The sequence below is a fragment of the Lissotriton helveticus genome, chromosome 5_1 (assembly GCF_964261635.1).
Source record: "Lissotriton helveticus chromosome 5_1, aLisHel1.1, whole genome shotgun sequence".
NCBI classification, from domain to species: domain Eukaryota; kingdom Metazoa; phylum Chordata; class Amphibia; order Caudata; family Salamandridae; genus Lissotriton; species Lissotriton helveticus.
Window position 1 is genome coordinate 1,232,984,777 of NC_136065.1, and position 144,179 is coordinate 1,233,128,955.

At 41.6% G+C, this 144,179-nt stretch overlaps 1 protein-coding gene across 1 annotated transcript; it reads left to right on the top strand.

The window, feature by feature from the left end:
* Positions 1–19,009: 19,009 nt before the first annotated feature.
* LOC144752610 (uncharacterized) lies at positions 19,010–72,896 on the top strand. Its single transcript, XM_078640491.1, has 11 exons — positions 19,010–19,026; positions 23,413–23,622; positions 28,150–28,359; positions 32,871–33,080; positions 37,609–37,818; positions 42,330–42,539; positions 57,363–57,532; positions 62,465–62,674; positions 67,575–67,784; positions 69,740–69,872; positions 72,683–72,896. Exons 1-11 carry the CDS (start codon positions 19,010–19,012, stop codon positions 72,894–72,896), a joined length of 2,004 nt encoding a protein of 667 aa, XP_078496617.1.
* Positions 72,897–144,179: the final 71,283 nt, after the last annotated feature.

Sequence of the window (144,179 nt, forward strand, 5' to 3'; positions counted from 1 at the left end):
CTATGGTATTAGATTCTACGCTATGGGACTGTATCTATAGAGAAGTAGACAAATCTATGATTAGTATGGGATATAAGATTCTCTCTGGCTTTAACACTAATGATACCGTTAAATTAAGTGAGAAATGGAATAGAAAATTGGCCTTGATTGTACCATCTGATCTAATTACTTCATCTCTTAAAAGCTTAAATCTGTCAGTTCAATCCTCTAGTCTAAAACTGCAAATGTTTAAAACTGTATGTCAATTATACCATACTCCCGAGAGAATTCTTAAATGGACAACGAATAATAATTTTGGTGATCGTACGAAATGTCCTAAATGTGATCTGAGTGGTGCTGATATTGTCCACATGTTCTTTTCTTGCCCTCATCTTAGTGAATATTGGGATGGAATAATTAAGGTGGTTTCTGATAGACTTGCTCAAACTATCTTATTATCACCCATTGATGTGTTGGTGGGTATTTGTGGGGGTATTAGCGCATACAGGGATCTGCTGAATATTTTAGTCACCTGTGCAAGACTTACTATTGCTAGAGCTTGGATTCAAAAAAATCCACCTATGGTTATGGAATGGTGGAGTCTAGTTAAGGAAACATACGATATGGAGATTGCACTTGCTGCTTCAAGGGGTATACAGGCTAAACTAAAAGTTGACAGAATATGGGGTTTGTTTATGTCTCAATAACAGTATCTGTCATTTTCTGAAATGTTTCTCTCTGGTTATGATACTTTTTTCTTTCCGTATGACCTCTCTTGTGTTTATGACTTATGGAATATTTAATGGAATATCTAATGTTTATTTATTGCTGTTACAGATATCAATTGATTTTGTAAATGATGGCCTTTTTTTCCTTTTATGTGTCCATTTGATGCATATAAAGATATTGAAAAAAAAAAAATACCAACGTATTGAATGCCAACAACATACTGGATGATGCTCAGCACGGCTTTCGCGCCGGTCATAGTACAGAGATGGCTCTCCTGGCTCTGACGGAGCACCTTCTTTCCACTCTTGATCACGGGCAAACAGCGGCACTAGTCCTATTGGATCTGAGTGCCGCCTTTGACACCGTCTCACATCAGATCTTGCTCCACCGGCTCGAGGAGGCAGGGATCACGGATAAGGCTCTTGCCTGGTTTAGATCCTTTTTTAACCGAGAGATCATTTCGTTTCTCTACCCCTCCCTTCCTTTCTAGGGCACATGCTATTGAGCAGGGTGTTCCTCAGGGATCGGCACTGAGTCCCACCTTGTTCAACCTTTACGTTCAACCACTAGCTTCAGTCGCCAAAAAGTGGGACCTTAACATCATCTCATATGCTGACGATACGCAGCGACTGGTCGCCCTTACGGAAGGTACTTCCATGGGTCATGTTAGATTCAAAACTGGTCTGGCCGCTGTGGCAGAATGGATGACAGCTAACTGTCTACAATTAAATGCCGCTAAGACAGAGGTGCTATTGGTTGGAAGGAATACCCATTTATGGGGAGATCATTGGTGGCCTTCTACTTTGGGGAAAGCCCCGACACCTAAGGCGGAAGTGAAAAATCTGGGAGTCTGGTTAGACTCAGCCCTCAGCTTCTGTACCCAAACGAAAAGAGTCGCCGCAACATGTTTCGGCATACTACGCAGCTTGAAACCGGTCCTGAAATTCTTCGATTCAGCCACTAGGCAGCTGATTGTCCAGTCTACGGTGTTGTCCAGACTGGACTACGCATGCTCATTGCTCCTAGGTGCTAACCAGGTGGAAATTGCCCGAATACAACGCGTTCAAAATGCTGCTGCAAGGGCCTTAGTAGGCCTGCCCCGATTTAGTCCAACTTCTGCCACGATCCGGAAACTTCACTGGCTTCCGGTAGTTCAGCGGATACAGTTTAAGTCCTTATGCATTTCGTTTAAAATCTTAAGACTTGCTACCCCCAAAATGCTTGGTGCACTGCTGAACATGTACGTCCCCTCGCGGGCTCTACGCTCGGCTGGTCTAAACCTGGTCGAAGTACCCCGGTTTAATCGAAGTAGAGCTGGCGGACACTCCTTCCGCGTTCTAGCAGCAAAACTTTGGAACGTACCAGTCCACATTCGGGAACTGGAAGGTCTGTGTGAATTCAGGAAAGCCATTAAAACATACTTATTTCCTTTGAAATAACTTCTTTTTCTGTTGCCTACCTTGTTGATCCCAGTTTTTGTTTCTTTCTATTGGATTCAGCGCCGGGACGCCCCTTTGCTGGGGCTGCTGTGCGCTTTATAAGATTTTATAACATAACATAACATAACAATGCGCGATTTCTTTGAGTACACGTGAAGGCCAGCCTCTTCTAAGGACCCTAGAATGGTTTGTAGGTGCTTAAGGTGGCTCTCCCAGGATTGACTAAAATTATGATGTCATCTAGGTCACGAGACATTCCTTCTCAATGGTTGGATATTTTAACTCCTGAGGGAACAGTTTCCTACTCATGTAGAGTATAGGGTGATCTACCCCCTCAGGCATTAGCAGAGACAGGACGGCCCCCACACCATAGTCTGACGCGTCAGTGTGTAGGATGAAGGGACGGGAGAAGTCGGGAGAAGTTAAGGCCGGACTAGTAGTGATGGCTCTTTTGAGGGAATTGAACGCACTCCATATGGCAGGGGTAGGGGAATGATAGGTGGTGGTTTTGGATTCTTTTTTTTAGCGTGTCTGTTAGAGGAGCTGTTATCTCTGAGAAAGCTGTGATAAATCGGTGATAATATCTGATAAGTCCTAAGAAGGCCCTCATTTCTTTCTTATTCTGGGGAAAGGGAGTTTCTGCAATTGCTCCTACCTTCTTTATCTGCGGTTCAATGAGTCCGTGACCTAGAATATACCCCAGATAGTTCACCTTCTGATAGCCAATGCGCGATTTCTTTGAGTTCACGTGAAGGCCAGCCTCTTCTAGGACCCTAGAATGGTTTGTAGGTGCTTAAGGTGGCTCTCCCAGGGTTGACTAAAGATTATGATGTCATCTAGGTACGCGGAGCTAAAAGACTGGTGGTCCCGTAGCACTTCATGCATGAGGTGCTGAAACGTTCCGGGCGCTCCATGTAGACCGAAGGGAAGCACATTGAACTCATAGAGCCCGTCAGGAGTTACGAATGCCGTCTTTTTCCGGTCTTCCTCTTTTAAAGGCACTTGCCTGGAACCTTTGGTTATGTCTAATGTACTTATATATTTGGCTTCTCCGAGTTTCTCTATGAGCTTGTCGATGCGGGGTATCGGGTAGGCATCAAAAGATGATATATGATTTAAGGCCAGAAAGTCCATACATAACCTTGTACTCCAATCGGGTTTAGGAACCATCAATATTGGTGAGGACCACTCAATCCTGGATGGTCTTATCACCCCCAAATGCAACATCTCCTGTACTTCTCTACGTACGTCCGCCCTTTTAGCGGCGGGTATCAGATATGGCCGCTGTTTCACCACGGCCCTAATCGGGGTCTCTATTCGGTGTTCAATTATTGAGGTCTTCCCAGGGAGATCGGAAAATAAGGGGGAAAAAGGGAGCAGAGGTTTCTGCAAATCATCTTGTTTTTGTTTTCTAAGCATCTGTAGTGTTGACGTAGAGGAAAATCTCTTAGGTATAGCAAGATAAGTGTTCTTGGGGAAGGGACCTATCCACTTTTTCAGGAAGTTGATGTGATAGATCTGTTTTTTCTGGGCGGAGAGCTGGATCTTACAGCTCGTTTTTCCTACTGTTCCAATCACCTTATGTGGCCCCATCCATTCTGCCTGAAACTTTTTTGTACTAGAAGGAAGCAAGACTAGAGCCCAATCATCCACTTCTAGTCTTCTCCAGCGCTTCCCCTTATCATAGATATTCTTTTGTTTTTTCTTGGCTCTTCTCCAAGTTGGAATAGGCCAGCTCTCTTATTTTGCCCAGTTGATTTTTCAAGGTTTGGCTATATTCAAGGACAGTGCGATCTTCTCCAGCTTCTTCGGTTTCCCATGCTTCCTTGGTCATCTCGAGGAGTGTTCGTGGTTGGCGGCCGTACAACAGCTCAAATGATGAACATACGAGACTACTTTGTGTTTGCCCCCTGATGACATAAAGGGCTGAGTGCAGTATGCAGTCCCACTCCGTCCCGTTCACTGACAGCATCTTTTTAAGGATGGACTTGAGGGTGCCATTGTAGCGCTCAACCTGTCCATCCGTTTGCGAGTGGTACGCTGATGTTTTAATGTGACGGAGGTGTAACACTTAACATACTTCCCGCATTAGCCTGGAGACGAAGGGTGTGCCCTGGTCAGTCAAGATCTTCCAAGGGAACCCTACCCCTGAGAACAGCTCGATTAGCTTCTCAGCTATGGCTCGGGATGTGGGGCCTTCAGGGGGAGAGCTTCGGGGAACCTCGTGGCGTAGTCTATGATGACCAGTGCGTACAGATTACCCTTCCTGGTTCTAGGTAGGGACCCTATCAAGTCCATCCCCACCCTTTCAAACAGGGTGCCTTTTATCGGGAGTGGTTGCAGGGGTACAGCGGGTGGACGGTGGGTATTCCTCTGGCATACATCACAGGACTGGCAATTGATATTGATGTCTTTATATATTTCTCACCAATAAAAATGCCTCAAGATGTTTTGAGTAGTTTTTTCGCTCCCAATGTGTCCAGCTAGCAGATGTGTATGGGCATAGAACATGATTTGTTCCCTAAAACACACTGGTATGATAAGCTTATGGGGTGCCTCCTTATCACCTTGTCTGTAGAGGAGACCTTCCTTGATAAGAAAACGGGGATATTTGGGGTCAGGGTTTTCTTGTGTCATATGTGCCTGTTCCCAAGCATTGAACAGAGTGGTGTCATTAGCCCGAGCAAATTTAAAGCTTCTATCCATGGCCCAGGGTTCAGGGGAAAGTAACACTGGTACGCGGGGGGGGGGTATTGGCTTTCCTTTTGATTTTGGGAAGCAGATAGATTGAGGGTGTGGGTAAATAACTCCAAGAAGTTGGGGTTGTATGTCCCTATAATTATCTCTTCCGGGAGAGTCTTGAGAACACCCACCCTCACTGAGCAAGCCTTTCCCCCAGTCAATTCTAAAGTTATGTTGGCTATAGGGTACTCTTTTATATCCCCATGGACACACTTGATATATACCCAGGAGTTGGGGAGGATCTGGTTAGCCCTGACAGATACCCCTTTAATTACAGATTGTTTGCAGCCTGAATCCAGGAGTGCCCTAACTTCTTCCCGGTTCACCCTTACACTCACATGATAGGCTCCTCCTAATTCCGCAGAGTACAGAACCGTTTTAGGGAGATATCCCACTTCCATGAGTTCTTCTTGGGTCTGTCTTTGGGGCATAGTCTGGCGATGTGGCCCCATGTCCCACAGTCGAAACATTGCGGCCCCCGGAAGCTGGGAATCTCTGGTTTGTGGGGGCGGGGTTGGTACGATTCATTGCTAGGTCGCAGTTTCTTCTTCACCCTTATCGCGGATCCTCTGGAGGATTTGTCTGGCTCCCAGGGTGGCAGCAGGGGTTGAGCGCTGGCGAATGTAATCACCATTTCCACGGCTTGTTCTGTTGTTAAACCTGGGTGCTGCCGCAGCCACTTCTAGGTATTATATTGCAGCGCCTCCAAAAATTGCTCCAAATACATTTTGTCCATAATTTCTTCTTTGGAGGACACTGCCTGGGTGAGCCATTTATGAGCAGCCATTTTCAAACGAAAAAACAAAGTCTTTGGGTTTTCCCCTGGGGTACCTCTCTCCTAAGTGTGGGCGGAAAATTCGTTCCGCTCGCGGAATTTGCGGATTTTCCCCAATGTCGCAATCCGTGAATCGCGCGAAATTGCGGCAAAATCCGCGAATCTGCTAGCGGGACGAATTTTGCTTAGGAAGCACTTACAGGGTTACAGCAGGTGCCCAAGTTGAAGCTAATTTCTTTGTAACCATTTATAAGTGCTTCCTGAGGCGCCTCCTTCCCTACTTGCAACTATTCTCTGACCATGCTCTGACCCTCGAAGCAGGGTCAGAGAATAGTTACAATTAGGCAACGAGGCGCCTGTCCCAACAATTAAACCTCAGCAGGAAGCACTTACAGATAAAACAAGGGTCACATGTATGCTGTGTCCTAAAATAAAAGTATAACATTTCATGGAGTCTTTTGAAATAAAGCTGCGTGCTGTGGCCTGTATTTTGTTTGGAAGGAGAGGGTGTGAGAACAAAAAGCACATGAGAGGAGGGAGCATGACTGGGACAGGGTGGAATCGGAGCGAGGGGGGAGGAGCCGGGAGTGGAAAGGGGTAGAATGTAAAGTAAATGAGAAAAAAAGGCAAGAGAGAAGCGGAGGGGATCACGTCAAATAGAAACACTGGAGAGATTGTCTGGCAGCGCTATGACATCACACTTATTGCAGTCAGAGCAGCGCTATATATTTATCAACAATCACAGCATAGCATAACTTGTAAGGAGGATGCTCAGAGAGTTGTTCCCAAGGTTTTCCTGACACAATAATTTGATGACGGGCGTGCAAATGCCGGCGAACATGATGCAAAAAAAAAACCTGCACAACATTTTGCAAATACACGGCTGCTCCTTTCCTGTTCTGCTGCAGATCTGAGCAAAAGCATTTGTTACTGGAACCCCTTTGATGTGCTGTCAGAGAAACGTCTGCACCCTGGCCTAGCTGAGGCATCTGGCAGGAAATGTCTGTGGGTCCTGTTTTCCTCGAGTATATTACCAGTAACTCAATTTCCGCCTGTTCATTTGGCCACGCCCCTCACGTTTACCCTCTGCTATTCTCTTTCTTCCAATGCGGCCATGAACAATAGTCACGCTGACACACACACCAAGTCAGTAAATAGTGGAATGCAAGTATTATCACAGACGATACACAGGCCCGGACTGGTGAGTCTGCCCACCGGGCAATCCCCCGGTCAGCTGGAGGGTGGTGGGGGCCGGTTTTCTAAACGGGGGCCGGTTTTGTGGCTGGGGGCCGATTTTCAGTCCGCCCGTCAGTCACACTCACAGCCTGTGATGGTCGGACTGAAAATCGGCCCCCAGCCACAAAACCAGCCCCCGTTTAGAAAAACCACCCCCGCATTGAGAGTCTGACCCAGCCAGCACTGCAGCAATGCAAACTTCCACGGTTCCGTCCACCAAACGGAGGAGGAGGAGGCTGTGCGCAGCGCGCAGAATGCCCCCCTGTCAAATCCTCTGCCGCGTCTGCGCAGGGTGCAGCTGCTGGTGTAATTTTTCCCCGCATGCGCATTACATCTAACAGACGAGGACGAGTGGAGCAGAGAGGTGCGCACTTTAAGCGGCAGCGGCCATAAATACATTTTCACAGCCAGGCTGAGGCAGAAGGCAGTGGCTAGTATCGCCACTAGCTAAGCCCGACCCCCGTGTCTGCCAGACTGCCACTGTCTGCCACGTGAGTGCCGCCCCGCCACCAACAGCAGTCACAGGCTTGTGAGTGAGGTGAGTCCGGCGAAATAAGAACAGGGCAAGCGTGACCAGGCCTGAGGCCTGGCTGGCCCTGGGCCTGGTCTGGACGAGTGCTTAACATACAAATACCCTTTCTGCAGTGCTCTGACTACAGCTTTGCCGAGTTGGGTTCACACTTTTAAACACCTCTTGGTGAATGAATGCAACTGTGAGGTCACACATATGCAGACACGCGCATTAGCCCACAGAGCTATCGCACTGCCATTGCAATTACGGTGATGATGGTTTTTGGGAAGTCTCTTGTTCAACTGGCCGCGGCGTCCATATTTCCAGTTTTCCGACTAGTGCTTTCCCTTACTTCCAGCGCAGCTCCCCCCAAGTGTAGCGCCAATCTAGATTCAGGCGCAAACTCCAGTCCGAGCTCTAATCGGGGTTACTACTCGGGCGCAGGTGCACCTCCCTTGAGCTTTATCCGCATTATTTTTTACCACATCAAACCGGAGCAGACGGTGCAGATCAGCAGCAGGGGGCAGAGTACAAGATGTAGAGTTGGCATATTAGGCCCCTATCTATGCATCGAATGTCTTCTGGTGCTGTCATTGCGACCTGCTGACCACAGCACCGTGCTGTGCAAACTCTGGGTGTGCCCTTACAGCACCACTCAGATGCCCTGGCCTAAGGCACTGGGAAGCAGTGCTTTGAATGGACCGGCATTGGAGGAGGCGCTGTATTTCACATCTGAAAGATGAACGTTGTAATCTGGTCACATCTCCGTTGTTGCCACGTCGAGATTTTTCTGTTGCAGGAAAGGATGAGGGAGGGAGTTTGATAGATCAAGTTTGGCCTTGACCGGCTGGAGAGGGCACCTGAATATGGGCGCTTGGTGGCTTGAAATGGGCATTTGCCAGCTAGAGATGGGTGTTGGATGGACGTAGGTGAATGTTGGGGGATGTAGGTGGAGTTGGTTTGATGGCGATGATTTGGTTGGATGAAGTGCGCATTTGATAGAGGCGGGTGTGTGTTCGATCATGATGGGTGTTGGATGCATGCAGATGGGCGTTGGCTGGTTGGAGAGTGCTGTGGTTAGATGAAAGGGACCTCTCTGGAGAGATGGAGTTTGGTGTGATGGAAGTGGGTGTTGGATGGATGAAGATGGGTGGTTGGAGATAGCTGTGGTTGGACAGATGAAAATTGGTGTTGGATGAATGCAGGGCGGTACTGGGTGCTTTCAGATGGCTTTCGTTGTATGTAAGTGACTTTAGACAGATGGAAGTGAATGCTGGATGGATGCGGATGGGCATTGGGTGGTTGGAGATGGACGATGGTGGATGCGAATGGGTGTTGGATGGATGCGGTTGGCATTGGGTGGTTGGAGATGGACGGTGGGTGGATGCGGATGGGTGTTGGATGGATGTGATGGGCATTGGGTGGTTGGAGGCAGACGGTGGGTGGATGCGGATGGGTGTTGGATGGATGCGGGTGGCATTGGGTGGTTGGAGATGGACAGTGGGTGGATGCGGATGGGTGTTGGGTAGATGCGGATGGGCATTGGTTGGTTGGAGATGGACGATAGTGGATGCGGATGGGTGTTGGATGGATGCGGATGGGCATTGGGTGGTTGGAGATGGACGGTGGTGCGGCCCACTCTTCACGCAGCGCTGCTGCTCTCATAAGCGCTCGTGTCTGTAGGCAGCGCTGTCCCCCGTCATCTTGCTGCCGACTATGTACCAGTACCACCTGATAACTAAGTTCTAAACTCTCGGCCCGAGAGACTCACTGAGGTTCTAACTTATCAGGTAGTGTGGTGGTACAGTCACGTCGCGCTGCCTGCTCATCATTCCTCATTCGTTGTGCCAGTGCCGTGCCAATGTATGCCCAGTTTCACTTTCACCTTCTACTGCAAGTGGTCTGGCCTGGCCTGGCCTGCCTGTCTCACAGCAGAGGTTTCTACTACAGTCCGGACGTGTCTCATTTATCATGGGATGTGTGTAGCCTACAGCGCAGAGTGGGAGTGACGCTGGAGCAGGCCCCCTCACATCCTGGTTCCTCTCCCCCAATGCCCCCTCCCTCACGTTTGTACATTTCAAACATGTTGCAAATTGGTTTAATTGCCGTTGACATTCACAATAACTACCACTCAGTGTTAATAACAAGCATTTGCAATGCAATAGGTATCGCATTTACGTGACTTTAAGCTACTGGCATTGTAAATGATAATGCCTTTTATTTATGTTTTGGTTTTTAAAACATAAATAAAAAACATTCTCATTTACAATGTCAATAGCTTACACCTTCGCAAATGCGAGATCTGTTGCATTGCAAATGCTTGTTAATATGAGGTTTGGCCCTGAGATTAGTAAGATGTTTTTTGAGAACTGGGGCGAAGGACCAGGGATGTCTTGAATATATGGTTGTTTTGAGCCTCATCCAAATGCATATAATCTTTGGACCATAAAACGCAAGAAGATACTGCCCTACACGTTTCCGACTTCTATGGTAAAGGACCAAACAGCAGATCTGGGGTCTTTCTACTCGGGATACTGAGGTAGTTAGCTCAGTAGAAATCCAACTTCATTGGGGTTTTGTGATTAAAGTATCAACTTCGATTAGTCCCTTTAAGAGAATGTTTGCATATGATTTACAGTCCTGATTTATTTGTAAAATAACGGTCTATATTTATTGTTCTTTATTTTGTCTTGTGATCAATAATATGTATTTAGATGGAAAAATGGCATCTGTCAGAGCCTTGTGCACTAATTCATTACAACGATTTCACAATAATGGTGCAAATACATGACCAATGTTTTTTTTATAGGTTTAGAAAAGGAAACATATGAGGTCAGTTGCTCTCCACAGTTTGAAATTTGAATTTTGTGTAGAAATCAATACTCTGTAGTGGGAATTCAGGGGCACATGCATCATGCTATTTACCGGTCGCAAATGGGCTGATTCACAGAATCGTCCCGCTTGCGACCGGTAAACAGGCATTTCCGATGCATCAACCCAAAATGCATTCGCAAAACAGGTAATCGCAATTTTTCTGATCACCTATTCTGCGAATGCAGTTAGCGAATCGCAATTTGCGATTCCCAAAATGCAATGCAAGAAGCATTCTCAGAATGTGACTTTGCATTAAGGAATCGCAAAGTAACATCAACTTCAAGTTGATATTAATTTACAAATCCTTAGAAGGGCATGTGTGTATGCCACATGTGCACACATACCATTTTTGGGGGTGCATCAGGGTGGCCTTTTGACACCCTAGCACCCTTGAAATTGCATTTGCAATTTGCGATTACTTGAATGGTAATCGCAATTTGCGAATGCTCTCTCAATCATTCCTAGGGGCCTCTAGGCATTCCCTAATAGCGAATCGCAATTTGCAATTCGCTATTTGGAAATGTGTAGGAATCGCAAATTATTTTGCAATTCCTACATGCAAAAGGTATTGCGAGTCCTTAATAGCGATTCCTTAATAATCACTATTAAGGAATCGCAATTCCTTCGGTTGATGTATGTACCCGATAATTATGATTTTATGAGCAATAGGCATGTTAAAAATGTTTAGCTTTTAAAAGATACATATTTTTTTTTTGTTTACTGAGAATTTAGGTAGCTTTTCAAAAAAGAATCTAGCAGTACTGTATAACTTTTGTCTTAACTTTGAAAGGACTATTTTGAGAATGCCCACAGAGATTGATGTAAGGATATTTGAGAGCATCTTGCTTTACGTTTTAAGGTGTTTTACGAGCATTTTACTAGCCTTCTTATACTCGGTCAAGAAGTTTGCCTATTGCTTCTGTGTCTGCTCTTTTGCGTAAACATTTATTGGTCTATAGGACTTAATTTCTCTCGATCCTATGCTTGCTTGTTGCTTGCTTCTTTGTTCTTTCAATTAGAAATCGCAGTCAGCAGGCCTGAGTGAGGCAAGTCCGTTTTTCTGCCCCGAGCTTGAAAGAAGCAAGCAGCGCGCGACGTGAATATGTACCTGATAAGTTATAACCTCTCGGCCCAAGACTATTTTTGGTGCTCTCTGAAAGAATGCCTATGAAGACATATGACTGGGTGGGTAACCTGATGTTCTTTAAGGACATCATCTACTGTTTACTGTGCTTCGAAAGTTGATACAATTTGAAGATGTAATGAAAAATGTGGTGTAAAATTCACCATTTTGGTCTGTCGTTTTTCAAACATTTCTTGGGGGGAGAACCCCCCCAAAGCCCCCTAGTGGCATTGGGCTCGCTTGCTGCGCTCGCTCGCTACACGCTGGACGGGGGCTGATTCGCTACGCAACGGACGGGGGCTGGTCTGGCAAAATTTGCCAGGGCTGCTTTCAGTTCCCAGTCCGGCCCTGACGATACAGCTCCAGTGCATGTATGATAAAAGTCTTAGGCAAAATAATGTTTTGCCATGCGGGGACTCCTTGCCCCCTAGTAAAAAGATATTTTCATAGTTCATTTGATGCAATATGGTGCACCTTTGTAGTCATTTGCCATTGCATCATAAGACGCCTGCCTATAACAAACTTAATGTAGTACGGGCCATGGACTGAGACACAAAGAGTGATACTGGGAATTTTAATAAGCCCACATTCATTTGCAAACTGTGGACCCACTGACTGTACCATTCTAGAGGCCTTTGTTTTATATATATTCCTTTGCAAATGAAATTGGCTACTTGTTCTTACAATATAATACCTGTGCCGTACATATGCCTTAAGCCTGGCCTGAAAGTAACTTGTGCAAATTGAAGTTCATCAACAAATGCCGTACAAGGTTAGGGTGATTGTGCTGATGGAAAAGGCGAGTGTCCCCCTTTTGACTCAATTGTTTTAATAGGAATGGGGAGAATATGCGTTGCATGCTACACCTTCTCGAAGTGCTGTTATTTCTAGGGACACTCTCGGTACAGGGAATACATAGATTTAGCAAGACTTTTTGTTGCTGGAAAGTCACGCTGAGGGATGCAAAGCAATCCAAAGTCTTGATAGGGTATGTACATTTCAGCGCATGTACTGAAGGACTCCTTTTGTACCACAACATAAAGTTATGTGAGTGCCACCTAATATAGGGTTTCTACTGTAAGGGTATCCTTCAAATACAAAATTATATGCTATGATATATTTTTTTCTAAATTTCACACATTGGATGATGTGTGCTGTACAGTGCTGCACAAAAGCAATGTGTATCATGTAAGGAATAACAAAAACATTTCTTCTACTTTACTCAAGGAAGCATTTTTATTTTGTACCCAAATCCTGGTCTAACAATATTTGTAGGCAAGGCTTTGCGTAAAAATCCTTAGGTGGTTTCACTGAGATGCTCACGTACCACACATGAGAAGTCCCCTTCATGCAAAGTAGTAGAAAGCAGAACGCTCTATTTGCGCTACGAAACGGGTCTTTGTTCCGGCACAAAGCCATTTTGCACTGGAAAGTAAATACCACAGTGTCACTTTGCGTTGGTTCAAAGTCTGCCCCTGATGTTAACCAATTTCTCAAGCAATGCCATGAAATGTTGAAATGGTGGGGTCAAGAAGAGACACAATTCCTGTCACTGATACTGTTATACTCGGTCTTTGTCAAAAATAAAAAAATACTCAAACCTTAAGTTTTCTCTGACATTTACAATTAGAATTCATGCAAAGAAACAAAATAAGTGACACATGCTGGTTTAAAGTTACAGACACACGGGGTCAACTCTTCTGGGCATTTACGCAGCTGCAGTGCAGGAAAAGCACGATACATTTACCCAACGAGGTAGCACTTACTGATTAGCCAGTAGAAAGAACTCCAGTTAAGTATGGTGCAAATCGCAAAAAAATCTGCGATTTCGCGGATTTTTTTGCGATTTTGCACGAATTCGCTGACCGCTGATTCGCAAAATTCGCCCATACTTAGCTGGAATGTGTGGGGGGTGGGGGTAGTGGATGTTTGTGAAAGTATGCAAGAAAAAGTTGGATGAAATGAGTGTGAATGTGATGTGACGGTGGTTTGATGAATGCTGTAAAAGGAGATTTATTGTGGTGTGGTGAGAGAAAAAAAATGTCTTGTGTGATTTAATTGTGTCCGTGGAATTTATACATGTGATGCTGTTTATGAAGAAATTCTGATTAATATGAAAATAGAGGTTTCGTGGCTACGATGTTTCATTTCAATGTGTTGCCATTGAGAGGTGAATTGCATATCAGTATTGGCATTCAGTTGTTTATTGTTGAATTATGGCTCAGCCTTAGTGATTGAAGTCCAAACCCTTTGTAGTTTTTTGGCCTAAAGAGGGCAGGGAAGTTACCAAGGCTTCAAGAAATAAGTTAAGAAACGCTTTTTCTCAAGCTCCTTGTTACAATAGCGATGCTCGAGCTCCCTCCAACCTCCTTGGCAGAACAGTGACGATAGAGTTTCTGACTAATACTTTTCGAGGTCTCCACTTTAGCGCTAAGCCACTTTGCATTTGCACGTTTAAGAAAATTATTCATTACTTTTTCACTTACTCACTACTGTTGCGATGTAATTATAGTAACAAAGATTTGTGTTTGCTTTCCAACAGAATCAGGAACAACGAAGTCTCCTACAACAATATCATTGTCAACAGTATCAACAGAGTTAAAGGCAACAACAACAGTAACAGCATCAACATTATCACCCCCAACATTAACAACCCCAACAACACCCACTACAATAGCAACTACATTATTAACACCAACAACAGCAATAACAGTACTGAAAAACGAAAAGATAACAAGCACCACACCAAAAGGTAACTTCAAATTCTTACAGATCACATGCCATGGTTATGGTACTTTTGTATAGTTGAATATGTTGTAAAGCAATGTCCAGGCAGTGGGATGCACATTTATGTTATTTGTAGGAATGGACCCCGCAGTGAGGTAAAGTGAATTACTTGAAATTAGATGAGTGACAAACTTGTTATGTGTAAGATGAAGCAGATGTAGATGGACCTATGACTGGAAGAGGATTATCAAAAAGTGGCATTTGAATATAACAAAATAGAATTAGAAGCTATACACCATAGGCTGGAAGAGGAGGAGGCTTGATGATACATATCATTCATTTTTCTGCAAACCCTAAATCTCCCAAAATCTGCTCACGATAATTGTTTTACTGTTCAACTTCATAAATTATCTATAGTTCTGTCATTCATTATGGACACATTTTTCGTCTATTTTGCATGCTATATTTCTGCTAATTACAGATTGTAAAAAGTTGGTGTTTGCTATTTATACAATGTCTACAAGGATATCCCAGATACATTCTGATAAATTATTCTGTGAACAGTGTTTTAACTACTAACCTAAAAGTTTCCCTTTGAAGTTTTTCAAATAATACATTTTATGTTATTGTATAGATGGATATTAGTATGTATCTTCCAACATAACTCATATACGCTCATGTATTTATGTTTTGTACATGAATGGACAATATTAGAGTTATAATAACAGAAAGTTGTTGAAAGAAAGTAAGGTAGAACAGAAGCATGAAACCTTCTATTAAAAGGAAAGTTTTTTTTTTAGTTGCTATGATTTGTTCTAAGTCTTTTGTGTTCAAAAGGGGTGTGTGAGAGCCCAGACTTAAAAACCCAAGGCAGTTTTAATTAATATGTTGAGTCTCTGAAAACTGAAAATTGTATGATAAAGTGTTTTTCGTCAAATGTTATATTACCATCAATATTTAAATACTGTTATTCTTTTATTTTTAATGGGATGAAACATGCCATGCATCCAACCATTCTGAAATCAGATATTGTTGTGCTCTCCTCTTGGTGGTATGCATCCACCTTCTGCCAGCTATCTGATATCTGCTTATTTAAACCTTCATTAATGTGGTTACTCTTCAACTCTGTGTCAGGACCTTCAGGCAGATAGGGTCTGCACAACTCTAAGAGCCTGTGGAAAGAGGTTGACAGATTCGCGTAAGAGGAGGACAACATGGAACTTAAAGGCTGGGGCAAACAGAACTTAATTGGAGATCGAGGAATCATGATCGCTTGGCCTCTGATTCCAAGATGGCGGAGCACATCTATAGAGTCACAGATGTTCACACACTCTTACAAACCCAAGATGGCACCTCTCACTACAGGTGATGATAGCATTTCCTGTTTGATTCTTGTAAAATGGTGGTCTCAAGTTGGCAGAGGCATGCATCCTGTCCAAGTAGGGACCACCTCTCTAGTCAGGGTAAGTCAGATACACACCCTAAGTAAACCTGTGTGCAACCTCTGTTCGCTTGGCACAGAGCAGGCAAGATTAATGTAAGAGGCAATGTGTAAAGTTTTTGTACAACACTTAATACAGTAAAACAGTAAAACACCTGCTGGGCAGAGTCAAATCTAAAAGTCAAGCTGACCATGATGGGACGCAGGTCCAATTCAGAAGTCATGCAGGCCCCGCTGAAATTGTACCTTTACGGAGAAAAAGCATCAACATTGAAGAGCAGCTGCATGGAGCAAAGGAGGCAATGGGTTGTCATTGATCTAAAAATTGTAGTCGATGCATTGGTTTCGAGTCACACATTTCTGTCCTGTATTGTTGTCAATCTCCGGAGTATGAGTCGGGTAGGCACAGCGGAGCAGGAGTCCAGGAAAACTAGTAGGGTGTCACTCATTTCAGCAGCACATCAGTCTTTCTTCCGGGCAGTGTCTCCTGGGGACCAGGTTGTACTGAGTTGGGAGTCTTAGGGGTCCAGTACTTATACCTGGTTGTGGCTTCAATCTGGAACAGACTTCAAAGAAAGGCCTTTAAAGCACACAGGCCACCCTCCCTTTTTGCCCTGGCTGCAGACGCACTACAATGGGGTATGCTGCTTTTTGTGTGGGGACAAGCACATCCCTATTCAAGTGCAAGAGTAAGCTCCTCCCTTCTTCCCCGCCCATGAAGACCCAATAGCTTGGTGCTGGGCAATCAGCATGTGAATGGCACACCTCAGGTCCCTGTGCTGTGACTGTCTAGAGGAAATGCACAAAACCATCTGTCACCCACCCCAGATGTATATTCAAAAGCAGGTAGAGGCACAGAATGGTTAAAGTAGGAAACTGCCAACTTTCTAAAAGTGGCATTTTCGAACGTACAATTTAAAATCCGACTTCACCATAAGTTGTGCTTTTAAATTGTTAGTCTAGAGACACCAAACTCAAAATATCCATCTTGTCCCAATTAGAAATTACACTTGTAAGATGTAAAAGGTAATCCCAATGTTAATCTGTGAGAAAGATAGCCCTTTCAGTAGTGGAAAACGTATTTAACTGTTTTTCACTACTTGGAAATGTAAAACGTGAAAGTACATGTCCAACTTTTTAAATAACCTGCACCCTACCCTTGGGGCTTGTTAGGGCATAACTTAAGGGTGACATATTTGTACTAAAAGGAAGGTTTGGGACTGGCAATAGGGTTATCTTACCAGGCTGAAATGGCAGTCAAAACTGCGGACATAGACTCTTCAATGGCAGGCCTGTGACATGTTTTAACGGGCAACTGAAGTGGGGGGTACAATCAGTGCTGCAGGCCCTCTTGTAGCATGTACAGGCCCAATGGCACATAGAGTCCACTTTACTAGGGACTTATAAATAAATTAAATATGCCAATAGTCACACGCCATAGGATAAAATTTGAAGCCCTGTGCCTCATTCATAATGTCTTGTACGGTAAGGGAGCAAACTACCACAGATCTAACTCACTTCAGTGCTGTTTTCACCTAGCCTTACGCTCATCCTCAGCCCACCTGCTCAAAGTTCCTAGGATAAAGAAAGTCAGATGTGGAGACAGGAGTCTCTACCATCTTGGCAGCAAACTTTGGAACTCCTTGCCTTTGGCCTTAAGAGAATGCCAATACTGATATACAATTCACCTCTCAACTGCAACACACTGAAATTAAACAATGTAGCCACAAAACCTCTGTTTTCATTTTAATCAGAATTCATTCATAAACATCATCACATGCATGAATTCCATGGACACAATTAAATCGCATTAAAATGTTTTTTTCTCTCACCACACCACAATAAATCTCCTTTTAGAGCATTCATCAACCCAGCTTCACATCACTTTCACACTCATTTCATGCAACCTTTTCTAGCATACTTTCACAAACATTCACTACTCCCACTCCCCACACATTCCAGCAGCCCTAAACCCTGCCCACTTTACAAAATCTCAACACAATACCCAGTAAAAAAATATCAAATTAAACTGTAGGCAAAACAAATAAGTTTAAAGAACTCCCATAGATTTTTCAATTCTTTTCATATTATGTACACACAATTGGCCACACGAAGGTTGACGCGTTTCGAACCCCCCAAATCCGGGGTTCCCCTCAGGACCAGAAAGCTCCATCAAATCGCTAGATCAGCCGAACTAAGCTTCAAATCAAACCAAACTTTGTATTAATCGGCTGATCTAGCAATGAGATTGAGCTTTCTGGCCCTGAGGAGAACCCCAGATTTGGGAAGTTCGAAACGCGTCGTCCTTCGTGTGGCCAATTGAGTGTATATAATGTGAAAAGAATTGAAAAATCTATGGGAGTTCTTTAAACTTATTTGTTTGCCCCACAATTTAATTGTATATTGTATATTTTTTGATTGGATATTGTTTTAAGATTGTGTAAAGTGGGCAGGGTGTAGGGATGCTGGAATGTGTAGGGAGTGGGGGTAGTGGATGTTTCTGAAAGTATGCTAGAAAAGGTTGGATGAAATGAGTGTGAAAGTGATGTGACGGTGGTTTGATGAATGCTGTAAAAGGAGATTTAGTGTGGTGTGGTGAGAGAAAAAAATGTTTTGTGTGATTTAATTGTGTCCATGGAATTTATACATGTAATGCTGTTTATGAATAAATTCTGATTAATATGAAAATAGAGGTTTTGTGGCTACATTGTTTCATTTCAATGTGTTGCCATTGAGAGGTGAATTGCATATCAGTATTGGCATTCAGTTGTTTATTGTTGAATTATGGCTCAGCCTTAGTGATTGAAGTCCAAACCCTTTGTTGTTTTTTGGCCTAAAGAGGGCAAGGAAGTTACCAAGGCTTCAAGAAATAAGTTAAGAAACTCTTTTTCTCAAGCTCCTTGTCACACTAGCGATGCTTGAGCTCCCTCCAATCTCCTTGGCAGAACAGTGACGTTAGAGTTTCTGACAAATCCTTTTCGAGGTCTCCACTTTAGCGCTAAACCTCTTTGCATTTGCACGTTTAAGAAAATTATTCATTACTTTTTCACTTACTCACTAATGTTGCGATGTAATTATTGGAACAAAGATTTGTGTTTGCTTTCCAACAGAATCAGGAACAACGAAGTCTCCTACAACAATATCATTGTCAACAGTATCAACAGAGTTAAAAGCAACAACAACAGTAACAGCATCAACAATATCACCCCCAACATTAACAACCCCAACAACACCCACTACAATAACAACTACATTAATAACACCTACAACAGCAACAACAGTACTGAAAAACGAAAAGATAACAAGCACCACACCAAAAGGTAACTTCAAATTCTTACAGATCACATGCCATGTTTATGGTACTTTTGTATAGCTGAATATGTTGTAAAGCAGTGTCCAGGCAGTGGGATGCACATTTAGGTTATTTGTAGGAATGGACCCCGCAGTGAGGTAAAGTGAATTTCTTGAAATTAGATGAGTGACAAACTTGTTATGTGTAAGATGAAGCAGATGTAGATGAACCTATGACTGGAAGAGGATTATCAAAAAGTGGCATTTGAATATACCAAAATAGAATTAGAAGCTATACACTATAGGCAGGAAGAGGAGGAGGCTTGATGACACATATCATTCATTTTTCGGCAAACCCTAATTCTCCAAAAATCTGCTCATGATAAATGCTTTACTGTTCAACTTCATAAATTATCTATAGTTCTGTCATTCATTATTGGACACATTTTTGATCTATTTTGCATGCTATATTTCTGCTAATTACAGATTGTAAAAAGTTGGTGTTTGCTATTTATACAATGTCTACAAGGATATCCCAGATACATTCTTATAAATTATTCTGTGAACAGTGTTTTAACTACTAACCTGAAAGTTTTCCTTTGAAGGTTTTCAAATAATACATTTTATGTTATTGTGTAGATGGATTTTAATATTTTTCGTCCAACATAACTCATATACGGTCATGTATTTATGTTTTGTACATGAATGGACAATATTAGAGTTATAATAACAGAAAGTTGTTGAAAGAAAGTAAGGTAGAACAGAAGCATGAAACCTTCTATTAAAGGAAAGGTTTTTTTCTATTTGCTATGATTTGTTCTAAGTGTTTTGTGTTCAAAAGGGGTGTGTGAGATCCCATACTTAAAAACCCAAGGCAGTTTTAATTAATATATTGAGTCTCTAAAAACTGAAAATTGTATGATAAAGTGTTCTTCTTCAAATGTAATATTACCATCAATATTTAAATACCGTTATTCTTTTATTTTTAATGGAATGAAACAAGCCATGCATCCAACCATTCTGAAATCAGATATTGCTGTGCTCTCCTCTTGGTGGTATGCATCCACCTTCTGCCAGCTATTTGATATCTGCTTATTTAATCCTTCATTAATGTGGTTACTCTTCAACTCTGTGTCAGGACCTTCAGGCAGATAGGGTCTGCACAACTCTAAGAGCCTGTGGAAAGAGGTTGACAGATTCGCGTAAGAGGAGGACAACATGGAACTTAAAGGCTGGGGCAAACAGAACTTAATTGGAGATCGAGGAATCCTGGTCACTTGGCCTCTGATTCCAAGATGGCGGAGCACATCTATAGAGTCACAGATGTTCACACACTATTACAAACCCAAGATGGCACCTCTCACTACAGGTGATGATAGCATTTCCTGTTCGATTCTTGTAAAATGGTGGTCTCTAGTTGGCAGAGGTATGCATCCTGTCCAAGTAGGGACCACCGCTCTAGTCAGGGTAAGTCAAATACACACCCTAAATAAACCTGTGTGCAACCTCTGTTCGCTTAGCACAGAGCAGGCAAGATTAATGTAAGAGGCAATGTGTAAAGTTTTTGTACAACACTTAATACAGTAAAACAGTAAAACACCTGCTGGGCAGAGTCAAATCTAAAAGTCAAGCTGACCATGATGGAACGCAGGTCCAATTCAGAAGTCATGCAGGCCCCACTAAAATTGTACCTTTACAGAGAAAAAGCATCAACATTGAAGAGCAGCTGCATGGAGCAGAGGCGGCAATGCGTTGTCATTGATCTAAAGATTGTTGTCGATGCATTGGTTTCGAGTCACACATTTCTGTCCTGTATCGTTGTCAATCTCTGGAGTATGAGTCGGGCAGGCACAGCGGAGCAGGAGTCCAGGAAATCTAGTAGGGTGTCAGTCCTTTCAGCAGCACATCAGTCTTTCTTCCGGGCAGTGTCTCCTGACGACCAGGTTGTACTGAGTTGGGAGTCTTAGGGGTCCAGTACTTATTACTGGTTGTGGCTTCAAACTTGAGCAGACTTCAAAGAAAGGACTTTAAAGCACACAGGCCCCCCGCCCTTTTTGCCCTGGCTGCAGACGCACTACAGTGGGGTATGCTGCTTTTTGTGTGGGGACAAGCACATCCCTATTCAAGTGCAAGAGTAAGCTCCTCCCTTCTACCCAGACCATGAAGATCCAATAGCCTGGTGCTGGGCCATCAGCATGTGAATGGCACACCTCAGGTCCCAGTGTTGTGACTGTCTAGAGGAAATGCACAAAACCATCTGTCACCCACCCCAGATGTATATTCAAAAGCAGGTAGAGGCACAGAATGGTTAAAGTAGGAAAATGCCAACTTTCTAAAAGTGGCATTTTCGAACATACAATTTAAAATCCGACTTCACCATAAGTTGTGCTTTTAAATTGTTAGTCTAGAGACACCAAACTCGAAATATCCATCTTGTCCCAATTAGAAATTACACTTGTAAGATGTAAAAGGTAATCCCAATGTTCACCTGTGAGAAAGATAGCCCTTTCAGTAGTGGAAAATGTATTTAACTGTTTTTCACTACCTGGAAATGTAAAACGTGAAAGTACATGTCCAACTTTTTAAATAACCTGCACCCTACCCTTGGGGCTTGTTAGCGCCTAACTTAAGGGTGACATATTTGTACTAAAAGGAAGGTTTGGGACTGGAAAGAGGGTTATCTTACCAGGCTGAAATGGCAGTTAAAACTGTGGACATAGACTCTACAATGGCAGGCCTGTAACATGTTTTAAAGGGAAACTGAAGTGGGGGGTACAATCAGTGCTGCAGGCCCTCTTGTAGCATGTACAGGCCCAATGGCACACAGAGTCCACTTTACTAGGGACTTATAAATAAATTAAATATGCCAATAGTGACATGCCATAGGATAAAATTTGAAGCCCTGTGCCTCATTCATAATGTCTTGTACGGTAAGGGAGCGAACTACCACAGATCTAACTCCCGTCAGCGCTGTTCTAACCTTGCCTTACGCTCATCCTCAGCCCACCTGCTCAAAGTTCCTAGGATAAAGAAAGTCAGATGTGGAGACAGGAGTCTCTACCATCTTGGCAGCAAACTTTGGAACTCCTTGCCTTTGGCCTTAAGAGAATGCCAATACTGATATGCAATTCACCTCTCAACTGCAACACATTGAAATTAAACAATGTAGCCACAAAACCTCTGTTTTCATATTAATCAGAATTCATTCATAAACATCATCACATGTATGAATTCCATGGACACAATTAAATCGCATTAAAAAGTTTTTTTCTCTCACCACACCACAATAAATCTCCTTTTAGAGCATTCATCAACCCAGCTTCACATCACTTTCACACTCATTTCATGCAACCTTTTCTAGCATACTTTCACAAACATTCACTACTCCCACTCCCCACACATTCCAGCAGCCCTACACCCTGCCCACTTTACACAATGTCAAAACAAAACCCAGTCAAAAAATATAAAATTAAACTGTAGGCCAAGCAAATAAGTTTAAAGAACTCCCATAGATTTTTCAATTCTTTTCATATTATGTACACACAATTGTCCACACGAAGGTTGACGCGTTTCGAACCCCCCAAATCCGGGGTTCTCCTCAGGACCAGAAAGCTCAATCGAATCGCTAGATCAGCCGAACTAAGCTTCAAATCAAACCAAACTTTTTATTAATCGGCTGATCTAGCAATGTGATTGAGCTTTCTGGCCCTGAGGAGAACCCCAGATTTGGGAAGTTCGAAAACCGTCGCCCTTTGTGTGGCCAATTGAGTGTATATAATGTGAAAAGAATAAAAAATCTATGGGAGTTCTTTAAACTTATTTGTTTGGCCCACAATTTAATTGTATATTGTATATTTTTTGATTGGATATTGTTTTAAAATTGTGTAAAGTGGGCAGGGTGTAGGGAAGCTGTAATGTGTAGGGGGTGGGGGTAGTAGATGTTTCTGAAAGTATGCTAGAAAAGGTTGGATGAAATGAGTGTGGCAAGTGATGTGACGGTGGTTTGATGAATGCTTTAAAAGGAGATTTATTGTGGTGTGGTGAGAGAAAGAAAATGTTTTGTGTGATTTAATTGTGTCCATGGAATTTATACATGTGATGCTGTTTATGAATAATATGAAAATAGAGGTTTCGTGGCTACATTATTTTATTTTAATGTGTTGCCATTGAGAGGTGAATTGCATATCAGTATTGGCATTCAGTTGTTTATTGTTAAATTATGCCTCAGCCTTAGTGATTGAAGTCCAAACCCTTTGTTGTTTTTTGGCCTAAAGAGGGCAAGGAAGTTACCAAGGCTTCAAGAAATAAGTTAAGAAACGCTTTTTCTCAAGCTCCTTGTCACAATAGCGATGCTCGAGCTCCCTCCAACCTCCTTGGCAGAACAGTTACGTTAGAGTTTCTGACTAATCCTTTTCGAGGTCTCCACTTTAGCGCTAAGCCACTTTGCATTTGCACGTTTAAGAAAATTATTCATTACTTTTTCACTTACTCACTACTGTTGCGATGTAATTATAGTAACAAAGATTTGTGTTTGCTTTCACACAGAATCAGGAACAACGAAGTCTCCTACAAAAATATCATTGTCAACAGTATCAACAGAGTTAAAAGCAACAACAACAGTAACAGCATCAACAATATCACCCCCAACATTAACAACCCCAACAACACCCACTACAATAACAACTACATTAATAACACCTACAACAGCAACAACAGTACTGAAAAACGAAAAGATAACAAGCACCACACCAAAAGGTAACTTCAAATTCTTACAGATCACATGCCATGGTTATGGTACTTTTGTATAGCTGAATATGTTGTAAAGCAGTGTCCAGGCACTGGGATGCACATTTAGGTTATTTGTAGGAATGGACCCCGCAGTGAGGTAAAGTAAATTACTTGAAATTAGATGAGTGACAAACTTGTTATGTGTAAGATGAAGCAGATGTAGATGAACCTATGACTGGAAGACCATTATCAAAAAGTGGCATTTGAATATACCAAAATAGAATTAGAAGCTATACACTATAGGCAGGAAGAGGAGGAGGCTTGATGACACATATCATTCATTTTTCTGCAAACCCTAATTCTCCAAAAAATCTACTCACGATAAATGTTTTACTGTTCAACTTCATAAATTATCTATAGTTCTGTCATTCATTATTGGACAAATTTTTCATCTATTTTGCATGCTATATTTCTGCAAATTACAGATTGTAAAAAGTTGGTGTTTGCTATTTATACAATGTCTACAAGGATACCCCAGATACATTCTGATAAATTATTCTGTGAACAGTGTTTTAACTACTAACCTGAAAGTTTTCCTTTGAAGGTTTTCAAATAATACATTTTATGTTATTGTGTAGATGGATTTTAATATGTTTCGTCCAACATAACTCATATACGGTCATGTATTTATGTTTTGTACATGAATGGACAATATTAGAGTTATAATAACAGAAAGTTGTTGAAAGAAAGTAAGGTAGAACAGAAGCATGACACCTTCTATTAAAGGAAAGGTTTTTTTTTATTTGCTATGATTTGTTCTAAGTGTTTTGTGTTCAAAAGGGGTGTGTGAGAACCCAGACTTAAAAACCCAAGGCAGTTTTAATTAATATATTGAGTCTCTAAAAACTGAAAATTGTATGATAAAGTGTTCTTCTTCAAATGTAATATTACCATCAATATTTAAATACTGTTATTCTTTTATTTTTAATGGGATGAAACAAGCCATGCATCCAACCATTCTGAAATCAGATATTGCTTTGCTCTCCTCTTGGTGGTATGCATCCACCTTCTGCCAGCTATTTGATATCTGCTTATTTAAACCTTCATTAATGTGGTTACTCTTCAACTCTGTGTCAGGACCTTCAGGCAGATAGGGTCTGCACAACTCTAAGAGCCTGTGGAAAGAGGTTGACAGATTCGCGTAAGAGGAGGACAACATGGAACTTAAAGGCTGGGGCAAACAGAACTTAATTGGAGATCGAGGAATCTTGGTCACTTGGCCTCTGATTCCAAGATGGCAGAGCACATCTATAGAGTCACAGATGTTCACACACTATTACAAACCCAAGATGGCACCTCTCACTACAGGTGATGACAGCATTTCCTGTTCGATTCTTGTAAAATGGTGGTCTCTAGTTGGCAGAGGTATGCATCCTGTCCAAGTAGGGACCACCGCTCTAGTCAGGGTAAGTCAAATACACACCCTAAAAAAACCTGTGTGCAACCTCTGTTCGCTTGGCACAGAGCAGGCAAGATTAATGTAAGAGGCAATTTCTAAAGTTTTTGTACAACACTTAATACAGTAAAACAGTAAAACACCTGCTGGGCAGACTCAAATCTAAAAGTCAAGCTGACCATGATGGGACGTAGGTCCAATTCAAAAGTCATGCAGGCCCCACTAAAATTGTACCTATACGGAGAAAAAGCATCAACATTGAAGAGCAGCTGCATGGAGCAGAGGCGGCAATGCGTTGTCATTGATCTAAAGATTGTTGTCGATGCATTGGTTTCGAGTCACACATTTCTGTCCTGTATTGTTGTCAATCTCCGGAGTGTGAGTCGGGCAGGCACAGCGGAGCAGGAGTCCAGGAAATCTAGTAGGGTGTCAGTCCTTTCAGCAGCACATCAGTCTTTCTTCCGGGCAATGTCTCCTGGGGACCAGGTTGTATTGAGTTGGGAGTCTTAGGGGTCCAGTACTTATTACTGGTTGTGGCTTCAAACTTGAGCAGACTTCAAAGAAAGGCCTTTAAAGCACACAGGCCCCCCCGCCCTTTTTGCCCTGGCTGCAGACGCACTACAGTGGGGTATGCTGCTTTTTGTGTGGGGACAAGCACATCCCTATTCAAGTGCAAGAGTAAGCTCCTCCCTTCTACCCAGCCCATGAAGACCCAATAGCCTGGTGCTGGGCCATCAGCATGTGAATGGCACACCTCAGGTCCCAGTGTTGTGACTGTCTAGAGGAAATGCACAAAACCATCTGTCACCCACCCCAGATGTATATTCGAAAGCAGGTAGAGGCACAGAATGGTTAAAGTAGGAAAATGCCAACTTTCTAAAACTGGCATTATCGAACGTACAATTTAAAATCCGACTTCACCATAAGTTGTGCTTTTAAATTGTTAGTCTAGAGACACCAAACTCGAAATATCCATCTTGTCCCAATTAGAAATTACACTTGTAAGATGTAAAAGGTAATCCCAATGTTAACCTGTGAGAAAGATAGTCCTTTCAGTAGTGGAAAACGTATTTAACTGTTTTTCACTACCTGGAAATGTAAAACGTGAAAGTACATGTCCAACTTTTTAAATAACCTGCACCCTACCCTTGGGGCTTGTTAGCGCCTAACTTAAGGGTGACACATTTTTACTAAAAGGAAGGTTTGGGACTGGCAAGAGGGTTATCTTACCAGGCTGAAATGGCAGTTAAAACTGCGGACATAGACTCTACAATAACAGGCCTGTAACATGTTTTAAAGGGAAACTGAAGTGGAGGGTACAATCAGTGCTGCAGGCCCTCTTGTAGCATGTACAGGCCCAATGGCACATAGAGTCCATTTTACCAGGGACTTATAAATAAATTAAATATGCCAATAGTGACACGCCATAGGATAAAATTTGAAGCCCTGTGCCTCATTCATAATGTCTTGTACGGTAAGGGAGCAAACTACCACAGATCTAACTCACTTCAGTGCTGTTTTCACCTAGCCTTACAGTCATCCTCAGCCCACCTGCTCAAAGTTCCTAGGATAAAGAAAGTCAGATGTGGAGACAGGAGTCTCTACCATCTTGGCAGCAAACTTTGGAACTCCTTGCCTTTGGCCTTAAGAGAATGCCAATACTGATATACAATTCACCTCTCAACTGCAACACACTGAAATTAAACAAAGTAGCCACAAAACCTCTGTTTTCATTTTAATCAGAATTCATTCATAAACATCATCACATGCATGAATTCCATGGACACAATTAAATCGCATTAAAATGTTTTTTTCTCTCACCACACCACAATAAATCTCCTTTTAGAGCATTCATCAACCCAGCTTCACATCACTTTCACACTCATTTCATGCAACCTTTTCTAGCATACTTTTACAAACATTCACTACTCCCACTCCCCACACATTCCAGCAGCCCTAAACCCTGCCCACTTTACAAAATGTCAAAACAATACCCAGTCAAAAAATATCAAATTAAACTGTAGGCAAAACAAATAAGTTTAAAGGACTCCCATAGATTTTTCAATTCTTTTCATATTATGTACACACAATTGGCCACACGAAGGTTGACGCGTTTCGAACCCCCCAAATCCGGGGTTCCCCTCAGGACCAGAAAGCTCCATCAAATCGCTAGATCAGCCGAACTAAGCTTCAAATCAAACCAAACTTTGTATTAATCGGCTGATCTAGCAATGAGATTGAGCTTTCTGGCCCTGAGGAGAACCCCAGATTTGGGAAGTTCGAAACGTGTCGTCCTTCGTGTGGCCAACTGAGTGTATATAATGTGAAAAGAATTGAAAAATCTATGGGAGTTCTTTAAACTTATTTGTTTGGCCCACAATTTAATTGTATATTGTATATTTTTTGATTGGATATTGTTTTAAGATTGTGTAAAGTGGGCAGGGTGTAGGGATGCTGGAATGTGTAGGGAGTGGGGGTAGTGGATGTTTCTGAAAGTATGCTAGAAAAGGTTGGATGAAATGAGTGTGAAAGTGATGTGACGGTGGTTTAATGAATGCTGTAAAAGGAGATTTATTGTGGTGTGGTGAGAGAAAAAAATGTTTTGTGTGATTTAATTGTGTCCATGGAATTTATACATGTAATGCTGTTTATGAATAAATTCTGATTAATATGAAAATAGAGGTTTCGTGGCTAAATTTTTTCATTTCAATGTGTTGCCATTGAGAGGTGAATTGCATATCAGTATTGGCATTCAGTTGTTTATTGTTGAATTATGGCTCAGCCTTAGTGATTGAAGTCCAAACCCTTTGTTGTTTTTTGGCCTAAAGAGGGCAAGGAAGTTACCAAGGCTTCAAGAAATAAGTTAAGAAACGCTTTTTCTCAAGCTACTTGTCACAATAGCGATGCTCGAGCTCCCTCCAACCTCATTGGCAGAACAGTGACGTTAGAGTTTCTGACTAATCCTTTCGAGGTCTCCACTTTAGCGCTAAGCCACTTTGCATTTGCACGTTTAAGAAAATTATTCATTACTTTTTTACTTACTCACTACTGTTGCGATGTAATTATAGTAACAAAGATTTGTGTTTGCTTTCCAACAGAATCAGGAACAACGAAGTCTCCTACAACAATATCATTGTCAACAGTATCAACAGAGTTAAAAGCAACAACAACAGTAACAGCATCAACAATATCACCCCCAACATTAACAACCCCAACAACACCCACTACAATAACAACTACATTAATAACACCTACAACAGCAACAACAGTACTGAAAAACGAAAAGATAACAAGCACCACACCAAAAGGTAACTTCAAATTCTTACAGATCACATGCCATGGTTATGGTACTTTTGTATAGCTGAATATGTTGTAAAGCAGTGTCCAGGCAGTGGATGCACATTTAGGTTATTTGTAGGAATGGACCCCGCAGTGAGGTAAAGTGAATTACTTGAAATTAGATGAGTGACAAACTTGTTATGTGTAAGATGAAGCAGATGTAGATGAACCTATGACTGGAAGAGGATTATCAAAAAGTGGCCTTTGAATATACCAAAATAGAATTAGAAGCCATACACTATAGGCAGGAAGAGAAGGAGGCTTGATGACACATATCATTCATTTTTCGGCAAACCCTAATTCTCCAAAAATCTGCTCACGATAAATGCTTTACTGTTCAACTTCATAAATTATCTATATTTCTGTCATTCATTATTGGACACATTTTTGATCTATTTTGCATGCTATATTTCTGCTAATTACAGATTGTAAAAAGTTGGTGTTTGCTATTTATACAATGTCTACAAGGATATCCCAGATACATTCTGATAAATTATTCTGTGAACAGTGTTTTAACTACTAACCTGAAAGTTTTCCTTTGAAGGTTTTCAAATAATACATTTTATGTTATTGTGTAGATGGATTTTAATATGTTTCGTCCAACATAACTCATATACGGTCATGTATTTATGTTATGTACATGAATGGACAATATTAGAGTTATAATAACAGAAAGTTGTTGAAAGAAAGTAAGGTAGAACAGAAGCATGAAACCTTCTATTAAAGGAAAGGTTTTTTCTATTTGCTATGATTTGTTCTAAGTGTTTTGAGTTCAAAAGGGGTGTGTGAGATCCCAGACTTAAAAACCCAAGGCAGTTTTAATTAATATATTGAGTCTCTAAAAACTGAAAATTGTATGATAAAGTGTTCTTCTTCAAATGTAATATTACCATCAATATTTAAATACCGTTATTCTTTTATTTTTAATGGGATGAAACAAGCCATGCATCCAACCGTTCTGAAATCAGATATTGCTGTGCTCTCCTCTTGGTGGTATGCATCCACCTTCTGCCAGCTATTTGATATCTGCTTATTTAATCCTTCATTAATGTGGTTACTCTTCAACTCTGTGTCAGGACCTTCAGGCAGATAGGGTCTGCACAACTCTAAGAGCCTGTGGAAAGAGGTTGACAGATTCGCGTAAGAGGAGGACAACATGGAACTTAAAGGCTGGGGCAAACAGAACTTAATTGGAGATCGAGGAATCATGGTCACTTGGCCTCTGATTCCAAGATGGCGGAGCACATCTATGGAGTCACAGATGTTCACACACTATTACAAACCCAAGATGGCACCTCTCACTACAGGTGATGATAGCATTTCCTGTTCGATTCTTGTAAAATGGTGGTCTCTAGTTGGCAGAGGTATGCATCCTGTCCAAGTAGGGACCACCGCTCTAGTCAGGGTAAGTCAAATACACACCCTAAATAAACCTGTGTGCAACCTCTGTTCGCTTAGCACAGAGCAGGCAAGATTAATGTAAGAGGCAATGTGTAAAGTTTTTGTACAACACTTAATACAGTAAAACAGTAAAACACCTGCTGGGCAGAGTCAAATCTAAAAGTCAAGCTGACCATGATGGGACGCAGGTCAAATTCAGAAGTCATGCATGACCCACTAAAATTGTACCTTTACGGAGAAAAAGCATCAACATTGAAGAGCAGCTGCATGGAGCAGAGGCGGCAATGCGTTGTCATTGATCTAAAGATTGTTGTCGATGCATTGGTTTCGAGTCACACATTTCTGTCCTGTATCGTTGTCAATCTCTGGAGTATGAGTCGGGCAGGCACAGCGGAGCAGGAGTCCAGGAAATCTAGTAGGGTGTCAGTCCTTTCAGCACCACATCAGTCTTTCTTCCGGGCAGTGTCTCCTGACGACCAGGTTGTACTGAGTTGGGAGTCTTAGGGGTCCAGTACTTATTACTGGTTGTGGCTTCAAACTTGAGCAGACTTCAAAGAAAGGACTTTAAAGCACACAGGCCCCCCGCCCTTTTTGCCCTGGCTGCAGACGCACTACAGTGGTGTATGCTGCTTTTTGTGTGGGGACAAGCACATCCCTATTCAAGTGCAAGAGTAAGCTCCTCCCTTCTACCCAGCCCATGAATATCCAATAGCCTGGTGCTGGGCCATCAGCATGTGAATGGCACACCTCAGGTCCCAGTGTTGTGACTGTCTAGAGGAAATGCACAAAACCATCTGTCACCCACCCCAGATGTATATTCAAAAGCAGGTAGAGGCACAGAATGGTTAAAGTAGGAAAATGCCAACTTTCTAAAAGTGGCATTTTCGAACATACAATTTAAAATCCGACTTCACCATAAGTTGTGCTTTTAAATTGTTAGTCTAGAGACACCAAACTCGAAATATCCATCTTGTCCCAATTAGAAATCATACTTGTAAGATGTAAAAGGTAATCCCAATGTTAACCTGTGAGAAAGATAGCCCTTTCAGTAGTGGAAAACGTATTTAACTGTTTTTCACTACCTGGAAATGTAAAACGTGAAAGTACATGTCCAACTTTTTAAATAACCTGCGCCCTACCCTTGGGGCTTGTTAGCGCCTAACTTAAGGGTGACATATTTGTACTAAAAGGAAGGTTTGGGACTGGAAAGAGGGTTATCTTACCAGGCTGAAATGGCAGTTAAAACTGTGGACATAGACTCTACAATGGCAGGCCTGTAACATGTTTTAAAGGGAAACTGAAGTGGGGGGTACAATCAGTGCTGCAGGCCCTCTTGTAGCATGTACAGGCCCAATGGCACACAGAGTCCACTTTACTAGGGACTGATAAATAAATTAAATATGCCAATAGTGACATGCCATAGGATAAAATTTGAAGCCCTGTGCCTCATTCATAATGTCTTGTACGGTAAGGGAGCGAACTACCACAGATCTAACTCACTTCAGTGCTGTTCTCACCTTGCCTTACGCTCATCCTCAGCCCACCTGCTCAAAGTTCCTAGGATAAAGAAAGTCAGATCTGGAGACAGGAGTCTCTACCATCTTGGCAGCAAACTTTGGAACTCCTTGCCTTTGGCCTTAAGAGAATGCCAATACTGATATGCAATTCACCTCTCAACTGCAACACATTGAAATTAAACAATGTAGCCACAAAACCTCTGTTTTCATATTAATCAGAATTCATTCATAAACATCATCACATGTATGAATTCCATGGACACAATTAAATCGCATTAAAAAGTTTTTTTCCCTCACCACACCACAATAAATCTCCTTTTAGAGCATTCATCAACCCAGCTTCACATCACTTTCACACTCATTTCATGCAACCTTTTCTAGCATACTTTCACAAACATTCACTACTCCCACTCCCCACACATTCCAGCAGCCCTACACCCTGCCCACTTTACACAATGTCAAAACAAAACCCAGTCAAAAAATATAAAATTAAACTGTAGGCCAAGCAAATAAGTTTAAAGAACTCCGATAGATTTACAATTCTTTTCATATTATGTACACACAATTGTCCACACGAAGGTTGACGCGTTTCGAACCCCCCAAATCCGGGGTTCTCCTCAGGACCAGAAAGCTCAATCGAATCGCTAGATCAGCCGAACTAAGCTTCAAATCAAACCAAACTTTGTAATAATCGGCTGATCTAGCAATGTGATTGAGCGTTCTGGCCCTGAGGAGAACCCCAGATTTGGGAAGTTCGAAAACCGTCGCCCTTTGTGTGGCCAATTGAGTGTATATAATGTGAAAAGAATTAAAAATCTATGGGAGTTCTTTAAACTTATTTGTTTGGCCCACAATTTAATTGTATATTGTATATTTTATGATTGGATATTGTTTTAAAATTGTGTAAAGTGGGCAGGGTGTAGGGAAGCTGGAATGTGTAGGGGGTGGGGGTAGTGGATGTTTCTGAAAGTATGCTAGAAAAGGTTGGATGAAATGAGTGTGGCAAGTGATGTGACGGTGGTTTGATGAATGCTTTAAAAGGAGATTTATTGTGGTGTGGTGAGAGAAAGAAAATGTTTTGTGTGATTTAATTGTGTCCATGGAATTTATACATGTGATGCTGTTTATGAATAACATGAAAATAGAGGTTTCGTGGCTACATTATTTTATTTTAATGTGTTGCCATTGAGAGGTGAATTGCATATCAGTCTTGGCATTCAGTTGTTTATGTTGAATTATGGCTCAGCCTTAGTGATTGAAGTCCAAACCCTTTGTTGTTTTTTGGCCTAAAGAGGGCAAGGAAGTTACCAAGGCTTCAAGAAATAAGTTAAGAAACACTTTTTCCCAAGCTACTTGTCACAATAGCGATGCTCGAGCTCCCTCCAACCTCATTGGCAGAACAGTGACGTTAGAGTTTCTGACTAATCCTTTCGAGGTCTCCACTTTAGCGCTAAGCCACTTTGCATTTGCACGTTTAAGAAAATTATTCATTACTTTTTTACTTACTCACTACTGTTGCGATGTAATTATAGTAACAAAGATTTGTGTTTGCTTTCCAACAGAATCAGGAACAACGAAGTCTCCTACAACAATATCATTGTCAACAGTATCAACAGAGTTAAAAGCAACAACAACAGTAACAGCATCAACAATATCACCCCCAACATTAACAACCCCAACAACACCCACTACAATAACAACTACATTAATAACACCTACAACAGCAACAACAGTACTGAAAAACGAAAAGATAACAAGCACCACACCAAAAGGTAACTTCAAATTCTTACAGATCACATGCCATGGTTATGGTACTTTTGTATAGCTGAATATGTTGTAAAGCAGTGTCCAGGCACTGGGATGCACATTTAGGTTATTTGTAGGAATGGACCCCGCAGTGAGGTAAAGTAAATTACTTGAAATTAGATGAGTGACAAACTTGTTATGTGTAAGATGAAGCAGATGTAGATGAACCTATGACTGGAAGACCATTATCAAAAAGTGGCATTTGAATATACCAAAATAGAATTAGAAGCTATACACTATAGGCAGGAAGAGGAGGAGGCTTGATGACACATATCATTCATTTTTCTGCAAACCCTGATTCTCCAAAAAATCTACTCACGATAAATGTTTTACTGTTCAACTTCATAAATTATCTATAGTTCTGTCATTCATTATTGGACACATTTTTCATCTATTTTGCATGCTATATTTCTGCAAATTACAGATTGTAAAAAGTTGGTGTTTGCTATTTATACAATGTCTACAAGGATATCCCAGATACATTCTGATAAATTATTCTGTGAACAGTGTTTTAACTACTAACCTGAAAGTTTTCCTTTGAAGGTTTTCAAATAATACATTTTATGTTATTGTGTAGATGGATTTTAATATGTTTCGTCCAACATAACTCATATACGGTCATGTATTTATGTTTTGTACATGAATGGACAATATTAGAGTTATAATAACAGAAAGTTGTTGAAAGAAAGTAAGGTAGAACAGAAGCATGACACCTTCTATTAAAGGAAAGGTTTTTTTTTATTTGCTATGATTTGTTCTAAGTGTTTTGTGTTCAAAAGGGGTGTGTGAGAACCCAGACTTAAAAACCCAAGGCAGTTTTAATTAATATATTGAGTCTCTAAAAACTGAAAATTGTATGATAAAGTGTTCTTCTTCAAATGTAATATTACCATCAATATTTAAATACTGTTATTCTTTTATTTTTAATGGGATGAAACAAGCCATGCATCCAACCATTCTGAAATCAGATATTGCTTTGCTCTCCTCTTGGTGGTATGCATCCACCTTCTGCCAGCTATTTGATATCTGCTTATTTAAACCTTCATTAATGTGGTTACTCTTCAACTCTGTGTCAGGACCTTCAGGCAGATAGGGTCTGCACAACTCTAAGAGCCTGTGGAAAGAGGTTGACAGATTCGCGTAAGAGGAGGACAACATGGAACTTAAAGGCTGGGGCAAACAGAACTTAATTGGAGATCGAGGAATCTTGGTCACTTGGCCTCTGATTCCAAGATGGCAGAGCACATCTATAGAGTCACAGATGTTCACACACTATTACAAACCAAAGATGGCACCTCTCACTACAGGTGATGATAGCATTTCCTGTTCGATTCTTGTAAAATGGTGGTCTCTAGTTGGCAGAGGTATGCATCCTGTCCAAGTAGGGACCACCGCTCTAGTCAGGGTAAGTCAAATACACACCCTAAATAAACCTGTGTGCAACCTCTGTTCGCTTGGCACAGAGCAGGCAAGATTAATGTAAGAGGCAATGTGTAAAGTTTTTGTACAACACTTAATACAGTAAAACAGTAAAACACCTCCTGGGCAGAGTCAAATCTAAAAGTCAAGCTGACCATGATGGGACGTGGGTCCAATTCAAAAGTCATGCAGGCCCCACTAAAATTGTACCTATACGGAGAAAAAGCATCAACATTGAAGAGCAGCTGCATGGAGCAGAGGCGGCAATGCGTTGTCATTGATCTAAAGATTGTTGTCGATGCACTGGTTTCGAGTCACACATTTCTGTCCTGTATTGTTGTCAATCTCCGGAGTGTGAGTCGGCCAGGCAGAGCGGAGCAGGAGTCCAGGAAATCTAGTAGGGTGTCAGTCCTTTCAGTAGCACATCAGTCTTTCTTCCGGGCAATGTCTCCTGTGGACCAGGTTGTATTGAGTTGGGAGTCTTAGGGGTCCAGTACTTATTACTGGTTGTGGCTTCAAACTTGAGCAGACTTCAAAGAAAGGCCTTTAAAGCACACAGGCCCCCGCGCCCTTTTTGCCCTGGCTGCAGACGCACTACAGTGGGGTATGCTGCTTTTTGTGTGGGGACAAGCACATCCCTATTCAAGTGCAAGAGTAAGCTCCTCCCTTCTACCCAGCCCATGAAGACCCAATAGCCTGGTGCTGGGCCATCAGCATGTGAATGGCACACCTCAGGTCCCAGTGTTGTGACTGTCTAGAGGAAATGCACAAAACCATCTGTCACCCACCCCAGATGTATATTCGAAAGCAGGTAGAGGCACAGAATGGTTAAAGTAGGAAAATGCCAACTTTCTAAAAGTGGCATTATCGAACGTACAATTTAAAATCCGACTTCACCATAAGTTGTGCTTTTAAATTGTTAGTCTAGAGACACCAAACTCGAAATATCCATCTTGTCCCAATTAGAAATTACACTTGTAAGATGTAAAAGGTAATCCCAATGTTAACCTGTGAGAAAGATAGTCCTTTCAGTAGTGGAAAACGTATTTAACTGTTTTTCACTACCTGGAAATGTAAAACGTGAAAGTACATGTCCAACTTTTTAAATAACCTGCACCCTACCCTTGGGGCTTGTTAGCGCCTAACTTAAGGGTGACACATTTTTACTAAAAGGAAGGTTTGGGACTGGCAAGAGGGTTATCTTACCAGGCTGAAATGGCAGTTAAAACTGCGGACATAGACTCTACAATAACAGGCCTGTAACATGTTTTAAAAGGAAACTGAAGTGGAGGGTACAATCAGTGCTGCAGGCCCTCTTGTAGCATGTACAGGCCCAATGGCACATAGAGTCCATTTTACTAGGGACTTATAAATAAATTAAATATGCCAATAGTGACAAGCCATAGGATAAAATTTGAAGCCCTGTGCCTCATTCATAATGTCTTGTACGGTAAGGGAGCAAACTACCACAGATCTAACTCACTTCAGTGCTGTTTTCACCTAGCCTTACACTCATCCTCAGCCCACCTGCTCAAAGTTCCTAGGATAAAGAAAGTCAGATGTGGAGACAGGAGTCTCTACCATCTTGGCAGCAAACTTTGGAACTCCTTGCCTTTGGCCTTAAGAGAATGCCAATACTGATATACAATTCACCTCTCAACTGCAACACACTGAAATTAAACAAAGTAGCCACAAAACCTCTGTTTTCATTTTAATCAGAATTCATTCATAAACATCATCACATGCATGAATTCCATGGACACAATTAAATCGCATTAAAATGTTTTTTTCTCTCACCACACCACAATAAATCTCCTTTTAGAGCAGTCATCAACCCAGCTTCACATCACTTTCACACTCATTTCATGCAACCTTTTCTAGCATACTTTTACAAACATTCACTACTTCCACTCCCCACACATTCCAACAGCCCTAAACCCTGCCCACTTTACAAAATGTCAAAACAATACCCAGTCAAAAAATATCAAATTAAACTGTAGGCAAAACAAATAAGTTTAAAGGACTCCCATAGATTTTTCAATTCTTTTCATATTATGTACACACAATTGGCCACACGAAGGTTGACGCGTTTCGAACCCCCCAAATCCGGGGTTCCCCTCAGGACCAGAAAGCTCCATCAAATCGCTAGATCAGCCGAACTAAGCTTCAAATCAAACCAAACTTTGTATTAATCGGATGATCTAGCAATGAGATTGAGCTTTCTGGCCCTGAGGAGAACCCCAGATTTGGGAAGTTCGAAACGTGTCGTCCTTCGTGTGGCCAACTGAGTGTATATAATGTGAAAAGAATTGAAAAATCTATGGGAGTTCTTTAAACTTATTTGTTTGGCCCACAATTTAATTGTATATTGTATATTTTTTGATTGGATATTGTTTTAAGATTGTGTAAAGTGGGCAGGGTGTAGGGATGCTGGAATGTGTAGGGAGTGGGGGTAGTGGATGTTTCTGAAAGTATGCTAGAAAAGGTTGGATGAAATGAGTGTGAAAGTGATGTGACGGTGGTTTAATGAATGCTGTAAAAGGAGATTTATTGTGGTGTGGTGAGAGAAAAAAATGTTTTGTGTGATTTAATTGTGTCCATGGAATTTATACATGTAATGCTGTTTAGGAATAAATTCTGATTAATATGAAAATAGAGGTTTCGTGGCTACATTGTTTCATTTCAATGTGTTGCCATTGAGAGGTGAATTGCATATCAGTATTGGCATTCAGTTGTTTATTGTTGAATTATGGCTCAGCCTTAGTGATTGAAGTCCAAACCCTTTGTTGTTTTTTGGCCTAAAGAGGGCAAGGAAGTTACCAAGGCTTCAAGAAATAAGTTAAGAAACGCTTTTTCTCAAGCTCCTTGTCACACTAGCGATGCTCGAGCTCCCTCCAACCTCCTTGGCAGAACAGTGACGTTAGAGTTTCTGACAAATCCTTTTCGAGGTCTCCACTTTAGCGCTAAACCTCTTTGCATTTGCACGTTTAAGAAAATTATTCATTACTTTTTCACTTACTCACTAATGTTGCGATGTATTTATTGGAACAAAGATTTGTGTTTGCTTTCCAACAGAATCAGGAACAACGAAGTCTCCTACAACAATATCATTGTCAACAGTATCAACAGAGTTAAAAGCAACAACAACAGTAACAGCATCAACAATATCACCCCCAACATTAACAACCCCAACAACACCCACTACAATAACAACTACATTAATAACACCTACAACAGCAACAACAGTACTGAAAAACGAAAAGATAACAAGCACCACACCAAAAGGTAACTTCAAATTCTTACAGATCACATGCCATGGTTATGGTACTTTTGTATAGCTGAATATGTTGTAAAGCAGTGTCCAGGCAGTGGATGCACATTTAGGTTATTTGTAGGAATGGACCCCGCAGTGAGGTAAAGTGAATTACTTGAAATTAGATGAGTGACAAACTTGTTATGTGTAAGATGAAGCAGATGTAGATGAACCTATGACTGGAAGAGGATTATCAAAAAGTGGCCTTTGAATATACCAAAATAGAATTAGAAGCCATACACTATAGGCAGGAAGAGAAGGAGGCTTGATGACACATATCATTCATTTTTCGGCAAACCCTAATTCTCCAAAAATCTGCTCACGATAAATGCTTTACTGTTCAACTTCATAAATTATCTATATTTCTGTCATTCATTATTGGACACATTTTTGATCTATTTTGCATGCTATATTTCTGCTAATTACAGATTGTAAAAAGTTGGTGTTTGCTATTTATACAATGTCTACAAGGATATCCCAGATACATTCTGATAAATTATTCTGTGAACAGTGTTTTAACTACTAACCTGAAAGTTTTCCTTTGAAGGTTTTCAAATAATACATTTTATGTTATTGTGTAGATGGATTTTAATATGTTTCGTCCAACATAACTCATATACGGTCATGTATTTATGTTATGTACATGAATGGACAATATTAGAGTTATAATAACAGAAAGTTGTTGAAAGAAAGTAAGGTAGAACAGAAGCATGAAACCTTCTATTAAAGGAAAGGTTTTTTCTATTTGCTATGATTTGTTCTAAGTGTTTTGAGTTCAAAAGGGGTGTGTGAGATCCCAGACTTAAAAACCCAAGGCAGTTTTAATTAATATATTGAGTCTCTAAAAACTGAAAATTGTATGATAAAGTGTTCTTCTTCAAATGTAATATTACCATCAATATTTAAATACCGTTATTCTTTTATTTTTAATGGGATGAAACAAGCCATGCATCCAACCGTTCTGAAATCAGATATTGCTGTGCTCTCCTCTTGGTGGTATGCATCCACCTTCTGCCAGCTATTTGATATCTGCTTATTTAATCCTTCATTAATGTGGTTACTCTTCAACTCTGTGTCAGGACCTTCAGGCAGATAGGGTCTGCACAACTCTAAGAGCCTGTGGAAAGAGGTTGACAGATTCGCGTAAGAGGAGGACAACATGGAACTTAAAGGCTGGGGCAAACAGAACTTAATTGGAGATCGAGGAATCATGGTCACTTGGCCTCTGATTCCAAGATGGCGGAGCACATCTATGGAGTCACAGATGTTCACACACTATTACAAACCCAAGATGGCACCTCTCACTACAGGTGATGATAGCATTTCCTGTTCGATTCTTGTAAAATGGTGGTCTCTAGTTGGCAGAGGTATGCATCCTGTCCAAGTAGGGACCACCGCTCTAGTCAGGGTAAGTCAAATACACACCCTAAATAAACCTGTGTGCAACCTCTGTTCGCTTAGCACAGAGCAGGCAAGATTAATGTAAGAGGCAATGTGTAAAGTTTTTGTACAACACTTAATACAGTAAAACAGTAAAACACCTGCTGGGCAGAGTCAAATCTAAAAGTCAAGCTGACCATGATGGGACGCAGGTCAAATTCAGAAGTCATGCATGACCCACTAAAATTGTACCTTTACGGAGAAAAAGCATCAACATTGAAGAGCAGCTGCATGGAGCAGAGGCGGCAATGCGTTGTCATTGATCTAAAGATTGTTGTCGATGCATTGGTTTCGAGTCACACATTTCTGTCCTGTATCGTTGTCAATCTCTGGAGTATGAGTCGGGCAGGCACAGCGGAGCAGGAGTCCAGGAAATCTAGTAGGGTGTCAGTCCTTTCAGCACCACATCAGTCTTTCTTCCGGGCAGTGTCTCCTGACGACCAGGTTGTACTGAGTTGGGAGTCTTAGGGGTCCAGTACTTATTACTGGTTGTGGCTTCAAACTTGAGCAGACTTCAAAGAAAGGACTTTAAAGCACACAGGCCCCCCGCCCTTTTTGCCCTGGCTGCAGACGCACTACAGTGGTGTATGCTGCTTTTTGTGTGGGGACAAGCACATCCCTATTCAAGTGCAAGAGTAAGCTCCTCCCTTCTACCCAGCCCATGAATATCCAATAGCCTGGTGCTGGGCCATCAGCATGTGAATGGCACACCTCAGGTCCCAGTGTTGTGACTGTCTAGAGGAAATGCACAAAACCATCTGTCACCCACCCCAGATGTATATTCAAAAGCAGGTAGAGGCACAGAATGGTTAAAGTAGGAAAATGCCAACTTTCTAAAAGTGGCATTTTCGAACATACAATTTAAAATCCGACTTCACCATAAGTTGTGCTTTTAAATTGTTAGTCTAGAGACACCAAACTCGAAATATCCATCTTGTCCCAATTAGAAATCATACTTGTAAGATGTAAAAGGTAATCCCAATGTTAACCTGTGAGAAAGATAGCCCTTTCAGTAGTGGAAAACGTATTTAACTGTTTTTCACTACCTGGAAATGTAAAACGTGAAAGTACATGTCCAACTTTTTAAATAACCTGCGCCCTACCCTTGGGGCTTGTTAGCGCCTAACTTAAGGGTGACATATTTGTACTAAAAGGAAGGTTTGGGACTGGAAAGAGGGTTATCTTACCAGGCTGAAATGGCAGTTAAAACTGTGGACATAGACTCTACAATGGCAGGCCTGTAACATGTTTTAAAGGGAAACTGAAGTGGGGGGTACAATCAGTGCTGCAGGCCCTCTTGTAGCATGTACAGGCCCAATGGCACACAGAGTCCACTTTACTAGGGACTGATAAATAAATTAAATATGCCAATAGTGACATGCCATAGGATAAAATTTGAAGCCCTGTGCCTCATTCATAATGTCTTGTACGGTAAGGGAGCGAACTACCACAGATCTAACTCACTTCAGTGCTGTTCTCACCTTGCCTTACGCTCATCCTCAGCCCACCTGCTCAAAGTTCCTAGGATAAAGAAAGTCAGATGTGGAGACAGGAGTCTCTACCATCTTGGCAGCAAACTTTGGAACTCCTTGCCTTTGGCCTTAAGAGAATGCCAATACTGATATGCAATTCACCTCTCAACTGCAACACATTGAAATTAAACAATGTAGCCACAAAACCTCTGTTTTCATATTAATCAGAATTCATTCATAAACATCATCACATGTATGAATTCCATGGACACAATTAAATCGCATTAAAAAGTTTTTTTCCCTCACCACACCACAATAAATCTCCTTTTAGAGCATTCATCAACCCAGCTTCACATCACTTTCACACTCATTTCATGCAACCTTTTCTAGCATACTTTCACAAACATTCACTACTCCCACTCCCCACACATTCCAGCAGCCCTACACCCTGCCCACTTTACACAATGTCAAAACAAAACCCAGTCAAAAAATATAAAATTAAACTGTAGGCCAAGCAAATAAGTTTAAAGAACTCCGATAGATTTACAATTCTTTTCATATTATGTACACACAATTGTCCACACGAAGGTTGACGCGTTTCGAACCCCCCAAATCCGGGGTTCTCCTCAGGACCAGAAAGCTCAATCGAATCGCTAGATCAGCCGAACTAAGCTTCAAATCAAACCAAACTTTGTAATAATCGGCTGATCTAGCAATGTGATTGAGCGTTCTGGCCCTGAGGAGAACCCCAGATTTGGGAAGTTCGAAAACCGTCGCCCTTTGTGTGGCCAATTGAGTGTATATAATGTGAAAAGAATTAAAAATCTATGGGAGTTCTTTAAACTTATTTGTTTGGCCCACAATTTAATTGTATATTGTATATTTTATGATTGGATATTGTTTTAAAATTGTGTAAAGTGGGCAGGGTGTAGGGAAGCTGGAATGTGTAGGGGGTGGGGGTAGTGGATGTTTCTGAAAGTATGCTAGAAAAGGTTGGATGAAATGAGTGTGGCAAGTGATGTGACGGTGGTTTGATGAATGCTTTAAAAGGAGATTTATTGTGGTGTGGTGAGAGAAAGAAAATGTTTTGTGTGATTTAATTGTGTCCATGGAATTTATACATGTGATGCTGTTTATGAATAACATGAAAATAGAGGTTTCGTGGCTACATTATTTTATTTTAATGTGTTGCCATTGAGAGGTGAATTGCATATCAGTATTGGCATTCAGTTGTTTATGTTGAATTATGGCTCAGCCTTAGTGATTGAAGTCCAAACCCTTTGTTGTTTTTTGGCCTAAAGAGGGCAAGGAAGTTACCAAGGCTTCAAGAAATAAGTTAAGAAACACTTTTTCCCAAGCTACTTGTCACAATAGCGATGCTCGAGCTCCCTCCAACCTCATTGGCAGAACAGTGACGTTAGAGTTTCTGACTAATCCTTTCGAGGTCTCCACTTTAGCGCTAAGCCACTTTGCATTTGCACGTTTAAGAAAATTATTCATTACTTTTTTACTTACTCACTACTGTTGCGATGTAATTATAGTAACAAAGATTTGTGTTTGCTTTCCAACAGAATCAGGAACAACGAAGTCTCCTACAACAATATCATTGTCAACAGTATCAACAGAGTTAAAAGCAACAACAACAGTAACAGCATCAACAATATCACCCCCAACATTAACAACCCCAACAACACCCACTACAATAACAACTACATTAATAACACCTACAACAGCAACAACAGTACTGAAAAACGAAAAGATAACAAGCACCACACCAAAAGGTAACTTCAAATTCTTACAGATCACATGCCATGGTTATGGTACTTTTGTATAGCTGAATATGTTGTAAAGCAGTGTCCAGGCACTGGGATGCACATTTAGGTTATTTGTAGGAATGGACCCCGCAGTGAGGTAAAGTAAATTACTTGAAATTAGATGAGTGACAAACTTGTTATGTGTAAGATGAAGCAGATGTAGATGAACCTATGACTGGAAGACCATTATCAAAAAGTGGCATTTGAATATACCAAAATAGAATTAGAAGCTATACACTATAGGCTGGAAGAGGAGGAGGCTTGATGACACATATCATCATTTTTCTGCAAACCCTAATTCTCCAAAAAATCTGCTCACGATAAATGTTTTACTGTTCAACTTCATAAATTATCTATAGTTCTGTCATTCATTATTGGACACATTTTTCATCTATTTTGCATGCTATATTTCTGCGAATTACAGATTGTAAAAAGTTGGTGTTTGCTATTTATACAATGTCTACAAGAATATCCCAGATAGGATGTATGACGTTACAATGCATACTTTTACCACGCCTACCATTACCACGCAATTTTTACAACGCAGGAACCATTACAACGAAGTACCATTACCACGCATGTATTTACAACGCATATACCTTTACAACGCATACAATTACAACGTAAGTATTGGTAAGTATATAATATTTTTTTTAATTTAATTTAATTAAAATTAATATAATGTAATTTAATTTAATTTAATTTAATTAATTTAATTTAATTTAATTTAATTTAATTTAATTTAATTTAATGTAATTTAATTTAATTAATTTAAGTTAATTTAATGTAATCAATTTAATTTAATGTAATTTTAATTTAATTATATTTAATTTTTACCCTGTACCTTTTTACCCAAAAACCCAAAACTGACCCTGAACCCTAAAAATACCCCTTTACCCAAAAACCCAAAACTGACCCTGAACCCTAAAAATACCCCTTTACCCAAAAACCCAAAACTGACCCTAAACCCTAAAAATACCCCTTTACCCAAAAACCCAAAACTGACCCTGAACCCTAAAAATACCCCTTTACCCAAAAACCCAAAACTGACCCTGAACCCTAAAAATACCCCTTTACCCAAAAACCGAAAACTGACCCTGAACCCTAAAAATACCCCTTTACCCAAAAACTGAAAACTGACCCTAAACCCTAAAAATACCCCTTTACCCAAAAACTGAAAACTGACCCTAAACCCTAAAAATACCCCTTTACCCAAAAACTGAAAACTGACCCTAAACCCTAAAAATACCCCTTTACCCAAAAACTGAAAACTGACCCTGAACCCTAAAAATACCCCTTTACCCAAAAACCCAAAACTGACCCTGAACCCTAAAAATACCCCTTTACCTAAAAACCCAAAACTGACCCTGAACCCTAAAAATACCCCTTTATCCAAAAACCCAAAACTGACCCTGAACCCTAAAAATACCCCTTTACCCAAAAACGTAAACTTATAATATTTTTAATAAAATGATATACTTACCAATACTTACGTTGTAATGGTATGCGTTGTAAAGGTACCTGCGTTGTAAACACATGCGTGGTAATGGTAGGCGTTGTAATGGATCCTGCGTTGTAAAAAATGCGTGGTAATGGTAGGTCGTTGTAAAAGTTGCGTGGTAAAGGTTGTATACCTCCTAGATACATTCTGATAAATTATTCTGTGAACAGTGTTTTAACTACTAACCTGAAAGTTTTCCTTTGAAGGTTTTCAAATAATACATTTTATGTTATTGTGTAGATGGATTTTAATATGTTTCGTCCAACATAACTCATATACGGTCATGTATTTATGTTTTGTACATGAATGGACAATATTAGAGTTATAATAACAGAAAGTTGTTGAAAGAAAGTAAGGTAGAACAGAAGCATGACACCTTCTATTAAAGGAAAGTTGTTTTTTTGTTTTGCTATGATTTGTTCTAAGTGTTTTGTGTTCAAAAGGGGTGTGTGAGAGCCCAGACTTAAAAACGTAAGGCAGTTTTAATTAATATATTGAGTCTCTAAAAACTGAAAATTATATGATAAAGTGTTTTTCTTCAAATGTAATATTGCCATCAATATTTAAATACTGTTATTCTTTTATTTTTAATGGGATGAAACAAGCCATGCATCCAACCATTCTGAAATCAGATATTGCTGTGCTCTCCTCTTGGTGGTATGCATCCAGCTTCTGCCAGCTATCTCATATCTGCTTATTTAAACCTTTATTAATGCGGTTACTCTTCAACTCTGTGTCAGGACCTTCAGGCAGATAGGGTCTGCACAACTCTAAGAGCCTGTGGAAAGAGGTTGACAGATTTGCGTAAGAGGAGGACAACATGGAACCTAAAAGCTGGGGCAAACAGAACTTAATTGGAGATCGAGGAATCATGGTCACTTGGCCTCTGATTCCAAGATGGCGGAGCACATCTATAGAGTCACAGATGTTCACACACTATTACAAACCCAAGGTGGCACCTCTCACTACAGGTGATGATAGCATTTCCTGTTCGATTCTTGTAAAATGGTGGTCTCTAGTTGGCAGAGGTATGAATCCTGTCCAAGTAGGGACCAACGCTCTAGTCAGGGTAAGTCAGATACACACCTTAAATAAACCTGTGTGCAACCTCTGTTCACTTGGCACAGAGCAGGCAAGATTAATGTAAGAGGCAATGTGTAAAGTTTTTGTACTACACTTAATACAGTAAAACAGTAAAACACCAGCTGGGCAGAGTCAAATCTAAAAGTCAAGCTGACCATGATGGGACGCAGGTCCAATTCAGAAGTCATGCAGGCCCCGCTGAAATTGTACCTTTACGGAGAAAAAGCATCAACATTGAAGAGCAGCTGCATGGAGCAGAGGAGACAATGCATTGTCATTGATCTAAAAATTGTTGTCGATGCATTGGTTTCGAGTCACACATTTCTGTCCTGTATTGTTGTCAATCTCTGGAGTATGAGTCGGGCAGGCACAGCGGAGGAGGAGTCCAGGAAATCTAGTAGGGTGTCAGTCCTTTCAGCAGCACATCAGTCTTTCTTCCGGGCAGTGTCTCCTGGGGACCAGGTTGTACTGAGTTGGGAGTCTTAGGGGTCCAGTACTTATACCTGGTTGTGGCTTCAAACTGGAGCAGACTTCAAAGAAAGGCCTTTAAAGCACACAGGGCACCCGCCCTTTTTGCCCTGGCTGCAGACGCACTACAGTGGGTGTAGTAATGAAGGTCCACACGTGGTAAGATTCAAGAACATTTATTAAGTTCTATTTAACACAGGTGCTCCCAGCTTGTCAGGATTGTGAGACTCGCTAACATTCTATCACTGCCTTAAGGTGACAGCACGGGCGATACCAAGGGGGGGGAAAGAGGCGAGGGGGGAAACAGAAGGGGATGGAAGGGCCCAAGAGGAAAGTTACAACACATCATCCTCCCTAGGGAAACCACGGAAGGTTGGGGAAGAGGGGGGGGGAGAGAGAATGAGAGAGAGAGAGATAGAGAGAGAAAGAGAAAGAAAGAGAGAGAGATGGTGGGAGGAAGGAAAACAGGAGAACTAAGGTGGGGGTGGTAACAACATATGCGCAAAAGAACGCAACAGTGGGTCTAGCATAAAAGGCCCTAACCCAGGGACAGCACCTGGGTCGACCTGATGGGAGAGGCCCAAAACCAGGACCTAAGGTGGCGAGGGATCCCATAATTCCTCTTGTACAGTCAATGCCAGGACAGTTTAGAGTGCCAATGTAACAGAAGTCCTTCCATGGGAAACGAAGGATAAATAGTACTACGTATATCAAATGTGACCTGGGATTATTTGTCTACCAGAGTCAATGCATAATGCGGCCATGTCTTTACGGATAAATGGTTGCATTCTACGTAGTCATAATCTGCGTTTAGTCCAAACACAGACGTATAGTAGTCACCCATTCTCAATTCAAAAGTAGGGTTGCCTTGAACAGTGTTCATTTGTTCCGTGTGGGCCCATCCCCACGTCTGTCCATTTTCCGCAACGAGGAAGAATGAATTTAACAAAAGAAACAGGTGAGCCTACCGATAACCTGAACTTGAGCTCACGCGCAAATCCTAAAAGCAAAAGAAAACGCCCCCTAATTATACTTCATGGTGTGGGCATAGAAGGGGAGAGATGCCAACTACTTATCTTCCCCTAATTCCTCAGGGTGCCACTAGCCACAGCGATCCCCTTCACTATTGTGCTCTAGTCCACAATTACTTGTACCACTTCTCCACCCAAGTGTGTGACCACATCCTTATGATTCTTTTTCTTGGGAAATTTCCTGGACCATGTAACGCTGCGTCTATGCCTACTCATATAACCGGTTTCCTTCCCATCATCATGATCAGCGTTGGGTCTAACGTCAGTTCTCTTGTTGTACTCTGAACCAGAGCCACTTGTAAATTCTACGGTACGTGCCGGTCTTTCTTCAGATTCCTTCAAACACGATTTACTGGAGAATGTGGCTGAGTCTTCTGTGTCTCTGAACACATATTCTCTCCAGCCTACTGTAAGCATCCTGTTCCCTCCTAACAGAACTTTGGGGTGCGGATAACGTGCGTTATTGTGTGCCTCCTCACTTTCCATCTCAGACACTTCGCTATATAACCAGTCCAAATACTCTCCTTGCTTGTTACACTTTGATTCAATCAGACTCTGACCATCAACTCCTCCTAGGTCAATGTCCTCAGAACATTTCTCCTTTGTCAAAGGTTTGGACTCGGCCAGTGCAGTAGAGCGCCACACTTTCTCTTCTTTGTGGCGGGTGGACTTACCCAGGTCCTCCTCTGCCCTCGTGAATAGTGTTCCCTTATAAACAAGTTCTTTTCTTTTCCTTCCTACATCCTCCTCACTGATCTTTTCACCGAAACTTTTCCTTATATTTCCTTCCCCATCTTTTCTCCCAGATGTATTTTGATTTCTTTTGAATTTGTCAACTGCTGCTTCATTCCTCCAAGCAGCCCTTGTCCCTCCAACACCGTCCATGGATACTGGTGTTCTCACCATCAACATCTCCAACCTTGCCATTTGTCTACTTCTGATTATGGGCAGCCTACCCACAGGTTCTGAGCTTTTGGGAATTTGTGTTATTCTTAATTTCAATTGTTCATCCCATCCTAGTACGGAGAACTCTTCTTCCGATATATACACATTACTCCATGTACTTCTCTCCCTGTAAATCAACTTCATCTCTCTCCTTCCATTCAAGATAATGCTTTCACCAGTGTATGTTTCCAGGGACGTGTCAGCTTCTTCCAATTCATTCCCTAGTGTTATAGCCAAATGACTCCTCCATATTCTTTTGCTTATTACTGTACAATGTGACCCTGAGTCACCGTTAATGTCAATATCTACTCCACCTATATTGACGGTATACTCAAGTTTAGTTTCACACTTGTTCACTACTATTTTGATATCTCCCTCTTCTCTGTATATTTTGTTCCTTTGTGCATCTCCATTCATTACTTGCTTATAATGTTCATCCAAAATATCCATGACATTCTCAACTGCATTCCTGTCTGTTCCCTTATAGATTTTCTTTTCTATGTCATAGTACTCTTTCTGTCCACCGGCTCCTAAACTGTGTAACAGTATTCCTACCTTTTCCTCTGGTTTTAAAGGTTCTTCCTCCTCATCAAAAATGGAAATATAATTGTAAAAATATTCCTTCCACTCTTCCCATTCAGCAATATTAGCCTCACCTCCTTTCATAAATGGCTCAGGTGGCGGTAATTTAAACATCATGTTTTTATCCATATTCATATCGCAAAAAAAACAAAAACTCGTACTAATATATTTTCTTCTATGTTTCAACAGTAAAGTACTATCTTCCTGTTTTCATATATGATCAGCATGAAAAATACAGTCTCCGTACTCTTACTATTGAATTTCCATATGACAAGCTACAGATGATTAGCTTAGTTCAGTTGTTCCTTCTCACACTATTAAGCACAGTTCATGTTCTTCTCCCATAGCTCATTTAGTTAATTTTCTTCAAAATTTAACTTAGAAGTGGGTGTTCAGGCTTTTAACTAAACTTGGGTGTATTCTCCTTAAAATTTCCTTCTATATGTCATTTATTTTTTTGTGTATCAAGTAAACTTTTCCCAAAAACATTTTTTTTTATTTTCTGAAGTGCTGCTCATAAGTTCCACCCAAGGAAGAACTAATCTTCCCCACTCTTGTTTTCGCTCACCACGCTTTTATTAGAGAATCCTTTGCTGTACCACTCGATTACATTTTTGTCAGGAATAGTCGAGAGAAGGTGCAAATGCGGCAAACAACAGTAGGTGGCGCCACTACATGAGGTGCGTCTCTCTCCCTTTCGCGCCAAAAGCTGAGGAAAGAGCAACGCCCGTTGAGCGCCGCCAGGAACTGTTAACCGTGTTCACCTCAGGTTCCTGAAACTACTGCTTCAAGGTAAGATAATCATTTCTTTTAAAACATTCAGAAGAAGTGTCACAAGAACAGTCGACATTCGCTGATGCTGATTTACTCTTATTGTGTGGTTGAGTTTCTCCACTTAGCGCTGAGGAGAGTCACACTTCTTACAATCAGTCTGTTAACTCATCCGAGGGATTCAAGCGCTCAACATGCGCCACACATACCCTTAAAACACGGCTAAATTGTAATGCGCTGCTCTATTAAAAAAGAGTCACATAAGTCCAAGCATCGACGCTGTGGAGAATTTCACTTTACTCGCTAAAGTACCTTAAATCAGCACAAACGAGGTAACGCTGTTCCAAATATTCGTCAAAATCTCCACATTCTATCTCGCCGATACCTTTTCCTTGCTCAAGTCTTTTTAATTGCTCAATCTTATTTTCCCTCTTCACTTTAAAATTTACATAAATATTAATGATCAGTGCCACTTTTTATTCCTCCACTTGCCATTCATTTCAAAATAAGTCTTTATCCCTCCTTACCAGAGTATTTTCATGTGGTTTCCTTGTCAAAATGGCCACACAGCGGCAGAGCATTATCCCGTCTGCTATTGGGTTTGCGCTGTAGATTTGTAGAGAATCTCACCTCACACGCTTTAACGTTAAAACGTTTTCCTTGCCTGCACACTGGAGATCTGAGGAGAATTTCACTTCAAACGCCGTTTGCGCTGATTCACAACAAATTCAAATGCGGTTATAGAGAACACTTCGTCCCCTTTTTCGCTCACTTCTCCTCGAATTAGTCACCAAGGCTCTTCACATAAGTCTAGCACAGAATCCAGTATTAAGCTACAAAGGTTCCTTATCATAACCTCAGCTTTTCTCACGATGAATCTAAGTCCACTTTCATTCACAGGTCACGCTCCTTATGCAACACATGCAAGGCTCCATTTATCAACTTCAAAACGCGGTGTCAGAGATTTAAATTCGTTCCCTGCTCCACTAAATCTCCTCACACAGCTTAAACTTGCGCTTATTCCAGTGTTCATCAACTTGGGTCTTACTTCTCTTTAATATTTCAGTTTCACAAGAACGCCCAAGGTAAGTCATCACCTCATTTCCTCATATTTTCTTTTTCCTCGTCCAAGCTCATACCATTCCAGGGGGGAAACACCACACTGTCCCTGGCTCAGCTCCGTCACCTCTGTCGCCAAAAGTGTAGTAATGAAGGTCCACACGTGGTAAGATTCAAGAACATTTATTAAGTTCTATTTAACATAGGTGCTCCCAGCTTGACAGGATCGTGAGACTCGCTAACATTCTATCGCTGCCTTAAGGTGACAGCACGGGCGATACCAAGGGGGGAAAAGAGGCGAGGGGGAAATGGAAGGGGATGGAAGGGACCAAGAGGAAAGTTACAACAGTGGGGTATGCTGCTTTTTGTGTGGGGACAAGCACATCCCTATTCAAGTGCAAGAGTAAGCTCCTCTCTTATACCCAGCCCATGAAGACCCAATAGCCTGGTGCTGTGCCATCAGCATGTGAATGGCACACCTCAGGTCCCTATGTTGTGACTGTCTAGAGGAAATGCACACAACCATCTGTCACCCACCCCAGATGTATATTCAAAAGCAGGTAGAGGCACAGAATGGTTAAAGTAGGAAAATGCCAACTTTCTAAAAGTGGCATTTTTGATGGGGAAGCAGAGTTTGAAGTACAGGCCATTATGGATTCCAGACGTAGGAGGGGTCGTCTCTTCTATCTTGTTGATTGGAAGGGCTATGCCCCTGAGGATCGGACATGGGAGCCAGCTGGAGGGGTGCATGCGCCTCGGTTGGTCCGTTTGTTCCATAGACAACATCCCTCTAAGCCCCGCCCTGTGGGGAGGATCATTAGGGGGAGGTACTTTTAGGAAGCTGGCCCGGTCCGCTTTCTATGGCCATGCTTTGCCATCACATGACCTGCCTTGCCGGATATTTTAGACTGGCCCTGCCCATGAACCAATGCTTGGTATCTTTTTTGTATTGGGTTCCAGGTTCTGGGCTTTCTTGATTCCCGCTTTGTAGGGTTCACAGGCTCGTGTTCCCTTTCCAGATATCCCCTTTACTTTTGGTTTCTGTGTTCATCACCCTTCCTTGTGACCCTTGCCTTCCCCCTTGTTTGTTTGGTTCCTGAATTTGTTACCCTGTCCTCAGAACTTGGTTTAGTGTGTTTTGTGGATTCGAGGGTTGCTGGGGCTCCAGCCCCCTCGGACACTTACTTGGCAACGAAACGCGCGCTTTGGGACTTCCCCGGATACCCCAGATAAACAACAGGATCCTTCGGAAGACACTGCATGAACGCCGAGTAGCGCGCTCGGCTTCCGCATTTTGTGCTGCCGGTCACGTCGTTGTGGGCTGCTTGGTCGTTATCGACGCGCTGAAGATACAGAAGAGTGCGGTCGATGTCAGACGCTGTGTTTGGTGTCGCTAGTGCCTTACTCGTCCCTGGCCCCTCTATTTAGCTTAAAGACTGACTCTAGGTTTTTTTTTATGCCCTTAGTGTGGCTTTTTCCCCCTAAACCCATTTTTTGTAATCCCTGAGGAACGGAGTGCTTCATTGGAATATCTCCTGGACTAAGAAGCAGCCTTTGATGATACATTGCTCATCCTGCTGCCTAGATCTCCAGAGGCCAATCCTGTCTTGAAATCAAGTAAGGAGGTTGTGTTTAATATATGGCGGAGTGTAGTCATGGATTAAGGAGGGAGGCTGTTTAGTAGGAATTGGGGACCCAGAAGTAATTGTGTATATTACTCCTCAAGTACAGAAGCGTGGAGGTGGTGGCACGTATTTGGTCTGCTGTCCAGGTTGGGGGTGAAGCTTCTCCGAAGTCTCTTTCCCTTGTTTTGTTTTCCCACCCCCTGTCCTGGGCTCAGGTGTTGTCTCATGGTTATACATCATATGAGCGACATTTGAGTCAGGGTAGTGGATTGGGCCACACTACGTTCCTGCAGTGTTTGGGCCGGTGGAATCCAACAGAATACCAAGCCCACGAACATTAACACTGCCTGGACGAGTATGGATGAGGATGCGGGTGGAGTTCATAGTGTACCTACTATGCAGGATGTAATGGGGCGTTTACAGCATTACAGGCACAGGTACAGGATTTAAGGCAGGAGAATGCGGGACTTAAACAGGAGCTTGGAGCGGTGAGGGCGAGGGAACAGGCACGAGATAGGGGACCGGGTCCCATCATACAACCAGCAACATTTCAGTATGGTGGAGGGACGGGACAGGGTTCGAGAGGAGGAGCCCCTATAGCTGTTACTGTTACAACACCTGTTCCTGTTCCTTTAGCCCCCCCGGAGAGGTTCTCAGGAGATAGCGATAAGTTCGGGTCTTTCATGAACCAATGTCAGCTGCATTTTATGTGCAGACCGAACGCCTTTCCGGAGGATGCAGCCAAGGTGGCTTTTACTATATCATATTTGGCTGGCACCGCTGCTCAGTGGTCGATCCCCCTTGTGGACAGCCATGACTGTGTTTTGTATGACTACTCAGCCTTCAAGGAGTTAATGAGAGGACTGTTTGCTAAGCATGCTTTTATACAGGCTAGCGATGCTGAACTGTTAAAGCTAGGACAGGGCAGACAGGATTTGTTAACGTATGTATCTACGTTTAACAGATTGGTGTCAGAGACCCATTGGCCAATGGCCAAGAGGACATCCTTGTTTTATCAGGGCCTTTGTGAAGAACTTAAGGACGTGATATCGCAGGTAGTAGATCCTCCAGACGACTGTGCCGCTTTTATTGATCTGGTGGTAAAATTAAATCATAGGTTGTCTGAGAGGCGTGGGGAACGACATCGTTTTCAGGTGTCCAGGAGGAGTTATGTGAAATCAGACGTAAAACCCCCTGGTGATCATAGGGTGGCTTTTGAACCTATGGAGATAGGGGGGTGAGAGGTCCCTTAACCATGGAAGAAAAGAAGAGAAGGAGCAGAATCTATGCTTGTATTGTGGTCAAGGTGGTCACTTTGCAAGGGAGTGCTCTGTAAAACCTTCTGGTGTGGCGTTGAACAAGAGGGTAGCTTGTATACATGTGGACAGACGTCCAGTTTCTAGGGAAGGATCGGGGGGAACGTATGATGTGCTGGGTGTGGTGGGTCAGGTGCCTAGGCATTTTTTTTATTCCTGCTCATCCGTTGCTCTCCATAAGTAACCGAGTTCCTGTGTCAGTCCTGCTGGATTCCAGTGTGACCGGGAATTTTATCGATATCTCTTTGGCTGAAAGGTTAGAGATACCGTGTCGATATAAAAACCAGCCGGAACCCGTGAGAGCCATAGATGGTATGGAATTAACTTCGGGGTCTATTACCCACCAGACTGAGCCGTTGAGGTTGTTGTGTGAGAACGGTCATTCAGAATCAGTGGTGTTTGATCTCATTGATGCCCCTTCCTTTGGTCTAGTATTGGGGGTTCCATGGCTTCAGGAACATAATCCTAAGATCGATTGGGTGCAATGTTTGGTGACCCTGGATTCCACGCATTGTCTCATGCACTGTTATAAGGAGGCTAGGAACCGCGTTTCCCCATTGTCATGTGCGGTGGCTGATGTGGGGGCTGTGCCTGTACAATATTCTGCTTTTCAGGGTGTTTTTGACAAGGTTCAGGCTCAGGGTCTTCCTCCACACCGGTCTTTTGATTGTAAGATCGAACTGGTACCGGGTGTTCCTTTACCTTGTTGCCGCATATACGCGCTCTCAGAACCTGAGGAGTTACATCTTAAGGGATACCTGGAGGAGATGTTGCGGAGGGGCTATATCCGCCCCTCCAGTTCGCCTGTGTCATCTGCGATTTTCTTCATTCCGAAGAAGGAGGGGACGTTGAGAGCCTGTGTGGACTACAGGGCTCTTAACAAGGCTACGGTGAAGAACAAGTACCCTCTTCCACTCATCCCCGTGTTGCTGGATCAGATCCGCAAGGCAAAGGTGTTTACCAAATTGGATTTGTGGGGCGCTTACCATCTCATACGTGTACGCCCCGGGGATGAGTGGAAGACGGCGTTTAAGACCAAATTTGGCTTGTTCGAGTATTGCGTAATGCCATTTGGCTTATGCAATGCGCCGGCGGCCTTTCAGTTCTTCCTTAATGAAGTCCTCCGTGATTACCTAGATAGAAGTGTCATTGTCTATCTATTCGACATCTTGATCTTCTCAGAGACGGGGGCTGAACACCAGGAACATGTGACACAAGTGCTGCAGAAGTTACAAGACCATCATCTGTATGCCAAATTAGAAAAGTGTCAGTTCAGTGCCCCTACGGTGGAGTTCTTGGGGTTCATCATTTCAGCCGAAGGCATCCAAATGGACCCCAGAAAGATACAGGCTATTGTCACCTGGCCCATACCATCCTCCGTCAAACACATTCAGGTCCTTTTGTGTTTTGCCAATTTCTATAGGCGATTTATATCTCACTTTTCTGATATTGTGTCTCCCTTGACCAGGTTGTTGAGGAAGGGGGTTCCTTTTGTTTGGTCTGTTGAGGCTCAGGCTGCCTTCCGCCTCTTGCTTGGGAAGTACACATCAGCACCTGTATTGGTGCATCCCGATCCTGCCTTACCGTTTTTTGTGGAAACAGATGCTTCACTGTGCGCTGTGGGTGGGGTGTTGTCCCAGAGGGATGCTGTATCTGGTCATATGCACTGCATTGCCTTTTTTTCTAAGACCTTGTTACCAGCAAAGCGTAATTACACAGTAGCGGAGAGGGAGTTGTTGGCGGTGAAATTGTCTTTCGAGGAATGGCGGCATTATTTATGGGGCGCCCGGCATACCATCACGATCTATACAGACCATAAAAATCTGGAATTCTTCCGGTCTGCCCGTGCGTTAACACCACGTCAAATGTAGGTGGGTCTTATTTTTCAACGAGTATGACTTTGTCATAATGTATCGACCCGCTGCACAGCAGAAGAAGTCTGATGCCCTTTCCCGGATACATGTTGTCATTAGGGATGAGGGACCAGAGAAGGAAGATAGGCCTATGATCAGTTGTGTTTAATATTGGTGGAGTGTGGTCATGGATTAAGGAGGGAGGCTGTTTAGTAGGAATTGGGGACCCAGAAGTAATTGTGTGTATTACTCCTCAGGTACAGAAGCGTGGAGGTGGTGGCACGTATTTGGTCTGCTGTCCAGGTTGGGGGTGAAGCTTCTCCGAAGTCTCTTTCCCTTGTTTTGTTTTCCCACCCGCTGTCCTGGGCTCAGGTGTTGTCTCATTGTTATACATCATATGAGCGGCATTTGAGTCAGGGTAGTGGATTGGGCCATACTACGTTCCTGCAGTGTTTGGGTCGGTGGAATCCAACAATCCCAATGTTAACCTCTAAGAAAGATGGCCCTTTCAGTAGTGGAAAACGTATTTAACTGTTTTTCACTACCTGGAAATGTAAAACGTGAAAGTAAATGTCCAACTTTTTAAATAACCTGCACCCTACCTTTGAGGCTTGTTAGGGACTAACTTAAGGGTGACATATTTGTACTAAAAGGAAGGTTTGGGACTGGCAAGAGGGTTATCTTACCAGGCTGAAATGGCAGTTAAAACTGCGGACATAGACTCTGCAATGGCAGGCCTGTGACATGTTTTAAAGGACAACTGAAGTGGGGGGTACAATCAGTGCTGCAGGCCCTCTAGTAGCATGTACAGGCCCAATGGCACACAGAATCCACTTTACTAGGGACTTATAAATAAATTAAATATGCCAATAGTGACATGCCATAGGATAAAATTTGAAGCCCTGTGCCTCATTCATAATGTCTTGTACGGTAAGGGAGCGAACTACCACAGATCTAACTCACTTCAGTGCTGTTCCCAGCTAGCCTTACGCTCATCCTCAGCCCACCTGCTCAAAGTTCCTAGGATAAAGAAAGTCAGATGTGGAGACAGGAGTCTCTACCATCTTGGCAGCAAACTTTGGAACTCCTTGCCTTTGGCCTTAAGAGAATGCCAATACTGATATGCAATTCACCTCTCAACTGCAACACATTGAAATTAAACAATGTAGCCACGAAACCTCTGTTTTCATATTAATCAGAATTCATTCATAAACATCATCACATGTATGAATTCCATGGACACAATTAAATCGCATTAAAAAGTTTTTTTCTCTCACCACACCACAATAAATCTCCTTTTAGAGCATTCATCAACCCAGCTTTACATCACTTTCACACTCATTTCATGCAACCTTTTCTAGCATACTTTCACAAAAATTCACTACTCCCACTCCCCACACATTCCAGCAGCCCTACACCCTGCCCACTTCACACAATGTCAACACAATACCCAGTCAAAAAATATAAAATTAAACTGTAGGCCAAACAAATAAGTTTAAAGAACTTCCATAGATTTTTCAATTCTTTTCATATTATGTACACACAATTGGCCACACGAAGGTTGACGCGTTTCGAACCCCCCAAATCCGGGGTTCTCCTCAGGACCAGAAAGCTCAATCGAATCGCTAGATCAGCCGAACTAAGCTTCAAATCAAACCAAACTTTGTATTAATCGGCTGATCTAGCAATGTGATTGAGCTTTCTGGCCCTGAGGAGAACCCCAGATTTGGGAAGTTCGAAACGCGTCTTCCTTTGTGTGGCCAATTGAGTGTATATAATGTGAAAAGAATTGAAAAATCTATGGGAGTTCTTTAAACCTATTTGTTTGGCCTACAATTTAATTGTATATTGTACATTTTTTGATTGGCTATTGTTTTTAAATTGTGTAAAGTGGGCAGGGTGTAGGGATGCTGGAATGTGTAGGGAGTGGGGGTAGTGGATGTTTCTGAAAGTATGCTAGAAAAGGTTGGATGAAATGAGTGTGAAAGTGATGTGACGGTGGTTTGATGAATGCTTTAAAAGGAGATTTATTGTGGTGTGGTGAGAGGAAAAAAATGTTTTGTGTGATTTAATTGTGTCCATGGAATTTATAAATGTGATGCTGTTTATGAATAAATTTTGATTAATATGAAAATAGAGGTTTCGTGGCTACATTATTTTATTTTAATGTGTTGCCATTGAGAGGTGAATTGCATATCAGTATTGGCATTCAGTTGTTTATTGTTGAATTATGGCTCAGCCTTAGTGATTGAAGTTCAAACCCTTTGTTGTTTTTTGGCCTAAAGAGGGCACGGAAGTTACCAAGGCTTCAAGAAATAAGTTAGGAAACGCTTTTTCTCAAGCTCCTTGTCACAATAGCGATGCTAGAGCTTCCTCCAACCTCCTTGGCAGAACAGTGACGTTAGAGTTTCTGAATAATCCTTTTTGACGTCTCCACTTTAGCTCTAAGCCACTTTGCATTTGCACGTTTAAGAAAATTGTTCATTACTTTTTCACTTACTCACTACTGTTGCGATGTAATTATAGGAACAAAGATTTGTGTTTGCTTTCCAACAGAATCAGGAACAACAAAGTCTCCTACAACAATATCATTGTCAACAGTATCAACAGAGTTAAAAGCAACAACAACAGTAACAGCATCAACAATATCACCCCCAACATTTACAACCCCAACAACACCCACTACAATAACAACTACATTAATAACACCTACAACAGCAACAACAGTACTGAAAAACGAAAAGATAACAAGCAACACACCAAAAGGTTACTTCAAATTCTTACAGATCACCTGCCATGGTTATGGTACTTTTGAATAGTTGAATATGTTGTAAAGCAATGACCAGGCAGTGGGATGCACATTTAGGTTATTTGTAGGAATGGACCCCGCAGTGAGGTAAAGTGAGTTACTTGAAATTAGATGAGTGACAAACTTGTTATGTGTAAGATGAAGCAGATGTAGATGGACCTATGACTGGAAGAGGATTATGAAAAAGTGGCATTTGAATATACCAAAATAGAATTAGAAGCTATACACCACAGGCTGGAAGAGGAGGAGGCTTGATGATACATATCATTCATTTTTCTGCAAACCCTAATTCTCCCAAAATCTGCTCACGATAAATGTTTTACTGTTCAACTTCATAAATTATCTATAGTTCTGTCATTCGTTATTGGACACATTTTTCGTCTATTTTGCATGCTATATTTCTGCTAATAACAGATTGTAAAAAGTTGGTGTTTGCTATTTATACAATGTCTACAAGGATATCCCAGATACATTCTGATAAATTATTCCGTGAACAGTGTTTTAACTACTAACCTAAAAGTTTTCCTTTGAAGGTTTTGAAATAATACATTTTATGTTATTGTGTTGATGAATTTTAGTATGTATCTTCCAACATAACTCATATACGCTCATGTATATATGTTTTGTACATGCATGGACAATATTAGAGTGAAAATAACAGAAAGTTGTTGAAAGAAAGTAAGGTAGAACAGAAGCATGAAACCTTCTATTAAAAGGAAAGTTTTTTTTTTATTTGCTATGATTTGTTCTAAGTGTTTTGTGTTCAAAAGGGGTGTGTGAGAGCGCAGACTTAAAAACACAAGGCAGTTTTAATTAATATATTGAGTCTCTAAAAGCTGAAAATTGTATGATAAAGTGTTCTTCTTCAAATGTAATATTACCATCAATATTTAAATACTGTTATCATTTTATTTTTAATGGGATGAAACAAGCCATGCATCCAACCATTCTGAAATCAGCTATTGCTGTGCTCTCCTCTTGGTGGTATGCATCCACCTTCTGCCACCTATCTGATATCTGCTTATTTAAACCTTCATTAATGTGGTTACTCTTCAACTCTGTGTCAGGACGTTCAGGCACATAGGGTCTGCACAACTCTAAGAGCCTGTGGAAAGAGGTTGACAGATTCGCGTAAGAGGAGGACAACATGGAACTTAAAGGCTGGGCCAAACAGAACTTAATTGGAGATCGAGGAATCATGGTCACTTGGCCTCTGATTCCAAGATGGCGGAGCACATCTATAGAGTCACAGATGTTCACACACTATTACAAATCCAAGATGGCACATTTCACTACAGGTGATGATAGCATTTCCTGTTCGATTCTTGTAAAATGGTGGTCTCAAGTTGGCAGAGGTATGCATCCTGTCCAAGTAGGGACCACCGCTCTAGTCAGGGTAAGTCAGATACACACCCTAAATAAACCTGTGTGCAACCTCTGTTCGCTTGGCACAGAGCAGTCAAGATTAATGTAAGAGGCAATGTGTAAAGTTTTTGTACAACACTTAATCAATCAATCAATCAATCATCACATTTGTATAGCGCACTACTCACCCGGAAGGGTCTCAAGGCGCTTGGGGGAAGGGGTCCGCTATTGCTCGAACAGACAGGTCTTGAGTTGTCTCCTGAAGGTGAGATGGTCCTGGGTCAGCCGAAGGTGGATGGGGAGGGAGTTCCATGTCTTGGCCGCCAGGTAGAAGAAGGATCTACCTCCGGCGGTGGCTCTTTGGATGCGTGGTACGGCGGCGAGGGCGAGGCTTGTAGAGCGCAGCTGGCGGGTGGGCGTGTAGAAGATCAGGCGGTCGTTGAGGTACTTGGGGCCCAGGTCGTGGAGAGACTTGTGTGCGTGGGTGAGGAGCCTGAACGTGATCCTCTTAATAATACAGTAAAACAGTAAAACACCTGCTGGGCAGAGTCAAATCTAAAAGTCAAGCTGACCATGATGGGACGCAGGTCCAATTCAGAAGTCATGCAGACCCCGCTGAAATTGTACCTTTACGGAGAAAAAGCATCAACATTGAAGAGCAGCTGCATGGAGCAGAGGAGGCAATGCGTTGTCATTGATCTAAAAATTGTAGTCGATGCATTGGTTTCGAGTCACACATTTCTGTCCTGTATTGTTGTCAATCTCCGGAGTATGAGTCGGGCAGGCACAGCGGAGCAGGAGTCCAGGAAATCTAGTAGGGTGTCAGTCCTTTCAGCAGCACATCAGTCTTTCTTCCGGGCAGTGTCTCCTGGGAACCAGGTTGTACTGAGTTAGGAGTCCTAGGGGTCCAGTACGTATACCTAGTTGTGGCTTCAAACTGGAGCAGACTTCAAAGAAAGGCCTTTAAAGCACACAGGCCCCCGCCCTTTTTGCCCTGGCTGCAGACGCACTACAGTGGGGTATGCTGCTTTTTGTGTGGGGACAAGAACATCCCTATTCAAGTGCAAGAGTAAGCTCCTCCCTTCTACCTAGCCCATGAAGACCCAATAGCCTGGTGCTGGGCCATCAGCATGTGGATGGCATACCTCAGGTCCCTGTGCTGTGACTGTCTAGAGGAAATGCACAAAACCATCTGTCACCCACCCCAGATGTATATTCAAAAGCAGGTAGAGGCACAGAATGGTTAAAGTAGGAAAATGCCAACTTTCTAAAAGTGGCATTTTCGAACGTACAATTTAAAATCCGACTTCATCATAAGTTGTGCTTTTAAATTGTTAGTCTAGAGACACCAAACTCGAAATATCCATCTTGTCCCAATTAGAAATTACACTTGTAAGATGTAAAAGGTAATCCCAATGTTAACCTGTGAGAAAGATAGCCCTTTCAGTAGTGGAAAAAGTATTTAACTGTTTATCACTACTTAGAAATGTAAAACGTGAAAGTACATGTCCAACTTTTTAAATAACCTCCACCCTACCCATGGGGCTTGTTAGGGCCTAACTTAAGGGTGACATATTTTACTAAAAGGAAGGTTTGGGACTGGCAAGAGGGTTATCTTACCAGGCTGAAATGGCAGTTAAAACTGCAGACATAGACTATGCAATGGCAGGCCTGTGACATATTTTAAAGGGCAACTGAAGTGGGGGGTACAATCAGTGCTGCAGGCCCTCTTGTAGCATGTACAGGCCCAATGGCACACAGAGTCCACTTTACTAGGGACTTATAAATGAATTAAATATGCCAATAGTGACATGCCATAGGATAAAATTTAAAGCCCTGTGCCTCATTCATAATGTCTTGTACGGTAAGGGAGCGAACTACCACAGATCTAACTCACTTCAGTGCTGTTCTCAGCTAGCCTTACGCTCATCCTCAGCCCACCTGCTCAAAGTTCCTAGGATAAAGAAAGTCAGATGTGGAGACAGGAGTCTCTACTATCTTGGCAGCAAACTTTGGAACTCCTTGCCTTTGGCCTTAAGAGAATGCCAATACTGATATGCAATTCACCTCTCAACTGCAACACATTGAAATTAAACAATGTAGCCACGAAATCTCTGTTTTCATATTAATCAGAATTCATTCATAAACATCATCACATGCATGAATTCCATGGACACAATTAAATCGCATTAAAAAGTTTTTTTCTCTCACCACACCACAATAAATCTCCTTTTAGAGCATTCATCAACCCAGCTTCACATCACTTTCACACTCATTTCATGCAACCTTTTCTAGCATACTTTCACAAACATTCAATACTTCCACTCCCCACACATTCCAGCAGCAGTACACCCTCCCCACTTTACACAATGTCAAAACAATACCCAGTCAAAAAATATAAAATTAAAGTGTAGGCCAAAGAAATGGGTCTAAAGAACTCCCATATATTTTTTAATTATTTTCATATTATGTACACACAATTGGCCACACGAAGGTTGACGCGTTTCGAACCCCCCAAATCCGGGGTTCTCCTCAGGACCAGAAAGCTCAATCGAATCGCTAGATCAGCCGAACTAAGCTTCAAATCAAACCAATCTTTGTATTAATCGGCTGATCTAGCAATGTGATTGAGCTTTCTGGCCCTGAGGATGAACCCCAAATTTGGGAAGTTCAAAACGCGTCGGCCTTCGTGTGGCCAATTGAGTGTATATAATGTGAAAAGAATTGAAAAATCTATGGGAGTTCTTTAAACTTACTTGTTTGACCCACGATTTAATTGTATATTTTTTTGATTGGATATTGTTTTAGGATTGTGTAACGTGGGCAGGGTGTAGGGATGTTGGAATGTGTAGGGAGTGGGGGTAGTGGATGTTTCTGAAAGTATGCTAGAAAAGGTATTTGAAATGAGTGTGAAAGTGATGTGACGGTGGTTTGATGGATGCTGTACATGGAGATTTATTGTGGTGTGGTGAGAGAAAAAAACATGTTTTGTGTGATTTAATTGTGTCCATGGAATTTATACATGTGATGTTGTTTATGAGTAAATTCTGATTAATATGAAAATAGAGGTTTTGTGGCTACATTGTTTCATTTCAATGTGTTGCCATTGAGAGGTGAATTGCATATCAGTATTGGCATTCAGTTGTTTATTGTTGAATTATGGCTCAGCCTTAGTGATTGAAGTCCAAACCCTTTGTTGTTTTTTGGCCTAAAGAGGGCAGGGAAGTTACCAAGGCTTCAAGAAATAAGTTAAGAAACGCTTTTTCTCAAGCTCCTTGTCACAATAGCGATGCTCAAGCTCCCTCCAACCTCCTTGGCAGAACAGTGACGTTAGAGTTTCTGAATAATCCTTTTCGAGGTTTCCACTTTAGCGCTAAGCCGCTTTGCATTTGCACGTTTAAGAAAATTTTCATTACTTTTTCACTTACTCACTACTGTTGCGATGTAATTATAGGAACAAAGATTTGTGTTTCCTTTCCAACAGAATCAGGAACAACGAAGTCTCCTACAACAATATCATTGTCAACAGTATCAACAGAGTTAAAAGCAACAACAACAGTAACAGCATCAACAATATCACCCCCAACATTAACAACCCCAACAACACCCACTACAATAACAACTACATTAATAACACCTACAACAGCAACAACAGTACTGAAAAATGAAAAGATAACAAGCAACACACCAAAAGGTAACTTCAAATTCTTACAGATCACATGCCATGGTTATGATACTTTTGTATAGTTGAATATGTTGTAAAGCAATGTCCAGGCAGTGGGATGCACATTTAGGTTATTTGTAGGAATGGACCACGCAGTGAGGTAAAGTGAATTACTTGAAATTAGATGAGTGACAAACTTGTTATGTGTAAGATGAAGCAGATGTAGATGGACCTATGACTGGAAGAGGATTATGAAAAAGTGGCATTTGAATATACCAAAATAGAATTAGAGCTATACACCATAGGCTGGAAGAGGAGGAGGCTTGATGATACATATCATTCATTTTTCTGCAAACCCTAATTCTCCCAAAATCTGCTCACGATAAATGTTTTACTGTTCAACTTCATAAATTATCTATAGTTCTGTCATTCATTATTGGACACATTTTTCGTCTATTTTCCATGCTATATTTCTGCTAACTACAGATTGTAAAAAGTTGGTGTTTGCTATTTATACAATGTCTACAAGGATATCCCAGATACATTCTGATAAAATATTCTGTGAACAGTGTTTTAAGTACTAACCTAAAAGTTTTCCTTTGAAGGTTTTGAAATAATACATTTTATGTTATTCTGTAGATGAATTTTAATATGTATCTTCCAACATAACTCATATACGCTCATGTATTTATGTTTTGTACATGCATGGACAATATTAGAGTTATAATAACAGGAAGTTGTTGAAAGAAAGTAAGGTAGAACAGAAACATGAAACCTTCTATGAAAGGAAAGGTTTTTTTTATTTGCTATGATTTGTTCTAAGTGTTTTGTGTTCAAAAGGGGTATGTGAGAGCCCAGACTTAAAAACCCAAGGCAGTTTTAATTAACATATTGAGTCTCTAAAAACGGAAAATTGTTTGATAAAGTGTTCTTCTTCAAATGTAATATTACTATCAATATTTAAATACTGTTATCATTTTATTTTTAATGGGATGAAACAAGCCATGCATCCAACCATTCTGAAATCAGATATTGCTGTGCTCTCCTCTTGGTGGTATGCATCCACCTTCTGCCACCTATCTGATATCTGCTTATTTAAACCTTCATTAATGTGGTTACTCTTCAACTCTGTGTCAGGACCTTCAGGCAGATAGGTTCTGCACAACTCTAAGAGCATGTGGAAAGAGGTTGACAGATTCGCGTAAGAGGAGGACAACATGGAACTTAAAGACTGGGGCAAACAGAACTTAATTGGAGATCGAGGATTCATGGTCACTAGGCCTCTGATTCCATGATGGCGGAGCACATCTATAGAGTCACAGATGTTCACACACTATTACAAACCCAAGATGGCACCTCTCACTACAGGTGATGATAGCATTTCCTGTTTGATTCTTGTAAAATGGTGGTCTCAAATTGGCAGAGGTATGCATCCTGTTCAAGTAGGGACCACCGCTCTAGTCAGGGTAAGTCAGATACACACCCTAAATAAACCTGTGTACAACCTCTGTTTGCTTGGCACAGAGCAGGCAAGATTAATGTAAGAGGCAATGTGTAAAGGTTTTGTACAACATTTAATCAATCAATCAATCAATCATCACATTTGTATAGCGCACTACTCACCCGGAAGGGTCTCAGGCGCTTGGGGGAAGGGGTCTGCTATTGCTCGAACAGCCAGTTCTTAAGTTGTCTCCTGAAGGCGAGATGGTCCTGGGTCAGCCGAAGGTGAATGGGGAGGGAGTTCCATGTCTTGGCCGCCAGGTAGGAGAAGGATCAACCTCTGGCGGTGGCTCTTCGGATGTGTGGTATGGCGGCGAGGGCGAGGCTTGTAGAGCATAGCTGGCGGGTGGGCGTGTAGAAGGTCAGGCGGTCGTTGAGGAACTTGGGGCCCAGGTCGTGGAGAGACTTGTGTGCGTGGGTGAGGAGCCTGAACGTGATCCTCTTAATAATACAGTAAAACTGTAAAACACCTGCTGGGCAGAGTCAAATCTAAAAGTCAAGCTGACCATGATGGGACGCAGGTCCAATTCAGAAGTCATGCAGACCCCGCTGAAATTGTACCTTTACGGAGAAAAAGCATCAACATTGAAGAGCAGCTGCGTGGAGCAGAGGAGGCAATGCGTTGTCATTGATCTAAAAATTGTAGTCGATGCATTGGTTTCGAGTCACACATTTCTGTCCTGTATTGTTGTCAATCTCCGGAGTATGAGTCGGGCAGGCACAGCGGAGCAGGAGTCCAGGAAATCTAGTAGGGTGTCAGTCCTTTCAGCAGGACATCAGTCTTTCTTCCGGGCAGTGTCTCCTGGGGACCAGGTTGTACTGAGTTAGGAGTCTTAGGGGTCCAGTACTTATACCTGGTTGTGGCTTCAAACTGGAGCAGACCTCAAAGAAAGGCCTTTAAAGCACACAGGCCCCCTACCCTTTTTGCCCTGGCTGCAGACGCACTACAGTGGGATATGATGCTTTTTGTGTGGGGACAAGCACATCCCTATTCAAGTGCAAGAGTAAGCTCCTCCCTTCTACCTAGCCCATGAAGACCCAATAGCCTGGTGCCGGGCCATCAGCATGTGAATGGCACACCTCAGGTCCCTGTGCTGTGACTGTCTAGAGGAAATGCACAAACCCATCTGTCACCCACCCCAGATGTATATTCAAAAGCAGGTAGAGGCACAGAATGGTTAAAGTAGGAAAATGCCAACTTTCTAAAAGTGGAATTTTGGATCGTACAATTTAAAATCCGACTTCACCATAAGTTGTGCTTTTAAATTGTTAGTCTAGAGACACCAAACTCGAAATATCCATCTTGTCCCAATTAGAAATTACACTTGTAAGATGTAAAAGGTAATCCCAATGTTAACCTGTGAGAAAGATAGCCCTTTCAATAGTGGAAAACGCATTTAACTGTTTTTCACTACCTGGAAATGTAAAACGTGAAAGTACATGTCCAACTTTTTAAATAACCTGCACCCTACCAATGGGGCTTGTTAGGGCCTAACTTAAGGGTGACATATTTGTACTAAAAGGAAGGTTTGGGACTGGCAAGGTGGTTATCTTACCAGGCTGAAATGGCAGGTAAAACTGCAGACATAGACTCTGCAATGGCAGGCCTGTGACATATTTTAAAGGGCAACTGAAGTGGGGGGTACAATCAGTGCTGCAGGCCCTCTTGTAGCATGTACAGGCCCACTGGCACACAGAGTCCACTTTACTAGCGACTTATAAAGAAATTGAATATGCCAATAGTGACATGCCATAGGATAAAATTTGAAGCCTTGTGCCTCATTCATAATGTCTTGTACGGTAAGGGAGCGAACTACCACAGATCTAACTCACTTCAGTGCTGTTCTCAGCTAGCCTTACGCTCATCCTCAGCCCACCTGCTCAAAGTTCCTAGGATAAAAAAAGTCAGATGTGGAGACAGGAGTCTCTACCATCTTGGCAGCAAACTTTGGAACTCCTTGCCTTTGGCCTTAAGAGAATGCCAATACTGATATGCAATTCACCTCTCAACTGCAACACATTGAAATTAAACAATGTAGCCACAAAATCTCTGTTTTCATATTAATCAGAATTCATTCATAAACATCATCATATGCATGAATTCCATGGACACAATTAAATCGCATTAAAAAGTTTTTTTCTCTCACCACACCACAATAAATCTCCTTTTAGAGCATTCATCAACCCAGCTTCACTTCACTTTCACACTCATTTCATGCAACCTTTTCTAGCATACTTTCACAAACATTCACTACTCCCACTCCCCACACATTCCAGCAGCCCTACACCCTGGCCACTTTATACAAGGTCAAAACAATACCCAGTCAAAAAATATAAAATTTAACTGTAGGCCAGAGAAATGGGTTTAAAGAGCTCCCATAGATTTTTCAATTCTTTTCATATTATGTACACACATTTGGCCACACGAAGGTTGATGCGTTTCGAACCCCCCAAATCAGGGGTACTCCTCAGGACCAGAAAGCTCAATCGAATCAATAGATCAGCCGAACTAAGCTTCAAATCAAACCAAACTTTGTATTAATCGGCTGATCTAGCAATGTGATTGAGCTTTCTGGCCCTGAGGAGAATCCCAGATTTGGGAAGTTCGAAACGCGTCGTCCTTCGTGTGGCCAATTGAGTGTATATAATGTGAAAAGAATTGAAAAATCTATGGGAGTTCTTTAAACTTATTTGTTTGGCCCACAATTTAATTGTATATTGTATATTTTTTGATTGGATATTGTTTTAAGATTGTGTAAAGTGGGCAGGGTGTAGGGATGCTGGAATGTGTAGGGAGTGGGGGTAGTGGATGTTTCTGAAAGTATGCTAGAAAAGGTTGGATGAAATGAGTGTGAAAGTGATGTGACGGTGGTTTGATGAATGCTGTAAAAGGAGATTTATTGTGGTGTGGTGAGAGAAAAAAAATGTTTTGTGTGATTTAATTGTGTCCATGGAATTTATACATGTGATGCTGTTTATGAATAAATCTTGATTAATATGAAAATAGAGGTTTCGTGGCTACATTGTTTCATTTCAATGTGTTGCCATTATTGAGAGGTGAATTGCATATCAGTATTGGCATTCAGTTGTTTATTGTTGAATTATGGCTCAGCCTTAGTGATTGAAGTCCAAACCCTTTGTTGTTTTTTGGCCTACAGAGGGCAGGGAAGTTACCAAGGCTTCAAGAAAGAAGTTAAGAAACGCTTTTTCTCAAGCTCCTTGTCACAATAGCGATGCTCGAGCTCCCTCCAACCTCCTTGGCAGAACAGTGACGTTAGAGTTTCTGACAAATCCTTTTCGAGGTCTCCACTTTAGCGCTAAGCCACTTTGCATTTGCACGTTTAAGAAAAATTGTTCATTACTTTTTCACTTACTCACTACTGTTGCGATGTAATTATAGGAACAAAGATTTGTGTTTGCTTTCCAACAGAATCAGGAACAACGAAGGCTCCTACAACAATATCATTGTCAACAGTATCAACTGAGTTAAAAGCAGCAACAACAGTAACAGCATCAACAATATCACCCCCTACATTAACAACCCCAACAACACCCACTACAATAACAACTACATTAATATCACCTACAACAGCAACAACAGTACTGAAAAACGAAAAGATAACAAGCAGCACACCAAAAGGTAACTTCAAATTCTTACAGATCACATGCCATGGTTATGGTACTTTTGAATAGTTGAATATGTTGTAAAGCAATGTCCAGGCAGTGGGATGCACATTTGGGTTATTTGTAGGAATGGACCCCGCAGTGAGGTAAAGTGAATTACTTGAAATTAGATGAGTGACAAACTTGTTATGTTTACGATGAAGCAGATGTAGATGGACCTATGACCGGAAGAGGATTATGAAAAAGTGGCATTTGAATATACCAAAATAGAATTAGAAGCTATACACCATAGGCTGGAAGAGGAGGAGGCTTGATGATACATATCATTCATTTTTCTGCAAACCCTAATTCTCCCAAAATCTGCTCACGATAAATGTTTTACTGTTCAACTTCATAAATTATCTATAGTTCTGTCATTCATTATTGGACACATTTTTCGTCTATTTTGCATGCTATATTTCTGCTAATTACAGATTGTAAAAAGTTGGTGTTTGCTATTTATACAATGTCTACAAGGATATCCCAGATACATTCTGATAAATTATTCTGTGAACAGTGTTTTAACTACTAACCTAAAAGTTTTCCTTTGAAGGTTTTGAAATAATACATTTTATGTTATTGTGTAGATGAATTTTAGTATGTATCTTCCAACATAACTAATGTACGCTCATGTATTTATGTTTTGTACATGCATGGACAATATTAGAGTAATAATAACAGAAAGTTGTTGAAAGAAAGTAAGGTAGAACAGAAGCATGAAACCTTCTATTAAAAGGAAAGGTTTTTTTTTTATTTGCTATGATTTTTTCCAAGTGTTTTGTGGTCAAAAGGGGTGTGTGAGAGCCCAGACTTAAAACCCAAGGCAGTTTTAATTAATATATTGAGTCTCTAAAAACTGAAAATTGCATGATAAAGTATTCTTCTTCAAATGTAATATTACCATCAATGTTTAAATACTGTTATCATTTTATTTTTAATGGGATGAAACAAGCCATGCATCCAACCATTCTGAAATCAGATATTGCTGTGCTCTCCTCTTGGTGGTATGCATCCACCTTCTGCCAGCTATCTGATATCTGCTTATTTAAACCTTCATTAATGTGGTTACTCTTCAACTCTGTGTCAGGACCTTCAGGCAGATAGGGTCTGCACAACTCTAAGAGCCTGTGGAAAGAGGTTGACAGATTTGCGTAAGAGGAGGACAACATGGAACTTAAAGGCTGGGGCAAACAGAACTTAATTGGAGATCGAGGAATCATGGTCACTTGGCTTCTGATTCCAAGATTACGGAGCACATCTATAGAGTCACAGATGTTCACACACTATTACAAACCCAAGATGGCACCTTTCACTACAGGTGATGATAGCATTTCCTGTTCGATTCTTGTAAAATGGTGGTCTCAAGTTGGCAGAGGTATGCATCCTGTCCAAGTAGGGACCACCGCTCTAGTCAGGGTAAGTCAGATACACACCCTAAATAAACCTGTGTGCAACCTCTGTTCGCTTGGCACAGAGCAGGCAAGATTAATGTAAGAGGCAATGTGTAAAGTTTTTGTATAACACTTAATCAATCAATCAATCAATCATCACATTTGTATAGCGCACTACTCACCCGGAAGGGTCTCAAGGCGCTTGGGGGAAGGGGTCCGCTATTGTTCGAACAGCCAGGTCTTGAGTTGTCTCCTGAAGGCGAGAATGTCCTGGGTTAGCCGAAGGTGGATGGGGAGGGAGTTCCATGTCTTGGCAGCCAGATAGGAGAAGGATCTACCTCCGGCGGTGGCTCTTCGGATGCGTAGTACGGTGGCGAGGGCGAGGCTTGTAGAGCGTAGCTAGCTGGTGGGCGTGTAGAAGGTCAGGCGGTCGTTGAGGTGCTTGGGGCCCAGGTCGTGGAGAGACTTCTGTGCGTGGGTGAGCAGCCTGAACGTGATACTCTGAATAATACAGTAAAACTGTAAAACACCTGCTGGGCAGAGTCAAATCTAAAAGTCAAGCTGACCATGATGGGACGCAGGTCCAATTCAGAAGTCATGCAGACCCCGCTGAAATTGTACCTTTACGGAGAAAAAGCATCAACATTGAAGAGCAGCTGCATGGAGCAGAGGAGGCAATGCGTTGTCATTGATCTAAAAATTTGTAGTCGATGCATTGGTTTCGAGTCACACATTTCTGTCCTGTATTGTTGTCAATCTCCGGAGTATGAGTCGGGCAGGCACAGCGGAGCAGAAGTCCAGGAAATCTAGTAGGGTGTCAGTCCTTTCAGCAGCACATCAGTCTTTCTTCCGGGCAGTGTCTCCTGGGGACCAGGTTGTACTGAATTAGGAGTCTTAGGGGTCCAATACTTATACCTGGTTGTGGCTTCAAACTGGAGCAGACTTCAAAGAAAGGCCTTTAAAGCACACAGCCCCCCCACCCTTTTTGCCCTGGCTGCAGACGCACTACAGTGGGGTATGCTGCTTTTTGTGTGGGGACAAGCACATCCCTATTCAAGTGCAAGAGTAAGCTCCTCCCTTCTACCTAGCCCATGAAGACCCAATAGCCTGGTGCTGGGCCATCAGCATGTGAATGGCACACCTCAGGTCCCTGTGCTGTGACTGTCTGGAGGAAATGCATAAAACCATCTGTCACCCACCCCAGATGTATATTCAAAAGCAGGTAGAGGCACACAATGGTTAAAGTAGGAAAATGCCAACTTTCTAAAAGTGGCATTTTCGAACGTACAATTTAAAATCCGCCTTCACCATTAGTTGTGCTTTTAAATTGTTAGTCTAGAGACACCGAACTCGAAATATCCATCTTGTCCCAATTAGAAATTACACTTGTAAGATGTAAAAGGTAATCCCAATGTTAACCTGTGAGAAAGATAGCCCTTTCAGTAGTGGAAAACGTATTTAACTGTTTTTCACTACTTAGAAATGTAAACGTCTAAGTACATGTCCAACTTTTTAAATAACCTGCACCCTACCCATGGGGCTGGTTAGGGCCTAACTTAAGGGTGACATATTTGTACTAAAAGGAAGGTTTGGGACTGGCAAGAGGGTTATCTTACCAGGCTGAAATGGCAGTTAAAACTGCAGACATAGACTCTGCAATGGCAGGCCTGTGACTTATTTTAAAGGGCAACTGAAGTGGGGGGTACAATCAGTGCTGCAGGCCCTCTTGTAACATGTACAGGCCCAATGGCACACAGAGTCCACTTTACTAGGGACTTATAAATAAATTAAATATGCCAATAGTGACATGCCATAGGATAAAATTGAAGCCCTGTGCCTCATTCATAATGTCTTGTATGGTAAGGGAGCGAACTACCACAGATCTAACTCACTTCAGTGCTGTTCTCAGCTAGCCTTACACTCATCCTCAGCCCACCTGCTCAAAGTTCCTAGGATAAAGAAAGTCAGATGTGGAGACAGGAGTCTCTACCATCTTGGCAGCAAACTTTGGAACTCCTTGCCTTTGGTCTTAAGAGAATGCCAAAACTGATATGCAATTCACCTCTCAACTGCAACACATTGAAATTAAACAATGTAGCCACGAAATCTCTGTCTTCATATTAATCAGAATTCATTCATAAACATCATCACATGCATGAATTTCATGGACACAATTAAATCGCATTAAAACGTTTTTTTCTCTCACCACACCACAATAAATCTGCTTTTAGAGCATTCATCAACCCAGCTTCACATCACTTTCACACTCATTTCATGCAACCGTTTCTAGCATACTTTCACAAACATTCACTACTCCCACTCCCCACACATTCCAGCAGCCCTACACCCTGCCCACTTTACACAATGTCAAAACAATACCCAGTCAAAAAATATAAAATTAAACTGTAGGCCAAAGAAATGGGTTTAAAGAATTCCCATAGATTTTTCAATTCTTTTCATATTATGTACACACAATTGGCCACACGAAGGTTGACGCGTTTCGATCCCCCCAAATCAGGGGTTCTCCTCAGGACCAGAAAGCTCAATCGAATCGCTAGATCAGCCGAACTAAGCTTTAAATCAAACCAAACTTTGTATTAATCGGCTGATCTAGCAATGTGATTGAGCTTTCTGGCCCTGAGGAGAACCTCAGATTTGGGAAGTTCGAAACGTGTCGTCCTTCGTGTGGCCAATTCAGTGTATATAATGTGAAAACAATTGAAAAATCTATGGGAGTTCTTTAAACTTATTTGTGTGTCCCACAATTTAATTGTATATTGTATATTTTTTGATTGGATATTGTTTTAAGATTGTGTAAAGTGGGCAGGGTGTAGGCATGCTTGAATGTGTAGGGAGTGGGGGTAGTGGATGTTTCTGAAAGTATGCTAGAAAAGGTTGGATGCAATGAGTGTGAAAGTGATGTGACGGTGGTTTGATGAATGCTGTAAAAGGAGATTTATTGTGGTGTGGTGAGGGAAAAAAATGTTTTGTGTGATTTAATTGTGTCCATGGAATTTATACATGTGATGCTGTTTATTAATAAATTCTGATTAAAAGGAAAATAGAGGTTTCGTGGCTACATTGTTTCATTTCAATGTGTTGCCATTGAGAGGTGAATTGAATATCAGTATTGGCATTCAGTTGTTTATTGTTGAATTATGGCTCAGCCTTAGTGATTGAAGTCCAAACCCTTTGTTGTTTTTTGGCCTAAAGAGGGCAGGGAAGTTACCAAGACTTCAATAAATAAGTTAAAAACCACTTTTTCTCAAGCTCCTTGTCACAATAGCGATGCTCGAGCTCCCTCCAACCTCCTTGGCAGAACAGTGACGTTAGAGTTTCTGACTAATCCTATTCGAGGTCTCCACTTTAGCGCTAAGCCACTTTGCATTTGCACGTTTAAGAAAATTATTCATTACTTTTTCACTTACTCACTAATGTTTCGATGTAATTATAGGAACAAAGATTTGTGTTTGCTTTCCAACAGAATCAGGAACAACGAAGTCTCCTACAACGATATCATTGTCAACAGTATCACCAGAGTTAAAAGCAACAACAACAGTAACAGCATCAACAAAACCACCCCCAACATTAACAACCCCAACATCACCCACTACAATAACAACTACATTAATAACATCTACAACAGCAACAACAGTACTGACAAACGAAAAGATAACACGCACCACACCAAAAGGTAACTTCAAATTCTTACAGATCACATGCCATGGCTATGGTACTTTGGTATAGTTGAATATGTTGTAAAGCAATGTCCAGCCAGTGTGATGCACATTTAGGTTGTTTGTAGGAATGGACCCCGCAGTGAGGTAAAGTGAATTACTTGAAATTAGATGAGTGACAAACTTGTTATGTGTAAGATGAAGCAGATGTAGATGGACCTATGACTGGAAGAGGACTATCAAAAAGTGGCATTTGAATATACCAAAATAGAATTAGAAGCTATACACTATAGGATGGAAGAGGAGGAGGCTTGATGATACATATAATTCATTTTTCTCCAAAAATCTGCTCACTATAAATGCTTTTCTGTTCAACTTCATAAATTATCTATAGTTCTGTCATTCATTATCGGACACAATTTTCATCTATTTTGCATGCTATTCTTCTGCTAATTACAGATTGTAAAAAGTTGGTGTTTGCTATTTAAACAATATATACAAGGATATCCCAGATACAATCTGATAAATTATTCGGTGAACAGTGTTTTAACTACTAACCTAAAAGTTTTCCATTTATTGTTATTGTGTAGATGGATTTTAGTATGTTTCTACCAACATAACTCATATACGCTCATCTATTTATGTTTTGTACATGAATGGACAATATTAGAGTTATAATAACAGAAAGTTGTTGAAAGAAAGTAAGGTAGAACAGAAGCATGAAACCTTCTACTAAAAGGATTCTTTTTTTTTATTCGCTATGATTTGTTTTAAGTGTTTTGTGTTCAAAAGGGGTGTGTGGGAGCCTAGACTTAAAAACCCAAGACAGTTTTATTTGCGTTCACAGCCGGGAAAGTCACCCACGAGTAAAAATTGTTGTATCGGTAAGCAGCCTCTGCACTCACCACCATTATTACGGCCATGCCATCCACGGGGACATTAGAGGTCTGCAAATGATTGCGCACCGCAATGCGACTATGTTGCGGAATGTCCACTGCGGCCATAGTGACACAGAAAGAAAGAGATACAAAGTAAACTCTGTAGCACAACTGGGTAGTAACTCACGGAAACCGTTTAGAAAGATTCAAGCTTGAAAAGACCTATGTAAATATAGGTAGGTTTGTCCGGCACCACTGTTAACCGGAAACAATAGTCAAGGGGTTAAGGACTGATTATTGTACTACTCAAGTGTCACGTAATAAGACCACCAACGATTGGGCGCCATGTCGCAGGGATTACGTTCTCCTACAGAACTGTGCATAGAGACTTGGAACCTCAGTGAATTAGGGTGTGCCAAAACTCACCTTAGTACCCAAAATCCCCTACCAGACTAGCTACAGTGTCTCATTAGTTCTTACAAACTCCCAATGTTTAGACAAACCAGAACATGGACTAAGAAAACCTCAGGTAACGTGGAACACATGAACACTCTTTTGTTATACAGTCATTTCAATACAGAACAAGGAGTAAATCAGGACGCGTGCACATTGAAATGTTTATTTTCTAATGCAGTGTTCCCAAGCGCAGTATCTTAGCTAATACAAGCAAACATATTATAAGAAACAAAGTAATCAGCATAGTTACTAGTCCATAGAATACAAAGGGTGAAAGCATGTTAAAATGCTAGAGGGAAGAAGGTTAATAGACACCTAATTCCCACCCTCCCTTGCTAGTATATTACATTATATCTAAGAAGGTCTCTTTGGGTTTTAGCAGGGCGGCCCCATACCTTAGATCCTAGTGGTAAGGGATCACATCATCTTCCACCAGCTCTCTGCATGCGAAGCACCATCAAGTGTGTGTGTATGCTCTGTGCAAAGCAATATAAAACACGCCTAAAGGGAGAATTCGGCCGCAGTTGCATGTATGTTATGTCTAGAACGTGCGAAAATCAGACCTCACAACAGCCACTGTGTTGAGATATCCTTGAAGGCCTCGGCACTCACTGTACAGACACAGCTCACCAAGCAAAACTGATATCAGAGCATCAACATATTATTCTGGTGTGAAGCAAAACATTTTACTAGGCTCAAAGCTAAAATAAAAAGTATGTGCCGTGTGTAGAAGCAGCAGAAAGGTAAAATGGCGTTTAAACTCCTAATAAGCTCATGCTAACTTAACATAGTGTGCAGGCAAAGCATATCTATATGACACTGTGAATATCAAAATGGTAGTAACTTTAGGATTTTGTCTTAAGTTAGTTCTGTGAATCGGGACCATGGTGTTTGCCCAACTAGTAACAGCTCTGACCCACAAAACTGGACACACATTATATGGTATTTTTTCCAATGATCCACAAATTCCAACATACAATACCTATTTGTTGGTTGGATCATAGTGCTGTACGGTTCAACCTCCTTTCTCCAGCATTGAGATGGGAAGAGAGACCCCCTCATTGTTCTAGTAAATTTGGAAGATGGAAAGGTATTTCTGCCGCCACTCTGATTAACATATTAGAAAATATTCCCTGAACTAATCAAGAGGACTCTAACCTTGCAGTGGAGGCCTTTGCTACATGGCTGAATCTGCAGCTAATATAGTAGCACCCATTAAATCGTATACCCAGAAAAATGTTTGCCCCTCGGCTCCATGGTACTACCACAGACTTAAACAATTAAAACAAGTTTGGCATCACACTGAGCGAGCTTGGAGATTAACTCTAGAGGAACAGGACAGAACACCATACAAAGCCAGTGTCAGGGAATATAAATATGCATTAGTGGAAGATAAATCACATACTGTACGCATATAATTAAAAATGCAACATCCACTAAAGAGCTGTTCAGGCTGGTACAACAGCTCTCATCTTCCCAATCTTTCGCAGAACCCGAAATATCACAAACATCCTGTAACCAATTGGCCACCTTCTTTCAAAATAAGTCACAGACATATATACTGCATTTGATTTCATTACAAGACCGGAGGCTACCATTATGCAAATACTTTTATCTGCTGCCTGAACATGCAGCCCTTTAAAGAATGTAAGTACACCACAATAAATAGAACATTATCAACATATCAAGGAGACAGTGAACACTCTCATCTTTCTCTTTTGTTCGCTGCTCTGACACAGATAAGTACACCTTTCTTATTAGTGGCATACTTTCCTTAACTGTAATTATTTATGCCTTGATACTTCTTATAAATGTATTACGTTAGTTTGTAAGCTGTATTTGCTTAATATAAGAAATGACCTTTGTCCTACCTAGTCTCGTCATAGGCTTGCGTTTATAACCTTTTCTTTTCAGCTGGTCAATCTCCCCTTGTCTAAGTTATGGCGGGGAATGGCTTGAATTACTTTCCCTTCCGATCACTTCGATGATCGTGGGAAAGAATGGGTAAGTACTAGTTTGGTATTTACAGGAGCACTCTGATCACTCCATCTAACTTGCAGCTTTATGCGTGCCTAAGGCGCTATTTGGCTTTGTTTGCTATGTTTGTTTTGGCGTTAAATTAAAGAAAGAAAGAGATGCAACGGGAGCTTGCGTGTTTTTGACCCTTGCGTCTCCTAGCAATCTGCTTGGAGACGCGAGAGTGTGCCACCTTGCCTCAATGTTGCAACGCTTCCCTGCGGCTTGGCGTCTAGTTACCTTGGTTACAGCCTATTCCACAAGCACGTAATCAAGTCGGAGCATTGGAGCCTCTTTCCAAGCAATATTGCTTTCAAATAGCACAAATGCCCTCTAGTGGGCATTCAGTATAGTTCATTTTGAGCTTGGACATTTTATCCTCATTGTGGCGAATCGGATATTTGTTTTTAAGCAAGTGTACTGATGTTTTCAAGTGTGAATCATCCACCATCTGTGAGTACAAGGGCATTTTACTCTTATATTTGGCTATATCTCTGATTAACTGAGATTACAATGAATCCTGACACTATCAACCCACCACAGTCACCTAAGGAACTACTGGGTGATAACCTAAAGAGATTAATTGGGGAAGAACTTAAGACTTCCGCCAGTGAAGCGGTTGATGCTGCTTTAACTAAAAGAAAGAGAACTTCCCCTGTCGAGATGTATTTCTCTCTTTCAGATGGAGACTCTCCCTCTACATCAGGCACTAAAAAAAGAGGAAAAATTCCTGAGAAAAGAAAATATTTGAATGAGGCACTTACCCGTGCATTTGATGTTGGTAGCCCTCGTGCTACAATAGATGTGGTGCTCTTGGCAGCACAAAGGAGAGATGCCAATATCTTTGGACAGGGAGATGAGTTGTCCATAGCGGCATGACAAATCAAGGTAACCTTTACAGTACAAATTATATTTACGATGATTCATTACAGACTATGAGGATTTAGCAATGGATGAGTTTCTTTTTGATTCTCAGGATACCTTGGAGGATCTTGCTGAGGATTTTAATCAACCTTCCACCTTATCCTCCATTGTAAAAGACCCCCTTGGTGGGGAATTGTTTAATCCGACAGCTATTTGCCACCCTCGCAGCTCCGAATGGTGGCCAATGGACCACGTTGGGAAATATCTCTCTCTGAGAGTGAGAAATCCTGTGGAAAAGTATACATGCAACCTTATGCGAAACAAGTGCCCTCGTCCCTCCTCGGAGGACAAGGGGGCATATTACCAACAACTAGCGATAATTTTTGTCTCAAACTTGTTTAGAGACAAAAATTATCGCCGCAAATTGGCGATTTTTATCGCAGATAAACCTTGCTATTAGCAAGGTTTATCGCAAATGCGAAAAAAAACGGCCGCAATGCATGAATATCGCTGAAAAGTCAGCGATATTCATGCATTATCGAGCAAATGCTCTTAGCCATGTTATCCACCTCCCATTGGATAACATGGCTAAGAACTGCTCCTGGGCAGGTGTTAGCTTTTGGAGATATTCGCGCTTAGTGCGAATATCTCCAAAAGTTGGTAATAGGAGATAGCGATGTTAGCGACTGTTTCCAGTCGCTAACATCTTGGCACGCCCACTTTGCATGTCATTAGTGATAAATATCACTGACATGCAAAGCGGGGCCCAAGATGGTCGCTATCTCCTATTAGCTGTCGCTAACTGGTGTTAGCGACAGCTTGGTAATAGGGAGATAATTTTATCTCCGCTTTCTTGGCTTTTAAAGCCAAAAAAGCGGAGATAAACCCCCTTGATAATATGCCCCAAGATCTGCAACACCCCTAATTTAGATCCTGAACTGATCACCTTTCTCTTTAAATCTGGGAGGGATCCCAGATATAGGATCTAAAAATGTCTGAAGCAGTGCCAGGACAAACTGCTCGGTGTTCTTGGCCCATTGTCCAAGATTCTCAATATGAGTGAAGAGGCAAGGACCAATGGTACCCCGGTCGATATTGAACTTTTAAGAGGTTGGTAACAGCGAGCAATTTGCTTAGTTGATAACGCCAATGCCAACCTCATTACCGAGCGCAGAAAGGCTGTTCTTTTAAGAATGACCCCAAAGCTCGCTGATCTTTCCGCAAGAGAGGATATGTGCGACGCAAAGGGTTATTGTTTGGGGACTATTTTATCCAAATCCTGAGCAAGTATGTGTCCACCTTCAACGCCTTCAGAAGAGCCCAATCAAGCATGCGCATAGTTTTTGGAAGCCATACAGTTTTTGGAAGGGCTGACAGAAGGGGACAGTCAGCCATACTTTTTACCGGTCCCATTTTTACCCACAAGATGAAAGAGGCTCACACCGTTTTAATAGAGGCTACCGCTTCAACTCAAACTTCTATCCCCAAAGAGGACGGGGTTCCAGGTCTCGGGGAAGTAGATTAAGATCCACCAATCAATCCTACCAAGGTAAGCCAGAAGACTTCCTCTCCCTTAAAGGTGTCAGTAAGACTGTCATTTTTTACACAGAATTGGTAAAAAATTACTCAGGACTCATGGGTTTTGGAAACAGTAGTGGGGTTTAAGATAGGTTTGTGGAAAAAGCCATTTCAAAGGAAGATTCCAAGGGAGATGACTTCCGACAAGGAAAATTCGAATCTAATAGAATTGGAGATTTCCCAAATGTTAGAAAAAGAAGCCATTATATAAATTTTGAAGCGCTTTCTAAGTACCATCTTTCAAAACGTTTGATGACTTGGGCTGAGGACCAACATATTATTTCCGACATTCAGTATGGATTCAGGGCTAATAGATCGACTACAGACCAATGCCTAAACCTTTATTTACTGGTGGCTAAATACACCATTACTGGTGCTGAAACGGTCTATTTAGCCATTATGGACATCACCGCAGCATTCAATTGTGTCAATATGGAGAAGCTGTGGGATCTATTGAGCAGTTTAGGGGCAGATCAGGATCTCCTAAAGATTCTAAAAGCTCTACACTGGAACACGACGGCCAATGTAAGATATAACTTGGAGGGTGGTTGCACAGATTCCTTTACCTGTACAAGTGGTGTTCGACAAGGATGTATTCTAGCTTCTTTCCTGTTTTCGGTGTATGTAAACGGTCTAGAGCAGGCTCTATTAAGTAAGCATGGGCGTAAAATCCGTTCCGTTCGCGGAATTTGCGTATTTTCAGCAATTTCGCGGTCTGCGAATCTCGCGAACTTGCAGAAAAATCCGCTAAATCGTGTTCGGGGAGGATTTTCAAAAACTGAAGTACATGAAGCACTTACAGGGTTACAGCAGGTGCCCAAGTTGAAGCTAATTTCTTTGTAACCATTTACAAAATGGTTACAAAGAAATTAACTTCAACTTGGGCACCTGCTGTAACCCTGTAAGTGCTTCCTGAGTGGCGCCTCCAGAGTTGTTGCCTACTTGCAACTATTCTCTGACCCTGCTCTGACCCTCGAAGCAGGATCAGAGAATAGTTACAAATATGGCACAATGCTCCAGGCTGTCACAAAAATTAAACCACAACAGGAAGCACTTACAGATAAGGAAACAGGTGCCGGACTTGAAGCTCAAATTCAGTAACACATTAACCAGCCCCCGGTTGAGGCTGGGCAGGTGTGCTTTCTCCCCATAATCTACAGTGATGAACCAGAAGGTGCTGTGATGGACCAGAAGGTGCAGTTGTGAACCAGAGGCTGCTGTGATGAACCAGAGGGTGGCAGTGGTGAACCAGAGGATGGCAGTGGTGAACCAGAGGGTGGCAGTGGTGAACCAGAGGGTGGCAGTGGTGATCCAGAGGGTGGCAGTGATGAACCAGAGGGTGTCAGTGGTGAACCAGAGGGTGTCAGTGGTGAACCAGAGGGTGTCAGTGGTGAACCAGAGGGTGGCAGTGATGAACCAGAGGGTGACAGTGGTGAACCAGAGGGTGGCAGTGGTGAACCAGAGGGTGACAGTGATGAACCAGAGGGTAGCAGTGGTGAACCAGAGGGTGGCAGTGATTAACCAAAGGGTGGCAGTGATGAACCAGATGGTGGCAGTGGTGAACCAAAGGGTGGCAGTGATGAACCAGAGGGCGGTAGTGATGAACCAGAGGGTGGCAGTGGTGAACCAGAGGGTGACAGTGGTGAACCGGAGGGTGCTTTGATAAACCAGATGGTGACAGTGGTGAACCGGAGGGTGCTTTGATAAACCAGATGGTTCAGGGGTGAACCAGAGGGTGTCAGTGGTGAACCAGAGGGTGGCAGTGGTGAACCAGAGGGTGCTGTGATGAACCAGAGGGTGGCAGTGGTGAACCAGAGGGTGGCAGTGATGAACCAGAGGGTGGCAGTGGTGAACCAGAGGGTGGCAGTGATGAACCAGAGGGTGGCAGTGATAAACCAGAGGGTGGCAGGGTTGAACCAAAGGGTGCTGTGATGAACCTGAGGGTGGCAGTGATGAACCAGAGGGTGGCAGTGGTGAACCAGAGCGTGGCAGTGATGAACCAGAGGGTGACAGTGATGATCCAGAGGGTGGCAGTGGTGAACCAGAGGGTGACAGTGATAAACTAGAGGGTGGCAGTGATGACCCAGAGGGTGGTAGTGGTGAACCAGAGGGTGCTGTGATGAACCAGAGGGTGGCAGTAATGTACCAGAGGGTGACAGTGGTGAAACAGAGGGAGCTGTGATGAACCAGAGGGTGGCAGTGATGAACCAGAGGGTGGCAGTGGTGAACCAGAGGGTGCTGTGATGAACCAGAGGATGGCAGTGATCAACCAGAGGGTGGCAGTCGTGAACCAGAGGGTGGCAGTGATGAACCAGAGGGTGGCAGTGATGAACAAGAGGGTGGCACTGGTGAACCAGAGGGTGCTGTGATGGGGCAGGGGGTGGCAGTGATGAACCAGAGGGTGACAGTGATGATCCAGAGGGTGGAAGTGGCAAACCAGAGGGTGGCAGTGATGAACCAGAGGGTGGCAGTGGTGAACCAGAGGGTGCTGTGATGAACCAGAAGGTGGCAGTGATGAACCAGAGGGTGGCAGTGATGAACCAGAGCGTGACAGTGATGAACCAGAGGGTGGCAGTGGTGAACCAGAGGGTGGCAGTGATGAACCAGAGGGTGACAGTGATGAACCAGAGGGTGGCAGTGGTGAACCAGAGGGTGGCAGTGATGTACCAGAGGGTGACAGTTGTGAACCAGAAGGAGCTGTGATGAACCAGAGGGTGGCAGTGATGATCCAGAGGGTGGAAGTGGCAAACCAGAGGGTGGCAGTGATGAACCAGAGGGTGGCAGTGGTGAACCAGAGGGTGCTGTGATGAACCAGAAGGTGGCAGTGATGAACCAGAGGGTGGCAGTGATGAACCAGAGGGTGACAGTGATGAACCAGAGGGTGGCAGTGGTGAACCAGAGGGTGGCAGTGATGAACCAGAGGGTGACAGTGATGAACCAGAGGGTGGCAGTGGTGAACCAGAGGGTGGCAGTGATGTACCAGAGGGTGACAGTTGTGAACCAGAGGGAGCTGTGATGAACCAGAGGGTGGCAGTGATGAACCAGAGGGTGGCAGTGGTGAACCAGAGGGTGCTGTGATGAACCAGAGGATGGCAGTGATGAACCAGAGGGTGGCAGTCGTGAACCAGAGGGTGGCAGTGATGAACCAGAGGGTGGCAGTGATGAACAAGAGGGTGGCACTGGTGAACCAGAGGGTGCTGTGATGAGGCAGGGGGTGGCAGTGATGAACCAGAGGGTGACAGTGATGATCCAGAGGGTGGAAGTGGCAAACCAGAGGGTGGCAGTGATGAACCAGAGGGTGGCAGTGGTGAACCAGAGGGTGCTGTGATGAACCAGAAGGTGGCAGTGATGAACCAGAGGGTGGCAGTGATGAACCAGAGGGTGACAGTGATGAACCAGAGGGCGGCAGTGGTGAACCAGAGGGTGGCAGTGATGAACCAGAGGGTGACAGTGATGAACCAGAGGGTGGCAGTGGTGAACCAGAGGGTGGCAGTGATGTACCAGAGGGTGACAGTTGTGAACCAGAGGGAGCTGTGATGAACCAGAGGGTGGCAGTGATGAACCAGAGGGTGGCAGTGGTGAACCAGAGGGTGATGTGATGAACCAGAGGATGGCAGTGATCAACCAGAGGGTGGCAGTTGTGAACCAGAGGGTGACAGTGATGAACCAGAGGGTGGCAGTGGTGAACCAGAGGGTGGCAGTGGTGAGCCAGAGGGTGGCAGTGATGAACCAGAGGGTGGCAGTGATGACCCAGAGGGTGGCAGTGGTAAACCAGAGGGTGACAGTGATGAACCACAGGGTGGCAGTGATGAACCAGAGGGAGGCAGGGATGAACCAGAGGGTGGCAGTGATGAACCAGAGGGTGACAGTGATGAACCAGAGGGTGACTGTGGTGAACCAGAGGGTGACAGTGGTGAACCAGAGGGTGGCAGTGGTGAACCAGAGGGTGGCAGTGGTGAACCAGAGGGTGGCAGTGATGAACCAGAGGGTGGCAGTGATGAACCAGAGGGTGGCGCTGCTAAACTGCCCGGGAGCCCTCTGGGTGTGAGCCCCTGCGCTGCTGAGCTTCCCAGGGATTGTGAGCCCACGCGCTACTGAACTGCCCCGGGGCCCAGTGGGTGTGAGCCCCCATGCTGCTGAACTGTCCCGGAGCCCTCTCAGTGTGAACATCATTCGTGCTCAATAGCCTGGGAGCCCTCTGGGTGTGAGCACACATTGTGCTAAGTGTCCCCCTGCGCCCAGTACATATAAACCCGTACCGCACAGCACCATTATGCTCTTGCACCATGAAGTCTGGTGCCTGGATGCTCCTGATCCATGTAGGTGGTACCACCGTCTGGTGCAGTCAAAATGTAAAGTCATAACTTGCTACACAGCACCAATAAACATGTGTCCCCCCTGGCACCGGTATGCGCATGTACCAGGCATGGAGCACCCGCATGCCACTGCACCCTACTGCCCAGCGCCAGCATATGCCTGTACGGGGCAGTTTAGTATGAGATGGGACATTGTCCAGCAGCAGCAGCTGCATGCGCCTGAACCCACTGAATAGGATCAGAATGGCTTTGTACCAACACGGGCAACAGAGCTATCTTGGACATCTGAAGGATTCTGGGGTCCTGTGCCGAACGTATTTTTGCATCCATGAGTTTCCTGAATGCCATCCCTGTGTAGCTCCTGTGCCCAGGAGGCTGCTTTCTCCTCTTCTGCTGCAGGCACACGTGGTCACATATTTGTGCAAATGGCACAAAAATCCGCGAGTACGCAGGAAAATTCGCAAACTCGCTGACTTTTTTTGCAATTTCGCACGAATTCGCGGACCGCAAATTTGCAAATTTCGCCCATACTTACTTTTAAGCCTAAATGTGGATTCACCAAGAGTAGGTAGAAGAGCAATCCCAGTTTTACTCTACGCGGATGACACAGCATTGTTGACACGTACTCCACGGGGATTACATTCATTAATAGATGGCTTCGTGGCATTTATGAATAACTTAGATTTATCTCCCCAACATAACAAAGTCATACGTCATGGAAGTAGGGCTAAAATCAAGGAAAAGTTTTAATTATAGAATAAGAGAACACATGCTGGAGAAGGTGCAATCCTTCTCTTATCTGGGCATTTATTTGGATGTGCGTTTGAATTTTAAAGCTCTAATGGAGGAGCGTTGCAATAGGTTACTCTCAAGCACAGGGGCTATAATGAATATTGGCCACAGATTGGGTCGGTGGTCCCCGGAGCAAATGATGAACTTATGTAACTCTATCTGCTACTCTAAGGTAGCTTATGGAGCGGAGCTCTGAGGATTCGCCGACTTAGAAAAATTGCAGGCAGAGGAGAACAAGTACATGAGAAGGCTTCAGAGGATCCCAAAGGGTGTCCCTGCCTATATTGCACACAAGAGTTGGGGGGCCTTTATAGAGGATAGGATCCAAGTCGGACCCCTGTTAGCATGGCTAAAGATTTGGGATAACCCGGAGGCTGAACTGACTAGGCAAATTATTATGGACTGTCTAGGCAGGGATAAGGGAATGGAGATCCCATGGCTGAAGTCGCTCAAGGTTGAAAAAACTGGCTGTAAGGACCTCTTCCTAACCCCGGCCAGAGGCGCAGACCAGGAAAAGGCCTGTGTGAAGAAGAGGTTCATCACTTATAAGATAGCCTCTAGAGAGGAGAAGGAATGGGGCAAACTGTCAGTTAGAGATTATAGCTTAGTGAGGTCTAGCAAAGGAATGGAACCATACCTCGCCCTTACATATAATGCTCATGATAGATTTTTAATGACACGTTTTAGGCTCAACATTTTACATTATTTATTAGCTGAACCAGCAGGTTTTATTGATTTGGGAGAGCCAAAGGGTCCCTGCGGCTGCGATCATCGATCTCCCAAGGATACCCTTCATTTTGTATTACTTTCCCCTTTTTATTTATTGCCCAGGCGCCTGTATTTAATAAACTGGTTGAAAAAAATGAAATTCAGGCATGCCAAGGTTGAGCTCCTACATCTACAAATGGCGCAAGACCCCTTCACCCTCCTTGCCATTACAGGTTTTTTAAGGTTAGCACTGACATTAAAAGTGACAAGAGAATCTGTGGAAAGGAGTGGGGGTTAGATAGGGGACTATTGAATTTTAATGAATTGTAATAAAGATTGCTATACCTTTTTTTTAATTTTTCCTCCAGTATAGATAATAAGATTGTTTGTATTATTAGTATTTTAACTGAACTTATATGGTGTTTTGTATAATGCCAAATAAAGGAATTTATCTATCTATCTATCTATCTATCTATCTATCTATCTATCTATCTATCTATCTATCTATCTATCTATCTAGTCAAAAAGAAGGACAAACGCTGGTGTCCCGTCATAAATCTAAAATATATGAACAACTTTCTTACATACAGACACTTCAAGATGGAGGATATCCATCTTTTGAGGGACATTTTGCAAGCCAAGGATAGGCTGGTAAAACTGGACCTCAACAATGCCTATTTTACGATACCCATGGACAAGGACTGTCAAAAGTACCTTTGTTTTACCTGGAAAGGGACCCTTTATCAGTTCCAATGTCTACCCTTCGGCCTCTCCTCAGCACCTTAGTATTTCACCAAGGTCCTGCAACCAGTGGTCTCTTATGTAAGAGAAAGGGGGTTTGTCTAATAATTTACCTAGAGGATATCCTCATTATGTCTCAAGCTAGATTGGTAATTCAAGAACATTTACATGTGACCTTAGACCTCCTTCAGAACCTGGGTTTCATCATAAATATAGACAAATCTATCATGATCCCTACTCAGGAGATAGAATTTCTTGGTTTCCAGGTAAATACCATTCTTTTCACCCTAATCCTTCCATGGAAAAAGGTTACCAAGATAAGAAAACATGTCTCCTTTATTCTTTCAAAAGATCTAATCCGCCTGAAAGATCTAGCCAGGATTCTAGGTCTCCTATCCTGCTCCATCGAAGCTAAAACCCCGGTCCCCTTCCTTACAGAGGCTTACAAAGATTTAAAGCACTAGGATTGAGGTAAGGCCTGTGGTACGAAGACTCAGTTCCCCTCCCGGAGACCGCTCGAGAGGATCTTCACTGATGGTTGAAAAACCTTCAAGCTTGGAAAGGGAAAGCTATTTTTGGAAATCTTCCGGATTTTACTCGGATGCAAGCAACCACGGTTGGGTGCTTGCCTAAACAACTAAGAGACCGGTGGGAGGTGGTCCTTAGAGGAACAATCCCTTCATATAAACTCGTTGGAGACGTTGGCAGCTCTGAATGCACTCATGAGCTTCAAAGAGTTTTTAAAGAACTCCAATAACATAATCCACTGAGACAATTTTTCAGCTGTCTTCTATATAGATCACCTGGGGGGCGCGAGATCCAAGAATCTTTAAGATATAGCTAAACAGATCTGGTATTTTTGTTGGTGTCAAAACATTTCTCTCAGGGAGAATTTGAGGGCAGACTGGAATTTTCATTATCTCCATAATTCCAGCAATTTAAAATTAAATCCCAAGATTTTTTCCCTGATTGAGGACTTATGGGGTACAGTTCAAATAGACCTGCTCACCAGCAGACTAACTCCCCAAGTCGGGAGTTACTTCAGCTGGAGTCCAGACCCTGGTGCGTCATGGCTAGATGCTTTTCTCCAATCTAGGGGGGTAATCAAGGGTGACGCCTATCCCCCCTTCTCAATGATTCAGAGATTACTGTGGAAAGTGAGACTCGAGTCTTGCTCCATCATCCTTGTAACACCCTTCTGGAATCCCGGGTTTGGTTCCCCGGGGTAATGGAGTTAGCAGTGGACCTTCCGTGGTTGATCCCTTCGTCCTTAAGCCTCCTCCAGACTCCGGACAGAGAAGAACATTCTTTGGTTCTAGAAGGGAAGATGAACCTTCTTGTCTGAAGGATCTCAGGAGTTCAGGCAGATATTCTGAGCTTCCAGGAGAGGCTAAGAGCCTTTTGGGAGATTCATGGGCACAAGGAACCAGGAATAGGTACACGGGTGTTTGGAGAAAGTGGTCCTGTTGGTGCCTGGAAAGGGATCTGGATCCCATACAGGACTCTCTACAACAAGTAGCCAACTACCTTGCCTATCTTTTTGAGTCAGGTCTTTCTTATAGAACTATCAAGTGTTACAGATCAGCAATTACTTCAGGCCATGCTTTGATTAATAACTAAGTATGGGGGAAATTTGCGTATTCGCGGTACGCGTATTTGTGCGAAATCGAATTCGCGGTCCGCATAATCCGCGAATTTGCGGTGTTTTTTTTTTTGCGTGTTCGCGGGGCGCTTTGCGTGTTCGTGGGCCGCTTTCAGCGCACCCACCCCGAAGTTACCCATGCGGTCATACATGGGCGTGGCCATCTTGTTCGCGTTGCGTATTTCCGTTTCCGGCCGCTAGTTGCATGCTCGCGTTGTGCGCGGGGCACGATTACGTGGTCGCATGTGTTTTTGCGTGCTCGCGGGGGAAATATCGCGCAAACTTACCCACGCGGGCCTCAATGGGCGCGGCCATCTTGTTTTTCATTCATTGTTATAATTCTGGGCATGCTTTTTCTATCCTGCTTTAATCTTTGCAATCCTTGGTTTGTTTGAACTTTTTTTTATCTTTTTACTCATTATCTATCCCTCTCTTTTTCTACATCTATATTTTGTGTTTTTTTCAAAGTTTTGTTACTTTAATAACTACTTTTTTTGTTTAGCACTCTCTTTGTTTTATTTACTTTTTTTCCCCTATTCTTTTCTTCTTTCACCCAGGACCATGGCAAAGGGAGCCGGCAAGTCTAAGGGAAAGGGTCCCGCACCCTGTAGCCGGCTCCCTTGCGGGCGCTTAAGGGTGGAGGATACGCAAGCCAGGGAGATCTTTAGTGCGGTGGAGGTGGCCTCACTTATCTTTTATGTGCAGCGCCACCTCCCATAGACCGTCGCAGCAGGGGCAGGCCCGGTTCAGGGTATGGCCTCCGGGAGCGTCACCAGCTCTGGGCTAAGGTGTGCTGGGCCATGTTTAGGGAGTCGGGGGTCCGGCGCACCTATAACCAGGCGACGCACTGGTGGTCGGATGTCCTTGACCGGGAGCAGGACCTGCTCCACCTGCTAGGCGTAGAGATCCCTGGCCTTGGTGAGTAGCTATTTAATAACTACTTTATTTTCTTCTGCTCAGTGTTATATTGCTAATGTATGTTTTTCCCGAAGAGCAAGAATGCTGCAGATTCGATTACATTGCAGGTAAATTAATGTTTAAATAGCTTCTGTGATTGCAGGTGCTTGCCTGTTCAGTGGCGTTGTCTCTATGCTTACTTGTTTGCAACTTTGTGCTCATTTGGCCTGATTGATTATGTATGAGTGTAGTACTTTACAGAACTGCCTAATGCTAGAGAGACTAGAGATTCAAGTCTAGTCCTTCCTTTGTACTCCTGCTGCCACTAAGAAGAGATAGTGGTGGATTGATAGGTTGAGTATATTATGACTTGTTATTTAGTAGTAGGAAATTTTTTAGTGGTCTGCAATCATGTTGACGGACTGTGTCTGTCACACCGCGTGCTGCTGAGTGCTGGCAGTCGTAGTAGAACCTTTTTGTTGATGGTTTAGTTAGTGATTTACATAACTTTCCACGTAGACGGTCTGCGAATCCAGCAATACTGTACTATCCATCCTAGTTGACCAGATCAGATAGGTCAATACATGTAGTGCAATTGTTGGTCATTTGTTTCCCCGAGAAAATTTTGGATTGTGGTCGAAGAAATCAAATATTTCAAAAAACCTATCATCCATGTTTGTGTTTATTTCATGATCATCAGCACCTCCCAGGGGAAAGAAGACCACGACAGAGACGCCGGCAGAACAAGGTGGGCAGGATCGGTCCTCTGCGGTCTCTTCTGCTGGCCCCAGTAGGTTGTTCTGTTGTTAATACTAATAATTATACTTCCCTAACTTTTACAGCACCTATTCATTCCAAACTGTTTCCTAATTCTATTTTTTACAAAATAGTCTTTGATCTTCTTGTAGACTGTTTCTACATTCTTATCCTACCTCTACTATCACTCTATGTGCTACTACTATTTACTATTATTATGAGCCGGTCTGTGTAGGTAGCTAAGCTTGCCCAGTCGGCAAACGGTGTTAAACAAAACTCTGATCCAGCAATAGCTCTAGGCACTGAGTGCAGTCCTCTGGGTTGCCCTTGCTGTCTATTCCAGTCTTCTTAATGTTAGTGCTTTGACAATTCCCAACAACAAAATGTCAATGTCCACCAAGAATGAGCTAATAGTTGGCTTTTTGATTTGATAGTAGCACATACCATACCACTAGTGTTTCAGGGACTATTCTGCACATACAGAAGTATGGACAAGAGAAATAGGACATTGTTGATGATAGGTGCAGTTCGACTTTCCATATACCTCAGTCAGAACAGAAGTTGAACCCCCAATCCCCTCACCGACTGTCTAGTGTGTCTAACCAATGATTATACGACCCAGAAGAACAGAAGAAGACTACCGAGTCCCGACCTATAGGAGTCACGGAGGCATGCTTGTAAAGTACAGTAGTGCAACTGCAAACCCTTCCGCTCACTCACTCGTGAACAAAAACCACACAGTGTTTTTTAGTTTGAAAGTTTTATTTTCAAATTAGAAATAAAAAAATTATTTCTTTATTTTTAATAGCGCAGTATTCCCAGCGAGCGGTGGTGATAGATGACGTTAAAGTTTAAACACCCTTCCCTAGAATATACTTCAACTTAACACATCTAATTATTATAGTAACTGTGCAGGAGCCCTCACCTTGTTGGAACTTCAAGTACTGGTGGTGAATCTGAGGAGTGGGTGGTGAAAATTTAAAAGCTCTTGTTGGCAGAAGGGCAATGGAATCTTCTGTCTGTAATTAGAAAAATGGTGCACGTTAAAAAGCAACCATTCATCAGTTGTGCCAAAAAGTGTTGCATGTTATGGCTAAGCATATAAATGAACACCCTCCCCAAACCCGTGACTTTTTTTCAGTCCCAATACTTAAAAATTGTTTATGTATTATCATTTTCTTCCATTACGAGACGAAATAGGGGGTGGTGTGTGGCATATAAAAATATGACATGTTTTTTCTAGGCGTCATCACAACATCTGATGTGGCACCTCCTACCACCAGTGCCGCGGCCAGCAGCGCGGTGGCGTCCACTACTCCAGGGGCTAATGCGGCGGCGCCACAAGTGCCACCAGAAGGAGCTGCTGTGGGGTATGGCTCAACAGTGGCAGACGGTGGTAAGTTATTATACTCCTTACTTATTGACATTTTAGAGTAGGCTCGCAAAGGGGTGTATGATGTACTGTACAGTAGACAGTACACTAGTACAAGTACACTGTACTGTTAAGAACAATTACTACTTGAGAACCACATTTTCTTTGCCAATCACGGAGAAGACAGTCACCCTTGACTTAGCAATAGCATTAGTGGCGGTAGTTCTCGAGTAAGCAATGGCCCCCTCTATTTGACTTCAACTCAGCTGTGAAACTTTTATCGTGAAGCCAAGTCAGATCATATGAACTTGAGGCATGTGATGAACTAAAAGGGAAAGAAGGGTGTAAGGAAGGACGAGCGAGTTGTAACATTTATGACTGTAAAGAATGATACGTGTTTTTGAATGCATGCAGAGGTGGCTGATAGGAAGGAATCAGATGCATGGCTGCTTGAAGCAAGGATGGTTGGAGGAGAAAGAAAAGATGACTGCATGTGTGGGTGAATCAGAAAATGCATGTGTGGTGTGCATTGCAATATATCATTTGGGTGAAACTCAAATGCAAATCAAGACGGTGGTTTACCAAATAAAATGAAAAGGGAGTTGGTTGTTGAGAAAAAGTAAAGTTGGTACAGTTGAGACATTAAGAAGAATGATAGACGTTTACTTTGGAAGCCTGCCTGGATGGTATCTTCTTCCTCATAGATAGCAGAGGTGTATGTAGAGCAGACACTCAGTGGATGAAGAGTGTTACTTTGAACAGCATGTCAGTGCCAGAGTAGCAAAGCAGAGGAAATCCAAATACTAGAAGTTGTGATTGTTCAGAAATACTCCCTTGACTAACAGTACAGTAGTTTACTTTGCAAGCACAGCATATATCAAGTCAAGTCCCTTCCTCCAGCAATTATGGGTACCACACTCACTCCCTATGTTAATAATTTTCTTTCAGCTGTGTCAATCATGGGTGGACTATCGCTGTTGTTCACTCAATCTATCAAAACAAAGCATCTAAATCATCCATCATATAAGCAAAGATCATGTGTTCGGCTGGATATATGATCAGAAATGAATAATCTTCATTTTCCTTTTGTAGTAGTCAAGGCCCGGGGGGGGGGCAGTGCGAAATATAAATTTCATTGAGCAGTAGCCCTTGATGTAACAGAGTATGGCCAGTGCCACCCCTATAGAAAAGTAAGAGCTTCCCCATCCCTACCTGCATGTACTGCTTAAAGTAATGCGAGTCCGCGTCATCATGGCTTGTGTCTGTTTTTCTTGGGTGCAAGATGACTGAGCTGGCATTATGCCAGTTACCACAAGTTCACGTACAAGTAATTTCTTTCGCAAAACAAGACAATAAAAGAAGAAGACTGGTGTACTCTCTGACTATGTAGTGAGTCCATAGTGCTGCTAGTAGAATTCCTGAAACTCCCACTAATGTTACAGGCCTACAAACATGGCGGAAAGATACATGCCACAATGTTATACTGTTCTTGCAAGTTGCTAGTGTTACTGTGAGACAACTTTCTGTTGAAGTATTTTGTGTTATTGTTAAAGAGTATTGGTTACAGTAATTTTCTTTCTTTCTTCATATAGATCTCCACAAAACAAGCTCACCAGGAAGGAGATGGCTGTCCGGGCCAGGGTTCGGAAGCTGGAAGCCATTTGTGCTGAATATCGGCGGCTGTGGGCTCAGGAGCAGGCGGAGGAGGCGGCAACAACTGCTTCCTCCTCCAGTGCCACCGGGGCCACCAACCAGCAGCCTCCAGTTGTACGGCGCCGTGGTCCGACAGCCTCCCGCCACCACGCAGCAGCAAGTAAAACACCAGCTGCCCCCTCCAAAGCCTGGATGGCCCGTAAGCGCCGTCTACGCAGGAGAGGGGACTACCTGGAGCGCATGGTGGAGAAGCTGAAGCGCCAGCTCCAGGACCTCCGCAAAGAGATGCGGGACCACCTGAACACAGGACACCGCCGGAAGTGACTGTCCCTTGCCCCTTTTTTAAAGACTGTTGGGGGGTGGAAATTGGGTGTTGGGACTTTTTGAGGGACATTCATAAGGACATTTGTTGGGGTTAGGGAGGGGGGTGGGTTGAGTCTTTTGAATAGTTTATTTTTGTTAGGGAAAATATAATTTTCTTTACATACTTTAACATGGTGTAGGCGTTCATATTATTTTGTGGGGTGGTGGGCGGGGGTTACTGCACGTTTGGTTTCCTCAAACTTACCAGCATGAATTATCTAAAACGTCCAAAAATGTACAAAAGTGCCGCTAACAGAGTTTGTGAATTCAATTGGCCTACTAGTACTTTACTAATACTTCTGTCAGTCTCTCCTCTCCTCTGAGTCCTAGCCCATTATTCTACCTCCCCAAAATGCTTATCTTACCTGTGATTCGTGTTTGAGAATAGAGCTAGGCACAGCGCTGGCTGCATGGCAAATGGCGATTACGGTTGCCCATGAAATCCATCCAGGACAGGAATTCCATTGTTGTGGTGGTACGGCACTAGCAGTAGCAGCATATGAAAAAAAAGGAAATGAGACATTGAGTGGCCTGAGAGGAGTATTAGAAGGAGCAGTATATTTGTAGCCTAAGCAATGCTGAAGATAAGTATGGGGAAAAAATATTTGCATGGTGATTATGGCTACAACAAGAACAGTGACACAGCAGCGTAACATTTCTTGACATGTAGGAGGATGCTGTTGACGAATCGATGGATCCAATCGATGGTGGGCATGAAATTCAGAATTGATTTGAAAATGCTCATTGGTATTTTTTTGAAGCAGAATTACAATATCCTAGGATTTATCTAGCTGCCTTAAAATTGATTTGAGGAGTTTGCTTGTACCTTATCCTCCCCAGCAAGTGTGTGGAATTGCTGTTGTCATTTAGTCACACCTCAAAGAAAACCACACAGCCCGGGGAAAGAGGGTTAGGGTTTGAAAATTGGATGGGAATGGGTTTTTTTGGAAAAGTTTTGTGGAGAGAGGAAAAAAACACAGCATGGACAAACAACAAATAAAGAACAACACATCTTTGGATATGAAGATATCCGTAAATCTTTTAAGGGACATAAAGGAAGTGCATGCACTACTGCATGCATGAAGTTGTTTGCTAAATGGATGGTTAGGTTACTGAAAAGTAGTACTTACTACAACTTACTAACTATGAAGAAACAATGTGACAGTACAGGGCTGCAGTAATTACACAATTTTACTTGCCTATCTGCCCTCAGAGAGAATAAACACTTATTAGAACATTAGATTAGTTTTAAAAATAGCAATTAAACTTATCAAACTGCTGGAAGGATGACTTTCAAGCAGAGAGAAAACAAACGCCCTGAGCCACACTCATAGAAGTTCACAACAATAACATTATTTAAAAGATAAGGAGAAGTGAAGAGGATACTGTAATTGTATGTTGTAGTTACCTGACTCCTGTTCAATTTGGGAAGTTGCATGCATCCAGCCATTCCTCTTATTCGCGGTACTCCTCCATTCCATCTGACGCTCCGTCGATCAATCTTGGTGACCAGACACACTGTCAACTGTCTGCCTGGCGGATGCGGAATTGCGGATCGCTAAAGGTAAGCCTGAGATACTCGTTTTACCCATCGCACAGGGTAAAAGCCGGCCTGTAATTCTTGATGGAAAAACAGGAATTGATATTAAAACACCAGGGAGAAAAAAATATAAGGTACGGTGTATAGTGCAAAAATAACACTTTCAGTTTCAGAGACGACAGTATTACATACAAGCATCATTTCTAAAGTGAGTAATCTGAGATCTGAGTCTCCTTTTCAAGGTTAGTAATTAGCACACAGCAGGCCAGGGCCATGCAGATGGTCAAGGCAGGCACCACTGAGTGAACCAACCTAATAATGGAGCATACCTCTTTGACACAGACAGACAAAGCATATCTAATTTTATCTAGCAAGCCACATAGCCGCAATTTTACATGAACTGCTGTCTGGTCTCTGACTCTCTGGCATAACACTACACTGGCTCGACCACTCCCATACCACGAATAGACAGGCATGTAGGTCTGCTGTGGTTGTTGTTGACTTGTTTACCTGTTTGCCACTCACGAAACGGCCATAGTTCTTCCGTAAACCAACGATGATGAACCATCCATCCCAGTGAGTGACTGTGTAAACAATAAAGATATTATGTAACTTTGATCATCAAGACTCATCATCATCATCATAGTATATTGGCAAACTCAATGATGTTCATGCAGTCACAGTCTACACACACAGTGAGTCCAAGGAAATGTTCTATATTGAAAAATGCAACGTATTGGCTGGCCCCTGTAGTAGAAGTACAATTTGTATTAAACAAGGTAAAAGAGTACACTTGAGTTCCATTTAGTGTGTAAAAGAATAAATAATAATAACAGAACACATAGATAGGATTCACTTCATGCACAACAAGTGCTTTCATCAGAGCCAGACAGCCAGTGTTGTCCATTGCATGCCATCTCATCATTCATTACCTGTTCCACTTGTCAGCATCTTATTCTTAAGTGAAGGGCCACAGGGCAGCCTCTCGTGTCAATTTCAGAAGGTGCAGTCAGCATAATGAGTCATTCCAGTCCCACTTCTTTTGAGGGGACTCGTGTACGAATTGAAGCGACAGTTTCTAGATTCTGCGTAATCAGCCATCTGCCTTGAGGGAAATGGATAGGGGGAGTCTGGAGGAGGAGGATAGAGGAGCATGACTGAGTTGTGAACTTGTGAACTTCAGGAATGCAGACAGCGGCACCTTCAACATGGAAAATAAGACGAAGACAGTGCTGCTGATGGATTTGTTGTGTTTAAAGTTTTGTTGTGCTAAAAGTTGCAAATTAAAGAAAGACACAGAGAAATAAAAGTCAATAAGGACGGAAGAAAAAAAAAATTACGTTTTTCAAGCCTATTTGTCAGGAAAGTAGAGCTAGTCCTCAAACTCTGTGAATTGAACATGGATTAGGTCAGCTAACAGAGAAGAGCTTCCGTCACCTAAGTCGGTGTCCTCTTCTTACTGCGCGGATTCATGTATTTTGTAATCTGGTGGTATGAAGTGCTGATTCATCTTGATCATTGTTAACCTCTCCACATTTTTGGGTGGGAGGCGGGTCCTTTTTGAAGTGACAATGCCACCAGCAGCACTGAAAACTCGTTCCGAAGACACGCTTGCGAGTGGGCAAGCCAAATAATTTATAGCCAGCCTGCTGAGCAGTGGCCAGTGAGGCCTTTTCCCATACCAATACACCAATGGGTCACGATCAATGTACACCTCAGTTGGGTCATCCAGATAGGTCTGCACCATCCACTCAAGGGCCTCCCTGGGTGCTCCACTTTGCGAACCATGTGTTGCCTTTGCATCAACACTGGAGCGAGCAAACCCTTGCTGAGTTATCCAATCCGCTTCTGACAATATTATGGCTGGGCCTGGTGCAGGTGATGATGATACTGGTGCTGCTGTCGGTAACGGCTGTGAGGGAAAGCCATAGAAGTGGACCTTGAGCGCTGGATGGCCTGCTGCTTCAGTAGTACTTGTGGTGTTTCCTTCAATTTCCTGCCGCACTTTTTTGAACCGAGTGGCTAACAGAGCTAGCCAATGTTTGTACTTTGAAACATCTTCTTAATCAAAAGGAATTAATGCTTTGCTGGTCAGTGCCTTTTTGTATTGTGGATCCAGAATAGTGGCACAAATGTAATGTTGTTCTGAATGTATTTTTTTAAGCCTTTCATTGCGTCTTGTTTGTTAACATCAACTCAAAACGTTGAAGACACCGCCTTCAGTTGTTGCTCTAGCATGCACAACAATTGGTTTGCTTTGCCCAAACTACAGTCCTCCCTGCTGACTTCACGGGTGAAGACCTCAAAAGTACGAAGCATGTCTGTCAGGCTTTTAACTAGGTCCCATTCCTCCGCCTCTAGCCTCATGTCTTTAATAGCAGCAGACCATATGTTAATGCTACTGACATACTCATTGATTACCAAGTACTGCTCAAACAGACGCTCAAGCATGTAGAAGGTTGAGTTCCAACGTGTTGCCACCTCCTGGATGAGTCCTTTGACTGGCACTCTACAGCCACGTTGAATGATCCTCATCTGCTTCCGGGCCTTAAAGGAATGGCTGATATGTGTGCAAATTCTTCGGCAGGTGGTCAGTAACTTACTGACTGTGTTTTCTCTTTTCAAGAAATCTTGAACAACAATGTTACTGCTGTGCGCCAAACACGGCACTCTGAAGTAGCCACCATCATGCATGGCCTTAACTATATTACTGCCATTATCCGTGGAAAGATAACCAATCATGCGACTTCTTGGCACAGGCATTTAGAGACCTTACTGTTAAACTCCTCCAAAATGTTTACTGCAGTATGAGATTTCTCCATGGCAAACATGGCTACTGTTGCATGTTTCCGACTAGCTTGAAAAATTGTGGCAGGGTCAACACCTGCAGACATCTTTTCTCTAACCCCTGCAAAAGAGACCCAGTGTGCAGTGTTGCACATGTAATCCACGGCTTGGCAACTGGTCCACATTTCTGTTGTCAGGTGGATAGTGTGAACAGCACTCTACTGCAAAGCTGACCCAATCACTTCCAGCACATCTTCATGTAGTGCTGGAACCGCAACTCTGGCAAAATAGGACCGGCTAGGGACCTTCTATTTAGGGCAGACTATTGCCACAAATTCTAGAAAAACCACCCCTTCCATGAAAGAAAAAGGGAGAAGGTCCAGCGCTAGCATTTTAGCCAGCTTTGCGTTATACAGACATGCCGTTGGGTGGTTGCGTTCAAATTGCGCCTCCGACCAAAACATGCTTTTAATGGTGGTCTGGACCATTTTCATATGTGATGATGATGATCCAGACTTCTTCAACCCAGTTAGGCTCATTGATGTACTTTTTTGCATTGGTGTCTCTACCAGACTGTTCATCAGCAGCAGAATACACCACTTCTACTTCTTCTTCGTCATCCCCCATAAGTGGAAGCCTTGCGGGAACCTTCCGTTGGGTGGTTGCGTTCAAATTGCGCCTCCGACCAAAACACGCTTTTAATGGTGGTCTGGACCATTTTCATATGTGATGATGATGATCCAGACTTCTTCAACCCAGTTAGGCTCATTGATGTACTTTTTTGCATTGGTGTCTCTACCAGACTGTTCATCAGCAGCAGAATACACCACTTCTACTTCTTCTTCGTCATCCCCCATAAGTGGAAGCCTTGCGGGAGCCTTCCGCTTACCAAACTTTGTCTGCTCATGGCGTGCCTCCCTCTCAGACTGTATCGATGGGTGCCAATCATGATCGAGATCATCAGAAGGAAGGGGGCTGGAAGAAGAACTTGTACTAACCCTCCTTAATCTTTTACTTGCTGGGGACAACAATGGATTATCAGGACTCGGAGGAGTGGCTTGCTCGGCTGATACCTCCACATGAATCTCGATTTCCTCATGTGCCGCTACTTCTGGAGGAACAAGCATTGTGGGCAGTTGTGCCTCTCCATGCGCCTCTCCATGTGCCTCTCCAAGCGCCTCTCCATGCGCCACTCCATGCCCCTCTCCATGCGCCTCTCCATACGCCTCTCCATGCGCCTCTACTTGCGCCTCTCCATCCGCCTCTCCATGCGCCTCTACTTGCGCCTCTACTTGCTCCTTTCCTTGTTGCACCGTGGTTGTCGTTGCACCTGTGATTGAACACTTGTCAGATGAGTTACACCCTGCTTTGATTGGATGCTTTCTTGCGATGAGTCAACCCAACATCACTGGTCGATGGTGATTGAGCAATTAAAGTGGCTGCCTCTGCGGCACTCATGGCCTTGGGCCTAACTTGGCGTGGTGGCACTGATACCAATGAAGAGGAGGTGCTGCTCCCAGCTTGGTCCCCGGCAGACACCGTTGCTGCTGCAGGCGTAGGTTTTTTTCCCCAAAAAAGGTGTCTATGGGCACACCAGCCTCCTTGGTAAGTGGCACCACTTGCTTCTTCTGCCCCTTCTTACTGGCAGTGGCACTGGCAACTTTCTTGGTAGAGGAGCTACGGCCACCTTTCTTTGGACCCATCTTCTTCAGATGTCAGAACAGCAGGCCACAGTTGCACGAGTGGCAGAGTTGTCTCTGGCCACACGTGATGTCACATGACGTTGTGCTGCATACACCGCTGCAGGACTTCTTCCTGGCACTGATGATGAACGATGACTGATGTGGTTCTCTGACGCACCTAAAAGCAAAGGAAGCCAGAGGAATGTCAGTTAAATAAATGTTGCATATGTCGTGCTTCAATTAATATTTGCAACTAGGCATTTATTATTATTACAATACACCCAAAAACGGAAAGACCCAAAATAAAAATTGCAATTCTAATCAAAAATGGATCTTTACAATAATAGTGGAGAGACCACACAGAGAGAGTTGTTTCATGCACCACTGAGTACCCCTGGGCATAGTGGATGAAAGCAAGTCAAACTGGGTGCAGGCCTGAGCACACTGCCTGGCTTCAAAATGGCCTCTTGACCCCCACCCACACGGCCAGGCCCTGCCTGTACCAGGCCTCAAAATGGCCCCCACCCACATGGCCAGGCCCCAACAACACACCAAAAAGTAAAAAACCACACACAAATCACCACAATCCAATACCATCCATGCCCTCAATGATGTTTAAATTCAAGACACCCCGCAATAAGAATTGGTCCATGCACCACTGAGTACCCCTGGGCATGATGGATGAAAGCAAGGCAAACTGAGTGCAGGCCTGAGAACACTGCCTGGCTTCAAAATGGCCCCTTGACCCCCATCCATATGGCCAGGCCCTGCCTGTACCAGGCCTCAAAATGGCCCCCACCCAAATGGCCAGGCCCCAACAACACCCCAAGAAGTAAAAAAACACACAGAAATCACCACAATCCAATGCCATGCATGCCCTCAATGATGTTTAAATTCAAGACACCCCACAGAAAGACTTGGTCCATGCATCACTCACTACCCCTGGGCATAATGGATAGTGTGGCTTTACAGGCACCCCAAAATAAATAAAAGAATCCACATATAACAGTGAGATAAAATTCCATGACATAAATGAGATTTAAGTTCAACAAACCTCACAGAAACAGTTGTATCATGCACCCATGACTAACCCTGGGCCTACTGGATACTGTGGCTACCCACAATATATATTTTTTTAAAGTTGTGAAACAGTTTTAAAATTGTAGTCGCAGCAACTGCAATGCCTCAAACAAACAACACCAACTTACTTGTAAAATCTCAAATCCAAAAGTGATCCAAAGTCCAAAAAGTCCTCAAATACAAATATCCAGCTGCAGCCACAAAAAGTAATCCTTCCAGCTCCAGATCCAAATGAAAAGTGACCAGGACATGGACAAAGCACTGGGAGGAGCCTGCTGGACAGGAACAGGAAGCTGGAGACTCTGGGGCACTTCCTTCCTCCCACCCCCACCCCCAAAAAATGGACTCCTTACTCAAAAAAGTGCAGCCAAATGTCAATCTGAGTTATTCTGGTCAAAATTATCATTTTCAGAAGGTTTATGCTGCCTGCGGGGGATTTCTTGAGCAGAATTGCAATTTTTGCAAGTTTGGGAAAGCGAGCTGTTCAAATCTCCTGCCGGAAGTCAGCTGCGCGCCGCATCTACAAGTTCGCAATTGTTTACTCCCGCGATGACGTACTCGCGGTCGAAAAACTCTCGCACAATCACGCAACAAGATCAAAAATGGCGCAGCACACGCAAACCGGGAGGAAAAACAACTCGCCGAACTCAGAATCACGGTAAGTCAATGCCGCGCGTGCGAGATTGTATTTTTGAAGCGCGACCTAGCAAAAAAATCCGCCAGCTTGCGAATTGAGGATTTTTGGGCAAATTCGCGGGATTCATGGACCGTGAAATTGCCAAAAATCCTCAAATTCCACGAGCGGAACAGATTTTCAGCCCAAACTTATTAATAATCTTGCTATTGATATTAACCCCTTAATTAAAAGCGTTATGAAGGGTATTAGACTAAGGAGACCTCCCAAGGCTCCTTACGAATCCCTTTGGGACGATAACCTTATCTTTAATCTCTTCTTTTCCTGGCCTGCAAACAAATTACTCTCCCTTTAAAGGATCTCCATGAAACCGGCAACTCTGTAGCGGGCTCAAGCAGTGTTCAGTCTGTTGGCGGAGCCTTTGTACTTTTCAGCTGCTATTTACTCTTTACTGTCCCCCGCAGTTCAAGGCAGGGGGTCTACTAACCCTTGTGACTACAGGTTTTTTTGTTCTCTCCCTGTTTTTTTGCCCGAAAAATTGCAAACTTTCCCTTCTTCTGGCATTACTCTGCACATTGACGTACATTCCGGTGTCAACCCTCTCCAGAGTAACCCAATGTTACTTCACCGCTAGCCTGTGCTGCAGATAGTGCTCTTCGAGCATAACTCCTTGTCAGGAGGGACAGAGACTGAGCGTGCCCTATTGACCCCCTTTCTTAGGATACCTGCAAACCATGATGCAAATCTTTTAGGATTGTACTGAGACAAAGTCCCAACTTGCAGCCTGATGCCCTTTCTCATTACACCAAGGCAGATGTTTCAGAAGTAATATCCGTTATCAGTTTTGCCGTGGATGTCAGCTGATTTTTTTATTTCAACTTGCTCTAACAGTTTGGAAATAGCATACTCATGCAAATTAAAGTTACTTTGCTTGTAGGATTATGTTTTATAGAATATGTGAAAATAACTATTTTTGGTACAGATGTTCTTTCATACTCTTGAGGATTTTATACACTTTGCGACAATACAGTACCACTATAAACAGAAACCCTCATATCTAAAGCAGAAACAGACTGTCAGGAATGATCCTCTACAGAAGGGAAACAATCAAACCCAGGCACTTTTATGCCTTGTTCGCCTCTACTGAGAAGACAGCTTGAAACCTATAGGAAAATGAACATGGGGCACATATGGGCATACCCGTCACACTTAGGGTGTCTCCCTTAGCAAGAAAAATAGAGATGGGTGAAATCATTAAACTAATAATCTCAGCCAGTGTTGAAGGGAGAGTGGAAGCTCTCTGGGGTGTGGTCACGAGTCACAACCCACAATCACCCTGCTCTGTGGTCATGAGCCGTGGGCACATGTCATCGACGCAACACTTCACTGAGGAATAAGGAACAATGATATGAGATGACAAAATATTATAGTTGAGGTGTCATTTTATTGTACAAAACACATGTATTTCAATAAAACGCATTTCTAGTGAATATTTTTTAAGAAAACCTGGCTTCACTCTGCCAGGAGTACCTGCTAAATCGAACTTGCTTCTAAAATGCTGCGAGGCAAGCTGAAATGAGTAACTCTTAAACATGCATAATGGAAAACTGCCAGAGATTCAAAGACATGGAGTACATTTTTTATGAAATCATAGTGCCTAGAATCAAGCCTTTCTGATGAGAACTATAAGGCAAGCTGGAGCGAGGATCCATTAGAAATCTCATTTGAATCAGCTAGAGACTTCAGGAAGACACAGAATACATTCTATGACAATGTAGAGAACTTGAAACAAGCCTTCATGAAGAGAATAATTCCTGCATGTTAAACAGTTTAAAGAGACCCAGAATGTGAGGGGCCAGCATTATTGAAACGGCACAATTGAAATTGCTCAGGGAATGAAACCTACTCTTGACTGCAAAGTTAACCCTGCACATGTAAAGTGTAGGAGGAACAACGTTATTGCTTTGCAATTGCAATAATGTTTTTTTTAGAATAAGGGCAAAGCAGAGGAGAGAGAAAACGACAATTTTAAAGTATCAGAAACAATTAGAGCTTCAGCCAAAGATGCTTAGATAGGGGCTGAAGGAGGCCACACAGGCGTCAGTGACCCAATGGGTCACTGCCACGAGGTAGTCTCTAGAATGGTCTGAGGAACAGATTTTTATACTTTTTCACTGATGAACTATTGACATGAGGATGACGACATTATCAGGTGTCTTTACAGGACATGACACATTTTGGTCTTGTCTGGAACATTTTTAAGAACACAGAAGTGTCACCCACGCTATGTTTCTCAAAAGGTCACAGGATGTTTGACCATGAATCATAATGAAATTGCACATCTATTGACCAGTATTTGCGTCACTCCAGGGACACTTTTATAAAAAAGAGAAACATTTAGAAAGATATTGGTCGCATGTCTTAGTTACATTAAGGCTAGCAACAGATAAAATAATATGATAGATGACAGACGGCAAGTGGCCTCGATCATCAGTTATTGCGCGATGTCTCAGCGGGATGTCTCTCTTAGCTCAGGAAGTTCCCTGTTCTTGTGGTATTGCTATTCTTGCAGCACCTTCGTGTGTGTAAGAGACGACGTGCAGATCGAGGGAGTGGGGGCCTGAGGCGATTTGTAGGAGAGAGACACCTTGGGGCCTATTCGTAGAAAAAGAACAGCTGGGACAAATGGGTCAGTTTAACAGATTCCTTTTTATTCTAGCTAGTGGGGGCTCATCAAGGTCTCATACTTCAAGGGTGGGCAGTATTGGCCTGGGGTAAAAACTAGACTCTGCGTCATCTCCCCCCTTTTCGTTCAGTTCAAAAAAGAACGAAATTATACGTGCTACGTGTCAATTCTGCCATTCGCAGGAGGTGCAGGAAGTGCTACGGACATGTGGTGCTGGCTGAGGAGCATAATGAATGCTCATTAGGACACAGCCCATATCTTTTAGAAACAAGTATGACACATGCGCTTTTCTGTGTCTGTAGGCCAGTGTGTGCAAACATAACATACTGTCCTGTCAACTGTCCCCTTGTCCCATCTTTATCAATTGCTATCTATTCAATTTGGTACAATATCTCTGTCTCATTTAAGCAGTATCTTCGGTATAGCACTGTGATCATAATACATTTATTGTCATTATAATGGCAGTAAATAGTGTTCAATACTGCTAGTAGCACCTATTGTCATTTTTATTCATTGTTCTGAAAGTCTTGAGGCATTGTTCCAATCGTTGGTATGTGTGGTGGGTGTGACTAGTTGGAAGAATGTCTTAATTTCTGCTGTACTTTAAGTCTTTTCAAAACTAAGCTGAAAAATTAAGCAGATCTTCAGTGATCATTTCTGTAAACAGAAAAAGTAACCGTTGGTGCCTGTCTTCAGGTAATTTGAGAGGTTTGCAAGCACTTCTATTACCTAGGCACTTTCAAATATGAAGGAAGCAAGGTGATGAAGAAGGGAAAGATATCTCGTTACAACTTGCAGATTGAGGCGTTGGGGCATTTGAAGTTCCAGACGTCTTTAGGTGATGCATCGTTGGGGTCTGCTTACACTCTTTATTTCTCTGCTGTGTAGCACATGCAACCCATCAGGATGATCCTGGCATACCATCCCCACTTGGTACTTTTCATGGGGCGGAGTCACTGCTTTCTTTGTATGAGAATCATGGATCAAGAAAGTCAGTCATTAGCACTGGAAGAGAACGTCCTTGGATGATAGTATCAAGAGGCCTGGCCTGCTCTGTATAGCAGGGAGCTGCCTCAGCTGAGTTGTGCTTTCCTGGAGGAAGCCTGGCCTGCAGCAAGCAGGGATCTGCCTCTCCTCTAATCCTTCTTTGTTGTTGCTGGTCTGCTGGAGTGAATATTGTACCTGTGGTGTACCTTAGATGACACTATTGATGCAAGTTGGGCGTGCCCTCCTTTGACTAGCCAGACTTCTGGTGTCCCTTCTTCAGGAAGGCCTTTCAGAACTTAACAATGTTAGTCGTTGTAGTGCCACTCATGGACAACAGAGCAAGTGGAAGTGCATCAATCCAGTCTGTGTAGCTCCTCTCCCCTTGCACACCCCTTCAATCACGTGTGAGATGAACGGTGGTCAATTGTCAGAACACAAAAGCATAGGCACTTAAAGGTGTGGAATGAACTCCTTCAGGAGGCATTTTGGCAATAATTTATACATTGCAGTTCTTGTATAGGTGTACCAACACGTACTTGCAGTCTCAAATAGGGGGTTTATGATGAGTCACGGCACCAAGATGAGATGAAGCAGTCCATTTCATGTGCATTTAACCTTAGTACCAGCATTTAGAAAAACACAGTAACAATCTGATCACATCCTACAAGTCATAGACAATGAAAAAGACTTTAGGGAAATAGTACATCTCATTATCTTTTATCTTCATATCGTGATATCATGTTGTGAAGAAGCAATTTGAACCATTGTGTACATACAACCAGTTACTGAAGATATTCAAATATTTGCAGAAGCTTTAACGCAAGACTGATAATTCTTTGCTTTCAAAAATAAAATAAAATGTTCATAAAACAAAATGCAAAAACATTTCACCAAACTACTAGAATAAGGTGGTAGGTACCATTCTTTGCAATATAAAAATAAACAAGTCTTGCCAAATTCAGTAGGCCTCAAATATGTTGTTAACTTTTTGGCTTTGTCAATCCACATACAGTAGTGCAGTCCCTGGTTCATGTACTGCTTAAAAAAGCATTTTAGTACACTCACCTTCCAATATGAGTATACACTATTCCCTGCAATTTTGAAGAACTGAAAAAATTATTAATATGCCCATGTTTTACTTCTGCTCTGTATACACTTATATATAGTTCAACATATATATATATATATGTATATTTCTTATTTATTTTAATCTTGCGATCATTTCTTCAACTGGCTAGAACCTCTCGTTACAAACCACAGGAAATGTATTTCCTGCCTGGGTCAATGCCCAGAATCTGTGGTCGGCAATTTCCTGACTTGCAGCCTGAGAGACAAACCGTTAACTCTTTTCTTACCTCATAGCTTCTAAAAGCATGTGTTGTTTTTAATTGTACGCTATGCTGACCAGAATATTTAATACCACATGTCCTTTTTTTCTTTTTCTCCGACTGGTAATATGGCGCTAGATAACATATCCTTATTGTTCCTTCAACTCAATGGTACTCCTTTCATCCACCTTGCATAGCTCAGTAAATGTAGTTGCATATGAACCTGCGACTTATCAAGTCAAACACAGGCTTGTGTTCTCTGTATGTTATGCATGTTGCGTAAACGCCGTTCACAATTTCAAAACTTCATTTTGTAATAGCAAACATCAACTGTGTGTGCTCGGGTGCTTGCATTTAGGCTATTGTGCTGCAAAATTCAGCCGGAGGTAGCAGTAAATTATTCAGCATTTAGTATTTAGGGCTGCAGTATTTTGTGTAGTCTTGCTATTGTTAATCTAGCTGACCAGGTAGGCCTTTGCATGTTGTAAATTGAAATATGGATGCCAACAGACATTTGTCATGTCTATAATGAAAAATTATTTTATTAATTATAATTCGTCATCTAAATAGATACATTTTCGTATGCATTTGAAAGTGAAAGTATTTTCTTTTCTGCCAGGAGACCATACTACCCATACTGATGTACAAATTATAGAGAAACATACCTCTCAGAAACATACCTCTCTCATTTATATGGTCGAAGAACTATTTTCAACATTAAATAAGTTGCATTGGCAAAAGTTTTGGCATTTAAATGCTCATTTCTGGAGTGCAAATCAACCTCATTCAAATGCAAAAAAATATATATATATATTTTAAATCTATGGAAATACCTAAAAGATGTAACCTATAATGAAAAACACACTACATGCTCATGTCAACCACCACTGCTTCATAATTGCAGCCAGCTTCTCCAACCAGTAGCTCTTGAGCCACTGGTAGTCTTCCAGTATGCAGTTCCTTTTATGAAATTGTAACCTGTCTTACGCTTAATTGAATTAATGTATGTATATCAAATTTGAAGAGCATGTAAAAATATGTGTATCTTTTAAGATGCGTATGGTGTTGTTCGAAGAAAGTTGTTGCATTTGCCAATATACCAAAGCTCGACTTTGAGTTAATAAATCATGCAGCATTGGGAGGCTTATTCCCCACATTATTTCCTTGGTGCTAGAGTCATTGAAGCTCCAGCTACTATTCATTGCCCATCTTGAAGCATTCCATGCTAAACCCCCCCCCCCTTAAATGTACAAATTCAAGATAAATGGTGTGTTTTCTGGTGTGAACCACATTCTGCCTGGGCTATTCTTTCTTAGTGGCTATAATTGAGATCTGGTATAGGTCCCTCTCCTATACCCTTAATGACACAGGGGTATATACTGTCTTGTAATTCTTCATTCTGTGCAGCAACCAGGGTGGTACTGGCCGACACAACTGGCATAGGAAATTTTAGACTGAAGTGAGTATTTTGTTCAAAAGCTTGACAGAATTAGCAGTCTTTCCCAACTTTCCATTTTTTTTAAGATGAAGTATATGTTCCTTTTTCAAATACTGCCTGAATTTTTGGCATGGGGCTTTTTGTCTTGGTAGTGACGAATGAGTGGACTTACAACAGACTGCGTAGAATCTGATTATTCTGCGTCTTCTCCATCTGAGATGACAATGGAATTTGAGCCGTGTGAGAGACCCTGATGAATGGAATGAGTGGACTGAGATGTTGATAGGGCGTCAGAGCTAGGCCCGTTGCAGAAAAATGCATGTGTGCAGGCAAATACGTCAGTCATGGAAATTGTAGAGATGGTCACCTGGGTGTTGGGAGTGAACAGGAACCCTAGAATGTTCCAAGCCTTAGCTAGGCGCTTTCGGCTCTTGCTATCAAGGTATTTTATCGTGTTAAAAGTTGTATTATGTGCTGAAACAGGGACGTCATGAACCAGATGGATAGAGCAATTTATAGTATGTGGGGTGGTGTTGGCCATCACGAATATAGATAGAGGATGTGATGAGGACGTCAAGGTGTTCGGGGGAATAATTGAATACCTGTCCCCCCCTTTTGGCTATCAGTTGCTATGCTAATGATAGACAAACAACACTGGGGAGATTGTGCAAACAGTAAAGAGGCGCTATATCACTGGACGCACTAGAAAGGAGGGGGGAATCCGAAAATACCACAAGTCACTTCCTCTTTCTGTGTGCGCAGAACGAGGTGAAAAGGCAGCAGCTGACAACCGCTGATGGTGAAAGAGAATGAGCAGTCGAACAAAAGCTAAAATAATGACACCCAATCCTCGCAGAGAGGAAATAAAGACAAGAAGAATGCCCGTGAAAGAAAGCACAGGCCAGAGATGGAGACCACAAGGTGAAAACCTTAATGGGAAAAAAATTACAATAATAAATAACGCACAGAGCCCAGTAAGCGAGTGGGAAACCAGTGTAGCAAGAGCAAAATACAATACTAATAAAAATATTTCGTACAGGTGGATAAATATATTCTTCCCAAGAGTCTAACTTGAGGTTAAAAAGTACCTCTCAGGACCCACCCTGAGGCTGACCAAAAATACCCCTCAGGACTTCAAACCTGAGGCTAACAAAGTACCTCCCAGGACACACCCTGAGGCTAACACAGTACCTCTCAGGACACACCCTGAGGCTAACAAAAATACCTCTCAGGACTTCAAACCTGAGGCACCCAACAAAGCCACAAACCCTGTACCAAGACCACTGCCCACGTAACATATGTAAAAAGAAACCGACACGCTGTATCTGACAGGAAGGCAAAAAAAACTGTGACCACACAAGAAAATAGAAACATAGAGTGTTCTAATCCTGGCCAGACAGACTGCTACAGTGCGTCAGGAGCCAGCAGAGAGACCCCAGAGACCCCGCCTCCAATCAGACACCAGGGGCAATTCAAGGAAACTCAAACATATCCCTGGCTTACCCCGTGGTCAGCAGAGGAGACAGGACTCTCTGGGACAAACTCCAGTAGTACTCCAGACCCACCGCAGGCAAGAACAGTCTTCGCAGGATGGACGTTGGGCGCCAGCTGTTGAAGGGAGAATGGAAGCTCTCTGGGGTGTGGTCACGAGTCACAACCCACAATCACCCTGCTCTGTGGTCATGAGCCATGGGCACATGTCATCGACGCAACACTTCACTGAGATGACAAAATATTATAGTTGAGGTGTCATTTTATTGTACAAAACACATGTATTTCAATAAAACGCATTTCTAGTGAATATTTTTTAAGAAATCCTGGCTTCACTTCCTGCATGTTAAACAGTTTAAAGAGACCCAGAATGTGAGGGGCCAGCATTATTGAAACGGCACAATTGAAATTGCTCAGGGAATGAAACCTACTCTTGACTGCAAAGTTAACCCTGCACATGTCAAGTGTAGGAGGAACAACGTTATTGCTTTGCAATTGCAATAATGTTTTTTTTTAGAATAAGGGCGAAGCAGAGGAGAGAGAAAACGACAATTTTAAAGTGTCAGAAACAATTAGAGCTTCAGCCAAAGATGCTTAGATAGGGGCTGAAGGAGGCCACACAGGTGTCAGTGACCCAATGGGTCACTGCCACGAGGTAGTCTCTAGAATGGTCTGAGGAACAGATTTTTATACTTTTTCACTGATGAACTATTGACATGAGGATGACGACATTATCAGGTGTCTTTACAGGACATGACACATTTTGGTCTTGTCTGGAAAATTTTTAAGAACACAGAAGTGTCACCCACGCTATGTTTCTCAAAAGGTCACAGGATGTTTGACCATGAATCATAATGAAATTGCACCTCTATTGACCAGTATTTGCGTCACTCCAGGGAAACTTTTATAAAAAAGAGAAACATTTAGAAAGATATTGGTCGCATGTCTTAGTTACATTAAGGCTAGCAACAGATACAATAATATGATAGATGACAGACGGCAAGTGGCCTCGATCATCAGTTATTGCGTGATGTCTCTGCGGGATGTCTCTCTTAGCTCGGGAAGTTCCCTGTTCTTGTGGTATTGCTATTCTTGCAGCATCTTCGTGTGTGTAAGAGACGACGTGCAGATCAAGGGAGTGGGTGCCTGAGGCGATTTGTAGGAGAGAGACACCTTGGGGCCTATTCGTAGAAAAAGAACAGCTGGGACAAATGGGTCAGTTTAACAGATTCCTTTTTATTCTAGCTGGTGGGGGCTCATCAAGGTCTCATACTTCAAGGGTGGGCAGAATTGGCCTGGGGTAAAAACTAGACTCTGCGTCACCAGTGACTAAAATGTGTGGATACTTTTATTTCACAATTTTCCCTCTTTGTAATACAGCAGTGACCAACCATATCTAAATCAGTCATGGTACTGTCCCTAAAGAAACAGTACAGCCCAAACTGCCAAAGTTGGTACCCTCTCATGAGGAACACAAGCAACCCTAGACCACTTCCAGCCTTTTTGAGCCTCCTCGGTGATTTACACTTTGAATCCTATTGCACAATTAGCACAGACCCCCCTACGTGCATACCCATCATACTTACATCATCTAATTTCAAAAGTGAGATGGGTACAAGCTTGCATTATTTCAGCCACTGACTTACCAACCAATCACTGTTTTTGCTCATTTTAACACGACTGACAGAGACCAGCCTTATGTAAAATTAACCAATCATAGGCCCTACATCTGAGAGGGGGCTGGAATATGTCAGAACAGCCATGGGACTCTGAAAGGCTGGATCGTTGCCCACATTCCATATCCCACTCCATGTCAAGTTAACCCTGCTCTGCATTTCAATGCCAAGTATTGCCAATGTTTGCTTGTCTAACAGTGTCTTATGGCCTGATTGCAAGTATATGTGCTATTTAGTGCACCTGATAAATAATGATAAATAACAATACGATGGTAAATAATTATACCATGGGGTGCGTTCTTTATCCGGTGCGATAAACAGTACCTATTTCGAGCTAGAATAATATATGGGTTTTGGTGTTAAATGGACCAAATTCCTCACTGTACGGTACATACTGTACACATTTCCTCTGTTAAAATTTCAGCAGTTTAGACCTGCCAAAATGTACCAAAGTTTGAGTTATTTAAAGCATTTGATAATTATCAGATGTGTTAAATACCTTCTGACTCATAACTCTGGCCCATGTGTGAACAGATGTTCCCTTGCAGGAGGCAGACATTCTTGGAATAGCCAGTAACCCCAGCAGTAAGTAATCTCACCTCGATCACAAAGCATCCCTAAACAATCACTGAGCATCCCTGTCTGGTCTGGCTTCAGATCAATGCTCTCGCTCTTCTAGCCTCTCACAAATACAATACCATCAATGTTTCCACACTGATAAAGTGGAAATTGCAGCTGGCGAAGCGGCTCCATCTGTGTCTCCCGAATAAAAAAAAAAAAAACACAACGCCCTTCAAACATTTTTACAATTATTTTATTAAACTGACAATTTTAAATATGGCTAGACTTATTTAAGCCTGGGTTTTGAACAAAGTTTATTGTTTCAATAAAAACATAAAGCAATAGCTACAAGGATATGTTGCAATAATGAATAAAGCACTGCAGTAGCACATACTAAATAGATTTAAAAATGTCAAGCAAGCAAGTACAAATAATAAATAGGTTAAAACTGACAAGCAAGCAAGTACAGTCCGACTGCAATACGTATTAAAATGTACCCTTAGCCCACTACAGTTTCCAACTAGCAAACTACAACAACTATCCCCCCAAACCACAGTTATCCCTTGCCAAGCTGTAATATAGAGTGTACCACAAAGGCCAGCATTATCAAAGTTCATCACAGTAGTTCCAAATCCCACCCAATATGACAGATGCAAGGTCAGTTATTTCCACCCACTAGATCCTTCTAAGAAATGACGGAGCTATTTGACATATCCATGTCAACATCTGGGGCCAACAAGCAATTCACAAGGTATTCCCATGCTCTAGCCTTTCCAATCATTCCCCGCCCTGTCTTCAACTCCTGAAAGAACACAGCATTCTCCAAACCTGCCAATTTAACCAGTTCGTGTCACCATCTAGTCATTCGAGAACCACACACAGATTTCCCGTGCATTGTCACTTTTCGATTTGTCAGTATCAATGCCATGTTGGTAACTTCAGAGCTGTTTTTCGGTAACTGGACATAATATCGACTACATAATATCGAATGGACAAAATATCGACGGAAAAATATCGACATTAACAAAATATCGACTATAGGAATATCGTTGAAAAAAATATCGACTGCAAAAATGACCCAAAAATATCGAATACAAAAATATCGACTTAAAAATATCGACTAGACAAAATATCGAAATATAGTGAAAGTAAAAAATATCGAGAAAATGTTAGAAAATATTGATTTTATAAAATAATATATATATAATATATAAATAAATAGTACCAAATGTTTAGGAGCGGGTTGTGGGTTTATAGGGGAATAGGGTGGGAAGTAATTTAATAATAATTAATTAGTTAATATATGTGTGGTAATTGTTTTAATTAGATTTTAATTGGTAATTAATTAATATTAATTAGTTAATTGTTTAATTGATTAATTAGCATATAATTTAATTGATTAATTGATTAATTGATTATTAATAATTAATATTTTTAAAGATTTTTTGTATATGATTTTCATTGATACATTGGTTATTAATTAATAATAATTAGTAATTTATTGTATTAAGAATTAGTATATTATTTACATTTATTAATTGCTAACACATTAATTATAATTAGTTAATGATGTAATTAATATATTGCATATCATTTAAATAAATTAATTGGTAATTAATTTATAATAATGGCTTAATTACATTAATTGTATACATTTAAATGTAATGTGTTAACTAATGTTGATGTTAATTAATTAATTGGAATTAAACAATATTAATTAATCTAAATTATTATTATAGCTAATGTGATAATATATTTTATAATAGTTTTTTGAAAAATATTTGTTTTTTTTATATATTTATGTTTAATGTTGTGTTCATTATTATTTATAGTGTTCTGGCTTAGTTTCATAGTTTTTGTTATAGGTTAATTGTTTAGGGTTCTGGGTAATTTTGGTAGTCGTGAGTGAAGGTGTATTTAGTGGGATTTGGGAAATTTTTAAGTTTGTGGGTAAATGGGTATTTTTGAGGTTGAGGGTCAGTTTTCTGTTCTTGTGTAAAGGGCTATTTGTAGAGTTCAGGGTCAGTTTTCAGTTTGTGGGTAAAGGGGTATTTGTAGGGGTCAGGGTCAGTTTTCAGTTTGTGGGTAAAGGAGTTTTTTGGAGGTTCAGGGTTAGTTTTCAGGTTGTGGGTGTAGGGGTATTTGTAGGGTTCAGGGTCAGTTTTCAGTTTGTGGGTAAAGGGGTATTTGTAGGGTTCAGGGTCAGTTTTCAGTTTGTGGGAAAAGGAGTATTTGTAGGGTTCAGGGTCAGTTTTCAGTTTGTGGGTGAAGGGCTATTTGTAGGGTTCAGGGTCAGTTTTCAGTTTGTGGGTAAAGGGGTATTTGTAGTGTTCAGGGTCAGTTTTCAGTTTGTGGGTAAAGGGGTATTTGTAGGGTTCAGGGTCAGTTTTCAGTTTGTTGGGAAAGGAGTATTTGTAGGGTTCAGGGTCAGTTTTCAGTTTGTGGGTGTAGGGGTATTTGTAGGGGTCAGGGTCAGTTTTCAGTTTGTTGGGAAAGGAGTATTTGTAGGGTTCAGGGTCAGTTTTCAGTTTGTGGGTGTAGGGGTATTTGTAGGGTTCAGGGTCAGTTTTCAGTTTGTGGGTAAAGGGGTATTTGTAGGGTTCAGGGTCAGTTTTCAGTTTGTGGGAAAAGGAGTATTTGTAGGGTTCAGGGTCAGTTTTCAGTTTGTGGGTGAAGGGCTATTTGTAGGGTTCAGGGTCAGTTTTCAGTTTGTGGGTAAAGGGGTATTTGTAGTGTTCAGGGTCAGTTTTCAGTTTGTGGGTAAAGGGGTATTTGTAGGGTTCAGGGTCAGTTTTCAGTTTGTTGGGAAAGGAGTATTTGTAGGGTTCAGGGTCAGTTTTCAGTTTGTGGGTGTAGGGGTATTTGTAGGGGTCAGGGTCAGTTTTCAGTTTGTTGGGAAAGGAGTATTTGTAGGGTTCAGGGTCAGTTTTCAGTTTGTGGGTGTAGGGGTATTTGTAGGGTTCAGGGTCAGTTTTCAGTTTGTGGGTAAAGGGGTATTTGTAGGGTTCAGGGTCAGTTTTCAGTTTGTGGGAAAAGAAGTATTTGTAGGGTTCAGGGTCAGTTTTCAGTTTGTGGGTGAAGGGCTATTTGTAGGGTTCAGGGTCAGTTTTCAGTTTGTGGGTAAAGGGGTATTTGTAGTGTTCAGGGTTAGTTTTCAGTTTGTGGGTAAAGGGGTATTTGTAGGGTTCTGGGTCAGTTTTCAGTTTGTTGGGAAAGGAGTATTTGTAGGGTTCAGGGTCAGTTTTCAGTTTGTGGGTGTAGGGGTATTTGTAGGGTTCAGGGTCAGTTTTCAGTTTGTTGGGAAAGGAGTATTTGTAGGGTTCAGGGTCAGTTTTCAGTTTGTGGTTGTAGGGGTATTTGTAGGGTTCAGGGTCAGTTTTCAGTTTGTGGGTAAAGGGGTATTTGTAGAGTTCAGGGTCAGTTTTCAGTTTGTTGGGAAAGGAGTATTTGTAGGGTTCAGGGTCAGTTTTCAGTTTGTTGGGAAAGGAGTATTTGTAGGGTTCAGGGTCAGTTTTCAGTTTGTGGGTAAAGGGGTATTTGTAGGGTTCAGGGTCAGTTTTCAGTTTGTGGGTAAAGGGGTATTTGTAGGGTTCAGGGTCAGTTTTCAGTTTGTTGATAAAGGGGTATTTGTAGTGTTCTGGGTCAGTTTTGGCCTTTAGCGTCAAGGGGTCTTTTTAGTGTTTTGGGACAGTTTTGGGTATTTTAGAGTGCTGATGTATAGTTTAACTTAACAGTGATACATTAAATTTATTACACGAAAATAGATATTATTATAACTTTACATTAGTACACTTTATTTAGATAAAAACAATTTATGTATTAGCATGTTTCCAGACAGTAGCTAGAGTGGAGTTGGAATTCTAATTATTAATTGGTTGGTGTCCAGCACCATCAGTAATATTACCAACACTGGAGTTGGATTAATAAAAATACATTGGTTAGTCTCCACCACATTTTATGGTATTACCTTGAGTGTAGTAGGAATAGTAAAATAATTTTTGCTAGTGTCCTGCAGCTTCTATGATTTTAGATTGACTGGAGTAGTAACAATACATATAAAATTGGTCAGTGTGCAGCACATTTGTATACATTTGTTCATTACTGTATTTTAATAATAAAAAATTATGCAACATAGATGTTTTCAAATTAGTTTATTAAACAATTTTTAATTTTTTTATTGTGTACTACAATAAAATCAAAATCAAATATAACATCACATTTTTTTTTACTTTTATTATTCACACAATAACATCTTTACATTTATATACATGTGGTCAATGTAAACAATAATTTGGATTACTAGATTATTTCAGTAAATTTTACATATTCCCATCAGTCATTTACAATTTAAAGTATTTATATAGAAATACATTAAACAATGATTTGTTATATATTTCTTACATTAATATTTAATAATGTTAATATTAAATATTAATATAATAAAATATATAATACATATTTCTTTTTAACAAGTAACATGACTATTATTACATTTCTTAGGATAAATTGAAATACCAAAATAAATTTTCTTGGTGTATATTTCACACAATGTTGTTTTTACATAAAACATATAAATCGCTTTGGTTGTAAAGTTTATAATTGTATAGGGAAACAATATGTTTAATTATAATATCTGGTATTTATCAAATATTAGTAAAGCAATTATATAATTTTGTTATAATTAGAAATAATTATATAATCTTTTTTTACTAATTAATAAAAATAATAATTATTTTAATAATTATTATTATTATTAATTAATAAACATAAACATTCATTGATTATTAACAAAAATATATATATTCACAGATAAAATAGAGACTTTTTTAAGGCCATTCTTTATATACTAAATGGTTCTACTTGTTATATTAATAACAATAAATAAGTTATATTATTTATCATTATTAATTATTCCCATAAACATTTATAATGTTTTATAAAAATTATACACAAAATTATTCATATAAATATACAGAATAACTAAATATTTACATCTTTTATTCAAAGTTTTACATAATTATTTTATATTATTAATATATAATACATATTATATATTAATTTATATTAAATATATTATTTTTTGTTAATAAAGGAAAATTGTCATGAGTATAGTGTATTAATTTGTTACATTATACATGTGTATGTATTATATATTTTTTATTTCACATTGTTTATTCTATTATCCTTTTACACAAATGGGTTAAGGGGACTAATTTTTTACCGCGTAAGGTTATTGCGCTCCATTCAGGACTGGAGAAGCTCGCGGTTGGGAGTTGCTTCGCGTGGAGAGAGGTAAGGTTATTTTTTAATACAAATTATAAGTAAGTGGTCATTTTTGAGGGTGTAATCAAACTCTGTAGTGTTTTTTGGTGTATGTATTATTAGTTTAAGTAGCGTTTGGGTGAAAAGTCTGCGTTATAGATGTGTCGTGCTTTTTTTCCTTCAAGTCTAATTTTAAGTGTTCGGAAATGTCTTCTTACATGGTTAATGTTAATTGTTAGTATATTTACAAATGTGAAGGGGGTATTTGTGGGTGGCTTTCGTTATGTATGTTATTTTACAGGTTTCGGTTCCTCGCATGAAAACTACATGGAAGGAAGCGTGTTTTTTAACGGAGAAACAAATGTTTAAGTTATTATGCTTATATTTTGACTTTTATCTCCTATTTTTCGTGTTTGCCTGGAGCGGTTTTTTCACTTTTTAAACCTTTTTCGGGTTTTTTGGAGGGTTTCTAATCGGATTGATACTTTGATATGCGTGACCGTTTTGTTAAAATTGTGTGTATATAACTTTAAATCCTAACGTGTACACACTACTGTTTTCGGGATTTCCTGGAGCGTTTTTTTACGTTTTACAATTTATTTTCGGGTTTTTGAGGGTTTCCCATATTGGAATAGTAAGATATTGGATTGGATTGTATGGATTGATTTTTCCTTGATTGCGTCTCTCAATTCCAAAAATTTTAAGTATTTATTTTACAATTTTGATTGGGTGGGAAATGTCGATTTCTAATGTTATGTGTATGTTATAAAAAATTATAAACATTGCATATTTGTTACGAATTTTTTTACATATTTTTTAAAAGTTTGTCAAACAAATATGTTTTATTTATAATTCATTATATATGTTTATGACATGTGATTTTTATTAGTATTGTAAGAAGACATTCGTATATTTACTTGACATTTTTATAGAAGACTTTTTGCTATTATTGCCAGGTATTCTAAACCTCTAGTTGTAGGGTATAATGTGACTTGACTTTGAAGTAGTCGGAACATTTGTTGGGTTTGTTTAGTGAGTTTGGGCCCTATTTGTGACACTGATTGTTCCATTCTTAGTTCCTGATAGCTTTGTTCTTTTTTCAAAGCTTCAAGAAGGTTGTGGAATGTGGGTTTGCCTCTGTTTGTAGTTGCTTGGAAAGCATTATGCCACCCTTCAACACTGTTGTTGGTTTTCGCCTCTTGGTTTAAAGTACTGAGATAGACATTCCACCAAGGGATTTGGAATTTGGGCTGGCGTCGATGTCCTGATCTGTGCAACCTTCCCACCCAAGTGTCTTCAAAATAGTCTAGCAATGGTGTTAGCTTATCCTCATTCCTCTTATAATATGCGCTGTCAATTAATAAATTGTAATGTTCAGCAACATCTGTAACAGGGACGTAGGCCAGGGCTATTAACTTTTTAACTTGATAGGCAAAGGTGCTATCTGTAGAGTATAGTACACTTAAAGTAGATTTTTGGAGATGCCTCCATATACTCTGATTAAAATGATAATAGCAACCCTGGATTGCTGTGTGGGGAAATGTTCTCAAAATGCTATTTATCATAGCTAATTCGAAATCAATAATTATTTTTTCGGGAAAATAATTATTGATTTCCGTTTTGAGAACATTTAAAATTTCGGTGTAGGTTGTTTGCTGTTTGTTGGGTAGCAAACAGTAAATGAAAGGTATGTTAGAATGATGGTATAAACCGTGGATGGAATACAGTTGGTAAAAAGGTTTTGGGCAGGGTTTAAATGTTCCATCCATCATCCATTGGGGACACTGTTGGATTTTTCGTAAATTACTTGCAGTTGCAAACATAATTATTCTGTTTGTACTGCTTTCATTATCAAAAAGAATAAATTTATCTTTATTGTGTGTGATGGCCATTTCGGGTGAAATAATAATTTCTTCAAAACAAGTTGGGTTGGGTTGGGTTGTGCTAGTGAGTCGTTTGGTGCGTGCAATTGTGCGTTTCAGGGAATCAATAGAGGGTAGTTGCCCTGAAGCATGGTTAGGGATTTTTACCAGTTCTTCTTTAAGTATTTGGGTGGTGGGTTTGTCACTTTGTGTGCTAGCACTTTTAATACTTTCTAAGGCATCTCTAATTTCAATTTCGGTGACATTTGGGGGATGATTATGTTCTCTAGTAAATAGCACATTAGTTTCCTTGGTAGTGGCCCTCCCATAACATTTGTTGGAGTAATATTGTGTACACTTCCAAAAAACCTTTCTACCACTTTGTCTCTCCTGATTATACACATAACCCATGTAGCATAATAGCAATTTATTTTTCTGAGACATGACAAATTCTGCACCTTCAGTCATTTTGATTTACTTGTTCTAGGAAAGAGTAGAAAGAAACAAAATCAGTACACATTTTTTTACTTATGTGGTGCTAACATCATTAGTGATGCATTTATACTTACAGTTAATCAAAGTAGTAGTCACAGAAGCAGAAATGTCTTTTGAATGATGTTCTTGTATGTATGTCTTTATTTGCTGTTGGTATGAAAATATAGAAAAACAACGTTAATGTTTATATATAACAAATGTATTTCCTACTCAAAAGCAGTTGTCATTTTTGTCTACTAGTGCATTTGATGTAAACATTACATATACTTACTTGTTTAAATAGTAGAATAGTAGTAATTGCTGGAGTTCATCAATTTAGTACAGGTATGATCTGTAGAGTAGATAGAAGAAATAAAAGCAAAATATTATAATTTTCATACTGAACCGTTTGGAAATGTAACAGATTTAAACGTATACTAACTTCTAAATATGTCGTTTTCTTTGTTGTAGGTAGAATAGCTGTATGATGTATTCAGAATATCTGTAGAGGAAATATAAAATAGATAAGATGTTGTTAAGAACATAGACTGTGTTATTTTCGGCAGTTTTAGAGAAATGATAAATATACTTACATTTTTTAAAAGGCGATTCTTCTATATTGGTATATTTTGTGTAGGATGTTTTCATATGATATGTAGAATAGATGTATGATGTTTTCTGAATATCTGTAGAGGCAATTTAAAATAAATAACATGGTGTTAAGAATATAGTTAGCGTTTTTTGTGCCAACATTTTAGCAAATAACAATTATACTTACATTTTTCTGAAGGGTATTTTTGTGTTTTGCTATAGTTGATCTTGGATTTTTCAAATGATCTATAGGGAAGATGTAAAAAGCAAGATATGTTGTTTAAAAATGTGCATTAATGAAATTGGCCGTTTTATAACAAACACATCTATACTTACATGTGTAATTAGGTTAGTTTTATCGTTTTTGCTGTAGAAATAGCACCATTTCTGTATATCTGTAAATATAATGTCAATGAAAAATAAATACTCTTGTAAATTAGTGTTTAAACAAAGCAGTTGGTGTGTAACAGAGAATTATTATATACTTACTATCTGATTTTGCACATGAAGAAATATGACCATGTAATAGGAATTGTGTTGGAGTAGTTTCTATCAGAAAAGTAGGAAGACATGAAAATAAAATAAGTCTAAGAGTTAGGAGATGTAAGGAAAATAGTGCACTTCTAATGTAGTTTTCTACTAAAATGCTGTGTTACTTACTTGATTAATTAGCTAGTAAGCTGGATCTTTAAAGATGTTTATTCTGCAACAAAATCTTCAAAGTGTTGGCATCTACTTTCCAGATAGGTAGCAGCAACAAATGGTAGAATGCATGTAGCCCTTTTATAGTATATGTGTTATGTGTGATTTGATTTGATTGGTTGTAGGATGTAAGGAAGCATAGTATAGGCTAGTTTGAATTTTTTTAAGTTAATTGGAGTGTTTGTTGATGTGAGAATGGTGGTATGTGGTTGTTCCCGCATTAAAGCAGGTTCGTGTTTAAATGAAATATATTTATATGTGAAAATAAGTAATGAAAATGTTAGTTAAATGCAAAGAATAATAGAAAATGATAAAATGCATGTAATAGAATGTATAGTAAATGTGGATTAATAGTAATTTTATGTAAGAAACAGGTATTATATGTGAAAAGTTTTTTTTACTGAGAAATGACTTTTATTGATGATAAAGATGGTATTTTAGAAAGAAAAGTGTGCAAACATGAACTCGATATTATTTTTTTAACGATATTGTGGTAGTCTATATTTTTGTAGTCGATATTTTTGTAGTGTTAGGGCTAATTTCATGTCCAACGATATAATTGTAGTCGATATTTTTTTAAGCGATATTTATGTATTCGATATAGTTAGTACTCGATATTTTTTACTCGATATTTTTGTAGTTTGTGTAATAAGTATAGTAAGTCGATATTTTTGTTGTCGATAATTTGTCAACGATATTTTGGTAAGTCGATAATGTGTCCGTCGATAATATTTCAGTGATCCCTGTTTTTCCTCTTTTTGGCACTAGGATATTCCCCAAGGAGGCAGACCAAGGGTGTACAAGTGATCGCTCATAAATGTATTTTATTAATACAGTCCATTACTACCTTCCAGAATCCCGCTAAAGATGAGCAGGACCATACTGCATGAACCATTTTTGCCCCACAAATCTTGGACATTTCACAGCAGCAGTCACATAGAACCTATTGATCTTGCCAGGTGTTTGGTAAGCTCTGTGCAGAATATAAAAATGAATACATTTTAACCTGGCATTTTGAGAGACAGTGAATATGCAAACATCTTCCCCCAGTACATATCAGCAATTTGGAGTCTCATGTCCGTCTCCCAATTCACTTTCAGATCAGCAAGGAAAGTTAGAACGTTATCACAAATTGGATAATATAGGCACATGAGTGCTTTTTCACGACCGCCCCATTGTACAGAGCAGTTGACACTCTTGGTATGTGACATGCTCAGTGATTGCTAATTGTTGTGACCAATGCCATGTGCAACAAGAATTGGCCACCAGGAGTTCCAAATTCTTCAGTAAGGACCTGAAACATGAATAATACTTTAAGCTGGTACAAATCCCCTACATGATTAATCCCATAGTCAGCCCACCCCTCTATCGCCAACAACACTTGTATGTGAGCTACTATATTCATCCACTTTAGTGGCAGATCGGGTGAATAGGGCACTTAAACACAGCTTTGCGGTAGGAAAATTTGTCCGTACTGCTGTATCACTAGGAGCTCCTGAGAGGCCTCAGATAGTCTCCATTGGTGAACCAAGAGGACCTGCAATAAATCTCGCAAGTCAGGCGGTGAGCCAATGACACCCTCTTCCGGATTCATCCTACAGTAAACCCACATGTTTAACCACTGCTGCTTAGCAGCCAAGTAATAAGAGTCAAGATGAGGAGCAGACAGCCCAACCTCCACCACAATATGCTGCAATTTTGTGCCACCCTACGCCCACCTGTCCCCATATCAGTTCTAAAGCAAGGATTCCAGATCCTGGAACAGCCGGGATTTCTGCCAATTAATGTGCAGGCCAGAGACTGCAGCAAAAACTCCAATAAGTCCTTTGCTCCGCTAAGTGATCTCAAACATCCTCAAGAAAGAATAGCATATCAACAGCATATAATGCCACAAAATGGGATTGCCATCAGACCTCCAGCCCATAATAAAACCTCCCAGTGCAAGCATAGTTGCTCATAGGCTCCATTATGATGGCAAATAATAAGGGGAAATTGGACACTCTTTTCTACCCCCATGTCCCACATCGTAAGATTCAGATACGGTTCTGCCGAAGTGAACCCCCGCCGTGGTACCCATGCAGGGAAGCGTGATCCAGATAATAAACCTAGGACTCAGCCCCATTTGAGCCATTACTTGATACAAGAAGTCCAAGCTCAGATTATCAAAGGCCTTCTCAATGTCTATTGCCATAACAGCTGCCATCCATTTAATCCAAGAAATCATCATTCAGAAGTGAAATGAGTTTCCTGATATTAAGCGCTGTATTACGCCCTGAAATAAAACCTGCTTGGTCTATATGAATCAAATAGGGCAAATGGTGCAGAAGTCAGGTCACTAGAATTCAACAAACAACTTTATAGTCCACATTAAGCATGGACAATAGCCTGTAGGCTCTGACATCCATGGGTGGGCTCACAGGCTCCAGGAGAGGGATGTAGACGCAGGTAGATGTCCTGACTTACAACCTGCAGAGTTAAGTTCTATTAGTTGTGGAGTTAAGTTGTTTTCAAATGCAATAAAGAACTCCACAAACAGGCTATCTGCTCCAGGAACCTTACTGTGCACCCTGTTTTGCATGGCAGCGCTAGCTTCATGTATAGTTATATGTCCCCCAAATCATCTGCATCCTCCAGTGAAAGAACCCACAGGGGGCCCAGGGCAGAACATTTTCAAAAGCCTGAGTTGGTGTCTTGGTTGCTGGGGTATAGAGGGATGTCTCTGAATCTATTGTTGATGGTGGCTTGGCAATATAAAGGTTCAATTGCATCTGAGTCTAACTCCAAGATTAAGTAGCCCCTGGCATTTGTATTCATACGCCACGCCAAAAGGAAACCTGTTTTATCACGCTCTGTATGAGCATGAGTCAGCTATTTCTTGTCATCAAAGCAATGAAGTATCTCAACTTGGGCTGGCAGTAATTCCTTTTCCTCAAGCAATGGAAACTCAAGAGCTGAATTACCTGGTTTCCATTGTTCAAGGTCCCAAAGTACATTTTCCTGAGTCTCTACCCTTGCCCTCTGTTCTCTGCACCCCAATCACTTTTGCAATATAGACGCTTCCGATCACAGTCTTAAAAGCATCCGACTCAGTCAAAGGAGATATAGCTGTCCCTGCCTTGTCAGCAAAATAAGCACTTATAGCCTCTCCAATATTATTTTTAAGCACCAGATCATCCAGTGCCTCCATCAAAAAATGCCAAACCAGAATGCAGGGATGCTCGCGCTCTGAATTCAGAAAGACTAACACTGGTTTGTGATCTGAAACTGTTTTGTACAAATATTCGATATCGTGAACCACACCATGGACAGTCGGGATGCATAAAAAAGTATCAAATGGATCATAAAGTTCATGCAAGCCTAAATTAAACTAGTAGTCTCATGCGACAGGGTGAAATCCCCACCAAGAGTCTACCAGTCCCCAGTGCTGCTGCCATGCAGAGAAAATGCGAGTCATCCAGGTCACTGGAGAATCTCCCAGGGGTTGATGTGAATGATAAGGTGCAGGATCTGCAATTTAGTTAAAATCCCCACCCAGTAAAATGATCTGAATCAGGTAAGTTGCCAAGGCCCTAGACAGATCATCAAGAAACCCCACTGGTTTGTATTTGAAGCATAGATTCTGACAATAGCAAAGTCGCATCATGCCAACCTCCCAGAGATGACCACGTACCTGAACTCTGGTTCTACAAGTCCAGAAGCAAACAACACAAATGCAAACTAGTTGAAAACCATCTAACTCGCAAGCATGCATAACAAGCCCAACAACAACACGGGGAAGGCACTAATTGAGGCACTTTTCAGTCTTACAGCACACCATCTGCAGCTTACGAACAGGATACCCACCTTAAATTTGAGCCCTACACAACAAATAGCCCCACATTACATCAATCTCATCAATATTCTACTTGTCTCTCATCTGCTGTGCCTGGAGTAATCTTTGAGACAGGGAGCCACTCCTGGCAGAGGGGACAGTGAAGGAACAGGATGAACTTGCTCCAAGGCATAATAAGGAGAGAGGCCCTCTGGGCTACCTTTTCTTTAATCCATGCCTCTAGGAAATTGATCATATTCGCAGCATTGCTCTCAATACACTCTGCAAGACGAATGATTCTGATATTCTTATAACGAGCACTATTTTGTGCGACTATTGCTCTGGATTCTAAAGTTTTTAACTTTTTTCAATAATAGATACCCTGGATTACATTGAGGCCATTTCAGTCATGAGGTTATCAGTGCAGTCGTATTACTCTCCTGAGTGATACTCATTTTAATTTAATTTTCCTAAAAATAATAACATGCCACGTCTATATACTCTCTGCAGCAAGTACTCTATTTAGAAGTCCTTCCACCTTCTTAAAGGGAGTATATCTATTTATTTAATAACAGTGACTCTGAGATTAAGTATCCATGTTCCAAGTGTATAAATAGTTACTCCTGTTGGTTTCAGAGAAATACCTGGACATACTTTAGTCATTGGCACTTGTTCATATACACCATATTACATTTTAGGTCTGGGCTACTGATGGCTTTATTCTATCTCCTTCCCAGAGATAATATTCTACATAAAGGAGATAGGTAAAAAAAATGGCAGGCTGTAATTTGAGCATAAGTGGGGGACACAGCCACACTTGCCCACATGCACAGTCACTCACACCCATGCATTCACATGCACACACGCCCATATACATCACACACTTACATCCACACATGCATTCATACAAGCATGCATGCAACTAAGGTTGTATTGCAATACAACGCATACCTTTACCACACATCTATGCCTTTACAATGCAATGCCTTTACCAAGCATATACCTTTACCATGCATGCCTCTTATGGTATAGCTGTATGATGAATCTTCACAAAATATTCAAAACTAGTTTGCCACTCACTTCAGCTGCTGTTTTGAAAGTTTTGGGGTGCTTCATCAAACAGGGGCCAAGAAAAGGGGCTTCCCAAAATGCATTTTCCCCATGCAGTTTCCCTTAATGATTTTGAACATGACTACAGCCCGAAACGCTAGACGCAATTACACCAAATTTGGCATAAAGCTAGCCCTTCCCCCAGAAAGAGTCCTTTTTGTAATTTGGTGTAAATCCATTCAGTATTTTTGGTGTTATTAAAGAAGAAAGATATATAAATATCTAGGGATGCAGAGGGTCAATGGATCTTGACCAATATTTTGAACTGGAGGGAGGCTGCGTAGGTATCTTTCCTGGGCAGACTACACCCCAGTGACCCCAGGGCCTGGGCATGCAACCAAATGGGACAGGGGCTGGACAGTCCCACTTCCAAAGCCATTAATGACTCTGGGAGACCCCATGCCCAAGGGCAGGCTCCAGCTATGTCACTGGTGCCCTCCTCAGGGACATAGCAGTTTCCCTGCCTGCACTTGGTATATTTAAATATATGTTTGCATAAATACATAAAACAGACTACTCTGTATTGTGGAACTTGTACCCACTGTGGGGAGTGCTATCTACCATTAAACCACATGCACAGCATTCAAAGTGTCTGGAGTCATGCAACCTAGGCAACTAGGGGGACGTCATCAGTGACGTTAATGGTTTTACCAATGGGAATTTTTTTTCGTGTATAAAGAACTTAGAATATGAGATTCTCTGTGGTTTCCAACATTGAGAATGGCAAAATACTGGCTGAAACACATCTGTCCAAAAAATAAATGAAGATTTGAAACCGCAAGTGCTCCGAGATGTTCCTTGAATGAGAGAGCTGTTGCAGAGAAATTTACTTCATGCAGCCACTTGTATGACAAGGAGGCACCTGGTCTGAAAAGTGTTCGGTGGTACGAAGTGGCATTTGTTGGTAGTGTTGGTAGTGTTAAAGGAGGACTGCCAGAACCATTCCTAGCCTGGGAAAAGGGATTCAGATTTGGCACCAAGTCTACATTACTAAATGCACAAGCGCCAGTTACTATACCAAACGTTTAGGGTGTGACATCTCCAACTTGGCAAGTAGCCGATGATCGAGGCAGTGAAAGGACATTTATTTCAAAATACTCCTGCTTTGAATCATGCTATAAAATCAACAGGCATAAAACAGATTACTCTACATTGTGGAACGTGTACCAACTGTGGGGAGTGCTAGTTACCATTAAACCATGTGCACAGCTTTCAAACCTGGCTGGAATTATGTAACCTAGGCTACATGGGGCACGTCATCAGTGACTTTCATGGTTTGATCAATGGGAATGTGTTTCGTTGTATAAAGAATTACAATGTGACACTCACTGTGGTTTCCGGCATTGAGAAAGGCGAAATCCTTGCCAAAACGCAACTGTCCAGAAAATAAATGAAGATGTGAAACCGCGAGTGCTCTGAGAAGTTCCTTGAATGAGGGCGCTGTTGCAGAGACATTTACTACCTTCAGCCACCTGTACGACAAGGACGCACCTGGGGGCAGATTTATGAGGCCCTTGCGCCACGTTTACGCCGCTGTTGCGTCATGCAAGGCGGCGTAAACGTGGCGCATCCCTACGAACGATTTACAACGTGACGCATCTAGGCAGATGCGTCACGTTGTAAAGCCCTGCGCCGCTTGTGGGCGTTCCGGCGCAGGGTGGGCGTTCCGGGGCAGGTGCGCCTCGCAAAAGTGACTGAGTGAAATCTATAAGATTTCACTCAGTCACTTTCAGGCCAATGCTGCGTCAAAAGCCTGCGCCTGCTTGAAGCAGGCGTAGGTCTTGATGCAGCATTAGTCAGATAGGGCACCCCAGAGCCTTGCTGGAGCTGCGTGGAGCAACTCCAGCAATGCGCCGCCTTTACGGCACAGATGCGTCACGCATCTGTGCCGTTTTTGCCCCATGGTGCGCCGCATTGTAAATGCGGCGCACCATGGGTGGCGGAGCTGTGGCGCACATTAACTGGCGCATCCCTGGGGATGCGCCAGTTAACATAAATCTGCCCCCTGGTCTGAAAAGTGTTCGGCAGTCTGAAGTGTCATTTGATGATAGTGTTAAAGGAGGACTGCCAGAACTGTTGCCAGCCTGGGAAAATGGGAGTCACACTTGGCACCAAATCTACATTATAAATGCACAAGCGCTACTTCCTATAACAAACGTTTGGGGTGTGACATCTCTAACTTGGCAAGAAGCAGCCGATCAAGGGAGTAAACGACAATTTTTGGGAAAAAGCTTCCGCTTTGAAGCATGCTATAAAATCTACAGTCATAAAACAGATTACGCTGCATTGAGGAACTTGTATCCACTTTGGGGAGTGCTAGCTACCATTAAACCACGTTCACAGCATTCAAAGTGTCTGGAGTCATGCAACCCAGGCTACTAGAGGTACTTTATCAGTGACTTTAATGGTTTGACCACTAGGAGTGTGTTTCCGTGTATAGAGAACTTACAATGTGAGACTCTCAGTGGTTTCCGACATTAAAAAAGGCGAAACGTGTCTCCAGGAAATAAATGAAGACTTGAAACCGTGAGAGCGCCAAGATGTTCCTTGAATAAGGGCATTGTTACAGAGAAATTTCCATAGAAAGAGTGTTTGTTGTTTTGCCAATAACTTTTGTGCTGCTCGACGAAACTTCATGATATTTTCTAAATGTATACTTTAGTCGGTTTAGTTGCTGTGTTAAAAACGGGGTGATCTCTTAAGCATGGATTGAGCCCCAAAACACGTTTTTCCCATGTTAATTCCCAATGGGATTTTGAACATGACTACAGCCTGAACTGCTGGACTTAAATACACAATATTTGCAATAAAACCAGCTCTTGGTCAAGAAAGTACGCATTTTGTGATTTGGTGTACACTGTTTCAGTTGTTTTAGAGATATTAAAGGGGAAAAATATATATATTGAGGGATGAAGATCCTTCCACGGGAATCCGCGCATCTACACACCAAAATTAAAGAATCTATAAATTCACTGTAAAAAACAAGTTTACAGGGAAGTTATAGTTAGGTACTGAATTTAATTGCACAAAACCATAGAAATGTATCAGTTATTATTACCATCCCTAACTCTAACTTACGCCCCCACAATGCACTGCACATGACCTCACATATTACATCACTCATGACATGGTCAGTGACTTCACTGATGATATCTCAAAGGATATCACTAAAGACATCACGCTCCAGAACTTGCTTTAATTATAGGCTTCACGTGGGCAAGTTGCCGGAGGGGTGGCATCCAGGGATTAATTAAAAAAATGGAGGTGGGCACACAGGGCTCCCCTCCAGGGATTTGAAAAAGGCCCAGGGACCACCACCTCCCCGGGGCATCTAATTAAATGATTTGTGGGGGGCCTCACAGACCCCTGTGAGCCCTGGGAACCACCACCTTCCTGGGGCTTTTTAAAAAATGGTTAGGGGGCTGTGAAGGCCCCCTCGAGCAACAGGTACCAAAACCGTCCTGGGACTAACTTAATTTTGGAACAGGCTGCCGTGACCCCTGGGGCACCTGACACCACCACCTCCCCAAGGCTTTATTTTTTTTTTTTAAGGAGGAGGGCTGCACTTTCCCACCTACCCGGGGCAGCCCGTGCAAAGAGAAGGAGGGGGGCCATGCACCCCTCCTTCCTGGAGCTGCCCATGGTCATGCGGACTACCATCCTTCAGGGCCGGCTCCTGCTATGTCTCGAGTAGCCACCCCCAGTACATAGCTGTTTGCTGTAACATGGTAGGAGCTTTGCCAGCTCCCAACAAATCAGAACAAACACTCCCCTTCCAGAAAGCGAGAGCTAAGAAAATGCTCTCGCTTTCGGTTTCGTCTGTCAGAGGAAAGCATTACTCTCACAGAGGGCTTAGCAGCTCCCTGTGTGTGAGAGCAGGAGGTGGGGATCTTCAGGGATTGTGGGGTTCAGGCTTCCCCGCAGTCCTGGGGAAGGTGAGAAGGGAGCAGAAAGAGGCAAGAGAAAGGTGGGAAATGAGCAGAAAACAGTAGACTAAAGGTGAGTAACAAGCCGAAAAGGGAAAAAAGAGGTCCGTAAAGCGAAGAAAGAAGCAGAATAAAGGTCAGAAATTAGCAGAAAGAGGAAGACTAAAGGTCAGCAATGAGCAGAAAGAGGTAGAAAAAAGGTGAGAAATGAGCAGAACAGGCAGATTAAAGTTCAGAAACGAGCAGAAGGAGGCAAAATAGAGTCAGAAACTAGCAGCAAGAGGCAGAATAAAGGTCTGAAGCTGGCAGAAACAGGAAAAATAACGGTCAGCTATGAGCAGAACGAGGCAAGATAACTGTGAGAAACAAGCAGAAAGAGGAAGAATAGAGGTCAAAAACTAGCAGAAGGAGGGATGATAAGGTTGAGAAATGAGCAGAAAGAGGCAAAATAAAGGTCAGCAATGAGCAGAAAGAGGCAAAATAGTTGTGAGAAATGATCAGAAGAAGGCAAAATAAAGATGTGAAAGTGCACAAAGAGGCAAAATAAAGTTCAGAAATGAGCAGGAAGAGGCAAGATGAAGGTGAGGAATGAGCAGAAAGAGGCAGAATAGAGGTCAAAAATTAGCAGACTGAGAGATGATAAAGGTGAGACACAAGCAGAACGGGCCAAAATAAAGATCAGCAATAAGGAGAAAGAGGCAGAAAAGATGAGAAATGAGAAGAAGGAAGTTAAATAAAGGTGTGAAATAAACAGAACAAGGCAATATAAATGTGAGAAATGAGCAGAAAGAGGCAAAATAAAGGTCAAAATTAGCGGAAAGAGGCAAGATAAAAAGGGGAAATGAGCAGAAAGAGGCAGATTAAACGTAGAAGTGGCAGAATGAGGCAAAATAAAGTTCAGAAGTGAGCTTTGTGAGAATTGCTCTAGAGGCCCTGCCCCTTTCTCAAAAACTCTACAGAGGGGCCTTCTGGTGCACTACTGGTTGGCAGGTGAAGGCCCTTGGCTGCTGACAGTCATTGGGGGCCAAGAACCCCTATTACTGTGTCAAGGAAGACCCCTACAGCAGGATTGCTGAGATGTAGTTGGAGGCCCCACCCCCTTTCTCAACCACTCTACACAGGGGCCTCTTGGTGAACTACTGGTTGACGTACAAAGTCCCATTGGCTGCTGAGGATAGTTGGGGGTGAAGAACCCCTACCGTTGCCACAAGTCATTTCCTCACAGCTGGATTAATGAGATGCCATTGGAGGCACCACTCTCTTTCTCAACTACTCTCTACAGGGGGATCCTGGTATACTACTGGTTGGGGTATGAAGTTCCCTTGGCTCCTGCGGGTCTTTGGGAGGGGGCAAATAACCCCTTTTGTTGCTACAAGTAAGTCCCCACAGAGGGATTGCTGAGTCATGGTCAGAGTCCCACCCCTTTTTAAACTACAGGGGACTGCTAGTGTACAACTGAATGGCCGATGAAGTCCCTTTAGCAGTTCTTGACCCCTCGTTGGGGGTCAAGAACTGCTATTGTCGCAGCAAGTAAGTCCCCCACAGGGGGATACCGGAGATGTTTGAGGAAGCCCCACCCCCTTTCTCAACAACTCTGCAAAGGGGCTTTGTGGTGCACTACTGCTTAGGGGATAAAGTCCCCTTTATTGCAGAGGGTCGTTGGGGGTCAAGAGCCCCTATTGTTGCAACAAATATGTCCACAATAGTGGGATTGCTTAGATGTATTCGGAGGCCCCGCCCCATTTCTCAACCACTCTGCACAGAGGCCTCATAGTGCACTACTGGTTGGAGGATGAAGCCCCCTTGCCTGCTGAGTGTCATTGGGGGCCAAGAACCCCTATTGTTGCCAAAGGTAAGTCCCACACAGCTGGATTGCTAAGACATCTCCGGAGGCCCTGTCCCCTTTCTCAACCACTCTTCAAGGGTCTCCCTGGTGCACTATTAGTTGTGTGATGAAGTCCCCTTGGCTGCTGAGGGTTGTTGGGGGCCAAGAACCCCTATTGTTTCCACAAATATATCTCAAACAGCCAAGTTAGTGTGATGTCAACGGAGCCTCCCCTTCTCAACCCCTCTGCACAGGGGCCTCTCGAGAACAACTGGTTGGGTGATGAAGTCCCCTTGGCTGCTGAGGGTTGTTGGTGTCCAAGAACCCCTATGGTTGGTCGAAGTAAGACCCCACAGACGGATTGCTGAGACATGGTCAGAGCCCCATCCCTTTCTCAACCACTGGGCACAGGGGCCTCCTGCTGTACTACTGGTTGGGCAATGAAGTTCCCTTGGGTGCTGAGTTGCATTGGGGGCCAAGAACGGCTATTGTCACAGCTGTTAAGTCCCCCAGAGCTGATTTACTGAGATGTTATTAGAAGCCCCACCCCCTTTTACAACCACTCTGCACAGGGGCCTCCTGGTGCACTAGTGGTTGGGGAATGAAGTCTAGGGGAGACCTCGCTGATAAACTGCTCTGCCGGCAGCGGTTAGTTTACCAACCACCCCTATCGGAGACTCACACACCCACTTACAGCCCCACTCATACTCTCTCACACCCACTTACAAACCTACTTAGATATTCTTACAAACACTGAGACACTAATTTACTCTCTCACACACTTACTGTCAAAAGTTAGTGGTTACAGTTAGGAAATACAATTTTAAAAAACTTACAAATTTACTTAAAACGCCAAAGGGTGCATGAACTTTATAGTTAGGAAATAGAATTACAAAACACCTTGGAAATTCAGACAAAAACAAAGTTTATAACTTAATAGCTAGGCTCAGATTTCACTCATAGAAAACTGTAGAAATTCAAAAGTTATAGTTACCTGAGTTAACTATACCTAATGCCCCCACAATGCACAGCTTATGATGACCTCACATATTATATCAATCATGGCATGGTCAGAGATATCACTGATGATATCACTGATGACATCACTGATGACATCTCAAATGACATCACTGATGACATCATCCATAGAATCAATCAAAAACCCATTCATACCCCCATACAACCTCTAGTATGCCCAGTCAGGTAGCCATGCAACCATTCACACCTCTCAAACAACCTCTCACCCATACAGTCTCTCAACATATATATATATTCACTGAAAAAACCATAGGTTATAGACCATATATAGTTAGGAATTAGCATTTACAAAACCTTGAAAATTCACTGAAAAAACCATAGGTTATACACCATATATAGTTAGGAATTAGCATTTAAAAAACCTTATTTTACTCACACAAAACCATTGAAATTCCATATATAGTTAGTTGTACTAACTATATATCGCGCACCCGCAATCCACTGCTGATCATGTCACATATTACATCATTCATGACATGGTCAGTGACATCACTGATGACATCACTGATGACATCTCAAATGACATCACTGATGACATCACTGATGACAACATCCAGTGACTGTATTTTTCTGTAAAGTTAAAATATGTCTTACATATTTAAGAATGAGTGGATGTATAAATGTCTGGATGAAGGATTTAGTAGGTGCATGACTGACTGTATGAGTGATTAAATGTGTCTCACTGAGTGCATGGGTTAGTGACTAAACTGTCTCAATTTGTGCATCATTATGTCTGTTGTTCTATAAACTGCTGCATGTGTTGATCATTAGCTATATGATTAACTATATGGGTTATTGATTGGTTGCCCAAGTATTTGTATGGGAGACTGAGAGTGTGTATGGGTGGCTGGGAGGTGTATGACTCTGTGCATAGATGTGTGAGCAGTTGATTCACTAGATGTATGGGTTCAAAAGTGCATGTGGAAACAGGTGTATGGGCGGTTGACTGTGTGCATGAGTGTATTGGTGAGTGAATGGATATCTCAGTGCTACATGTCAAAGTAAGTACATATGTAAAACACAGTACATGTGAGAGTTGACATATATAAATAACTGTGCAAAAGAGCCAGTGAATGTGTGAGTGGCTGTATGGATCATTGTGAACTTGTATCAGGGATTGTATAAGAGAGTAAATATGTGTTAGTATATGTTTGAATAAGTAAGGTGTGTATAACTGTATAGTTGAGGAAATGGAGGTGTGATTGATTCTTTGCATGACTGACTAGGTGTGTGAGTAACTCCATGGATGAGTGACAGTCTGTGAGTGTCTGTTTACACTGAGTGTATCTAAGGTTATATTAGAGTCTGAAGAGCTTCATCGTATTATCACATGAATGATGTCATCAGTGATGTGATCAGTAATGTCAAATGAGATGTCATCAGTGATGTCATCAGTGATGTCATTTGAGATGTCATCAGTGATGTCATCAGTGATGTCATTTGAGATGTCATCAGTGATGTCATCAGTGATGTCACTGACCATGTCATGAATGATGTAATATGTGACATGATCAGCAGTGGATTGCGGGTGCGCGATATATAGTTAGTACAACTAACTATATATGGAATTTCAATGGTTTTGTGTGAGTAAAATAAGGTTTTTTAAATGCTAATTCCTAACTATATATGGTGTATAACCTATGTTTTTTTCAGTGAATTTTCAAGGTTTTGTAAATGCTAATTCCTAACTATATATGGTCTATAACCTATGGTTTTTTCAGTGAATTTCATTGGTTTTTTAAAAGCTAATATCTATAGCTGTAAAATGTATTCTTCTTTAAATCCAAAAATATATTTTATATGTTTATCAATAATTTTTTTTTAAATATTTTTTTTGTTTCGCTCCCGGTCCGCGAACCGGAAAGCTTTCCGTTAGCTCAAATTGATGCCGCGACCCGGTCCGCGAACCGGTAAGAAATCAACATCGTGACGCGTCGCGAAAGCGCGACGTATCGCGTTGCCGCGTAATGCGTCTTATGACGTACCGCGTTAGCGCACCCGGAAGTGCCCCGGGGCGCGGACCGAGGCGCGAAACGCAGCTCCCCGGAAGCGATCCGCGGCGCGTCGCGAAAGCGCAACGTATCGCGTTGCCGCGTAATGCGTCTTGTGACGTACCGCGTTAGCGCACCCGGAAGTGCTCTGGGGCGCGGACCGAGGCGCGAAGCACAGCGACCCGGAAGCTAACCGGGGTGCGTTCCGCAGCGCGTAACATGAGCATGAGAGGTCATGTGACTTGTTAATAAAACTTTTCATTGGTTCATTTCACTTTTGGTTTTATAATCATGTAAGGCTAGGTCAGGTGACCTAAAAATAACACTTTTCATTGGTTGAGAACTATTGTTTTTCCCAAATGATGAAAACCCCTCCTTCTTTCCTCACTCTGACTTTCATCATTGTGAGAGGAAGACCTTTATTAGTACTTCAATACTTCAGAAATGGCTTCAGTAGTTGCTTCAGCTGGTGCACCCCCACCACCACCTCCACCTCCTCATGGGAAGAGAGGACCACCTCCCCAGGTCATGACCAACACAGAGGAGGAAGAGGAAGAAATGGAGGAAGAGGAGGGAGAAGAACCACAGTTCCTCGAAGAGGTGCCCCGGGTTTCCCATAAGAAAGCCAGTTTCATCTGGCAGTTTTATTCAATCCCTCCTGGCCAAAAAAAAGTGAATGCGAGGTATGTCACCTGCCTCATCTGCAAAGATAAATTATCAAGGGGGACGGATAAGAAGTATAGTTATGGGAACTATACTATGCACAGGCACATGACCAGGAAGCATCCACTTAATTACAGCCGGGCGGAAATACGGGATTTGGAGGAAAATCCTACATCAACTCCTGTGGCCAGATCAAGATCGTCAATTTCATTGACACCAGCAGAGGCACGGGAAACTGTGCCAAACATACAAGAGAATTTTGGCCACATGAAACATACTTGTATGCACTGTGGTGCGTTGATAGCATGTGGCAATATGAGTATAAATGCTATCAACCTGGCTTATGAACATCATAATTGCCCTAACCGCCCCCAGTAATTTTTTTTTTGCTCCTGTTGAGCCCTTTTCAATGCCTGTTTTTTATTGTTTCCCCCCCCCAAAAAACCAAAAAAAATATAAAATCGTTCAAAAAATACAAAAAAAACAAAAAATGTTCAAAAAAAAAAATATATATATATATAAAACAACAAAAATATAAAAAAAATAGTTCTTTTCAGAACTACCTCCCCTTTCAAAAAAAATTGCTAGAATGTTAAGCACTCTGGCAAGCTCTATTTCTTTTGGTTCGCTTTCCGATTAGCTTCCCGGTACGCGGACCGGGAGCTAACCAAAAAAAAAATAAAACAAAAATAGAGTAAGTATAAGGAAAGTAAACAGAGAGTGATGTTAAAAGAAAGACAGCTATAGGGAGTAAAGAAGAGATACTGTTTAATAGATCTATTTACCGAAGAAAAGACGGAAGAGGGTATAATTGTGAAAAACAAAATAGATAAGGAAGTGAAAGAAAAAAAAAGAGAGTATAACATTAACAAAGAAGAGTTTCTTGGAGAATGTGAGTGAATGTTCAAAATAAGATTAAAACATGGGGAATAACAGAGAGAAAAAATAGAAAACAGAAAACAAAAAAGAACAGAAAAAGATTAATTGAAACAGCAAAGAAATGTAAGTAACATAGAGCCATATCATCAACATAGGCAATAAAAGTTTTGCAGCTTTTATTGGCAGAAATGTGTCGCTAAAGCCGCTTTTGCGGCAGAAAACTGCCGCTAAAACCACTTTTGCACCAGTTTTCTGCCAATAAAAACAGCAATAATTTTATTGGCTGTGTTCATAATATGCCCCTTAGTGTGCTTCAACTACACAGAGAAAGCATTATGAACAAATAGTGATAGAGTGATCAGTCAAAGATACTAAGAGTAATAGAGACGGAGTGAGTGAACAAGAGTGAGGAACTATGAGAAGAGAGGGACTGAGAAAAAGAGTGGAAGGAGTTGAGTAAGTAGGTAATAGAGAAAGGAATGAGGGAAGTAGCAAAGGCAGGAAACTGAGGGTTAAAGAAATGAAGCAGTGGAACTAATAGAAGTTAAATGTGATAGAAATGTAACGAAAAGAGTACAAAACATTTACCTTATAATTGTCGTTAAATTACTCACTTTTTGTTTTTATACTTTCAATCTGTGAAAGAGAGAACAAACATTTGAAAAATATTAAAACATGTATTTAAAAATTACAAAAGACAAGGGAAAAGATTGAAGGACAAACAGTTTTTCAACAACTTTGACACTTACAGAAGCTTCTGCTTCTCCAGGCCCCCTACACAGTCCTAAAGATATACATTTTAAACTAACAGTATCTTGATGCAGATGAAGTGAGGCCTATCTTAAAACATGGTGCATCTTTTGCATTGCTGTTGTCTCAGAAAAGTGTTGCAAGACACTAAAATTTTAAATGATTGCTTCAGGATGCCAATAAGATGTGTCCTATCCAAAGGTTTGTTTGAGGTGAGGCCTACTCAGGGTTGCAGATGAAATTTCGAGTTGTTGAAGAGAATAGAGGACATAATACATGTGAAGGTCTACCGATGAAGTGAGTCATGTCCACTGCACTCTTGAACAAAGTCCAAACCTCCTATGTTTCCCTGGACAGACCTAAACTTGATCTGCACAATGTGATTCGTAATGATAGGAAACGCAGGTGATGTAATTGAAATACGTGCAATTTCTTTTGCTCATTTCACAATCACATTACTTGTGTTTCCTTTGCTTAGGTATCTCACTGTGCAGATGTAGTCCAGCATATGAAAGAGTACGCAGAAGTGCAGCACTGCATGCAACAACTTTGACACTTACAGAAGCCTCACCTTCTCCATGCCTCCTACACAGTTCTACATATACATCATAAATGCAAACAGTACAGAATTAATTATACATGTTAAATGGTTTATTTTTGCTGTTCTCAGAATGTATCAAAATTCACTAAAAACAGTGACTTGAAGGTATTCATCATATAACAGCGGGGAAAAAAAACCACAATCAAAATGATTGTGTTTAAAAAACCCATACAACATAACAAATCAGAATTCAGAACTCCTTAAAGTTAACTTACTTTCCATGACGTCAAAGGATGTCCTATGAACAGCTTACACTCTGTTGTGCTGTTATTACTTTCAGCCCGCCACTTTCTGAAAGAAAACCTCCATCGTTTTGAAAAACATGTTACATGCAATAAATGACTTCTTGCTCTCTACCACAAGTTTCCACAAGGCCAAATCTTGTCAGAGCCATTTATAACTCTTGGATTTCTTGTAAGCCAATCCCGTCATTTGGCATTTCCGCAACTTTCAGAATTAAAATGTTGAAGATCATTTTCACAATCCTGGACTAGTAATATCTTCCCCTTCTTTCTCAGTCATGTTCTACATTTCCTATGACACTGATACTGCTTACTATGAAGCAGACTTACACTACCTCTATGACTACTACAATTATTTAATTCTCTACATCACTTTTAATCACAAAGCAATGTAAAACAGTAGACAGCATTGCAGACTTACATTCCCTCTACTCTATGTTTTGATTGGCTGCTTCAATTAGCTTATAAAAAGAAATAGTTTTTCTGAACTCATTCAAAGTGCACTTATTTCTCCATGACGTCCAGTCTTATGGTTAGAAGTTATGTCTCTGAACTACACTTATCCTCAAGGCCAAATCGTGTAGGAGCCATTAGAACTTCTTGAAATTCCACAGAGCACATCCCGAGATTCTTTCCCTAAAATTTTGGTTTTAAAAACACCAGGTAAGAGTTTTTAAGGTCATACGGCAATTTTTTTTTGAAAATTAAAACAGAATCATTGCAGAATGACCAGCCATTTCTAGACTTTAAATAAGCTGTGTAATGTCCTGATGTTATTGAAGGACCGTCATGATATATAATTGCTGCAGTTACAAAAGTCCTTCCTGATATTGACAACTGCGAAGCCACAAAATTTTTAATTAAAGTTGTCAATTTTGTTCCATCAGGCCTACATCGTTGGAACATTAAAATGACATACTGGCCATATGTTCGTATAAATAATGTGGACATCATTTCAGATTTACATTGGCTACACTCCATGTTGTGATCAGCTGCTTTTACTAGCTTATTAAAGGAGACTGATTTACTGTCTGGCAAAGTTAAATATATAAATCTTTCTGAGTCTACACTAGTAGTACTTGATACCACACAGTTCTCGCAGTCATGCTGCCATTGATAAGAAAGCCCAAACAGCTGATCTACATCTACACCTTCAGCATGCAATACATCAAGCATATACATTAAAAACTCCTGACAATCTTGCTGAATATTTTGAGAGAATTGTGTTTGGCCTGAACATCTGTCTAACAGATTTCGAATTTCAGACACACTTTCTATGTTTGTTCTATCAGTGCTACATTTCTCTAACACAGAATTTAACAAACTGCAAAATCAGAATTGACCACAATCTCTTCTTTTACATTTTCTAGAGAAAACAAAACATTAACCACGACATTAGCATAGCAGTTGACACCAGAACTGTTTTTAAATTGAAAACCAACAACATCTTCAACAGAATTCTTTTTGTTTCTGCTTATACTTTCAGGTTCATCGACTTTTCGTCTTTTTGCTACAACCTCCCCAGTATTGGTTACATTTCTTCGTTTCCGGCCTACCACACGTTTCTCAAACAAAGGATATTGAGGCAAATGTGGCGCATACTCTCTTCTTAACCTATTGTATTCCTTAACACAATCTAGATCCGCACAAATGCTTGTGACATCACACTCAATCAAGTACAATCCCGATAAAGTTCTAACTCGTGACAATGCCACATATGCCATACCCTCCTTGAACACAGAACTGCCAATATTCACCAATGCACTGTCTACACTTAAACCTTGCGATTTATAATTTGTCACCGCATATGCCAAGCAAACAGGAAACTGCTTACGGCGAACATATAAGTCTTTTACAAGCAAAAATCTAGCAGAGCAACGACCAATTAGCTGTACTTCCTCAATGCCATCAAATTTAATTTTTAAAAATTCAATTCCATCTCTATTTCTGTATTTTACAAAATCAACAACATTACCCATTGATCCATTTACCAGACCTCTTTCAACATGTAAATTCCTTCTTAAAATTATACGGCAGTTCAAGCACACATTCAGAGTCTTTTCAAAACCTGCAGTTTTCGATATACTCTTCTCTAATGAATCCAATTTTGTTTTCAGATTCTCAGACAAAATAATTGTTGATCCCATATGCTCTACTCTGTCAATAGCTTCCAGTTTCACAATCTCTTGCTTTTCTAAATGCAACATTTTGTTGTTGAATTTGGCACATTCTGCAAGAGTTGGCATCAAACATATTCCAGATTTCTTCTCAGTAATTTTCTGAAAAATATTCTCAAGCACAACATCTTGTTCTGGATATAAATTTGACAGTAATCGTGCATGTAAAGCTTCTTTCCCATGCTCGGTCACTTTTCCAATTCTAACATCTTGTAGAATAGTCTTGTAAACTTCATCCTTCGCCTGACGCATATTTTCATGCAGTTCAGCATAATTGAAGTTTAACCATATATTGACGTTGCCAATGCTGCCTAGGCACTTCCTGGTATCTTCATGCGTGAGCATTTTGAACACAGGTTGCCCTTTCACTGGTGTCAGCTGCAGAAGATCTCCGAAAACAATGATGTGTTTGCCACCAAATAACACATCATACTCTGTTTTGAGAACTTCTTGCATTCTCAAATGCACAAAGGCAAGCATGACATTGGAAACCATGCTTACTTCGTCAATGATAAGAAGTTTCATTTTCCTCAAGATTCTTGAAACTTCAAAACAAGCATCTCCAGATAGCTTGTGATATTGTAATTTGTTGTCATGCTCCACTGGCAGCATCAGTAAACGATGTAAAGTAATCCCTTTAATGTTATGTGCTGCCAGTCCAGTTGGAGCGGTGACAACACAAGACAGCGATGACTCTGTCCTTTCCTGCAAATAGCATGAAATTGCTTTAATGAGGAAACTTTTTCCAGTTCCCGCTTCTCCACTCATGTACAGTCGGACAGGCTTCAACGACGTACATGAGCACTCTTTCTTGTCATGACTTAATCCATGATCAATTTGCATGGTAACTTCGTCATATATTTTCCTCTGCTCAACGTTGAGTTGTCTTTCCAACTCTTCTAAGTTAACCGCATCCTCCTGAGCATGTGCCATGGCTCTTTCCACTTCATTCATAGCAGTGGCAGCTTCATTTTCGATAACAGGTCCTCCTAGTGGATCCTGACTCAATGAAGCAGAACTCTGACTGTCCTGAGAACTGTCTCTGGCAATCTCGGCTGCAATCATTGCTTCCTGCTCAATTTCCGCATTCAACATTTCTACATATTTGGGAAAAGCAGGACATTCTATGGTCTCCTTGGCGGCATTGAAAGAGTCTTCGTAACAGAGAAAATCTCCAAGCAGTTCCTCTTCTGCACGCCAAGGCTTGAAAAGTTGCAAAAGTGCTAAATAGAAAAACTCCTTTTTTTCAGGAGATTCGCCACTCAATTTTCGATGGTTTACCAAGTGGCATTTTCTTTGCTTGACCAGACACCCCTCACTTCCTATTACAGCATACACTCCTTTCTCAGTATCTTCTTTGATGTTCCTCTTGAATATGTAATTTTGCAGAACCTCATACAGACAAACATTCTCGAGGTGACTGCTTCGATTTGGATAATATGTATCCAACATGTTGGTCTTCAAAATGTCGGTACTGTTTGGCTCCTTTTCCGCCAAATACTCAATTTCCCGCACAGGTTTGAGAACTCGATTACGCGTTGCAGCAAGACCAAGACTCGCCCAAATGATACTCCTGGACTTGGCATAGAGACTTGCTGAAGACAACCGGTCAGAACATTCGTACGCTCCGATTTCTCGATGCGACAACATCTTCAGACTGAAACTGTACAACTTCTTGCTGAGGCTCTTTTCATGGGAAATGTCCTCCCACATATCCTTCAATTCTGTCTTCTCTTTTTTGGTGATGTAAGACGTCACATACCGAGCCACAGCCATACAGTTATCAGCCACAAACTGTATATCCATGTTAGCATTCCACATGGACAAAATCACCGGGTTGTAGTCGTTGATGTACTTGGACTCTTCGTTCCTCTTCAAATTGTATGTGTTTTTAGGTGATTTCTTCATCACATTATGTCGCAGCGAAGACATCAAACTGTTTACTCTTCCTTTAGAAATCACCGGTCGTGGAAAACCGAAACGACATTTGGTGTAGAACTTGTCCTTGTTTCAGAATTTACGACGACAGTACTTTCCACATCGATGGCTTTTCAAACGCAGAACTTTTTCTCTTAGGCTTTTCTTCTCCTTTGCGTTTGGAACAGCACACGTAGAATACTGTTGTATAAAACTCATCACTGAGTCTTCTGGATCCGTTCCAAATTTAGGTGCATCCTTGATCCACAGCAACATATGTATATGAGGAGCACCTCTTGCTTGGTACTCCTTTCTCCAGAAGAAATCCAACACCTCTCCAAGAGGTGGATTCTTCTTATTCATGATGAAAGACATCATAGCTTCAAATCTATGATTGAAGTACCTACATACATTGACTGGATCCAAAGAGCACAGTTCTCCGGGTGTCTTGAATTCGATGTTTTCTACGTTAGCATTTGCCTCTCGTAGAAATTCAAGTAAGTCTTCCCAGCCATACTCGGCACAGCTCAGAGTGAGGAACCATGTGGAAGTACCTAAGTTCCTCAGCATACATTTTAAATCACCATGACGACGGTACCAGTACTCATTAGTACCACGCTGACACGCCATGAGATTAATCAGGTGAGAATCCAAAATACTGTCTTGGACATTGACTTTATCCATAAAGTCACTTGCCGAGATGTTTTGCATGTGTATACCACTTTTCAAGATGTGGTTCACTGCATATGACAGTCCAGACAGATCGCTTTCAAACAGGAGATGAAACAAATAAGGAATGCATTGTCGAAACCTAGCATCTCCTGCATACAATCGCAAAGTCCGGTATTCAGAAGCAGGAATTTGATGAGGTCGCTCATCATATCTTCCTCCCTGACCTGTTGGAAAAAGCTGTGGGAAACACCGAGCTTCCAAACTTTCCTCCCAAACACTAATGGGACTCCCTTTGGCTTGTTTCATTTGAAACAACTCAATAGCATTCCCCATGACTTCCTTGGAATGCAAAGGATGAACACTATAATGTTCATATATTTCTTCACTAGTAGAAGTTTCTACTTTCTCAATTTGACCAGCACACAAATCGCTATCCTCTTCCTCACTTACTTCCTCTTCTGCAACATATACATTCTTATAGTATTTATTATTTTTTTTCAAATACAATGTTGCCTTTTTAACTTTCCTAACATCTACTAAATCTTGCCATATTTTCTTATTCTTTGTCGGAACCCCATTAACTAGGATAACCAGAGGTTCCTCGTCCACTTTTTCTACTCCAATTGTGTTAATGTTTTTCTTCAAATCTAGAGGCAAATAAACAACTCTTCCCTTTAATCCTCTCTGTAAATCTGATGGAGGCAATTTCCCTGTCTTTGGCTCCATTCTTACAATAGCCTGAAAGGGATGGATACTTTCAATCAAAATAGATTCATAAGTATTTAAATCCTTCAATTCAGAAGGAATCTCAACCAATTCCAGATTATTATGAACTGCTCTAGCAGGCATCTGGTTTTGATTTAATTTGCAACAACAATAAGTACACACACGTTGATCCAATCCCAAATCAAAACAATTTTCTACCAACAAGTATGTTGCGAAATCCTTCCATTCATTATTATTTTCCCTTTCACTTTTTGCATATAAATCCACTAACTTAGTCTGATTCTTATAATAAGTGCGTCGACAACACACACAAGTGAAATTGGGCCTCTCACTTGATTTGACCTGAAACGTGGCAATTTCCCTCTGGAAATTATCTGTACTGGAAACCTGTACACTATCTTCCACATTACCCGCTTCTTCTTGGTCAATTTCAACATTCTCCTCTTTACTTCCAAAGTAACAAAACTCAATTTCTTCACATATATTCTTCACATCTATTTCAGAACCATGCAAAAGAGCAGCACATAATTTGTTAAGCATAATTGCTGGACTCTTAGCATAATACAACATTCTAACTAATTTCCTCACTTTATTATGATGCACTGCTAGCATCCTGAAATGATGAAAAACACTCTGGCATACTCTCCTGGAAAGACAAGCCAGTGAATGACCATGCAAACCTGTCACTTCTCTCACTCTGCAAGGATCTAATTCTTGCAACAACCTTATTTTCTGCGTCAAACTTTTCTTATTAAATGACCGTACAAAATCACAAAGCAAATTGATGGAATCCTGTCGCACACTGCAAATACTACTACACTTCCAGGTGTACACAGGACCCTTAGCACGTCTTCCTAAAACCTCATTACCTAACACCTCTTCTGCCTCTGTTGTCACAAATTTTTCTTTTTCAACTGGACAACCATCTTTCACTTCATAAGCACGACCACTGGTGTCAACTGCATGCACCAAATCATTATCCTGGAAATAACTCTCCTCATTAAAAAATGCCTCACAGCTTGAACTATGCATCCATTCTCCAGAAAAAACTTCACAAAAATTACTACGATTAACTATTCTCTTCCATCTACTATTTCTTTTGAAATCATAAATTGCCTTGTTTAGCTTCCTAATTCTATTGATTATCAAAATAAATAACTTACGTTTAATTTCAAATGCCTGATCAATAACTTTCTCAACTTTTTTTTTCTCTTATAAAAAACCACTTTCTGTTGACCTTTCTTAATATTATTTAACAAATTGCCAATTATCCTGTTGCGGAACATTCGTTTACGAATGTCCCTAAACTGTTGTTTCCTTCTACTATCATGCACAGAGTTATCTCTTGCTCTAGCAGTAACATTTTTGATTGGCCTTTCCTTTCCATTTGAATTGGTTCTCTTTTTCTGGACTGAAACATTTTCTGTAGTAATATTTTTTTTACTACAAATATTTCTTATGAATGTTTTTGTACTCTTACCCGGTGTTTTCTTGGTGACTTTACAAATCTTTTTGTTAGAGGACTGCTGCTTTTTTTCATTCACCTGCTGTCTTTGACGTTTTGCAGCCTTTCTCAGTCTTTCTTTCGTTGGCATGGTGAAATGTTGAAATGATCTGCAGTTGAATCAGTGGTAAAATATATTAAAAAATGTTATTAACCACTATTACCCAACAGTACATCAATAACAGTAATCAAAAACTTAAAACACTACTTTACATTTTTACATATAAGATTTTTTAGTGCATGGCAATTTTAGAATACAGAAATAGCAGAAAAGAAATGGAATTTATAATCATGTTACCTGTGCTATCTTATATGTGAATCTGATCTAATTTTATGAGCATATTTTAATATTTTATTGAAGACACTACACATAACCTGTTTTTGAAGGTGTCTTTATTTTTAAATTAAACGGTTTACATTTTTACTTTTTTTTTATTATAACATTTTAAAATAAATGTTTATAGTTCCATAGGCTCAAGCAGGTCAGCTTCCCACCCTATGTCATATAATTCGGACAAATCTGCATCCTCATCACGTTCTTCTTCATCCTCAGGATTTAAATTATCCAAGGGATCAACATCCACTGATGTTTCAATTACAAGTTCAATGATGAGGTCAAAATCAACTGATTGCAGATTATCGCTCATGTTGATGTTGTCTTTATCTTTAAAGAAAGATAACAACAATGAGATGTTGCAGAGTAAGAGACAAATCTCAGAGATTATAATAGTAAAATTGTTTAACAAGAGTAACATTTTGCAGCTATTATTTAGCCATGTCCAGCGATGCTGAGCAGGTGAAGCCTATGTCTAATTTTTCAGTGAACAGGACTCATCTCTTCTTAACCTTGGATAAGCCTCACCGACTCTGTGTCCCCTGCAGATACTTAAATGTAAAGGGGCAGATTTATGTTAAATGGCACATCCCCAGGCATGCACCAGTTAACGTGCACCGCTGCTCTGCCACCCATGGTGTGCCGCATTTACAATCAGATAGGAGAAAGCTGCGTCAAAACCCTGCGCCTGCTTTAAGCAGGCATAGGTCTTGACGCAACATTGTGGAGATGGGGCACCTCTGAGCCTTGCTGGAGCTGCATCACACTTGCAATACAACTCCAGCAATGCGCCACCTTTACAGCACAGATACGTCACGCATCTGTGCCATTTTTGCCCCATGCTGCGCCGCATTGTAAATGCAGCACACCATGGGTGGCGGAACAGCGGCGCAGGATGACTGGCACATCCCTGGTGATGCGCCAGTCATCATAAATCTATCCCTAAGCTTCTTATCTTGTTACAGATGAACCGCCATATGTATCATCAAACTATTTTGCATTTCCTAAATAGCGAATTTTAAGGAATAAATAGCAATTCTTTACCATTCCTAATTTGCAATGAGCAAATTGCTAATTGCAAATTACCCATTCATTTCCATGGGCTAGGAGGCTCATAGGAATGAAGGTGCAATTTGTGATTAGCAATTAGCTCATCACAAATTAGGAATTTTTTCAAAGGTGCAGGGGTGTCTCAAGAACACCCTGCTGCACCCCTGAAAAAGAAATTTGGGGGCATATGGCGCACATACATGCCCTAAGGGCATGTATTGGCGTCATATGGCACCTTTTGTTTTTTGGAAAAAAAGCTTTTTGAAAAGAATTTG

Excerpts from the sequence above, each read along its gene's own strand:
- LOC144752610 (XM_078640491.1), top strand. Across the intron at positions 62,675-67,574 it reads AACAAGCAACACACCAAAAG|AATCAGGAACAACGAAGGCT; the intron begins GTAACTTCAAAT and ends GCTTTCCAACAG. Across the intron at positions 67,785-69,739 it reads AACAAGCAGCACACCAAAAG|AGTCAAATCTAAAAGTCAAG; the intron begins GTAACTTCAAAT and ends CCTGCTGGGCAG.